This window comes from Pseudonaja textilis, chromosome 17, assembly GCF_049901715.1.
Source record: "Pseudonaja textilis isolate UNSWEBS1 chromosome 17, rPseTex1.2, whole genome shotgun sequence".
NCBI lineage: Eukaryota > Metazoa > Chordata > Lepidosauria > Squamata > Elapidae > Pseudonaja > Pseudonaja textilis.
In genome coordinates this window covers 4,248,126-4,392,304 of record NC_142006.1, presented here as the reverse complement: position 1 = coordinate 4,392,304, position 144,179 = coordinate 4,248,126, and the positions used below count along the sequence as shown (strand labels likewise).

At 43.2% G+C, this 144,179-nt stretch overlaps 1 protein-coding gene across 1 annotated transcript; it reads right to left on the bottom strand.

The window, feature by feature from the left end:
* Positions 1 to 66,335: 66,335 nt before the first annotated feature.
* BRINP1 (BMP/retinoic acid inducible neural specific 1) lies at positions 66,336 to 133,225 on the bottom strand. The gene is made up of 8 exons (XM_087914762.1): positions 132,970 to 133,225; positions 110,694 to 110,961; positions 88,347 to 88,537; positions 80,651 to 80,820; positions 77,651 to 77,756; positions 71,677 to 71,913; positions 70,639 to 70,861; positions 66,336 to 68,034 (listed from the first exon to the last, which is right to left on the bottom strand). Exons 2-8 carry the CDS (start codon positions 110,909 to 110,911, stop codon positions 66,894 to 66,896), a joined length of 2,286 nt encoding a protein of 761 aa, XP_087770888.1. The 5' UTR covers positions 110,912 to 110,961; positions 132,970 to 133,225; the 3' UTR covers positions 66,336 to 66,893.
* Between the last annotated feature and the right edge of the window lie 10,954 nt (positions 133,226 to 144,179).

Genomic DNA, 144,179 nt, shown 5'->3' with positions numbered 1-144,179 from the left:
AAGCCGAAGAGCCAGCGCTGTCCGAAAACGTCTCCGTGGTCATGTGGCTGGCATGACTAAACGCCTTTGAAGGCGCACACAACGCTGTGACCTTCCCACCAAAGGGGTTCCTATTATTCTACTTGCATTTTTTTACATGCTTTCAAACTGCTAGGTTGGCAGAAGCTGGGACCAGTCACAGGAGCTCACTCCCTTATGTGGTGCTAGGGATTTGAACCGCCAAACTGCCATCCTTTCTGATCGATAAGCTCAGCATCTTAGCCACTGAGCCACCATGTCCCTGGTTGAGAAACCATTAAAAAGTTCTTCCTTGACTTCTGAACTTTATGATGAGAGCGTTCCACTCCCCGACCCCCTTCGTCTCATCTCTTTCAATTGCATTTCAGAGTTTTCTTTACTTTTTTTTTTTTTTTTAAAGAAAGGAAAACATAATAACACAAAAAAATAACACTTGAATAGATATCCTCAAGGGGGATATTTTTAGCCGCTCACGTGCTGGAGAAGAGACCTGGGGGTTGCTGACTCTAATTATGAAACTGACATTGCGGAAAGCAAGACAATGGTGTTTGTATGTGTTTTTGTTTGCGTGTGTGTGAGTGTGTGCACACACCGGAGGGAAGCAGACTCACGGAACTCATATAGAATGGCGTAACGAAATGCCAGCATTTTCCTTCCTAACAGTGAGGGCAATTAACCAGTGGAACAGCTTGCTACCAGAAGCTGTGGATGCTCCATCACTGGAGGTTTTTAAGAAGAAATTGGACCACCACTTGTCTGAAATGATATAGTGTCTCCTGCTTAAGCAGTGGGTTGGACAAAAAGATCTCCAAGGCCCCTTCCAGCTCTCTTATTCTATGTTCCAACTGGTCCTGCTGTTTTGTAATAGATCTATTGTATAGCTGCAGACCCATACACTTTATCATTATCTATCCATTCATCCAGCCCCATGCCCATCTACACCTACATTTTAAAAAATGACAACACAAAAGCTGAGATATAAAGCATCCTGAATACTTTTCAACGGATTTTTTCCATCAATTGGATAGCCAGATTTTTAACGCCGTGACGACAGTATTTCAGAGCCATTTCCCGCCGAAATTCAGCATAGTTGCTGAAATTTGCACGTTGGTAATATTTCCCTCTCTCTTCTAAACAAGGAGCACAAGCCATGAAGCCAAATCCAGGCTTCCAAATCTCTTTGTCCTCTTGCTCATCAGATGCTGCCTCAAAAGCTACTGTGAAACCCAGAATTTTTAACTTCCACCCGCAACGCAGAGAGTTGTGGAGCTTAACAATGGTGGACATCCTTCTCTTCCTTGCCAGAGAAGCAAGGCAGGAAACAAGGAAAAAAGAACAAAAAAGAAGGATGTAGATTTTTCCTCCCCCACCCCCCTTTTGCAACAACTTCCATCCAGGAACTTCTAAGCCAGAACAATAAAGATCCATTAATCCTGAAATTCAGCCACGGAGGGAACATTCTGCTTTGAAAAATAGCTTTCTCCTCCCTCCCTCAAGCACCCAAAGAGTTTATTTTATGTAAACTGTTTGAATCCATTGTCTGCTGGAGAACCGGAGATGCTTCTCCCTTTAATCTCTCCTTTTATTGTTTTATGACGGTTGTCCATGGGTGGGAGAATGTCTCGTAAAGCATCTCTCCGTAGTTGGTCTCCTGCATGGCAACGGCAGTGAAGAAAGCCAAGGAGCTGGACATTTAATGCAACAGTCCACGTTAAGTGGGAGGGAGGGGCGAAGTGCCAAGGGAAAGCCATGTTAACGATCCCGAAAAAGACTTCTCCTCTTCCCTTTTAAGGTTAATCAAGTCGGCATTTGTGTCAGGTGTAATGCTTAATTAAAATGATGGAAGGGGCGCAAATGTCTCCTGGCAGAGAAGGGGAATGGCAGAAAGAGGCAGCATCAGTGCCATATTGGGTTACCCCCCCCTTAAAAAATCAATAAGACGAGCTCATTTCATCCCCGTGTATCTCTCCATGTTCTGCCATTCAAGTGCTCGTTTGAAAAGATGCCAGCTGGCCAACTGGGAGGCTGGGAGGCTCACAGGCAAACTTGTTCTTCCTTTTAGAGAGAAGGAGAAAGATGTGGGGGGAGAGAAGGAGAAGAAGGAGAAAAAGAAGGGAAAGGAGGAGGAGGAGGAGGAGGAGGAGGAGGAGGAGGAGGAGGAGGAGGAGGAGGAGGAGGAGGAGGAGGAGGAGGAGGAAAGAAAAGGCAGAGGAGAAGGAGAAAGAGAAAGAGAAAGAAAGGGAGAAGAAGAGAAAGAGAAGAAAGAAAAGGGAGAGAAGGAGAAGAAGGAGAAAGAGAAGAGAAAGAGAGGAGGAGGAGGAGGAGGAGGAGGAGGAGGAGGAGGAGGAGGAGGAGGAGGAGGAGGAGGAGGAAAGAAAAAGAAAAGGCAGAGGAGAAGGAAAGGAGAAAGAGAAAGAAAGGGAGAAGAAGAGAAAGAGAAGAAAGAAAGGGGAGAGAATGAGAAGGAGGAGAGGGAGAAGGAGAAGAGAAGAAAGAAAAGGGGAAGTCAACTTGAAAAAAAATAATAATTCAATTCTCAACTAATTTGTTCCTGCAAACGAAGACTTTTTGAAGACCCAACTCTCTAAGAGAACAGAATTGGGAGGGACCTTGGAGGTCTTCTAGTCCAACCCCTGTTCCGGCAGGAGACTTTATGCCTTTGAGACAAGTTGATTGTCCAATTGCATCTCAAAAGCTTCCAGTGATGGAGCATCCGCGACTTCTGAAGAGAAACCATCCCATTGATGAATTGTTCTCACTCTCCTTAATGCCAGGTTGCTTCTCCCCTGGGTTAGTTTCCATCCATTACTTCTTGTCCTCGATCACAAGGAAGCAGAGACCGAAGTACAAATCCATCTCAAGAGGGATCTCTACGCCACTGGGGTGACATCCCACAGAGATCTGGTGACAAAAAGGGCAGACGTTGTCACACGATCCTGGGCATGAAAAGAAAAGAAAGAGGAATAAAACACAACCAGTGCTCTAACAAATGTGAACATGTGTTTGCATCCATTAACATTTCCAGTGTGAATTTAATTCTCTGCGAGCATCCCTTCCTACGCAGAGGCCCAGTATGGTATGCAGAGCCTCTTGTTAAGTCTCATCTACGCCATCTCTCCAGCAAGTCCTCCAGGGAAATCTTCAGACTCTATAATCTCACTGATAAATGGCTCCTTTTCAAAAAAAAACCTATTTACATGCTGCTTCTATTTTTTTTAAAAAAAAATATTTATTTTCCTCTCTCCTTGTTGCTTCTCCTCCTGGTTCTAACACCTCTTAACTCTAATCTTCCCTGAAGAACTAGGGAAAAATTTCATGGGAAGGCATATTCTCTCTCTCTCTCTCTCTCTCTCTCTCTCTCTCTCCCTCCCTCTCTCTCTCTCTCCCGCTCACCTTTCTCATTGAATTTCATAAGAGAATTTTTGTTGTTCCAAGGAGAATATCTCCAACATTATTGTGCAAGAAGGATGATGTATTTTTCCTTCTTTAGCTCCAAGCTGGACAAAGACATAAATGTCCTTTCTTTCATTGTCCTCTTTTCAGGTCAACCATCAAATTCCTGAACCAAGGGATGGTATTGGATGAATGTGCCGGGTGAAACTCTAAATATGGACGTTCTGGAGAACTTCATGGGCTCTCCTTCTTCATTTGGAAGGATTGCTTGCTTTAAAAAAAAATACTTTGACTGTGATAATATCACTCTATAAAGCCTTAGTAAGACCACACCTAGAGTACTGCATCCACTTTTGATCACCACACTAAAAAAGAGGCTGAGACTCTAGAAAAAGTACAGAGAAGAACAACCAGGATGATTAGGGGATTGGAGGCTAAAACATACAATGAACGGTTGCAGGAACTGGGCATGGCTAGTCTAGGGAAGAGAAGGACCAGGGGAGACAGGATAGCAATCTTCCAATATTTGAGGGGCTGCCACAGAGAGAAGGGGCTCAGGCTATTTTCTAAAGCACCTTTAAAGGTGAGACAAGGAATAATGGATAGAAACTGAACAAAAGAGAGATTCAACCTGGAAATGAGGAGAAACTTTCTGACAGTGAGAACAATCAACCCATGGAACAGAAGTTGTCCTCGGAAGTTGTGGGATCTCCATCACTTGAGACTTTCAAGAAGAGACTGGACTGCCATTGGTCAGAAATGGTGTAGGGTCTCCCGCTTGGGCAGAAGGGTTGGACTAGATGACCTACAAGGTCCCTTCCAACTCTGATTATCTGTTATCTGTGATGTTGCAATCATGGGGGCGGTGTTGAGTCAATTAAAAGAGAAATATTGAGGAAGGATTTACCCTAAGAGCTAGACACATCCACAAGGGCAAGAAAAACAAGACAGGTGCCATAGGGGCTACAGCTCAAATCCTTATATTTGGGGGATTTTAGGTGGGGCGGTACTTGAGGGAAGACCATTGCTCTTTGACAAAATCAGCCAACTTGGCTCCAGACAAAGAAGCAGGAAGGAGTCAACCTAAAGAAATCAAATGTCTTTATTATTCCAAACTTCAAACAAAGATTTGCATCTCAAAGGAGCATTTGAACTTCAGGATTTCCAGGTCAAGTCCTTCACTTTAATTTTATTATGGCTCTTACATTCTTCTTTTGTTTAAAAAATAAATAAAAGTATTTCTCCACTCCCATTTGAGGAAGAAAAGGAAGATCAAGGTCAAGTCAGGTCAGTTGAGCCACCAGGAGCAAGTGCTTTTTTCTACTTTGATTAAGCGCTGAGTTAGCAAACCGTTCACAAGAATTTGGTCGACAAGAACCCTAGCCAACAATCAGTTTAGCATGCAGAACTAATATGATGACTTTACCCCCCTCCTGTTCCTATCTTTAATCCTTTCTCTTCTGCTCCCCACCTCACCGAGTTTTGCAATCAACCAAAATAAATCTATTTAACCTAGACTGCTCATCCTAACAACTGCACAATCCATTTTTGACTCTACCTCAGAGGTCAAGGCTGGTGACTGGAAGAACGTGATCATTATCCATTAACGGGTGAATCAATTAATCAAAATACTTTCTGATTGCTCTAATTATCCAGTAATTGTATTATCCCACTCAATGATGTAGTGCAAAACAAGAACCCACCAGGGGACAAAGTAGCTTTTCTGATCTTTGCTGGCACTCCAACCATCCATCCCCTTTCCTGTGACTTCTTGGGCATTGGTGGAACAACCACAATTAATGGTGGAAAAGTTCTAACCCAGAGTTTGTTTGGTGAAGATTGCATAGAAGGGTGGGCTTGGCTTTGACAATATCTAAGTATGTCAGGGAAATTGTGAGGTTCTCTTGAAGATCAAATGTGATTTGGGAGCTTCAGAGGTAAGATATCCAAGCTCTATTCTGGTTGGAGAAGGAATGGTTTTGATCCTGAACTCCAGACTTTGCCAGATTATTGACTTGAAGATGGATGGCAGAGAAGCTACAATGCAAGAAAAGTTAGAGGTTTCAGTGTAACAAGAGGAAAAGGGGAAAGAGGAAAAGGAGTAGAAAATATATGGGGAAAAGGAGGAGGAAGATGGGAAGGAGGAGGAGGAGAAATGGAGAAGGAGGAGGAAGGAGGAGGAGGAATAGGGAAAGGATAAAGAGAAGATACGGGGAAGAGAAGGAGGGGAAGGAAGAAGAGGAGAAGGAGAAAAATAAATCTTGAAAACAAATGGAATGGATCAATAGCCATTAAAATCCCAGCTATTGCAAAAAAATATTGGAAGAGTCCCAGTTTCGTATTTTTATTTTATTTGCCTTTTTACCCTGATCGTCAGCTTCAGGAAGGTCGATTGTCAGGAATGCAGAGTAGAGAACTTATATCCTCAATAAAATAAAATCCCTTCCTTGTCTCTCTCTCTCTCTCTTTTTAATGGGTCTTGGAAGCCTTCATAATTTTGCTTGTGCCATTTGACACCCCTGTGGCCTCCCTCTCCTACTTTTGGGTTGCATTTTCATTACCTCGCTCAGCCTTCTTGGTGGAGACTTCGTTGAAAGTCAAAAGGTGAATCTCAATTCCAATCCAGCTCGTACCAGAAACAAACAAATAATACAAACTACTCTAGCAGGGCTGCCGGAATGAGTTCAACGAGATAATTACACACACAACATATCAAACCATCCCAATTGCTCTACAAATAAGAGGATTTTTTAGAACTAAAACTGCATTTTGTTAGCTAAACTCTTTCTACATTTGGCTCCATCCCCAAGTCAAGGTGGACGCTCTAAGAGCCAAGAGGTCGTGTCCAAAACAATCTTCTCCATTGTGATTAAAGTCTAATCTGAGTTTTGCATCAGATTTCTAATAATCTCTTCCACTTTCTTTCTTTCTTTCTTTCTTTCTTTCTTTCTTTCTTTCTTTCTTTCTTTCTTTCTTTCTTTCTTTCCTTCTTTCTTTCTTTCTTTCTTTCTTTCTCTCTTTCTCTCTTTCCTTTCCTTTCTTTCTCTCCTCCCTCTCTCCTTCCCTTCTTCTCATTCCATCTCCTCCATCTCTTTCTTTTTTCCATCCTTCCTTTCTTTCTGTCTCCCTCCCTCCCTTCCTCTCATTCCTATTTCCTTCCTTCCTCCCTCTCTCCTTTCCTTTCCTTCCCATCTCCTTCCTTCCTTCCCTTCTACCTCTCACTTATTTCATCTCCTCCATCTCTTTCTTTCTTCCTCCCTTCCACCCTTCCTCTCATTCATCTCCTTCCACGCTTCCTCTCATTCATCTCCTTCCTCCCTCCCTCCCCCTCTCCCTCCTTCCATTCCTTCCATCCTTCCTTCCCTCCTTTCTTCCTCTCATTCCATCTACTTCTTTCTTTCTTCCTCTCATTCCATCTACTTCTTTCTTTCTTTCTTTCTTCCTTCCTTCCTTCCTTCCTTCCCTTCCTTCCTTCCTTCCTTCCTTCCTTCCTTCCTTCCTTCCTTTCTTTCTTTCTTTCTTTCTTTCTTTCTTTCTTTCTTTCTTTCTTTCTTTCTTTCTTTCAACCATCTCACCCTTCTACAGATGATCTGCCATTCTGATTTCATTTTCACACTCCTTTCCACCCCAGCTCCATAAAATATCTGGGCCAACCCAGGTAATTGCTTTTAGATGGCCATAATTAAGAAGCGATTAGCACATACCTCCATTTCTAGATTACACCTTGGTCTTTTTTAAGTGGGGAAATGCAAAATTAAGGGGGTATCCATTGGAAGAATAGTTTGCACATAGAGGTATCCTCAAGAGTGTTTCCACAGATGGCGACGACCGTATCCTCTTTATTCAAAACCTCCATTGTTTCAAACTGCTTTGGAATCAAGCTGAGATGCTCCTTCCTCCAAAACAATTTTAGCCCAAATGTTCTTTAGCTCTGGAGACAAAGTAGGATGATATTTTCACAATTTCAAGGTGACCTGGAACCAAGTCAAAGAATCTGCTCCAATTGTCACTGGTAAGACTCTCACTCCACCCTGAAACCATCTGCCCATTGCAACAAGATGTTTACGCCGTGTGTAGGAGGCAAGTCCAGTTTATTTATATTTTTGGTTTCTTTTTATTTTACTAAATCGATTGACACGGCCACCCAACTCACACATGGTGAGTTTTAACTGTTGCATGAATTGTTTTAACTGGTTGCTTTCTTGTACGTTGCCCAAAATCACATTTGTGAGACAGGTAGCTATATAAATCTGATCAATAATACATCTTATTTTCAAATAGCAAAAGGAGATGGAAACAGCGGCTTGAATTGAATCATTCTGACACTGAATCAAATTTGGTCTTTCAAAATCAGAGTGTTGGTGGATTTTCAGGTTGGTGGTCTGAGAAACACCGACAATCCCCGAATCACCCAGCCTGATCTGCCATCAAATGGTAGCTTGAATCTGGGTTTCCCGATCACAACAACTTAGCCTCCATTCTACACTACACCTCTACACCATTTACACTCAATTAAATTGAACTAATTGTCCAGGCCGAGTCAAAATTGAAATTGAGTCAACTCGATCCATCAAATTGCAAATTGGAATCACAGCGTAATAATTCACCCACCCTTCCTCATCTCTTTAAATGCAAACTGTTATTGGTTATAGGAAGAAAGACTGAAATTTAGCAGATCAAAGCAAGGGTGGGAGAGGAATTTAACCTTTGAATCTGCAAGTCGGGTTTAGAAATTAAATCGGGCTTCGTTTTTTTCTTCTGAAGGTTTTGCATTCTCATGGAAGCTTGTGTTTTACAAGGCCTAGCAAGACCTTCTGTTAGGGGGGTCTCCAGGGTTGGCTGAGAATTCAATCCAGAGAAAAACAAAATGCACAGGTACAGTATAGGTGTTACCTTGCTCAATAGTAGTAGCTGTGCTTCTACTACTACATACTTAAATATGAGCCAGCAATGTGCTGAAGCTGCCAAAAAAGCCAACACAGTTCTAGGCTGCATAAACAGAGGGGTAGAATCAAGATCATGTGAAGTGTTAATATCACTTTATAATGCCTTGGTAAGGCTACACTTGGAATCCTGCCTCCAGTTTTGGTCGCCATGATATAAAAAAAGATGTTGAGACTTTAGAAAAGAGTGCAGAGAAGAGCAACAAAGATGATTAGGGGACTGAAGGCTAAAACATATAAAGAACAGTTAAATGGTTATATCTAGTCTGATGAAAAGAAGGACTAGGGGTGACATGATAGCAGTGTTCCAATATCTCAGGGACTGCCACAAAGAAGAGGGAGTCAAGCTATTCTCCAAAGCACCTGAAGGCAGGACAAGAAGCAATGGGTGGAAATTAATCAAGGAGATAAGCAACCTAGAACTAAAGAGAAATTCCTTGACAGCTAGAACAATTAATCAGTGGGACAACTTGCCTCCAAAAGTTGTGCGTTCTCCAACCCTGGAAGTTTTTAAGAAGATATTGGACAACCATTTGTCTGAAATGGTGTAGGGTTTCCTGCCTTGGTCCCTTCCAACTCTGGTATTCTATTCTAACCTGAAGCAAGGATGCCTTGGCTAGTAGTCTTTAAAAGAAGGGATTGTCAAGAGAGTTAACTAAGTCTTAATTAAACTTTTGCACTTGCCAAGGAATGGATGCAGTGGCATCTCCTGGTCTGAGGCCTGTGCCACGACTTCAAAGCATCAATAATACATAATTATCAAGATGTTCTCGCACAAATTGGAAATGCCAAAGTTTCAGAGGTTTTATTATTTAAACAAGGCTCTTCCTTCCACTCCTCCTGCAACTAGCTGTGTATGTTCATTATCGCTCAGATGAAGAGTTGTCGGGTTAATGAAGAAGAGTCTCGTCTGAGTTGTTTGGGTTGCAGTGCCGAAGGTTTCCCCACGTTGCTAACAGAATGTAAAATATAGAATCATAAGTTTGGAAGGAACTTCGGAGGTCTTCTAGCCTAACCCCCCACTTGAAAAGATGAATTTATATGATTCTGAACAAATGACTATCCAGTTGCTTCTTAAAAACCTCCAGTAACAGCCTCCCAAGTACCAGACAACTGCTTTCATGGTACCCTTAAAATCCTAGCTCGTGTCCACCAGCTGGAGACTAAAACAGATGATGAAAGGTTGCAGGAACTGGGCATGGCTAGTCTAGTGAAGGATCAGGGGAGACAGGATAGCAGTCTTCCAGTGTTTGAGGGGCTGCCACAGGGAGGAGGAGGGGGTGCCAAGCTATTTTCTAAAGCACCTGAAGGCCAGATAAGGAATAATGGATGGAAACCGATCAAGGAGAAATTCAACCTGGAAATAAGGAGGAATTTTCTGACAGGGAGAACAATCAACCCATGGAATAGAAGTTGCCCTCAGAAGTTGTGGGAGCTTCATCCCTGGAAGCTTTCAAGAAGAGACTGAACTGCCATCTGTCAGAAATGGTGTAGGGTCTTCTGCTTGGGCAGTGGGTTGGACTAGATGGCCTACAAGGTCCCTTCCAACTCTGTTATTCTGTTAAATGAATCTGAGAAAGAGTTGTGGTTGGGTTCCAACTCGATGCAATCGGGATATCCACAACTTCTCAAGGTGTCTTCTAAAACTCACCTTGAGTGATGATGCTCCCACAACTTCCGAAGGCAACATCTGTTCCGTGGGTTGATTGTTCTCACTGTCAGAAAATTTATCCTTATTTCCAGGTTAAATCTCTCCTTTGTTCAGTTTCTATCCATTATTCCTTGTCTGGCCTCCAGGTGCTTTAGATTGGAGAATAGTTTGACCCTTTCTTCCTCTCTGTGGCAGCCCCTCAAATACTGGAAGACTGCTATCCTGTCTCCCCTTGTCCTTCTCTTCACTAGACTAGCCAGGCCCAGTTCCTGCAACCATTCATCATATGTTTGAGCCTCCAGTCCCCTCATCATCCTGGTTGCTCTTCTCTGCATTTTTTCCTAGAGTCTCAACATCTTTTTTATAGTATGTTGACCAAAACTGGATGCAGTACTCTAGGTGTACCTCCCAGATGTTCAAAGTTCCTTTAATCAAAACCAGCCCAAACCTTTTCAAGCGCATAAGATCTTACAAACATTTGGACTCTTTGTGGGTTCACCCACCATCAGGTTGAAATGTTCTGGTAGGGCTGGGTGAGAACACACCCAAGATATAGCTGAGGTTTTCACCCTGGGATTTATTGATACTCAGATGGATGATTTATTCCTGCGGGGGTGGTGTTCTGTAGTAGCAAGAAGACCCAATGTAAACCTAAGGCTGTTTCAGAATTTATTGATCAGTGTTTACAAGGGGATTTATTTACAAAGTAGAACCATTTGGATATTCCACGCAGCCCTGATAGCAAACCAACAATACTGTAAAAAGGATGGCACAGCTGTAAAAACACAAGACACTTAGATTGCCAAAGGGGAAAAAACGCACACACACTGAGGACCTCTGTCCAATAATTCAACCTAATCTTGGCCCAGTATTATTTGCCTGCACACTTAAAAGCAAAAATAACTGCACCAGAAATAAATCTGAAAAACAAAGCAATAAAATAGGCTGGGTTTTATCTGCAATCTTTGTCCAGATATGATTGTACAGTCCCGGCAGGATCTGTTTTTAGATTTTTAAGTGATGTCTGAGGCTGCAGAGGTCCTTAAAGAACCCAGCAGATGCTTGATTGAAAGAATCTCGTGGCCGCCGGAGCACGTCCTGAGTTTGAATTGCATTTTTCCCTTTTAAACCCAAAGGGAGAGGGAAAGAATAGAGAAGAGAAAGGGTGCAAAATAACTATTAAGATGAGAAGTCTATTGGTTTTTCCCTAAAATGGACGGGTGGCATGCCACACAGTGCCAAGGATCAGAAATGAATCTGAAAGTTTAGGGGGAAAAGATACCTTGATTGACAAATTAACAGAGTTGGGAGGGACCTTGTAGGTCATCTAGTCCAACCCCCTGCCCGCTAAAATGGTAGATTTATGCAACTGATTGCATAAGATTTATGGCGAATAGGCGGCAACACAAATCTAATAAATAAATAAATAAATTGATTGATTGATTTTTTTTTAAAAAAAACTGACTGTAGTACAGGTAGTCCTTGACTAATGACTCCAATTGAGGCCAACATCCCTGCTACTAAGCGCGACAGTCGTTAATTGAGTTTTGTTCTATTTTTCTTTCCACCATTGTCAAGAGAATCATGGGCACTGTTAAGTGAGTGAATCTGGTTTCTCTGTTGATTTTTCTTGTCAGAAGGTCGCAAAAAAGGGGATCGCGTTAAAATAGGACACTGCAACTGTCATAAATATGAGTCAGAAGTCGCAAAAGGGGATTGTGTTAAAACAGGACGCTCCAACCATCATAAATATGAGTCAGAAGGTCGCAAAAGGAGAATCATGTTAAAACGGGACACTGCAACCGTCGTAAATATGAGTCAGCTGCCAAGCATCTGAACATGGGGATTCTAAAAGGGTCGTATGTGTGAAAAACGGTCCTAAGTCCCTATGTCGTAACTTTGGATGGTCAGTAAGCGAACTGTTGTAAGACGAGGATTACCTGCACTTTCCCCAGCATTCACGCAAAGCGCATGGCTTTTATTGGCTGCCCCTCATCTCAGCAGCCACCGCAGATGCATGTCACTCGCACGGCAGAACACCAGTGCGTGCCACCGATTCGGCTTCTCTGACAGCCAAGCTCCGGCTACACGGATTGACCTTGCCAGCATCGCCACACACGCAGTTCGCTCGGCACCGTAATGAAAAGGGAAGAGAGCTAATCAATTCGGAATGAGGCCCGTTCACCTTGGCCTCGCTCATCACGCCTGCCCGGTATTTAACATGCACGGAGTGACTCAAGCTTCCCATCCAAGGCTGCCCTTGCCTCAACAACTGGGTGGCTTCTCCTACACAACCCAGCAGGTGATGGAGAGGGACCGTCGGTCCAAAAATGCAGGGGAAGCTGGCTGTGCTCCCACCCGATACCCCTATTATTTTCATGCCCTCTTTTTCATGAGTGGCTCTCTGTCCAGATCCTCCCCTTTCGCTTGCCTCTTTGTAAGTCTGCTGGATCCTTTTTCTCAGCTTGCAGTGGGGTGTGGTGAACTTCGACCTTGCGCCTGTTAATTTTGCCAAGGTGGTTCTGTGATGACCCAAAGGGGCGTGGCACAAAGGCAACACAATCACATAAGTAAGAAAAGTCCCTTTCATACTTCCAAACTTTGCCCCCTATGTCCAGTTACCTTCGGCTGGAGAAAAAAAAAAAAACTCCCCCAAGAACAGTCTTTAAGTAGAGGAAATAAAGTCCAAAAACGAAGTACATATAAACTGTAAATAAAAATCCACACAAACCATGCTGCAAGAATTAACTGGACAGGGCAGGATAAAGAATTGCAGACTTCAAAGGCCAACAAAACACACACAGTTGGGAAGATGCCAGGAACCCAGATAAGCCTCGACAAAACAAGATAATACATGATTTGTTTCCAACAGGTTGCTGTGCACAAACTCCCTTTTTTAAACACTGTGTTTCCAGCTGCACCTAATGAAGGGAATCAGGACCTTTTCCTCCCCCATAAGCCAAGCAACTCATGTTGCTCCCTTCTCTGTTCTTCCCTGCGTGCCCTAGGATGAAGAGTGGGTGGACCTGGATCTTTCCATGAATTCCTTCTGCCTTGCCCTACCTCTCCCCTGCTCTTCCCAACTAGACTGTGCCCTTCCCCAGTTCCTTCCACAACCAATGGAGCCATACTCCCACTCCCTGTCAGCTGCTCAGCCTTCCCCTCGGAATCAGATTCCAACAGGGGCATGACAGGTTCCTTTCCCTGGAGGTGAGTAGTATTTCTGAGCTTCTGTTATGATCGGACCTCAAGAACCAAGAACAACACTTGGAGTTACTCAAGAGAAGCTTCCTTTATTGTCTTCTACCTGTAGACATAATCTTGCCAAACTAAAGCTACTATTTTACTGAACTAAACATATATTCTGGGAATTGCTAGAGAGGATCTTTCTTCAACTTTTTTCTCCTAGCTAAAATTTCCATCCTTTACTGCCTCATTGCCCCCTGGAAAGCAGCCCCTCCCTGGGAATCCAGACTACATTCCACCACAGTAATTTCACCATCCTCTGGTTTCAAATGTTCCAGCCTTGCTTAGTTCAGGGCCACATTTCCTGAAATCTATTGTTTTAGCTTCATATACCAAGGCTACAGTAGGTGGTGTGACTTCGCACACAGATGACAATTCGGACATTGCACCAACACATTATGGCAAGCCCTAGTATGTTCTCCGAACTTAGTCACTGTAGTTCCTAAATCTTAGTTTATTTTTTTGCTGGGGAAAGGAAAACACTGGCCCTGCATATTCCTTCGGTTTCATTATTTCCTCTAAACCAGGGCTGAAATTTCCTTCTGGCTTGGCAAAATATACACAAGGAAATTTGGAGGGCAACTTAAGAATTTGACCAAGTTCATCTTAAAACCCCAAAATTAGGAAAATATGCTATTCTGCATTTTGGCTGAAAGCCAGGTGCAATTCCATAACCCTTGCTTCTGAGTAAATCTATTGGCTGTTTGGGGAGGGAAGAGAGAGAGAGAAGAGAAAGAGGAGAAAGAGGAGAAAGAGAGAGGAGAGAGAGGAGAAAGAATGAGAGAGGGGGAGAGAGAGAGGAGGGAGGGAAGGAGAGAGAGAGAGAATGAGAGAGAGAGAGAGAGAGAGGGGGAGAGAGGGGAGAGAGGAGGGAGGGAAGGAGAGAGAGAAAATGAGAGAGGAGAAAGAGAGCAGAGAGAGAAGAGAGAGAGAATGAGAGAGAGGGGAGAGAGAGAGGGGAGGGAAGGAGAGAGAGAGAGAGAGAAGAGAGAGAGAATGAGAGAGGGGGAAAGAGAAGAGGGAGGGAAGGAGAGAGAGAGAAAATAGAGAGAGGAGAGAGGGGGAGAGAAAGGAGGGAGGGAAGGAGAGAGAGGGGGGGGAAATACTGCTCCACTACCTAACCATTTTCCCTTCTTTCTTGTCTGATCTTCTCCTGAAGATAGAAAAATCTATATCAGGGCCTTTAGCTGACAACTCCTCCTTTGTATGCGAGTCACAACACCTATTCTTCAAGATAACCTTTATTGCATGTAGCAAGTGTTAGCTCAACTGAAAAAGAGAGAGAGAGAGAGAGAGAGAGAGAGAGAGAGAGAGAGAGAGAGGAAAAGTGAGATAACTCCTTCACCTGTAGAACATTATTGGAATTCGGCTCCCTCCGTTACCCCATTTCAAAGCTTACCTCTCTCCCCACAAGCCCAGAGATGAATTGAGCGGCGCAAAACAAACAAAAAAGAAAAAGAAAAAGAAAAAAAAGAGCAGACAACTTAATCTCCTGCTGGTTTTCACTTCCTCACTCCAATCTCAGTCAATTCTTTTTTTTTCTGCCCCGCACCCTGTGTTTGTCCCAGTCATTTTGATTTTTCAATTACATCTGCCTATTTCTTATTTGTGGAAAGTGTACCAAGATGGCTTCCTTACTGGGTTGCTCCTAAGTCGCCTTCTGAATCCTCTGCTTATTTCTTTCTAAATTTGTATACATGTGCCTTACACCCTGTGGAGTTTATAATGTGTAAATATGCGTAGGTCACAGGTATAGGAAAGATGACAGGATAACAGAGTTGGAAGGGACCTTAGAAATCTTCTAGTCCAACCATTTATCCAGCAAGAAACCCTACACCGGACAAAGGGTTGTCCAATCGTCTTCTTTTAATGATCCCATAATCCCTTGTGGGGTGGAACCTGGGCAACTGAATGGAGCTAGCGGAGTATTTACTGGCCTTTCCTGTCTCCAATGCTGAGTTTTGTTCAGCAGATATATTCTCGTTGTGCCCAGAAAGAGAAATATCTGCCTCTACCTAGGATTGAACTCATAGCCTTCAGATTGTGTTAGGCCATCACACCACTCCAAAGGGTTGTCTAATCTCTTCTTAAAAACTTCCAGTGTTGGAGCCTTCACAACTCTGGAGGCAAATTGTTCCACTGATTAATTGTTCTCACTGTCAGGAAATTCCTCCTTAGTTTCTTCTTTCCTTGATTAGTTTCCACCCAATTGCTTTTTGTCCTGCCTCCTGGTACTTTGGAGAATAGCTTGACTCCCTCTTCTTTGGGGCAGACCCTGAGATATTGGAACACCACTATCATGTCACCCCTAGTTCTTCTTTTCATTAAACTAGACATACCCAGTTCCTGCAACCGTTCTTCATATGTTTTAGTCTCCAGGCCCCTAATCATCTTAGTTGCTCTTCTCTGCACTCTTTCCAGAGTCTCAACATCCTTTTTGTAACATGTTGAGCAAAACTGGATGCAGTAGTCCAGGTGTGGCCTTACTAAGCTTTTATAAAGTGGTACTAATACTTCACGTGATCTTAACTCTGTTTTTGCACTCAAAGATTGCATCTGCTGCTTTGGGGGAGTTAATTTGATTTAACAGGGTTGATTTGACAGTTGATATCAACACTGAAGCCTCGTGCAATCTTGCTTATTTATTTGATTTGTCAATGCTTACAAGATAATAGGTATAAGTATAAACATGAGTAAGAATACAGGAAATAGGTATGAATAAATGGGGACAATAGGACAGGGACGGTAGGCACGATGGTGCACTTATGCACGCCCGTCGATGGCTTCCTGGGATTGGGTGCGTAAAAGCTTATTCACGCTTTAGAAAATATTGATAATTTCCCGAACCCGTTAGGAGAACAACAGTACCCATTTGACTCTATTCAGATCTCTATTTTTGAGACTAAATTTGTTCTTCACGGTTGGGTTTACGTGATGCTGTAAGCCAAGCTGAGTGTCAGACAAACCCAGCTGATTCCGGTTTCTTTGGCAAACTTTATTTATGCAACCTATGGACTAGATCGAACACTGTCACATATCAGGTGTAAGCAGAGGCGGGAAGGAGAAATGAAAGCCTGAAATTGAAAAAAGACCTCGGGCAGCCCTAACCTGCTGCATCAGTTTCCGCCTCCCCAACAGACAATCCCATGCACCAATCCACAGACAGTTGGGATTTAAGCAATAATTGGAATGAGAATTAATGATCTGTTAGGAATTTATTAACAGCAGGCTGTTTTTTTCATTGTAGTGTGTTTTGAAGGAGCGGGACAGGAGTGCCATGCTTAGATAGCCCAGGTTCTGGTCCGTGGTCGTGTCTCATCATCTGTGTGGGTGTGAATCTGCTTTCTACGTGGAAGTGTGGTGCTAGCATCTTGTGTGGCCCTCATGGGTGTGGGTCTGGTGTCATTCTTCATGTTAGGTACTCGTTTGTTAACAAACGTTTGTTAACAAACGTCGCCGAGATACTTCCAATTTTACGCGGGAGAAAACCCGAATAACCAAAGATTCATATATATATATCTATACACACATGCACACATACACACACATATACAGAGAGAGAGAGAGAGAATGTGTGGGTGTGTGTGTGTGAGAGAGAGAGAGAGAGAGACATGATGGTAGATTGATTGATTGTTAGATACAGTGATAGATAGATAGATTGTTATATATAGTGGGAGAGAGAGAGAGATGATAGAGATATTTTCATCACACATATTTTTTCCTCCACCTTAAAAAGGTCTCACGTAATTGTTTCCTCAAGAAGCTTTCCCTTGAAGTTCATTTCGTCATATTTTTTTGGCTGTTAAATACAAATATTGTTCATTTTTTTCCTACAGCTTTAATTACATTTGTCCTACTGCTGTAGAATATTGGTCAACACACGCAAACCAATACTTTATTTATCTGTATTGACAACCTGACATGATAATTCTACAGCACTCTTTGGTCTTCTAATCTAATTCCCCCCTCTCCCTCCCCTCCTTTAATAGAGATAGATTTAATCTCTGCTAAATCTGTAAAATGAAGTGTGTCAAGAGGGGAAAAAAATTCTTAGCAGTAATAAAATTGTTCTTAAGTCAAGCCTTGTTGCTGATTCGATCACTGCAGCTTGCGGTATTCCGTGGTTCAAATATAGCTGTATGTTCATAATGACAGACATATCCTGGCTACTAAATTAACCGATGTTCAAGGTTTGTACAGCAAAAACTGGATGCAGGTGTGGTCTTACTAAGGCTTTACAGAGGGGTATTAGTACCTCACTTGATCGTGTGATTGAATCCGTCTGTTAATGCAACTTTCGGATTGAATTGGCTGAGGATGTGAAGGTCCAGAGAACCAGAGAAAACCCAAGGATGAAGGGGGCCATGGAGAAGACAAAGAGGAAAGGTGAAGTGAAGAAGAGAAGGGACCATACAAGTAAGAGAGAAAGCTTCAGAGAAACACGGATCGATCAAATGAATCAATGGGCCATCAGGAGATGGTATGGACCACAAAATTACATGTTTTGGTAGATTTTGCAGCAGAAATTCAAATCCAGAAAACACACAGACGGATTCAGCAAGTTCATTAACTTCTTTATAAACATATTAACTTGAGTAACATTTACAGTACCCTATGTAGATTCTTTAAATCAGTTTCTTCAAGCAAGCTAGTTAGCTTCACTTTCAATTCTCAGCAAAGCACACAGAGCCAAACCACCACCCAGGCTGTCAGCTCCCATTGGCTGGCCTGTTGCCATGCTTATTTTGTTAACCATGTCTCTGCCAGTTAATGAATATACTCTGTCATGTTTCTCATCAGAAATTACTTCAACTTAACAACTGTCTGGTTGGAGAAGATGAGAAAGTGATTTTTTGGGGGGGAGGGAGGGATCAACTTCTGGAAAAGGACGAATAATGCCTCTCCCAGAGCTGTTGGCATTTTCTGAGCTTGGCTTGCAATGGTTTCATGACCTGACTAGCTAACATTGATGATGGTGGTACTTAACTGAGTAACAAAAGGTCTACAAGCCAATTGCCAAGCTCAAAGAGCACCAACAACTCCACAAGGATGGTGTGTTTTTTTTAAATCACTTTAGAGCTTCCTTCCAGCCCCATTTCTCTTGGATTCCCCCAACAAAATTCCCCCAGGGAATTCAAGGGTAGGCAGAGCCCCGAGCTTTGACTTGGGCTAGTCATGACAGGTAGAGTTTGCAAAGCTTCCAAAAGCAAATTATAAGCCAGAGTGAGGTGAGGGGGTCCTGTTTCTAACTCACTTTTAGCAGCCTCTCCGGGCGAGAAGGATTACTCGTGAGAGGCGAGATTGAAAAAAAAGCAAATAAGTAACAGATTTCCGCAAATTGGCATAATACTGTTGGCAGCAATATGCAAAGACTCTTCGTGCCTGTCAAAAATTCATTCCCACCTGCAAACATTAATCTGGAATGGATGCATTAAAAAAAATGATTTAGGAAATACACTAAGTTCAAAAACAAGTGTGTATTGGTAATATGTATAAGTTGGAAGATTTTCTTCCTTCCTCCCTCCCTCCCTCTCCCCTTCCATTTCTCCCTCTCCTCCCTTTCTCTTGTCCCTTTCTTCCTTTCTTCCTTCCTTCCTTCCTTCTCCTCCATCCAGTTTAGGAAGAGAAGATTGCAAAAGTCCTAAACTAGATAATCTGATCTACAAATCTTCCTTTCTTTTTTTCCTTTCCTTTCCTTTCCTTTCCTTTCCTTTCCTTTCCTTTCCTTTCCTTTCCTTTCCTTTCCTTTCCTTCCTTTCCCTTCCCTTCCCTTCCCTTCCCTTCCCTTCCCTTCCTTTTCCTTAATTCTGTGTGAGGACCATTTCTTCTCCATCACCTTTGGGACAACCATGACTGAGAGTCTTCATAATAGACTTTTGGCTCAGCTCTTCCTGAAACCTCTTGTCTTCTCTCACTTTCTACATGGAAAGAACATCTCAATGATAAATACTTTCGAAGACTCTCTAAGACTCTTGAAGTTGTCAATAAACTGTCAAGAGAGATGAATAAGTTGAAAACTCTTTGGTCTCATGGATTGTCACCTGCAAACTGAAGTGGCATGCACCTGTCCAGGTAGGGTTTTGCTGGGGCTCTCAAACCCCAACCTTATCCTTGAAACCCCCAGTTTTCTCTTGCTGTTTCCCTCCCAGATTAAACTCCTCTTCAAATAACATTTCAAAACTCACCTGCTGTGGCTTAATATCTCTCCTTCTCTAATAATTCTCTCAGCTTTGCCTGTACATATACCAGTCCCTTGGGTAATTTTTTTTTTCTAGATAGGCCTTGTTGATGTGTGTGTGTGTGTGTGTGTGTTACTGTATGCTCAGCACAAAATCAAATCATGAATAGAAGATGGTCCTTGCCTCACTCCTGTTCTCCCAGTTGGTTTTCCAGTTGGTTTTCTTCTCTCCTTTCTCAGACTAAATTGCATCTCTGTAGGCTTGAAACAAAACCTGCTTCCTGTTCGTTTCCTCTCCATCGCTAGCTAATGTGGCAGAAGTGAGGATGAATTATACTAGAATAATGCATCCAGTTTTGGTCACACACTATTAAAAAGATGTCAAGCTTCTAGAAAGAGTGCAGAGAAGAGCGACCAGGATGATGAGGGGACTGGAGACTACAACATACAAAGAACGGTTGCAGGAACTGGGCATGGCTAGTCTCATGAAGAGAAGGACCAGGGGAGACAGGATAGCAATCTTCCAATATTTGAGGGGCTGCCCCAGAGAGGAGGAGGGGGTCAAGCTATTTTCCAAAGTACTTTTGAAGGCCAGACAAGGAACAATGGATGGAAACTGGTCAAGGAGAGAACCAACCTAGAAATAAGGATAAATTTTCTGTCAATGAGAACAATCAACCAATGGAACAGAAATTGCCTTCGGAAGTTGCGTGTTGTGGTTCACCGGCAGTGGGTGAAAATGGCAGTGGAATTGGACAGTGTGAAAGAACGGGGATCAGTCCAGGAGTCTGGGGAGGACTCAAACGAGGGTCCTATGTTTGATGCAGAGATGGGGCCAGGACCATCTGGGAGTTATGTGCTGACCCCGGAGCCTCCAGAGTCTGGCAGTAGCGAGGCAGAGGAGCAAGGGGAGCCTGTTCCCAGTCTGCGTGTGTGCAGAGCTGCTAGAAGGTGAGAGCAACTGAAACAAAAGGGTCGACTCGGGAGTAAAGCTGGGAGGTGATTGTCCCTCCCATAAGGTATAAAGGTCAGGCAAAGATGACAAAACCTTTGCAGGAAGCAAAGTCATTCATTCGATTCAGATTCATTCTTGAAGCTCTTTGTACTTTGGTTGGTTTTTTTTTTCTAGTTCATTTGACACTTCTGTTATTGGCAGCACTTCACAGAAAAGAAAGGTGGGTGCTTATCTCGAGGGACTGTTTGAGATTCATTACTGGCTGTGAATGGAAATAATTCCCAGCATTGCAATAAAACAAGGCTTGTTTTTAAAATAAGTGTGTGCATAATTACCCGTTTAGGAAGCCTCGGTCAGAACATTTCAGGAGCTTCATCACTCGAACCAACCTGCATCTGCAGGCATCCATTTTTTTAAAAAAAAAAAGAAGACATACCCAGCTTTGTCACTTGCATGTGAGTGCATGCACAAACAAACAAACACACACACACACAGAGAGACACAGACACAAAGAGGCCACTTAATGATTCTTTCTCTTCCTTCACTCCAGGAAGATGTTCTCATGGCAACAAGTAGAAAAGTCGGACTGGTGAACCACTGGCCGTCTTGCTGGGCAGCCCCAGGTGAACACAGACTGCCAGTGGATTCACGTGGAACAGTCTTTGTTCCACGGCAGACAGATTTATTTTACTATCCCTCTCCTCCACCTGTTCCTCTCCCTTCCTCCTCCTAATTTGTCCACCGTGAATTTTCATCCCGTTGGTGGCCTTGTCCGGCTGCCAAAACCTACAGCTCCATTTCATCCTGCAGTAGGTGTTTGTCTATCTTCCCCGGGTGCGATCCTAAAAAGTGGTATATTTGTTCCGTCTCCTTTTTGCCGTAAATGTTCTGACTGCAATCTATTTTTAGAGAAAAAGAGGGGAAAAAGAAAGGGTGGGGGGAGGGAAGAAACTTGTTGAAAGATAAACTTCCATTGGATGTCCTTAGCAACCGAGAAGTACATGTTTCATATAAGCCATAATTACTTGCACAGTGCATATCAACGTTTTAGGTGATTGTCTCCTTGGGAAATGCCTGCGATTTGGGCCGAACAGATGGGAAAAGAGATAGAGAAAATATTTTATTTCTATGGGGGGCCCTTTTTGTTCCCTGGGGTATTTCTGATTGTTAGCTACACAGAGCCTCGCACAGGCATACATACACAAATCTGATGTAGATTTATCTCAAACTCAGAGCAGCCCTGTGGGGAGAACTCAAGGCATTGTACACAAATGAGTATGTTTGGAATCAGAATACAGTTGGAAGGGATCTTTGAGGTCTTCTAGTCCAGCCCACTGCTCAATCAGGAGATCCTTTGTCATTTCAGACAAGTGACTGTCCAGTCTCTTCTTGAAAGATGTCCAGTGATGAAGCACCCACAACTTCTAGTGGCAAGCCGTTCCACTGGTTAATTGTCCTCACTATCAGGAACTTCCTGCTTAGTTCCAGGTTGCTTCTCTCCTTGACTAGTTTCCCTCCTTTGCTTCTTGTCTTGCCTTCAGGTGCTTTGGGAAATAAGTTGACCCTCTTTTCAACCAGAATGATTAAGAGACTGGAGATTAAAATATATGAAGAACTGTTGCAGGAACTAGGCCTGGCTAGTCTATTGAAGAGAAGGACCAGGGGAGACAGGATAGCCGTTTGAGGGGCTGCCACCGAGAGGAGGAAGGGGTCAAGCTATTTTCTAATCGAAAGCACCTGTAGGCCAGACAAAGGATAATGGATGGAAACTGAACAAGGAGAGATTCAAGCTGGAAATAAGGAGAATTTTTCTGATAGTGAGAACAATCAACCCATGTAACAGAAGTTGCCCTTGGAAGTTGTGGGTGCTTCATCACTTGAGACTTTCAAGAAGATATTGGACTGTCATTTGTCAAAAGGACTCCACTGTCTGTTCAAGGGAGATTGCATTACCCATTTCTGATGACTGGAGCTCACCTAGGGCATTTTGCAAATCCCTGTGGGCTGAAAGTGTTGATTTAGCTACAACCGTTCTGTAGCTCTGCCTCGGCTTCTTACGTCTAACCTCGTTGCCTTGAGCGACAACAACGGAACCTAGATCCTCCTCCTAACCCTTCACCACGTGGAGACCCCCCCCATCACTCCCACGCTGTTTGCCCACTCGGGGTTGCAACGCCCCTTACTTAACCAGGAAGGCTAAGCACATGGGTGTAGGAACAAATCTGTTGCAAGCTGGAAGGTAAAATTGACTTGACTGATGGAGGCAGCCATGATGGCGGTGGGGAGAGAGCGATGCCGAAGGCTCACTTGTCATTTCTGAGCAAACATCATTAAAAAAAAAACCAAAACCAACAACAACTGCTCTCAGTCTAAGGAGAGTATCTGGAGATTTGTGTAGTTAGCAATAAAACCGAGTGGGTTATAAAATGCCATTTGTTCGCATGCAAGCGTGTGCCTTTCAACGCCTGTCTTTTGGGGATCTAAAGGGTGAGTTGTACACGGCGGAGAGAAATTAAAATATTACGATAATAATCTTAACAGATCTTGCACCCCCGTTTGAATACTCCAGAGTGGCACCAATGAACCTGGCATTCTTCATTCACAGCTCAACTTTTATTCTTATTTTATTTTGAACCATAAAGTTGCGAATGGACTTGCAGTGGGGTTTTTTCCCCCTTTGCGCTGTATACACGCTTGTAAAACTACAAGGGAAAATGAACACCATCTTGAGGTGATCATTAGGAATGGGCGATTCTGTCGATTCCCCCTCTGAGATGCAATCAGCCCCATTTCCAAATAATATTGCTGAATTTTTTTTAAGGGACCTTGGGGGTCTCCTAGTCCAACCCACTGCTTAAGTAGGAGACTCTATACAATTTCAGACAAATGGCTGTCCAATCTCTTCTTCAAAACCTCCAGGGATGGAAGACTGACAGAGTTGGAAAGGATCTTGGGGATCTTCTAGTCTAACCCCCGCTTAAGCAGGAAATCCTACACTACTTCAGACAAATGGTTATCCAACGTCTTTTTAAAAACTTCCAGTGTTGGAGCATTTACAACTTCTGGAGACAAGCTGTTCCACTGATTAATTGTTTTAACTGTCAGGAAATTTTTCCTTAGTTCTTAGTTGCTTCTCTCCTTGATTAGTTTTCATTCATTGCTTCCTCTCCTGCCTTCTGGTGCTTTGGAGAATAGCTTGACTCCCTCTTCTTTGGGGCAGCCTCTGAGATCTTGGAAGACTGCTATCATGCCTGCCCTAGTCCTTCTTTTCATCAAACTAGATATAGCCAATTCCTGCAACCGTTCTTCATACGTTTTAGCCTTCAGCCCTCTAATCATCTTTGTTGCTCTTCTTTGCACTCTTTCCAGAGTCTCAACATCTTTTTTATATCATGGTAAACAAGATTGGATGCAATATTCCAAGTGTTGTCTTATCAAGGCATTATAAAGTGGTATTTTGCAGAGCCTTTCAGGGGAAAATGTATGGTTTTGTTTCCTATATATTTTTCTACACAAGCACATTTCAAGCTTTTCTAAGCTCATGTGCCTCTGTATATACTTTTCTCTAAAATATGCATTTCTGTAAGATATTTTTTTTTCTTTTAATGCATTCTATTTTAAGGAGAGCTATAAAAAATAGTCATCATTATAGTGCAAAATTCTGAGAAGTGTAAATTCCAACAAACCCATCTCCTCCTGGATCCCGAATATATTTGACAGGTCCAGCACCTGATAAATTCATATCTAATTCCTGATGGATTGAGTTCCTTATTCATCCCTCCTGAGAAGATACTGGCTTGAATCAAGCTTTCCTTTTCATAGCATTTTATTGCTGCATGGGAATGTATATTTAAATCCTTGGACATGGGAGAAAGCCAGAAGAAGAGAACTGTTCAAGATGAAGGACAGATCAAGGTGACATTCTGGAAACAGAAGCATTCTAATTTTATTTTATTTTTTAAAACAATTTTATTGTTTTTTTAAAAACAAACAAAACAAACAGAACATAAAAACATCAGCTCTCTTCCATACATATATACAAGCAGTGTGTCGGTTGGTCTATCAGTTTTGTGCATTCATTTCGTAGTCTCAGTTACAGTTACATTACATAATAACTCATATTATCAATCAAAACTTATATATCCTGATATCACCATTAGAGAATCATTTGACTATAATTTTATTCCTTCATACTTTATGAGGTAAATATAATTTAAGCTGTTTATTCTATAACAAATCATATAGTCATACCAAATCTATCCTAAAAACATTTTATAGATATGATATCAGATAACAAAAAAAGAAAAAAATATCTTTTTATATATTCCTTGTTATCTAACATTCTAAATATTCTATTGTTGTATTTTATCATCCAACCATTGATTCCATTCAATGGAAGCATGCTAAGTTTTGAGAGAAGAGGGTATTTGTAGCTTGGGGTAAAACGGTGGGGTCCTTGGTGGTTACTGAGTTTGTTGGTTTTCTTGCATGTTTCCTGACCCAACTAGGGAACATTGTCAGTGCTAGAAGGAAGGGGTTTTGTGAGGTGGAGAAAGAGGAGGAGGAGTAAACATAGAGGAGAATTAGAAGGAGAAGGAGTGATGGAAGGGAGGAGGGGGAAGAGGAGGAGGAGGAGGAGGAGGTAGATAATGAGCAAGAAAGGAGGAGGAAGAGGAGGAGAAGAAGAGGAGGAGGAGGGGAGGAGATAATTTTTTATCATGTAGCAATAGAAACCACCTCCTTCGACTGTCTATTTCCACCACCTCACGTCCAAGGGAGATCTCTTGGAAGACAGCATTTACTCCATCACAGAAAAGTCCCCTTTTTAATCCAGGGAGTCCCTAGGTAATAGGATAAATCAAAATACACTTGCTTTTGCGGGTTCTTACCAGAGCCTGCTAGAAATCTCGCTGGCCGGAGGGCAGTCGGTATTAATCCAAGGTGTGCGAGCAGATGCCATCATGAAGTTCGAAGAAGTTACCCAGTTTTTATCCCACCTGCTATTTTTTTCCCACCCTGCCCCCCCTCTCTTTCCCATTTCCAGTCGGCTTTTTAAAACATCCTGTCATGAAGGCATCGGGACAAAAAGGGAGAGGAAGTGTCCATAGGCTGCTGTCCAAGAAAAAGAAAGAAAGAAAAAGACAGTAAACACATACAATGTATTTTGAATTAAAGGACTTCCTTCCGGGCCATTCTTCAATGCAAGCAATCTTCACCTTTAGCCCGCAGTGCCGTTCCTGCCTCCCGATTTCAAACAGCGAAGTTAGAACATATCCTCCCCCCAACCCCGAGAGCCTTTCGGTGAATTGATCACATCGGGAAAGGATCACTGACTTACTGCCAAGTAATTGCTGCTATAGTGTGGCGTTTGGAAGCTATCGGCCTGGCAACTCTCCCAGCCTGATAAAAGTCTGTTGTTGTGAAATCTCATGAAAGACAGTTTGCCGGGGCATGGCTGGAGAGGAATTCCCTTTAACCTAAATAAAAGGGGTTTTACTGGGACGAGGAGTCCTGCTTGATGATTTTGGGAAGCCCCGGTCAGAACAATGAATGTTGCATCCCTGGCTCACAGACATGATCTCGTTCAAGTCAACAGGGAAAGAAGGGAAGGGAGGCAGGAGCAGGAAACAAAATATAAAGGCCCCACTAACTGGATTAGTGAGAATAGCTCATGGCTCCTTCAGTCTAAATATCCCCTGAATAAAAGAAATAAGTGGAGCTGACCTGAATTATATTGTGCTGCAAATGAGCACTCTTCATGTTCCAAGAGCTATTTTTTGCCTTTTCTCATGCCTTTCTCCCTCTCCCTCTCTCTCTCTCTCTCTCTCTCTCTCTCTTTTGTTCTCTCCTTTCAAAGGCAGCCAATTTCCAGCGGGATGGTGGCAAGACTTTTCCAGGCCAAAACTCAAAGTCATTTTTTTTTTTTTCACGTGGGCAGACGGAACAAGGGTTTGGCAGCCACAACCCGTTTTTAAAGGCGAAAGAAACCGTTGTTGTTGGGGTTATTTTTTTGCTTAAATATCAGTCAGCATCCAAACACCACAGTGATTTTCCAATTTTGCTCTGACTTATTTACCTTGGATCAACCCCACTATTCCGTCAAGAAGCTGGCATGGCAATATCGCTCTGACACAGCGTGATGCCATGGGAAACCCTGAGCATTGGGAGAAAAAAGGAACCAGCCCTCCAATTTTTTCTTAGGAGCCAGATACCCATTGGGAGGAGGGCTCTGTGTGTGTGTGTGTGTGTGTGTGTGTGTGTGTGTGTGTGTGTGAGTGTGTGTGGGTTTGTTCATGTGCATATCATTAGAAGCGTCCCATTCAACCTCTGTTTATAACTCCTGCAGAAAGGTCGCCAGTCTTCTTCAATTTGCTTTGAATTGAAATAAGCGAGTCACAGAACGGCAGTCTTGCGCGAGATTTCACAAGGCTTTGCTTCTCGCGAAATGCCTATTTTTGAAAGAAACGCGCTTGGGCTACTCGTAATATTACTCTCCTAGGCAGTTGGGACGGCATTTTGGATCCCAAAGACCAAAGGATGAGCGGGCAACTCCTGACATCTAACACAGTTTTCCTTCCAAGATTCTGCTAGAACTAGAGAAGGCGACCCTAGGACACTAGAAGAAGACGGGTTTGCTTTAAAGAGTGGGACGATGGTGCTAAACGAACTCCTCGTGCACACTTTGAAGGACCTTGTTTATGGAGATTCTCAGTCATCCAGGTCCTGGTTGTCCCAAAGGTGCTTTTTCCAAGAGGCAACTGGACTTCCTTGGTTTTCTCTGAAGACGTTTCGCTTCTCGTCCAAGAAGGCTTCTTCAGCTTTGTAGAACCTTCTACATCTGCCAACTGAAGCTCTGCAGAATCTACCTTATAAATCTTTTACTCAACGATAGTGTCGGGCAACATCATGCAATAATGCCCCTTAAGTTTTAGCTTAGGACAAGAAGCAAATGGATGGAAACTAACCAAGGAGAGAAGAAACCTAGAACTAAGCAGAGATTTCCTGACAGCGAGAACTACCAACCAGTGGAACGGTTTGCCTCCAGAAGTTGACCAGGGGGTAGGACTAGAAGACCTCCAAGGTCCCTTCCAACTCTGTTATTCCGTCAATTCTCTCCAGACATTGTGGATGCTCCATCACTGGAGGTTTTCAAGAAGAGATTGGACATTTTGAAACGGGGTGGGGTTTCCTGTTTGAGCAGGGGGTTGGACTAGAAGACCTCCAAAGTCCCTCCCGGCTCTGTAATTCTGTTCTTCTCACCTGTCCGAACTGTGTAGCTCCCTCCTCACTCGCCAGCCTGCTCCCACTTCTCAAGATCCCCACCCAGCGAACCCTTGCAAACACAGATTCTCAAACATTTAAAGAACGTGACATTTCCAGTAGGAAACAATATGCCAGCTTTCCCCGTCTTCTTCTCAAATGCCATTTGTAGTTGAAGTTCGGTTGGTTGTGTTGCCCTTTCTCTAAATTTGTCTCATCTGCTCTCGTCTTCCAGGAAAAAATCAGCGGCACCTGCTTCCTTCTGCTTTCTTTCCAGCTTTTAATAAGCAAATCATATTCTCAGCGTCCTGGCTGACCTCCGAGTGTGAAGTTTAACATGAGGCGAATGTTTTCCAAGTACAGCCGGTTGGTTGACTTCCCGTTTTCCACCCCACCTTCTCTTTTTTCCCCTCCTCAATTCATTAACTTCTTTCTTTGTGCGTGTGAAGAAAGCACAGTTGGGAAAGACAAGATGGCCTCATTATAATGACTGGAAGGGGAAGAGATTGAGATAACAGAACAACAGCTTAACAGAGTTATAGACTAGGGACCTCGGAGATCATCTAATCCAACCCTCTGCTGAAGCAGGAGATGCCCTAGACCGGGGGTGTGAAACTCTTGTCATCACGGCAGCGTCATTTGATGTATCACAACCTTTTCCACCAGGCTAGGTATGGCCTGTGCATGAAGCATCCAGCCTGTTGGCCATGAGTTTGACATTCCTGGCCTAGATTATCCAAGTCAAATGGTTGTCCAATCTCTTCTTCAAAAACCTCCAGGGATGTAGCACCCACAACTTCTGAAGGCAAATTGTTCCACTAATGAATGTCAGGAAAGTTCTCCTTATTTCAAGATTGCTTCTCTCCTCGATTAGTTTTGATTCATTGCTTCTTGTCCTGCCTTCAGGTACTTTTGGGGAATAGTCTATGGATATTCTCAGTCCTTTTCCCAAAGGTGCTTCTTCAAGAGGTAACTGGACCTTGTTTTTTCTTTGAAGATGTTTTGCTTCTCATCCAAGAAGCTTCTTCAGCTCTGATTGGATGGTGGGGCATGGAAGGATTTATATTCCTTGCAGATATCTGGTTATTTGCATCCTTTTAGAGGGTCGCTGAAGCCACTTGGGGGTTTCTCTGGGTTCTAAGGGTCACTGCAGGTGGCCTCAATGACCCTCTAAAAGGAGGCAAATGACCAGCTGTCTGCAAGGAGTATAAATCCTTCCATTCCCCAATTAGAGCTGAAGAAGCTTCTTGGATGAGAAGAGAAACATCTTCAAGGAAAAACCAGAAAGTCCAGTTGCCTCTTGGAAAAGCACATTTGGGACATTTTGAGGAATACGTTGACCCCCCTAGATGAATGGGAAGATGTGTTTTCCAATCACAAACCAAGTTGCCCTGCTAGTTTCAGACCACCCAAGCTTACGTTTTATGTACACTGAATATTTTCAGACAGGGATTTAACAATACGCAGTAAAGCAGGAGGAAAGGGTGTGGCAGGTTGAGATTCCAACCTTTTTGTAAAATTATTTATTTTCCCTCCTGGAAAATATTGAACTGCAAATATTTACCATCGAATGAAAACAGAACTTGAAAGGCGATTACACATATGCATTTATTCATACCAACTGTCCTATTCCCTTTTGGGATACACAACATTATGCAAAGTGCAGAAGAACAAGAGAAACAAATTAAAAGCAAGAGACGGTAGAAAATAAAAGGAACTCTAACTAAACCTAGTTTACATCAACACAGCCTGCTCTTCAGATGAGGTGGATACTCTGGCAGGCTCCCCAAAGAGTCCAGATTGATTTACTTTATGAATATTTTAACCTTGGCTAAATCATCCATGCATAAGATCCTATTTTCTTCGAGATAGAGAGAGTCATTGCTGATTAGGAGAAGACCGACTGGCTGATCTAATAACAGTCTCAAGTAGGAAATGATTCAGAGGCGTCTCTCAAAACCATAAATCTGGTCTGACCTCAGAATTTATCTGGCAACATTCAACTGCTTTCTGAAAATCTCAAATGTTGGTGCGTATTCCCAGGTGAAGAACCTCAACGGATGGCCATCAACCGCTCAGAGCGTAGAGAACAGATTTGATAAATGTCCTATTCATTGTTATCTTTTCTTTCTCTCTTTGTTGGACTCAAAATCCTTCGAGCAATGAGACTCGTGTTTTTTTCCTTGCCAAATAGATACAGGGTCAAGATCTAAAGGTGAAAATGAAAGAAAGAAGGTCATTCACTGGTACCAGATGGTTCCTGGATCTTGGTTGAAACTGATAAAACAGAAGAGCAGAGTTATTCTAGCATGAATTTCCAGAAACTACAAAATACTTCCATGCAGGAAGAAGTGAAAATTCAATCTTGGGGATCATTGTAACTATGTGTGAGAGGTCTTCTACTCCAACCCCCTGCTCAACCAGGAGACCCCAGACCATTTCAGACAAATGATTATCCAATGTCTTCTCAAAAACCTCCAGTGTTGGAGCACCCACAACTTAGTTCTTTCTAGGTTGCTTCTCTCCTTGATTAGTTTCCACCCATTGCTTCTTGTCCTGGCTTCTGGTGCTTTGGAGAATAGCTTGACCCCCACTCTTCTTTGTGGCAGCCCCTCAAATATTGGAAGATTATTATACATACATATATATATATATATATATATATATATATATATGCACACTAACACAGAACATTATGAGCACATCAAACAGCATTTAGCATGGAGGGGAGTATAATGTGATCAGACATTAAAACTGCCTATTTAGTGCAGCGATTACGATAATCAGCATAATACCACATAAGCAACACAATCACTTTCGGTTTTAAATGTTGCTTTATGACTTTAATCTCTGTTTTGGAAAACTTGTCTTCTTTGAGAAGCGCTGGTTTGGAAATATCCAACTTGACATCCATGTGGCTTTGTCGAAAAGCCTCCCAAGATCTCCCCCGGACATGATAAATAAATATAATCTTCAGCCAAGTTGTATTTATTAATGCAGAAAAATGGTGATATTTGTCTTCAGTCTGTTTGTGGAGAGTAAGTGCATTTATTTCCACCTGCAAGAATGAATTTGATCAGGTCTAGCGAAGGAGGCGAGCGATGGATTTCTAATTGGCCAGGTGGTCCTCGACCTATAACTGAACCCAAAATTTCAGTTGTTAAGCAAGACATCTGTTAAGTGAATTTTGCTTCATTTTACGACCTTTCTTGCCCCCGTTGTTAAGCGAATCACATGGTTCTTAAGTGAATCTGGCCTCCTCATTGATTGGGCTAGTCAGAAGGTCGCAAAAGGAGATCGTATGACCCTGGGACCCAGCAACTGTCATAAATATGAGTCAGATGCCAAGTATCAGGACCATGAGGATACTGCAAACATCTTAAATATGAGACGGTTGCCAAGCCTCTGGATTTTGATGATGTAACCATGGGGATCCTGCAACAATCATAAGAGTGAAAAACAGTCATAAGTCACTATTTTCAATAACTTCCTGCGAACTATTTGAGTTTCCTAAAATTAAAACTGTTTTACTTTGCAGGCTCTTAATCGTCTTAGTTGCTCTTCTTTGCACTTTTGTCTAAAGTCTCAACCTCTTTTTTGTAATGTGGTGTCCAAAATGGGATGCAGTATTCCAGGTGTGGCCTTACTAAGACTTTATAAAGCAGAATAGAATAGAATAGAATAGAATAGAATAGAATAGAATAGAATAGAAGGGACCTTGGAGGTCTTCTAGTCCAGCCCCCTGCTCAAGCAGGAGAACCTATCCCATTTCAGATAAGTGACTGTCTAGACTCTTCTTAAAAACCTCCAGTGAATGGAGTGCCCATGATTTCTGGTGGCAGGCTGTTCCACTGGTTAATTGTCCTCCCCGTTAGGAAGTTCCTCCTTAATTCCAGGTTGTTTCTCTCCTTGATTAGTTTCCAACCATCGTTTCTTGCCTTGCCTTCTGGTGCTTTGGAAAATAATTTGACCCCTTCCTCTTTGTGGCTGTCCCTTAAAATACTGAAATACTGCTACCAAGTCACCCTTAATTCTTCTTTTCTTTTGACTAGCTAGAGCTCCCACAAACCTGCAGCCATTCTTCACACGGTTTCATCTCCAGGCCTTTGATCATCTTAGTTGTTCCTCTCTGAGCTTTTTCCAAAGTCTCAACATCTTCTTAGTAGTACGGTGACCAAAAAATAATATTTCACATGATTTTGATTCTTCGCTTCCGTTTATACCGCCAAGGATTGTATGAGCTTTGGGGGCTGTTGTCCCACACAGCCAGTTCATATTCAAGGGACTGTCCAGTAGGACTCCAAGGGTCCCTCTGACAGCTGGAGCCAGGTGACATTTGAAAACAGGGAAGTCCTATTATTATCACTGCTGAGAAATGATCTGAGGCTTTTAAATTCCCCTGGTGAAATTTGGGGAAACCTTCTCCTCAATTCTCCGCCCCATAGCTTGATGGAGAATTGTGGAAGCTTCTTTGTGGCCAGCTTAAATCTCTGGTTGATTGTCTCTCGACTCGGCCAACTTTCTCTATATTACTCTACCCGACACCCACCCTTTCCTATTTTCACACCAGCTGCAGTCCTTGGTCTGTGGATGCAAATTAATTTTTAAAAGGAGGGGAGTTTTTCCGAACTTATTTTTTGTTTTTTGAAATCTCATCCATATTCATCAGCTCCTATTCATGTTTGATCAATCAAAATTCATTGTGAAACATATTAACCTCTCTGGTTGTGCAGAATTTTAATTTCAAACGTGTGTATGTGTGTGTATGTGGGGGGGGGGAAACAACTACAGAGTGGGATGGACTAAGCTGTTTTGTGGCAACCCATGGAGAAAGAGTGTGTGTATAATTGTGTGTGTCTGTCTGTCTATCTATCTATCTATCTATCTATCTATCTATCTGTCTGTCTGTCTGTGTGTTTGTGTGTGTGCAGGTGTCTATATATCACCCTTCCAAATCGTTTTGTGCCAACGCATTCCAATGATCATTTAAAAGCATAATTAAGTTCCTATCCCCTATGATAGCAGAGTTAACCTTTGCAAAATAAGGATCAAAGTCAGTGGATGTGTTCATGTTAGGCAATAAATCAGCAAAACTTCAGTTTTAAAGGTACACCAGGACTGTTTTTGGATTTTCACAAGGAGTACGGTTGCAAAATGAAGACAAGGAAGGAACATTTTGTGAAAGGAAATAATGGCTTTTAATAGCCAACAGAATGGTGAACTTCTGAACTAGCAGGGCTGAAACCGTACTTGGTGGTTAAAGGCAGAGTAGTAGAAACCAAATTTTCCATATTTGGGGGATTTGATACAGTACTCCTTTCTCCAAAATAAGTCAAAGGGAAGATGGAGGGACTGACATCTGGATGAGAACCTGAATAGCTAGTCTTGACCATCATTAGTTCAAGCAATGTTCCTTTATAAACTTATTTTCTTTCTTTCTTCCCTTTTCCTTCCTCCTTCACTCCTTCCTTCCTTCCTCCCTCCCTCCCTCCCTCCCTCCCTTCCTTCCTTCCTTCCTTCCTTCCTTCCTTCCTTCCTTCCTTTCTGAACCAGGAGGGCTGGAAATGTATTTCTCAGTGAAACTGAGCCTTCTTTTACACGACGCGATACTGTTGAGCTTTTTTTTTTCGTGGAAAAGATTGGAAATGGGCTGGCCGTTGATGTGTGTGCTTCCATCTATAGAAATAGCTTCACCGAGTTATGCAAATGTCCTCCGGCTGGAGATTGTCTCCGAGAAAGCTCTTCCACCGCCCCAAGCGTCCTGCGTAAATCCTGTGCCATGCTTCAACTCGTCCCTCCTAATGTAGCGAGAAATTTGGCACCTCAACACAGCGGGAAGCCAAGCTTTTACATGTCAGCAGCCTCACTCTTTCCACCTGGTTTGTATCTCCTAATTCTCCTGTCCCATTTCTCTCACCGAGCCAGCTTGCTCTGATTGGCCTGACGCTGGAAGGTCACTTGGTTATTCTTAATCCACAAGAAGAAGAAAGTCCATATCATGGCTGGGAGGAGAACGAACAGAGGAGGGCTCTTTTCTTCCTGAATAGAGTTGGAAGGGACCTTGGAGGTCTTCTAGACCAGCCCTCCGCTCAAGCAAGAGAACCTATACCATTTCAGACAAATGGTTATCTTCTTAAAAATCTCCAGTGATGAAGCACCTACAAGCTGTTCCACTGGTTCACTGTCCTCACTCTTAGGAAGTTTCTTCTGAATTCCAGGTTGCTTCTCTCCTTGATTAGTGTCCATCCATTGCTTCTTGCCTTGCCTTCTGGTGCTTTAGAAAAATAAGTTGAGCCCCTCCTCTTCATAGCAACTTCTCAAGCACCGGCAGACTGCTATCACGTCCCCCTTAGTCCTTCTCTTCTCTAGACTAGCCAAGCCCAAATCTTGCAGCTATTCTTCACACGTTTTAGTCTCCAGGCCTTTAATCATCTTATTTGCTCTTCACATTTCCCAAAGTTTCAACATCTTTTTTTGTAATCCGGTGACCAAAACTGGATATAGGATTCCAGGTGTGGCCTTACTAAGGCTTTACAAAGCGGTACTGACACTTCACGTGTTTTTGATTCCATGCCCCTATTTATTCAAGCAAGGATGTGTATTATTATCTTGCTTCCAGCTCCTGGGGCTGCTCTTTCCATTCTCTTTTAGGTTCTTGTTTAATAGGACCTGTTTCTCCTAGGCTGATGAGTTCATTTGCAGAGTTGAGAGGAGCTTGGAGAGAGGCATTTACACTTTTTAGATTGAGAGGTAATTGGGATTGTCCCCTGGGGAAGACATCTTGAGAGTGGCACCAGGAACATGTGCCAAACGTCTCGACCTCTCCTTCTTGCCTCTAAGATGTTCAGCAGCCCCTCCAGGCAACCCCCCAAACCAAATGACTTGGAAGCAAAAAGCCTGCTCCCATGATGAAGGTTGGAAGCGCAGCAAAGGTTGCTGGTGATTACAGAGCATTTTTCCGGAATAACAGACTGGAAAGGAACATTGGAGGTCTTCTATTCCAGAGGTCGCCAACCCTTTGGAACTCAGGGACCACCGAACTCATAATTTTAAATCCTGTGGACCAGAGATCCTGGGAAAATCCCCCCAAAAGTCTGCAGGAAAATTCTCCACCCTGTTTTCCTACCGATTGATCACAGGATTGCAGGATACCGTCTTCAGCTCTGTTTTTGGAGGGGGAGGGAGAGAGAGAGAGAGAGAGAGAGAGAGAGAGAGAGAATAGTTGAGCTAAGCCACGCCCAGGCTCCCTGCTTTCTCCTTCTTGCTCACACAGCAAATACAATTTCCGTTTCCAAACAGCCCTCAACTCTCTCACACACTGACAGGATGCTAGCCAGATGAATATCCATGGATGCTGGTAGATAGAGGCAGATTTTTTTTTCTTTTTTTTTCCTCCCCCAAAATCTAAGCCCGACCGAATAGTATCGTAGCAAAGCACGGGTATCGAGCTAGTTTATTATATTTCCTGTAAGATAGCTCTTTTTAAAGCCTCCATAAATCCTCGTGTCACATCCACAAATATTTGAATCTGATTTAATTTCGTGGAAAAAGATTGTTTCTAATCTTGTCGAGTTATTCAGATGTATTTCCCCCTCCTTTCACTCTTCCAGCAGCGCTTTGGGCCTTGAGTGCTCAGAAAGCATTAATAGACCCATGACATTTGGTAATAAGTGTGACTTTTGCAAAACAACACTTCCGTTTGCAGAAAGGAATACCAAATACGAAGGTTTTACCACTGAGCTGCCGTTTCGGGATTTCTGGATTGCCTTCCATCGTGTCTTCCTTTTTTCACATACAAATTAATTAATTAAACCTTTCTGACATTTTTGCAAGGTGGCACGATAATAAACTGATCACAGCCATCTGGTAATCCTCGTTGCAGTTAAGTTGAAGAATAGCCAATAGATGGCTGGACTGTGAACAAGAACCGGGGGAGAAAAGTGCAGATATTAAACGGCTTGCTATGATGTCAGGATCTTGAAAGAAAAACAAAAACGGGAATCTTTTTCCTCAATGACTTGTTTTGATTTATTTTTTCCCAAGCATCAAATTCTTCTCGCCCTTGCTTGTCTAAAACGCTTAAGCTTTACCATCGAGATTAGTGCTTCGAGTAAATTTGGAAGAGATTTGGATGTAGAAGATCAGAGAATAAATTAACAGTTCTACTTTCGCCCTTCTCTTGCAGGTAGCTGTGAGAAACTAACCCTTTACTTCAGCATGAGAGATGTCCTATGTAACAGCTTAAAAATAGTGTGAGTCATGTTTGGGACTGCTGATACAGTCACCACCTTTGTCTCCCTAAAATGGTGATTAATAAGCTGGTTAGTTGATGGAGTTATTCTGGAAAGAGTTCTGGGATGACCCAAAGGAGCGTGGCACAAAGGCAACACAGTCAGAGAAGCAATAAGAATCCCTTTATTATCTACAATTTTGCCTCCAATGTCCAGGTTACTTTCTGGCAGGAGAAAAACTCTCCCAGGAACAGCTTTTAACTGTAGAAAATTCAGTCCAAAACAAGGTACACACAAACTGTAACTTAAAGTCCAAACAAGCCAAACTGAAGTAATTAGTTTGGCAGGGCAGGAGCAAGAAATTCAGACTTGAAAGCATGGTAAAACTCACACAGTTGGGAAGACGCCAGGAACACAGATAAGCCACAACGATACAAGATAAAGTCATGTTTGCTCCCAACAGCTTGCTGCATGCAGCTTGCCTTTTTTATACACTGTGTTCTCAGCTGCAGCTAATGAAGGGAATCAGGGCCCTTTCCTTCCCCGTAAGCCATGCAACCCACCTTGCTCTCTCCTCCATATCTCCCTGTGTGCCCTAGGTTGAAAAGGGGGTGTGCCTGGGTCTTCCTCTGAATTCCCTCTCCCTTGTTCTATCTCTTCCCTGCTCTGCCCAACTGAACTTTGCCCTTCCCCAGTTTCCTCCACAGCCAATGGAGCCACACTCCCACTCTCTGCCAGCTGTTCATCTTCCTCCACGGATTCAGACTCTGACAGGGGCATGACAAGTGCAGAGAAGAGCATCAAAGACTATTAGGGGCTGGAGGTTAAAATGTATGAAGAAATTGGTTATGTCTAGTCTAATGAAAAGAAGGACTAGACGAACCAAGGAGAGAATCAATCTAGAACTACAGTGAAATTTCCTAACAGTGAGAGCAATCAACCAATGGAACAGTTTGCCTTCAGAAGTTGTGGATGCTCCATAGTGGTGCGATTCAACTGGTGTAACAACTGGTTCGGTGAGCGCATGAGTGCACACCAAACACATGCTTCGTGTGCATGCTCTACATTTCAAAAAAAGCCCATTTTCAACTCAATTGCTTACCTTCTGCTGCATCCCTGGTGAGTAAAACAGCTGAGACAAACTGCTCTACCACACAAATCAGCCGTGGTAAAAAAAACAAAAAACCAGGAAATCAAGCACAGGAAAGAACAGGGATGGTTCAACAGAGCCAAATGTTCACCAGAACTACCGGTTCGCCCAAACCGGTGCGAACCGGTAGAATTCCACCCTGGTGCTCCATCATTGAGTGGTTTCAAAAAGACACTGGACTACCATTTGTCTGAAATGATATAGGGTCTCCTGTTCAAACAGGAATTTGGACTACAAGACCTCTCAGATCCCTTCCAACTTTATTGCTGTATATTCTATGTTCTAAAGGGTAGACAACACGGTAACAGGAACAACAACTGAGCACAATCCCAGAAGTAAATAAATCACACATCTCAGCAAGCCAGGATTTCCTTGACTGCCCAACTAAGCAACAAAGGGTTAGATATATTTATAAATCATAACCCACAATGTACAATCACCTTCAAGCCAAGTTACAATTGGATCTTAGGGTAGTAGACCTAAATATGTATATATACAAATCATCCAGACAGAATGAAACAACCTAGGACACAAAATTGCTAGAGTGTCATACTTGAGTTACATTTATTTAAGTTCCAATCAAATTTGAACTGAATTTCTTTTCAGTTTTAATGAGACCCTGATTATATAAGGATGACCCCTGTTGTGTAATAGTTAAATATTATTTAATGGCTTCTTGTTTAATTATATCCCCCCTCAAAAAAAAAAACATTAGCAAGTTTTGGAAGATGGAACCAATGGTTGATCTAAACGGTGACGCTGCTGCCAGTAATAATGAACGACCATTTATGTGCAATTATGGATGATAATGTCTGGATTCACTTGAGACTGGGAGCCCAAATCAAACAAGCATGTTAACATTTAGCAGAAAATGAACTCAGAACTCAGCCTGATGCTCCCGGAAAGTCTTGGCCAACATATAAAGATGGGTAGACAGATGTTACTTCAGTAACAATTTTGATGGACATGCTGTATTGCCCCGATATTACAAGTATTAATTTCTAATTGTCTGGAATTGCACAACATAATCTAACTAGGTTAGTTAAGGACTCGGCAGGTGCATTCGCTCAATACGGTAAAGTCTGGCCATTTTTAACTGTGCTTTTGTTGTAGGTAGTTTTGTTGTTTGTGATTGTGTGGCAGAAACCTTCTGCTGCCTCAACTAATTGTTCAAATCCCAGAAAAAAACAGATTTAGTAACCACATTAAACTTATTATCCAAATTCTGCTTCTCCGTATATTGATACTGCATATCCTAACTTTGTTATCCAGGCTTTGTTCTTTACAACTGTGACAATATTTTGATTGTTCAGTTTCAGAGCAAAACCCACATCCAAAGCTTAGTCTCTTTCCCCCTCTCCCTCCCTCCCTCCATCTCCCTCCCTTTCTCTCTCTCTCTTTCTCTCTCTCTCCCTTCCTCCCTCCCTCCCTCCCTTCTTCCCTCTCTCTGGAATTCAACCTCATGTAGGTGGCAGGTGGGGGTGTAAAATGCTCCGGCTAAGGAGATGACTAATTTGATGTAGGTTGTGTGAAATATATATGTATATATTTTAAAAAAACATTCAGATCAAAACGTTAACATTTTAAATATGCCAGCTGGAGAAGGGTGGAGGAAGGTGGTATAATTTCAGTTCTAAAATGCTAATTACATTTTAAGGGGTGGGGGGGAAATGTCTTCTAAAATGTCAAAATGCAACATTATGAACAGCTTTATAGTACAGTGGGCTGACTACACGCAATATTGTTTAATTGTTATCTCACCTCCTCTTTCTCTGCTCTGCATAACTTGGTCTTAGATTTCCCGAGTGAACTGGAAACCAATGTGTTATGCATGATCAGTGATTTCTAATTCTGAGCTTAAAAACTCCCTATTTCCTGAAAATTCAGGAAACCTCTTCTCTTCTCCCTCCTTCCATTCTTCTTCTTTCCATCTTTCCCTCCTTTTCTTCTCTTCTCCCATTCTTTTTCCTTCCATCTCTCCCTTCTTCTCTTCTCTTTTCCTCTTCTCTCACTTCTCGCATTCTTCTTCCTTCCATCTCTTCATCCTTCTCTTCTCTTCTCTTCTCTTCTCTTCTCTTCTCTTCTCGTCTCGTCTCTTCTCTTCTCTTCTCTTCTCTTCTCTTCTCTTCTCCTCTTTTCTCACTTCTTCCACTCTTCTTCCTTCCATCTCTCCCTCCTTCTCTTCTCTTCTCCTCTCCTCTTTTCTCGCTTCTTCCATTCTTCTTCCTTCCATCTCTCCCTCCTTCTCTTCTCTTTTCTTGGTCCTTCCATTCTTCTTCCTTCTCTTCTCTTCTCTTCTCTTCTCTTCTCTTCTCTTCTCTTCTCTTCTCTTCTCTTCCTTCCCTTCCCTTCCCCTTCCCCTTCCCCTTCCCCTTCCCCTTTCCCTCCCCTCCCTCTCTCTCCTTTCTCCTTTCTCCTCTTTCTCTCTCATTCTCAGAGCAATTTTAATGCATTTGGGTGATGAGCTGGCACTTCCAAGATTGAATCACTGCATGTGATTAGAAGAAAATGCTACTGACTGATGTTCCCTCGATGCGTCATCCCACGGGATTGACTGGAAGTGGGCGAAGCTAAGTAGGCCGAAGACATACTCTCTCTCGTCCTAATTTTTCATCATTTTGAAGGTTTCCCCACCTTTCTTCCCTAGAAGAGAAAGACCCCGGGAAGAATTTCCCATCGAATGTCTTCTCTCGAAATTTGCTTGGAAGCTCAGATGCTGCAGATGGAGGGGTGAGGGCACGACAGTGTGCTCAAAGACAAGGGCACTCAAGCCCACCCTCCTGAGATTGCCTTGAAGCTAAGAAAAGTGCAAAGATCCCTTGCCGTACCCTCGACAATTTTACCAAAAAAATTTCTTCTTTTGAAGAAGACAACAAGGGTGGTAAGAGGTTGGCCAAGAGCGGTCAACAATTTTAAACATAGCAGAAATGAAGCAAGACTGTATCAATTTAGGAGTTGGGCTTCAAAAATTCTCCCCATTCATTCGTACCTATTTCCTGTATTCTTACTCATGTTTATACTTATATCTATTATCTTCTAAGCGATTGACAAAACAAATGAATAAAATAAATAAATAAATTCGCATTATCCTGCCTGGTTTAGACACAAGCTTTTTCAATTTCTCCAGCAGAGCCATTTTTAGAAAATTGGAAATTTACCGCAGAGCTGCTTGGCTGTGTTATTGGTGTTCTTTTAAAAATTGATTAAAATTAATGAAAACAAACAGATGGGAGGGGGAGTCTCGTCAGAGCCAATGCCATTGTTTGTTGTTGCTCTGGAGTAGGTGGAAGTGGGGGGTGGGGGGAGTAGAGGGAAGGAGCTAACTTGCACACACTCCAGGAGTCTGATGTTTTGCTTCCCTCCTTGGCTGGTGTATTTTTTTCCTCTTTTTCTTCCCCTTCCTCCCCTTCTCCTTCTCCAAGCAATTAACTATTTTCTTAATTGTTTCTGTTTCTATTTAAAATATGCCATGCCAGCTTCTCAGCAGGAGTAAGTATCATTCTCCAGGAAAAAAAAGGGAGCAGGAGGTTTTTCGGCAAAATGCATTTAACATTTGCAAGAGAATAATTGGGCAGGATGGAGGTGTGGAGCGGGCTGTAGTCCATAGAAGGCTTCATTTATATAAAAGTATCTAACAGTCATGTCTTTGCATGATGCGGAAGCTAATTTATTCCGTGAACATTTTCGAGAGAGGCATTTAACCCTTTGCATGGAACCCCCTTTAACGTACATAATCAGAGCCTGAAACTTTTGATAGGAAAGACACAATCTCTCTTAGATCATCCTCAACTTAGGGGAAAGTCACGGGGAAGTTGTCTCTGATTAATTTGGATGAAGGTAAGAGCTTGGATCTTTTGATATGGGGATCAGTGATGGGATTCAGCCAGTTCACACCACTTTGGGAGAACCGGTTGTTAACTTTCTGAGCAATTTGGTGAACTGGTTGTTGGATGAAATCATCAAGGTGGAGAACCTTGTTAAATTATTTGAATCTCACCACTGATGGGGATGCAAACTCTCTTGGCTCACCCATTACTTGGGTAGAGGAGAGGATCAACTCTATGATACCTGCAGTGGTGGTGGTATAGGAGATGACCTGGCGGAGCCGAAGAGAGGGGGCAAATGCATCATAAGTCATGAGTCCCTGCATACCCACAAGAGATCTAAATCCAGTCACCTTGAATGCCTTTCTTGTCTCCCACTCATTTCCCTTAACTGTTAGTTGGCCAGGTTCTTGTAGAGAGCTTAAGTTTGCGATAAATCTTTATACTCCTTTTGAAATCCCCAAATTTTCCTGCAGCTTGACAGGTGGCTTTGTTTTTACAAATATCATCTTGAGTTTTTCACCTGCTATCCTTGCATGGACATGGTGGCTCAGTGGCTAAGGCGCTGAGCTTGTCAATCAGAAAGGTCGGCAGTTCGGCGGTTCGAATCCCCGGCGCCGCATAACAGAGTGCGCTCCTGTTCCTTGTCCCAGCTTCTGCCAACCTAGCAGTTTGAAAGCATGGAAAAAATGCAAGTAGAAAAATGGGGACCCCTTTGGTGGGAAGGGAACAGCGTTCTGTGCGCCTTCGGCATTTAGTCATGCTGGCCACATGACCACAGAGACGTCTTCGGACAGCGCTGGCTCTTCGGCTTCGAAACAGAGATGAGCACCACCCCTTAGAACAGGAAATGACTAGCACAGATGTGCTAGGGGAACCTTTACCTTTATCCTTGCAGATGTTCCTGGTTGTGAGATGCACAGAACCATGATTATTTCCCACAGTGTGGATGGTCCCAAAGGTTCTTTTTTCAAGAAGCAGCTGGACTTTCTTTGTTTTTCCCTCAAGTCATTTTGCTTCTCATCCAAGAAGCTTCTTCAATTCAAAGAAAAAGCACCTTTGGGACAACCATGACCTGGATGACTGAGAACCTCCAGAGATGCCTGCGATCTGGATGTCATCAACCTGCATTTCTGCCTTAAGTTGGCATGCAGGGAGAAAGGAACCTTCTCATTGCGAATCTTCCTATGGCTTCCCTGCTTTTCTGCTTCCCAGTTGAAGCAGATGCCTCCGACAACGAGCAAAAATTACACAGCCAAGTGCTTTCCAAATGAGTGTGGCTCAGTTGTTTAAGTTTGCCCATCTGGAGTGAAAAGAAGGCTTGGAGCTTCTGAAAATTGCAGACTTCTCCATGAGTCAGCTGGGTGTCCTGGAGCACTCACAGCCCAAACATTTCCCAAAATCTCACGGTTGTGCACCATCTGGTACTTTGCTATGGAAATGATGGTGCAAGCGGAACAAACAATATTTCCAGAATGAGCATGGCGTTTTATAAATACCGAGGACTTTTCCAAGCAGCCTTATGGGAATGAGCTGTGGGGGCGCAGTGGTGAGAATGCGGTACTGCAGCTTACTTCTGCTGACTGCCAGTTTGATCCTGACCGGCTCAAAGTTGACTCAGCCTTCCATCCTTCTGAGGTCGGTAAAATGAGGACCCAGATTGTTGGGGGCAAGAGGCTGACCCTATAAACCACTTAGAGAGGGCTGTAAAAGCACTGTGAAGTGGTGTATAAGTCTAAGTGCTATTGCAATCGCTATTAGAATTGTGTTGGAAATTGTTAATGGCCCAGTTTAAATTCCTTTCCCCATCACTGTAAGGAAGCGTGGGATTCTGGAAAAATGTTGCAGGACTGGTTGTACCAAGCATTGTTTCTTGTCCTGCCTTCAGTACTTTGGAAAATAGGTTGATTCTTTCCTCTTTGTGACAGCTTCTTCTCAAACACTGGAATACCACTATGAAAGAAATGGACCAGGTATAACAAACACCATTAATTCACCACTTCAGACTTTTCCTGTTTGAAGAGAGCACCTCAAACAACTCAATTGTCATTTCTTCTTCCTCCCCACCCCCCCTTCTTCTTCTTTTCTTTCTTTCTCAACCTCATTTCTTCTCTTTTGGTGTCTGAGAAATGGCCAGCCAGCAGATCCACTCTGAATGACTGTGATGCCGCTAAATTAGCATATATATTGTTTGTCCTGCTTTAAATTTATAGCAAACAGCAATATTTTACACTCCAGTAAAGTTAATAAATGAAGCTTTGGGCTATAAAAATTTCATGTTCTTTTGTGCAAAGGTCAATTATAAATAGTTAAGCACATATTCATCCGGATGCTTTAGGCCTCAGCAGTGGGATGGATGAAATATTTTCTAGCCGATTTGCACTAACCTGGGAGAAGACAGTGGTTTTATAGCTGTGGTGACAGTCCTTGCTACCTTCCCTGGAAGGAAAGCAGCTTATGAGGTAGAGCCTTAATCATTTTCCCCGGGGATACATGATCTGATTTCTCTGGTCTATGGACCATAAACAACTATAGACATCAGAAGCAATGTCATTATGTCAACCTCTGCTCAGGTTCTGATGTTGCAAAATTATCCAGTTTTTGTTTTTCATCTCAGCCTAAAAAGAAGAGAAGGTTCAACGGGAAAATTCTCGGGTGGGACAAATCTCTGTGGAGGTTCTCAGTCATCTGTAGAGTTGTAATTGTAGGAATGTTCCTATCTCGGATGGCAAACCTCAGTTAAAGAATGTTTCCAACTCAGGCAAACAAAGTCACTAATCTAAAGGAGGATTAGAGAGAGGAAGTAAACATACGTTAGACTTTAACTAGAGATAATTAATTGTGTTAATTACTATGCTAAACAGTAACAAAAGTTAAGCAGTAACCAAAGTTAACCAATGTTGGAGGTTAACTAAAAATGTGTATAAATGCAAGACTAGGCTCCAATAAAGATCATCACGATTCAGTTAATCATGATCAAACAACTCGACTGCCTCGTCATTACAACAGTCATCCAAGCCCTGGTTGTCTCAAAGGTGTTTTTTCAAGAGGCAGCTGGACACTCTGGTTAATTGTTTTTTTTTTTAAAGGCATTTCACTTCTCGTCCAAGAAGCTTCTTCAGTTCTAACTTCTGTCCACCACCAGAGCTGAAGAAGCTTCTTGGAGGAGAAGCGAAACGCCTTCGTGGAAAAACAATGTCCAGTTGCTTTTTGCAAAAGGACCCTTGGGGTAGCTGGGTAGAGAAGACGTGCCGAGTGGCTTCGAGGATAATTTATGGTAGGAAGAATAAAGGATTCCTCCTGAATTGCAATGATGCACAATTTTACCGGATTTGTTCTCACACTCTAAGGTGATTAATTTCTCCGCGTGTAATAGACCAACACATTCCGCAAGCTGGACAAACTTACATTCCAGACCAATGGGAATTTTGAGTGCTGACAAATTTTTGCAGCTCGGTGTAAATAGACGAAGGTGGGACTCGGGCCAAAGGAAAAGTAGAAGTTGAACCGCACCTCAAACATATGTCATGATTCTCAAATACCGCCTTTTTTTTTTCTGAAGCCAAATAGCATATAATATAAACTATTGTTTGTTTTTGACATAGCGTCAAATCACCAGCATAATTGCAGCATTTGTTCTGCTCAATAAACCTGATTTGCTAAGCTCTGGAACAGGAAGCTGTTGGGGGTAGGAAGATGTGGTAGAAAGAGAAGAGGAAGTAAAAAGGCTACAGACCCAGAAAGACACAGGGGATAAATAAGGTCTCCTTTCTGAGCAGGGGGTTAGACTAGAAGACCTCCAAGGTTCCTTCCAAACCTATTATTCTATGTTTCTTTGTCTGGACATTGGACAAAATTGCCGGCCCATCCCCAGGCATTTGTCATCAGTTCTAACCTGGTTACTAGGCAACTGAAAGATGCACAGTGAGCCCCCAGCACCATTCAGGGATGTGCTCCAAGGTGACAAGAGAAAAGATACACAACTGTGTGACTAAGAGTCTTGGTAACTCATTTAGGCTGTTGGGATCCTTGGTCTGTAGGCAAACAGACAACCTGTGGGCCGTGGACCACTACTGGGAACTGGCCTATCCGCAACCAGGCTGCATGAGTGGCTGCTTGGTACATGCATATATGTGCACACACAGCCCCCATTCGCGCGAGCCTCAACGGGGGCTGGTTGCCCCACTCATGCGAGTGTCTCGGACACTCTTGGGCCCCACTTGTGAAGCCATCGGGTGCTCGTGTGCACACCCTGCCCCTCCTACAAAACCATCCCCCTTTCCCCTCCTCCCCTCCACCACTGCGGGCTGCCAAGCCTCAAAGGTTGGGGGACCCTGCTGTAGGCCAGTGTTTCTCCACCTTGACCACTTTAAATTATGCAGACTTCAACTTCCCAAATTTCCCAGTAAGCAGGCTAACTGGGAGAGTTCTGGGAGATGAACCTTCTGATCCTTCCTTCCTTCCTTCCTACCTTCCTTTCTCTTTCTTAGTTCCTTCTTCCTTCCTCCTCTCATTTTCATTCTCATTCTCATCTCCTTCCCTCCTTCCTTCCTTCCTTCCTTTCCTTCCTTCCTTCTGTCTGTCCTACCTTCCTCCACCCCTTCCTCCCTACCTTCCTCTTTCTTAGCTCCTTCCTTCCTCCTCTCCTTCTCATTCACATGCTTCCTTCCATCCTTCCGTCCTTCCTTCCTTCCTACCTTCCTTCCTCTTTCTTAGCTCCTTCCTTCCTCCTCTCATTCTCATCCCCTTCCTTCCTTCCTTCCTTCCTTCCTTCCTTCCTTCCTTCCTTCTTACCTTCCTTCCTTCCTCTTTCTTAGCTCCATCCTTCCTCATCTCATTTTCATTCTCATCTCCTTCCTTCCTTCCTCCTCTCATTTTCATTTTCATTTTCATTTTCATTCTCATTCTCATTCTAGTATTTAATATTTATTTGATTTGTCAATCTCTTACAAGATACAGGTATAAGAATAAATATAGTTTTGAATACATGAGATAGATACTTATAAGAAAAATAAAAAACAATAGGACAGGGACGGTAGGCACGATTGGTGCACTTATGCATGCCCCCTATGGGCCTCTTAGGAAGGGGGTGAGGTCAATAGTAGACAGTCTAAGGTTAAAGTTTTTGGGGTTTGGGGAAGAAACCACAGAGCCAGGTAGAGTATTCCAAACGTTGACCACTCTGTTGCTGAAGTCGCATTTTCTGCAGTCAAGTTTGATGCAGTTAACCTTGAGTTTGTATCTATTGTGTGCTCTTGTATTGTTATTGTATTGTATTGTTATTCTCATTCTCATTCTCTCCTTCCTTCCTCTCATTCTCATCCTCGTCTCCTCCCCTCCCCCTCCCTCCCTCCAACCCTCCATCTTTCTTTCTTCCTTCCTTCCTTCCTTCCTTCCTTCCTTCCTTCCTTCCTTCCTTCCTTCCTTCCTTCCTTCCTTTTCTTGTCTCCCTCTCAGCCCCAAGTTAACCAGTTCATCATTGACGGATCCATAATGCTAGCTTAAAACAATACATGGCATACGTCTTCTCTGCCAAAGGTTACACACAGTGTGTCTTGTAGAAGTTCCAAAAAATACACACAAAAAACAAGCACAAACATGACACATTTCTGGGAGAAGGCAACAGAGGGAAAATACATTGAGGAGGGTGAAGGAGCGGGTATCTTGTATTCAACAGATAGCTCACTCAACCCTTTTCAGCCGTCCAGTTGTCAGTGGGGAAAAAAACCAGGATTTGTTATAGTTTGTTTCCCTGACCTGAGGACATCAGCGAAAGTGTTCGATCCTACCAAGTGTGAAAGCACCAATTTATAAGATGAGATGATAGCTGTCCTTGAGCATCTTGGTGGTTGAAGTCAGCTTGATGCTTTCAACAGGATGAAGGATGTTTTCAAGATGGACAAATGTCCCTATTGAAAAACTCGGTTGTATAGAAAGTCGATAAGACGCCGGAAGGCATCTCTGGATATCATTCTTATGCGAAAGCCAAGAAGGTTCCCAAGGAGAGCCACAGTGGGTCATCCACCTCCACGGGGATCTATCTAAGATGTCCTCTTTTTTTTGACAAATACAACATTGGCACCTTTATCTCTCGAAACAGCGCCCAACACTGAACATCCCTGAACCTTTGTCTTCACAACAACCTAAGATTGGATCAGCCCAGGGGTTTATCGGTTCTCAGGAAGTTGTCAGCTCAGATTCTTCAGCATCTAGCGGCCCCCACCAGCCCCCTGAACAAACACACCTGAATTGTCTCCTCCCCACACACAATTGAAACACACTTTCTTATCTGCTAATTGGGGAGAAAAAGAATGCCGCATCCATCACTTCTTTTTATGGAAGGAACATCAAGTTTTCACTTGGCCACCGGCTGGGGCTGAAGGTAGCTGTGTGGACGGGGCTGAGGATGGAAAGACAGGTGTGTGGACAAAGAAGATTGAACAGCATGGTTGATGCTGGAGGGATGCCAAGGACAATTTGAAGAAGTGGGCAGCTAAAGCACAAGTAGGAGTGACGGGCATCTGTGCTACCCACCGCAGAGATGAGTGCAAAGACGGTTTTCGTGGGCTCTTTTATGAGTTTTTTGAAACCTGTGTGAGGAAGAGGAACAGAGTGGGGAGGACTTAGCAGCCATTACTCCCAAAATGATCTTATCTTGAGTGGGTTGAGTGGAAAACGCTCCCCTTACAAATAGTGGAGAATTATCAGGAAGGACATGTTTTGCCAATGACTCTCAGTAAAGATGAGATGATTAAGGGGCCTGGAGGTTAAACAAAGATGATTAGGAGACCGGAGCCTGAAACGTTTGAAGAATGGTTGCAGGAATTGGGTATGTCTAATCTTGAAGAGAAGAACCAGAGGTGACATGAGAGCTGTGTTCCAATATTTGGAGGGCTGCCACAGAGAGGAAGGAGGGTCAAGCTATTTTCTGAAGCACCCGAAGGCCAGAGAAGGAATAATGGATGGAAGATGATCCAAGGAGAGATTCAACCTGGAAATAAGGAGAAATTTTCTGATAGTGAGAGAAACCAACCCATGGAACGGAAGTTGCCTTCAGAAGTTGTGGGAGTTTCACTACTGGAAGCTTTCAAGAAGAGACTGGACTACCATCAGAAATGTGTGGACTGGATGACCTACAAGGACCCTTCCAACTTTTTAAAACTGAATCTGAATTGTGAAAAGAAGGACAAGGGATGGTACGAGAGGAGTCTTCCAATATCTCAGGGACTTCCTCCAAGGAGAGGGAGTCAAGCTATTCTCCAAAGCTCCTGAAGGCAGGACAAGAAGCAATGGATGAAAACTGACCAAGGAGAGAAGAAACTTAGAAGGTTGAGGAGGAATTTCCTCAACAGTGAGAACAATAACCGGTGGAATGATTTTCCTCCAGAATCTGTGGGTGCTTCACCACTGGAGGTTTTTAAGAAGAGATTGGACAACCATCTGTCTGAGATGGTTTAGGGTTTCCTGCTTGATGAAGGGGCTGGACTAGAAGACCTCCAACTCAGTTATTCTGTTAAAGGAGAAGAAGCAAAGCCTTGACAGAGTTCTAAGAAAAATGCCATTAGGAAATATTTCGGCTCAATTCTCATTACCCGTGGATGTACTTATTTCATGCAGGAAGCTATATTTTAAAAAACCCACTGCCCGCTTTACTCATTTTATGCGACGTCCTTGGCTTTTAAAAATCAGTTGTATATAATAGCAATGCACACTGTGGGAGATAATAGCTAGAACACTAGACAAAGGTGAAGGAAAACTGCTATTAAAGGGCCTTGAAGACTGATGGAGTTTGCTGCTACACAATTAATCAATAAAAGCAAAAGACAGAACGAATTGCCTTGGATTGTTTTGAATGAAAGGCAAATGCCTTTCGCCATAGACTTCATCTCCATTTCAGAAGTGGTAGGTAGTTTCGTTCTCATTGACTTTTCATACAGAAAATGAAATGTTTGAAAAGGATGAAGAGGCCCAGTTCTGAAATGAAAGGTTGTTTGGAAGCCACAGAGCAAGAAAGTCTCTTGTTGGGATTATTCATAATATTTATTATTTTTCACCCAATGGAAAACCTGCTTTGGTAGACTCTACACATTGTCCCAAAGGTGTTTGGTTTTTTTTTTTAAAGGCAACTGGACTTGAAGACATTTCACTCCTCATCCAAGAAGTTTCTTCGGTTCTGAGTCAGTTCTGGGTCAGAACTGAAGAAGCTTCTTGGATGAGAAGTGAAGCATCTTCAAAACAAAACCAGAAAATCCAGTTGCCTCTTGAAAAAGCACCTCCATAGACAAATTTACACATTGCTTGCTTTCCTCAATCTTCAGGAGAATTAGGTGTGACTGTGCTTTTATTTTAATTTATAATATTTGTTATTCCCTGTAACAAGAGTTAGGCTCCAGATGAAGAATAGATATTATCAATTTGCAAAGAAATACTTTTTATCTTGGTCTTGGCAGGAGGGAGGGAGGGAAGGAGCAAGGGAGGAGATGGAATGAGAGGAAGGAGGGAGGGAAGAAAGGAGATGGGAAGGAGGGAGGGAGAGAGGGAGGGAGGGAGGGAGGGAGGAGATGTGAATGGAGGGAGGGAGGAAAGAAAGGAAGAAGGGAGGGAGATGGGAATGAGAGGAAGGATGGAAGTAAGTAGGTAGATGGGAATGAGAGGAAGAAAGGAAGGAAGGGAGGGAGGGAGGGAAACTCCAGATGATTCCATGGCTCTGCATGCATCATATTAGCAACCAAAACTGATGGACCTTTGATGGACCAAGGTTCTTTAAAACATCTCATATGTGTGATGAATCTTTAGGAATTTCCCATGAATCTTTGCAGTACCCTTGCCTCAGTTTCTTGATCCTCCTGGGCTTCTATTCTCTTTTGAAGATGCCGAACTAAACTGAAGGTTCAACTCATTACAGCGTCTTATCAGCATAACATTTTATTTTCTCCCTTAGCATAACACACAGTGACCTTAAAAGCAATATCTCAATGTAGTTTATTGAGAAAAATTATGAGTCAGAGTCCCCTTTTCCTCACCTTCTCTTTCTCTAAACACGCCAGTTGCTTTTTTTTTTTATCTCACGTTTTATCTTAATTGCACAATTTAAGGCCACACACAGCCCGAGAAAAAAATAAAGTCGAGGGTTTTTTGTGTTTGCTAATAAGGCAGTGAGTTAATATCAAGAAAAGAGGGAATAAAAAAGCTTTCTGAAAGTGAAAAAAAAAACTCTATTTTTTTTATTCCAACTCATTCTATGAAAATTACAGACCAGGATTTCATTTCTGTTGGATAACTTTGGGTTACTTTACCCAATAATTTATTTTATTGCTTTATTTTTTTCTTGTTAGAATAGTGAAGAAAAATGCATGTTTGATTCTGGGCCTTGAGTTTTAAGGTGCTCTGAGACTTATTTTTTGAGCTACTCCTTAAAAATATCTTGAATTGCCTTGCTGAGTGTTTTAGCTCACAGGATGTATGTAAAGAAATGTATATATCATCTAGTAAATGAAAAACTATCAAGCCACGCCCACCAAACCAAACCATGCCCACCAAACCATGCCCACAGAAGCGATAGTAAAAAAATTTGAATCCCACCACTGCCGTTGTAACTGCAAATAGTCACTAAATGAACTGTTGTACGTCAAGGAACTACCTGTGTCGCCATTCAACCGTTCTACCCAAATGACATTGCTGAAACTCAGAACAGAACAAAGCTTTTGTTTGCTTCAATTCTGGCTGGATGGGAGGATCAAATTTAGTTTTGGATGAGAAAACGGTGAGTGGGGATAAACCAGCCATCTGAACCTGAGAAAAAAACCCAGTTCAACTATAACATGGCTCTTGAGTTTGGGTTGTTTGTTGGTCTGTTTGTTGAATTGGAGGATTGAATTAATCCCGGTTGGGAAACCGATTCCATCAACCACGTCAGATCTGATTCACACAGCTCCAGCTGTTCTTCTGCCCTACTGATCTCCAACTCCAAAGGCAGCTGATAACTGTCGGACGGCCCTGGCCCCATCTCTGCCTCTGATGCAGAGCCCTCGTCCGAGCCTTCCCCAGACTCCAGGACTGGCCCATGTTCCTCCCCAACCTCCTCACTGTCTGTCAACAGCTCCACTGGCCACTGGCAGGCCACAACAGGATTACTCGATCAAAGAAGATGACTGGATCAAAAGTCCATAAAAACTTTGCAATCATTTGTTATAGATCATTTGTTATAGATCATTGGTCTGGGGAGTAAGGGGGCTGTCTAGAGAAGGAACGAGAGACAGATTTTATAACTCCAGGCATTGTGCCTGTTACCCCAGGAAAAACGAAATTCAACCTCACCTCTAAGGTTGGCAGCAAAGTGTGAAAACACGAGGATCACAACTTCCAGACACCTAGAAGGTGCGGCTTGATTGTTTGGGTTCCTGTTGTTGCAATTTATCTCCCTGTGTCATATGGCTGGGAACTGGAGCCTTGCCTGCCAGGATGATAATAAATGAACAGCGCAGAGAGCTTGTAGCTCAGTTTTCTTCTTCTGTTCAGTTAAACACAGAGAGAAAGAGAGAGACGCGAATGAAACAGCCCATCTTGGAAGAAGCGTGTGGATGACAGGCAGATAGAAAACAGACCTAAGTCAAGAGTTAACAGATATGGAGCATTATAGCAGGAGAACATCCAAGAATGGTGTCTATACAGCACAAGTCAAAAAGAGGACTGTGAAAATATCTATAGACCCCTCACATCCCAGACATAAAATGTTTCAACTCCTACCCTCAAAATGACGCTATAGGGCACTGCACACCAGAACAACTAGACACAAGGACAGTTTTTCCCCCAATACTATCATTCTGCTAAACAAATAATTCCCTCAACGCTTTCCAGCTATTTACAAAGTCTGCAGTACTATTACTATTAATCTTCTCATCACTCCTTATCACCCATCCCCTCCCACTTGTGACTGTATGACTGTAGCTTTGTCGCTTGTATCCTATTTGATTGCTTATTGTACCCCATGACTATTATTAAGTGTTGTACCTGATGATTCTTGACTCTTGACGAATGTATCTTTTCTTTTTTGTACACTGAGAGCATTTGCACCAAGACAAATTCCTTGTGTGTCCAAACACACTTGGCCAATAAAGAATTCTATTCTATTCTATTCTATTCTATTCTATTCTATTCTATTCTATTCTATTCTATTCTATTCTATTCTATTCTATTCTATTCTACTCTACTCTACTCTACTCTACTCTACTCCATTGAGATTCTCAGTCATCCAGGTCATGGTTGTCCTGGAAAACCAGAAAGTCCAGTTGCCTCTTGAAAAAGCATTTGGGGACATCCAACAATGGTGTGGTTTTTTTCAGAGTGATAGAGAGAGCAGGATCATGGGTAACATTCTCCTTTTGAAGCAACATGGGTTGTATACTTCACTGGCCTAACCCAAAGGTGTGTTTTTCAAAGGCAGCTGGACTTTCTTTGTTTTTCCATGAAGACGTTTCGCTTCTCATCCAAGAAGCTTCTTCAGTTTTTTGAGAAGATTCCATGAGGTTTTGTTTACTAGGAGAAGCTTCTGCTAGGTTTGATTAGCATTGGTTTAGAGAGAAGGATGGGGGGAAGAGAGAGAGGAAGCTAGTCAGAGAAAAATATAGATGAGCGGTTAATGAACCATTATTCTGCCATATGCTTATTTTAATCTCTCTCTTGCTCTCTCTATTTTTTCTTTCTTTCTTTTGCACGCATGCCTTTGCTTATGGACAATATGAGCTCTTGAGAAATTAAATCTTTGCAGATTTCAGTCCAAACTATGTTAATTTTTGCTTTCCTGGCTAATGCCTTAAAAGAATCATTTAGATGTTCTTCTGTTATTGAAGCTATCAGATAGAAGAGGAGGTCAACTATTTTCCAAAACACCCAACGGCAAGACAAGTGACAACAGATGGAAACTAATGAAGGACAGAAGCAACCTAGAACTAAGGAGAATTTTCCCGACAGTGAGAATAATAAACCAGTAGAATGACCTGCCCCCCAAAGTTGTGGGTGTCCATCACTGGAGGTTTTTAAGAAGAGACTGGACTTTCAGTTGTCTGAAATGGTGTAGGGTCTCCTGATTGACCAGAGGGTTGGACTAGAAAACCTCCAAGGTCCCTTCCAACTCTGATATTCTAGGTTCTATATAAAAGCAACTTCCAAGAGCAACAATATTTAGAAGCAGAATTTTGAAAAGGAACGTCTTTTTAAAGGTAGTCCCTGAAACAGATATTCCCCAAGGAGAAATGGTGCCCAACGTTCTCTTTTCCTGCTTATCTTAAAAGATATTTTAATTTTCTTTGGACATTTTATCCGTCTGACCTTCAAGTTAGTCTTAAGAAGATACTGTGCGCTGAAATCTTGGATGGCAGGATTTAAACTGCAGCTGGCTTCATCGGCATATAGTCTGTTGTCTTGACGATGCTATTTTGATTAGGAGGAGTTATTATTTTCTCTTAGAAGTGTATTTTAAATTTCCCTGGGAGAAATATTATGAAAGGCTAAATGCGGCTTATGTCCCAGTTCAAAGTTGTGGCATTCCATTGAACGGATGGTGGGTTATTCGTCCTTCAATGTCTTTTATTTTTTTCATCCACTGGGAGGATAAAAACAACCCACCTACCACAATGGACTTCCTCCCACTCCCAGTCTTCCGACATATCTTTCATTCCTTTCTTCTCCTGCACAAACTAGTCACGCATCCCGATCTGTCTCTGAGTAACAGCATTTTATCCATCTTCCTTGCTTGCCTTTGACGTGTAGGTAGGCTGCGTGACTTCTCTGCAGCTTTTAAATACAGCTTTGCCATCCATAAAGCCATTGACCCGTTAGGAAAAGTATAATCCTGTCAAATTCTGAGCAGTACCAAATCAGGGCTCGGAGTTGCAAGGTTAATTTGCAAAACACCAGGTTGCACTGCATTGATAGGGCAGATTTGTGTGTGTGGGTGTGTGTGGGTGTGTGGGTGTTAATACGCAATCCATTTGGGATGTAAAGTAGTAATTGGGGCAGAATTCTAAAAATAAAATCCAATTCCTAGCTCTTTCGGATTTGACCTTCAAACATGCTGTGCCCAGAAAATGACATTCTAAAAGAAACGAAATGCTTTCACAAACACACACACACACCCACACACAAAGCAGTTTGCTATTTAGCTGTCTATCTCTATATTTTTTATTTTTCTGGTGGTCCCACTCAGAGAGTATCTGGCTATGTTGACAAAGTTGGAAAGGAAAGCAAAGACAACTGGCTGATGCAAACTCTCTTAAAAAATTTTTTTGGTTGTTGTTGTGGTTCCAATTTAAAAATAATGTGTGAACTCTGCTTCCTCTGAATGAACAATTCAGAGTATGATTGTTATGCATATTTCAGTAAATGTTCACACAAGTGGATGCGGAATATATTCAATTATCCTATTCCATTGTTATGCTCACACAAACTACTGTAGTGAACAACTAAATTTTACCCATTTAGATTGTTCCCACAATCTGCTGAATGATGAGCTGACCTGAATTTGCACCAAAGAAAGAGGAAAAGGAAAGGAAAAACAGGGAAGGGAGGGAGAGAGGAAAGGGAGGGAAGAAAGAAGAAAGGGAGGGAGGGAGGGAGGGAAGTAGACTGTATGAAAGGAAAGGAAGGAAAGATAGAAGGGGAAGGAAGGGAGGGAGGGAGGGAGGGAGGAAGGAAGAAAGGAAGGAAGGAAGGAAGGAAGGAAGGAAGGAAGGAGGGGAGGGAGGAAGGAAGGAATTTTCCCTCCATATGTACAGAAACATTATCAAGCACTAAACAAAGTATTTGAGAATGTAGCAATCCATCACCAGAAGATCTGATAAAACAGGTTTCAAGAATATAGCTTATTTCACTGATGCTTCTCGCTGATTTTAAATTAAAATAATATACTCATTTTGTCCTAACAAAACACTTTAAGCTTGTTCAGGTAGCGGCAGTAATGAAATCCAGAGCATAATTTTTTGAATGTTCTCCCCTGAATTGCATATTAGGTGTTGAATACATAAACCAGGTTTCCCCAACTCAAAATGTCCTGCAGTTGTTTTCGGACCACAAATCCCATGTTTCGGACCACAAGGCCCATATTCCCATCCACAAGTTCCTGTCCCCAGGCAAGCTGATGGGAATTGTGGGGCTTAGGATGCTGCTTTGGCTGAACAGAGGTGGCCTTCGTGTTTTCGTCCTGCTGTAAAAATAGAAGACAGTTTATGAGACTTTGCTCTCTAAGAACCTGCCATATAAAAACCAGGTCAAGTAAAGCACAGACCTCCATGCAAATGTTAGAAAGTTTTATGGTGTTTCTTTAAATGGAACCAGAGGTCTTCGTAATGTCTCACTCATATTTGAAGAGATTTAGAAGTTTAGAAGTTTGGAAAGCTATCAATAGATACTTGGCTCAAGCAATTAAAATGAACTGGACTTACCCATTAACACTGGTTCAATGTATAGAATGAGAAGGATGCATGTTTGTGTTTATTTTCATAGTCATAATGTACACTGAAGATAGTATTTAATTTCATTGTGCGAGGTGCAATGACAATAAAGTAAATTAAATTAAACCAAACTAAACACAATTCCAGAAACTGCTCTTCATAAGTTTTAGCCTCCAGTTCCCTAATCATCTTTATTGCTCTTATTCTTCCCAGAGTCTCAACATCTTTTTTTAAAATATTAAGTTGACCCAAACTGGATGCAATATTCCAAGTGCGGCCCTACTAAGGCTTTGTAAAGCGGTACTAATAACTCACCTGATCTTAATTCTCTCCCTCTGTTAATGCAGCCTAGGATTGCATTGGCTTTTTTGGGCTGCAGACGCGCACTGTTAGCTCACACTGTTAGACCTTTGATGATGCTCCTGAATTTTGAACCAAAGGAGACTTTAGGTCTGCAGCCCAAGGAATCACAAGATTCAAACTCAGGCTGAGGTCATTCGGAGAATGGTGAGATGTGATTCCACACAGTATTATAGAGAATTATGTCTGTTCTAGAGAGGCTGAGCTGGATGAAACCTATTGCAAATATTTACTCTAATGGCACTCTTCAGAAAAATAGAACTAAATATTATTGACAGAAGCAAGTGTCTTTCTCCATATTCAATACTGAGAATTAACTCTCTGCTTTCAGTGAATTTCACTCGGCATTTAGGGGAAATAGATTTTATATCTTGTTCAAATTATATGCCATTTTCCCTAACTGGTTGGGTTCTCTTCTCCCCCACTTTGCAATAAACATGCAAAGACAGCTTAATTTGCTTCATTTTGCTTCATTTAGATAATATTCTGTGCAAAACAGAATCATTACTCTTTATTTTAGTAATGCTCCAAGCATTACTACAGACAGACAGACTTGTATACTATAATAGTATTATTGATTCAGAATGGGAAACTATGACCCTAATGTAATTCTGGTCCTGTTTTTTTTTTTTTTTTAATGTTTAGATGTTTTATTTCTATAATGGATTTCTGACGATGGATACTGAACTGAGTAGAATTCATGCACAAAATAATAGCAGGGAAAAGTTGCAAATATATCTTTTGGCTTTCTTATAGTCTTATTTTAAAGGCAATATATTATTCCATTTTTGAATGACAATAAGAGCTGAGGTGGCGCAGTGGTTAGAGTGCAGCACTGCAGGCTATTTTCGCTGACTGCTGATTGCCAGCAGTTTGGCAGTTTGAATCTCACCAGGCTCAAGGTCGACTCAGGCTTCCATCCTTCCGAGGTTGGTAAAATGAGGAGCCAGATTGTTGAATCGCATACAGTGTGAGCAACTTACCTTGTCTATGTGTTGGAAAGCAGATATGCATAAGGAACAGTTCTCCCTGTCATCATCAATTATCTTTGCTCTGTTTTCTTCAAACTAGGAGATGTGGTTCACTTGTTGTGGTTTGTTGACATGAACGAGCTGACAGATGGACAAGCTGCCCATCTTAGTTTAGACCTTGTGAAAATATTGGACATGTAAGACCCATTTGCCTACTGACAGCCAGGCTACCATGGAATTTGGCTATCATCTTTATGATTTCTGAGGCAGTTTTCTACCCATCATTAAATGTCTAGTTTCCCTCTACAGGACTAACCTGGATCTATTTTTGGTAGATTTCTACACCAAAAGAAAGAAAGAAAGATCCAGGGAGGGACAGCAGTGCAGGCTAACTCACTGCTCACTGCTGTTGACTCTGCCTTCCGTCCTTCCAAGGTCGGTAAAATGAGGACCCAGATTGTTGAAGGCAAGATGTTGACTCTGTAAACAACTTAGAAAGAGCTGTAAATGTACTGTGAAGCGGTATATAAGTCTAAGTGCTAATTGCGATTGCTATAAAGGGTTCAAATAGTGATTTGTAATACTGTACTAAGGGGCCTGGAGGCTGTACGGGCCTGGATGGGGAGAAACCAGTTGCAACCCAATCCTAAATGAACTGAAGATGCTTCTTGGATGATGCTTCTTGGTTGTCTTTGATGAAAACAACCAAGAAAGTCCTGTTATCTTTTGGAAAAAGCACCTTTTGGACAACTCAACCCTAGGAAGATTGTGTGGTGGTGGAGTTTTGATGCCTTGGGGTCAGAAAAGTAGATATCTCTGATACTAGACAGAGTCATATTCTGGAGTGCAACCTGAAGGTCCATCTTGAGGGTCAAATCTGCCCATTCCTGGACCAGGAGGACTTGTTCACAGTCATCCAAGCTTTAGTCATCTCCTGTTGGGATTACTGCAATGTGTTGTACATGGGGTTGCCTTTGAAGACTGTCTGGAAGCTGTACCTGGGTAAGAATGCAAGCATGCTCTTGGCTTCCCCCTGGTTCTCCCAAGTAACACCACCTCTTGTATTAGGTGCGTTGTCTTCCAGGTGTTTTCCAGTTGCTGGTTACCACCATTCAAGCCCTACGTGGCACAGGGCAAGGTTATTTTGGGGTTATCTGTTTCTCCCTGAGGGCATCTATGCATCTTACTGCATCACATAAGCTTGGTGCACTACAGATTTCTTCCTTAAATCTTGCCATCTGATGGGAGCTTGGAGGCACTTCTCCTTGGTGGCTACCCCGGTTCTTTGGAAGAGCTTCCCACCAGAGATCATAGGGACCCCGAGCCTTTTAGCCTTCGGGAGGTCTCTGAAGACCTGGCTCTTCCCACAGACATTGGTCTAGAGTAGAGGTTTTGCTGTCAGGATGTTTGGTCTGGAGACTTGGGGGAAAGTTACGCTTTCAACTAAGTTTTATGGATTGTTGTGAGCCACCTAGAGTCGTTGTATATGGTAGGCAGGCATATTAATCGATTGATGATGATGGATGATGATGATGATGGATGATGATGATACACAATAGATAGATAGACAGACAGATAGATGATTGATAGATACCGATAGATGATAGATAGATAGATAGATAGATAGATAGATAGATAGATAGATAGATAGATAGATTGATAGATAGATATTATAGATATAGATAGATAGGTGATAGATAGATGATAGAGAGAGATGACATAATATAGATGATAGATGGACAGACAGATGATTGATTGATAGACAGAGAGACAGATTTGATGGAGAGACGATAGATAGATGCATAGATAGATGCATAGATAGATAGATAGATAGATAGATAGATAGATAGATAGATAGATAGATAGATAGACAGACAGACAGATCATTTACAGCTGTTTAAATCCTTGCTTTGTTTATTTTTGCTCCGTCTTTCTTCTTGTAGTCTTAACGTTTGGAAGGGTTGTCTACATGTGCATTCTTTTTAAAAAACAAAACAAAACACGAAACTAAATATTTAAAACACATTCAAACCCATGCAACATTTCCACTTCAAACCAGTTCTTCCCAGAAGATAATCAGCAAATTTGGGGGAAAAAAATGTCTGGGTTTTTAGCATAACCTCCCTTAAGATCTGTGAATGACGTTCCTATTAGTTCTCTTCAACTGTGCATTTCATTAGTGACTCATACTAAGCCTGCAATTCTGCAGCAAAGTCTTTTTTTAGGAGACTTGGATAGGGGAAACCTTTTATTCGGCGACTTTGTACCAGAACCATGCTGATTCAAACAGGGTCTCTTGGCTAGAGCCCTTAGATTGGGGCTGGAAAAATCTTTATTTACCACAATATATTGGTTGCCATCTGGAATTCTGATACCCTTAATTTAGCTCCTCCTTCTAATATGACACAAATCCTGAATAATTCTTCTTAGGTTCTAAGAAGATTGAAGAGAAGTCTAGAAATAACACTGAGTACATTTCAGCTGCTCAGAAGGATGTTATTCCCTTGTGGGATGAACCTGGGATTCCATCAAAAAGTAGAATCTTGGAGTCTTAGTGGACAACCAGCTAAATAGGAGCCAGCAGCAGTGTGCAGCGGCAGCCAAAAAAGCCAATGCAATCCTAAGTTGCATTAACAGAGAGATACAATCAAGATCAAGTGAGGTACTAATACCACTCTATAAAGCCTTCGTAAGACCACACTTAGAGTACTGCATCCAGTTTTGTTCACCACATTATAAAAAAGAGGTTGAGACTCTAGAAAAAGTGCAGAGAAGAGCAACCAGGATGATGAGGGGACTGGAGACTAAAACATATGAAGAACAGTTACAAGAACTGGGCTTGGCTAGTCTAGTGAAGAGAACGACCAGGGGGGACAGGATAGTATCTTCCAATATTTGAGGGGCTGCCCCAGAGAAGAGTGGATCAAGCTACTTTTCAAAGCATCTGAAAGCCAAACAAGGAATAATGGATGGAAACTGGACAAGGAGAGATTTTCTGACAGTGAGAACAATCAACTCATGGAACAGCCATCGGAAGTTGTGGGAGCTTCATCACTGGAAGCTTTCAAGAAAAGATTAGACTGCCATTTGTCAGAAATGGTGTAGGGTCTCCTGCTTAAGTAGTGGGTTGGATTAGATGACCTAAAAGACCCCTTCCAACTCTTGTTATCTGATTTGTTATATGTTAGGAACTCCATCAAATATCATCTCCTACCAGGCAGCTGAATAAATTCCATGAATCTAACCTTGCTTGGTTAGTTTAGGATTTTAGGTAATGCACCAACCCATAAAACATTAATGCAAAAAACAAAACAAAAGGTTCACGGTAAGGTGGAATCCCATCTGTTCACCAGCCTTTGGTTTATTGTTCTTCTCAACCAGCAGTCCATTATTAATTTGGGCTTTGCTGATTTTGACCAAGCGCAGCTTTGTCCCAAGCAAGATTTCTAGACTTCAGAAGGAACAGCCTATTTTCTAAGAAGCCTCCAAGGAAAGGGAAGAAAGTGATTGAATACTCCCAACAAGATATCAATAACTGCATATTTGATCCTCCTTCCCCACAACCTGCTTGGCTTGTAACGAAAAGAGCACCGGAGTCAATTATTGCTGGTCTAACATCTTCGAAGTCTAAAGATCTAAACTTTGATGTTATATATGTTGATGGCAGCAAGAATACTTTATGCACAAAAATTGAAGGACGCTTCGATCCGACAATGGACAAACGGTTGCAAAAGTTGATGGAATTAGCACTGATTGTTTTGATAAAAGAAAAAGAAAAACAGAAGTGCTTTTATTTCTACTTGGAAATCGCTTCTGGACTTTGTGCATGAGGTGGCCAAAAAATGAAACTTTGATTTTGGGTTATACTGATTAAATAGGTTCCTTGTTATAGAAATGGCTAATTTATACTATTGTGTAAAAGTAAGAAGTTGAGGTTTGATGTTACTATCTTATTCTATTGCACAAATGATTTTTCTTTCTTTTTCCCATCTTTTCTACACTCCTCCCTTTTCCCTCCTCTATCGGTTCCTATTATTTGCTTTTGTATTTTTGAAATTTATATTATAAACTAGCTTGAGACCATGCTTCGCTACGAAACTATGTGGTTGGGCTTAATTTTGGGGGAGGAAAAAAAGAAAAAAAAACCTGCCTCTATCTACCAGCATCCATCGGTATTCATCTGGCTAGTGTCCTGTCAGTGTGTGAGAGAGTTGAAGACAGTTTGGAAACTGAAACAGTATTTGCTGTGTGAGCAAGAAAGAGACAGCAAGGAGACAGGGCGTGGCTTAGCTCAACTGTTCTGCACTAAAGCTGCTTGGTGCTGCTGTGAAATTAAAACTGAAACTGAAATTCCTCTCCTCTGCTTGTGTTTTGCACTTGGAAGAGATTTATTTTCAGGTGGGGAGGGAAAGTAGAACTCCTTAGCATCAGAGCGTGTTAATAATAATATGGGAAATGCTAATGCTCTGATAGTCATTTTGAACAATCCTTTCTTAGTGAGCCCCTAGAAGCCAAGAGGAACCTACGTGCCAAATTTCAAGTTTGTAGGCTTTACGGTTCTAGAGATTTTGTGATGATGCGTGAGTGGTCTTTCACTTTTATATATAGAGATAATAAAAAAGATCAATCATAAAAAGTGTAAAGATACTAGAAAAAGAGTCGTCCAGCGATGGGGATTTCATAAGGAGATCAAATCCATATTTAAGCTTCAGGGAAATCAAACATTTTACAAGATTTAAAGGATAAATTGCACCTTTTTCTTTCTTTAAAAGAACATGCGTAGCTCTGTGGTTCTGTGGGTTTTTAAAATTTTCATTTTCTAACCATGCCTTTCTTCCTGCGTGCTCTTTAGATGTGCTGCTCAAATTGGTCCTTTGGGTTTCTTGCCTTCCTTATGGGTCCTTCTGAAAAGCAAACTTCAGAATTGACTTTTCAAAACTATTTAAAAAAAAAAAATAGCTGTGCGATATCTCCAGGCAACCACCATACTGTGAATTTTGTGTATCGAGTCAACTCCATCGCGCCCATATCGGTGGACCTGTTGCTATTTTATTTATTTGGTTTGTCAATTGCTTACAAGATAATAGGTATAAGTAAAAACATAGTTATGAACTCATGGATATACATATAAGAAAATAATAATAATAATAAAAGAAACAATAGGACAGGGCCGGTAGGCACGTTGGTGCGCTTATGCAACGCCCCCTATATTTTCTTCAACGGTATGAATTAAATCTTCAACGATGCTCAAACTGGTCCATAGTTGCCTCGAACCATTTCTTGTAGACATCAAAAGTAGCTCCAGGCTGAGCAGAAATGGGGTATGAGAAGAATTTCAGAAACTGTCATTATGGCAGATTTGGGCAACTTGTCACCCTAGGAAACTTTTAATGAGCCATCAGGCAATCTAAGCCAGGTGGGGTAGAGACAGATCCCATATTTAATTGCCTTTTGCAGAGTAGGATTTCCTTCTGACAAATGGCCCATCTGATTTCCCGACTGTCTCAGCCCCCACAACTTATCTGATGTCAGAAAGTGTACATGGGAGGTTTTCATGTGTATTTTAGGAGAATATATTTATATTATGTACACTTCCCTACATAATAATGCAGTTATCTCGCAGTAAAAACCCTGAGTGTTTAGACAAATTTATTCTGTAGTGACAGATTTAGGTGAGGCTCCCAAATAGGAATAGGCAGATTGATGGGCCCAGCAGAAAATGAAAGAGAGAGAGAGAGAGAGAGAGAAAATAGTTGTTTGTGAATAGAAGAGGAATGGAATGGGATTGAATAGGATGGGATAGAAGATGGGATGGGATAGAAGATGGGATGGGATGGGATGGGATGGGATGGGATAGGGTAGGGCAGGATAGGATAGGATAGGATAGGATAGGATAGGATAAGAAAAGAATGGAATGGAATGGAATGGAATAGAATAGAATAGAATAGAATAGAATAGAATAGAATAGAATAGAATAGAATAGAATAGAATAGAAATATGGCATGGCATGGCATGGCATGGCATAGCATAGAACAGAACAGAATTCTTCCCTGGTCCAGTGTGATTGGACACACAAGGAATTTGTCTCTGGTGCATAAGCTCTCACTGCATATAGAAGCAACGGGTTATCTGTTACCCTTCACTTATGTCCCGTCTGTAGAAAACCTCTTCAATTGATGACCTTTCAATGCAAATACTACAAGCTTTTGTCTTTGCATCACCAACTAGAAGTGCGCCAAGCCCACTGACAGCTCTTGGAAATGGTTGTCCCTTTAAAAGAAAGGTAGTCTTTACAACTTAACCTGGAACATCAAGGATTTCTGAAGGTATACAGTTGTCACTCGACTGGGTCTGGATTCATTGGTGAGACTTTGCATAAAATATATAAACGGTGTGAGAGTTGTTGAGGCTGTTCCCTTCCTCATCTCCACGAACATGGAGAACCAGGACCTTCTGAACCCAGAATGTAAAGAAAAGAATTGCACACAGTGTGAGCAACTTACCTTATACCTGTGTTAGAAAGCAGATATGCATAGAGAACTGTTCTCCCTGTCATCATCAATCAGCTTTGCTGTTTTCTTGGAATTGGGAGATGTGATTTGCTTGTTGTGGTTCGTTGACACGAACAAGCTGACCGATGGACAAGCTGCCCATCTTAGTTGAGACCTTGTAAAGATCTTGGACATGTAGGATCCATTTGCCGACTGACAACCAGGCTACCACGGAATTTGGCTATCGTCTTTTATGATTTCCGAGGCATTTTCACACCCATCATTAAATGTCTAGTTTTCCCTCGACAGGACTTTTTACCCTGGATCCATTTTGGTGATCTGGGTGCATTTCTACATCAAAAGAAAGAAAGAGAGCCCGGGGTGGCACAGCATTGCAGGCTAACTCACTGCTCACTCCAACAGTTCGATTCTGAGCCGCTCAAGGTTGACTCAGGCTTTTGTCCTTCCAAGGCCAGTAAAACGAGGACAAGATTGTTGAGGGAAAGATGCTGACCGTGTAAACCACTTAGAGGGGGCTGTAAAGACCTTGAAGCAGTATATAAGTCTAAGGGCTATTGTTATCCCTCTGTATCTTCTTCAGCAGCCTTCAACTAGCCGCTGTTCTTCTCAGCAAAATGAGAGAAGAAACTGAGGAGAAAGGACTACATTTGCTTCAGCCCCCACCTCCCCTCTATAGAATCCAAGGCCCTTCCCAAGGATTTCCTGTAAGAGCTAATTAAAGAGCTCCTCTCATTTCCATGGTAACCTCACGCATAACTCTCAGGCCTTCTCCAAGTGGGCCTTCAACATCCTTAGCTGCTTTAACATCAACATACTAATAAGATGCTCCTGCACATAATGAGAGAGAGAGAGAGAGGGAGAGAGAGAATGAATTCACTCCAGTGTGGTATGGTGCTTAAAGATGGTGAGCTAAGAGATGGAAGACCAAGGTTCTAGGTCTCCCTTAACCATGGAAGTAAGCTGGATGACTTCAGACAGCCAACCTCACTGACTTCAAGCCCTGGGGAGTCAAAAAAGCAAGCTGATCCAACCAACATGGAACAACCATGAACAACCAACCAACATGTCCATAATCTTCAACCAAGGTATCATCCTGCAGTGGATTGATTTATGTTGATGAGTAGGCAGTTGATGGATGATGGACTCAGATAGAATCCCCACCAAGGGGGTTCTTGATGCTCTCTGTCCTTGCTTGTTTTCTTGCAGATGTTTCATTACCCAAACTAGGTGTCTTCATCAGTGTTAGTAGGGATTTGCTCTCAATTTTTATTCTAGTGACTTGCCTACTGCTGGTGGGGAGCAAGAGATTAAGAGATTTTCTGGTTGGGCTGTTTACTGGTGGCTCTTTGGCGGTTTCTTGATTGGGGTATTGCTTACTTGCTTGTTGGTCTGAAATTAACCTTGGAGTTAATCTATGCTGATCTGGGTGCGGGTTGCTGATGGAGAGGTGCTGGAGTCTTTTGCATAGCCTGTAGTTCTGTGGGCATGGCTTGGTGAGCATGCCTTGGTGGGCATGTCAGGGGAAGGATACTATAAAATCTCCATTCCCACCCCACTCCAGGGGGAAGGTTACTGCAAAATCCCATTCCATCCCCACCCCATTAACCTGCTTTCCAGCTCCGTTCTCCTGAGCAGGGCAACCAAAGAAAACCCAGCCAATCAGCTGGGAGGCAGAGAAGAGATAGTGGCAGGGCCAGTCAGAGGCGGTATTTGCCGGTTCTCGGAATCACTCCAAATTTCCACTACCGGCTTTCCAGAACTGGTCCATACCTGCTGAATACCACCTCTGCTGTAGATGTTGTTAATGTCGATGTGTCTATTGATGCCTGATTTGTTAAAATGCCAGGCTTCTAGAAATTCCTCGGCATTTTTCAACTTGTCTTGGTCTAGAAAAGAACCAGAAAACAAGCAAGCACAGAGAGCGCCAAAGACCCCTCATATCAACCCTGAGCTAAAACATCCCCCTTTATCTAGGCTGGAACAAAGCTACGTATGTTTTAAGAGATCTAATCTATGCCGCTTGCAGGGACATCATTCTCACTGAATAAAAACAGAGCTATGTAAGTCGTGAACATTTAAGGGAAGTGGGAAGAATCCAACAAATGACATCTTCATGATGACCTCCCACATATGCCACCGTTTATATCACAGGAGACGAGACAACCTGACACAAGGACAAAATTGAGGCATTCGGGTGATTGCCTCTTTGGGTATGTGTTGTCATGTTGATATCCCAAAGGTGCTTTTTTAAGAAGCAACTGGACTTGAAGACATTTTGCTTCTTGTTGGAGAAGCTTCTTCAATTCTCTGTTCTCTGAACAGAAGAAGCTTCTTGGATGAGAAGCAAAACGTCTTCAAGGAAAAACAATGAGTCCAGTTGTCTCTTCAAAAGAACACCTTTGGGACAACCATGGTCTGGATGACTGAGAATCTCCGTGTCATTTTAGTATGTTTGATTATGGACATCACTAATGCTGGTTTAACCGTATATTGCTCATCTGTGGATGCCCAAAAGTCCAATGAATTTCACTTCCATATGTATTTATGATCCTATCGCAGAGGTAAAAAAGAGATGCTCTATTATTTCAAGTGATAGGAAAATAATCAAGGGAATTTGATTGAACTCGATTATACCCCAAACCAGAGACAATTTTTTAAAAAAAAACACAGGGGGTTGGACTAGAAGACCTCCAAGAACCTTTCCAGCTCTATTTGGTATTGAAATTTGATTCCGTTTCCTTCTCTATCCATTCAATCTGCATTTTCAAATCTAATCATCAGATTAAATCCATCTGATTTTGGACTGTCAATTTGTTTAGTGTGTGTGGGGAAGGCCTTTCTCGGTTTATGAAAAAGGCCATCCATCCAGTTGAGGGACCATGTCAGAATCCACCAACTCAAGGAGATAATTTAAACTTTGTCAACTTGATTTAGATAGTTAATTCAGTTTGGAAGCTCAATAGTACCATCTCCAAATCAAATCTCTGCATAAACCTAACTCCCAATTTTCTTCCTTTTTAAACAGATTTCAGCCCGGTCTAGCAAACAATTTGACTGATTTGCTAGACCGGGCTGATTAATTGATCAACTGATCAATTGATTAACAATTTGCCTCCTTCCTCTCAGGATGGAAGGGGATAAGAAAGACCAGTTTATCTCAGGATGGCAGACAAAATGATTCAGAATAAAGCTGCTCTCACACTTCACAAAAGAAATATGTTTTATCTTTGGCCATTCACCCCCAACCGGGAGAAATGGCAATTCTTTGTACATGTACACAGAATTTTTCTCTCTTCCACACTCTTATCGTCTTCTATTTGGCACCTGCATAGCTGAAATCTTTACAGTTACATACAAGAGATCTCCAAAGACCATCTGTCCCCACCCACCTCTGCCGCTTCGGAGCAACAATCTCACGGAAACCCACATCTTGACCTCCTTTGTGTTTGTGCAATTACACGAGCAACAGAACACGCTCGTCTCGTTTACACGGCCATCCAAACCAAATGCCTTTCATTTCCCGGTGAATGAGGACCTCTGCTTTTCCCTCCCACTCTTTCATTTATTAATTACATTTTACATTTATTTTCCCCTCTGTATTTTTGTTTAAATCTTTTTTTCCTCTTTTATTTTTTTTTGTTTCTTTTAAATGTCGGTTGATTTCCTTTCTTCATACGTTTTGTTTTGTCCGAGTGTGTCTGTTTACAGCAAAAAGGATTAGTTTGTATAGATTAAGTACATAAAATTGGGGGGGTTAGCAGAGTTTGGCAGTCATCTGATCGGATTGTTTAAGGATCTCGGTGTTGTATAGATCCAGAGCGTGGTTCACCCGGATAATCTCTGTATTGGTCAATTTCAGACGGTGTTTGAGCATACAAGAGAAGAGATCCAGTTGGGGTTTTCCAGGAGCTACCGGGGGTGCCAATCTGTTGATTCGGTCCCGTATATCCAACATCAGCAACATGACCGAGGAAGAGGAGTAGAATTGCCCACCTTGGGTGTAGGACTGGTTGACTTGCTGCACGGCGCTACGCAACAGATCGGCATTAAAGCGCAAGCTGTATCCAAACACTTGAATGTCCGAAATTTTGATGTAGAACTGACGCTTGTTGGGATCAGAAAGATCCACAGGTCCTTGACCGGTCTCGTTGCGCATCAAAGAGGGCAACCGAGTCCGGCTACGTAGGTAGATGTGGACAGTCTCAAAAAACGTTTTCCACCGGTTCCCCAGCAAGAGAGTCCAGTTGTAGCACTGGCTGTTCTGCAGACGGATTTTCTCCCAACGCGGGTAGCCAAACTCTCCAAAGGGCATATTCCAACCTTCGGAGTGGCTCCCGCTGAAAGGGTTCACGTAGACGAAGAACATGGGGTCCAGACTGCTGTTGCGCATCTGGCAAATGCGCATGGAGATCCCGATGACCATGTGGATGAAGTCCATCCGGTTCTTGTTGCTCTTCAAGGTGAGGGACATGCGCCTGCGCCACCGAGGATCAAAGAAGGTGTCCAGGCGGATCTCGTTACTGATGAAAGTCGTGTGGACATACAAGCGGGAATCCATCTTTTGAAGGAGGTACTTCAACTCCAGATCCTGGAAGTCCAAATCGGTCTCGAAGCTGATGAACTGCTCGCTGCGCTCGGAGTCCACGTTCTGGGGCTCGCAGCGGCCCCGAGAGAGACGGTAGCCCTTGTTGCAGGAGCCGCAGAGGGAGATGTTGGCCAAGCTGCACATTGCGCAGCTGTTGTTGCCACCGATGATGCATGGGATTGGCCGTTGGCACAGACTGGTGCTCCCATGGCAGACGCAGCTCCGTTGGCTCTCCAGAAAGGTCCCCCAGAAGCCATTTTCATTGCAGTAGAGCAAAGATTGGACTCGGGAGAGCCACTGCTGTATTGTCCTGCAAGTGACAAAGTACAGGCTATAATAGGGCATCTCTTACTACATCTCTAAGTACTTCTGAGGAACCTCAACGGCTGGGTTAGACCAAAATCAGTTTCCCCAACTCAACTACATGCCTTACAATCAACCCAAAGGATGACTTTCTGCAAAATCACCTCTCCCTTATAAACTTGACCAGTTTCTCACATCAACACCCATAAACCTGACATGCTCGTACCTACCCTGGACCTCCATTTCTTCCCAGAATTATAGATAGCTCCAAGAAATGGAAAGTTTGACCACTGCTGTTGTAGAACATTAATCACAAGCTTTCCCTTTTTGCGGGCTATAGTTTATTGAAATGTATTGGCTGCCCAACTCCATTGGACCCCAATAGTTTCAACCATAGGTTGTCCCCTCTTGGTCTAGGAACATAGGCCTGGCTTAACCCTCAAATAAGATCAAGGTCCCTCAAAGTGGCTTGCATTGGGAGGTTCATAAGGATGGTTGGTCATGGGAGACAAGTCCCTGTGGGCAAGAAGGAAACCAAAGCTCTTTTGACTTCAACCCTCAATGCAGTTGAGACAGTGCTCTCTATATTTACGTCACTTGATGAGAAGGTGAGATGTCCTTCAAGCCAAGCTCCACTTTGGATAATTCCATCAAGATTGCACGACCAGATAGTTTTCCTGTCAACAGTGAAGATACGGGTGGCCACTGCCTTCTCCTAAAAGAATTTTTTGAACTTCCATTCTTTGACAGTCTCTTTTAAGGATCAGCTACGGTCAGTTAAACTGATGCATCACGGTGGTGATAGTGGGGACAAAAAAGCCAACAATCAGCTGAGAGGAAAAAAAAAAAGCGTAGGATTGGCCCTCCCACCTGCCCCTGCACTTTTCTCTTTAACTTCTCAGCTGATTGGTGCTACAGGTCTCAGCTGGTGTGGGAAAGCGGCACACCGGCATTAGGCAAAGCACGGCCACCAAGCCACACCCACTGAACCAGGGCTAAAACACTTTGAATCCCACCCACTGATGCGTCAGCTCCTCCTTCAGTGCTTCTCTCCCGAGCAAAATGGTTCCTTTTATCTAGGATTTGTCTTTTTGCACATTTCTGACCTAAAGGAGGCACCCACCCAGGTGAACGATGGGCATGGAAGTTTCTAGCTTGCTCCTGGGTTTTTTTTAAAAAAAAAAAATGCAAAAAAAAGCAGAGCTTTATTCCATAACATACAAAATATCTCAGCGTCTCCAAAATGTGTTGATACACTCCCAGGTGCATTGGAGAATTATTTCCAACTCTTTTAGGTTTTTTTTAAGATTCGGTCTGAACTTGGCCTCAACCTCTCTCCCTGCCATTCCTCAGTTTTTCATCTGTTAGCAACAGCTATCGGTATATCCCTGGGGGGGGAAAAAAATGAGTTTTTTGTTGTTGTTTTTTACATATGCAAGGCAACCCCTTCAATCCATGGCTTCTTCCAGTCAGTGGCTTTGCCCAAGGCCTTATAAATCATGCAATGCTTCCCATTCAGAAATGATAAAACCAGGTCAGCAAAAAAAAAACGAGAAACAAAATCCCCAGCTCGCTTCTTGCTTTTTCATCCGAGTCACCTCTGGCGTTGTTTTTTAATTAATGCATTGACTGGGCTTGTTTTGCAAACAAAACTCTAGATGTGGAAAGAGAAGGGGGGAAAAGCAGAAGCAAACAACGGTAAAAAGAGCTTTTTTCTCTCTCTTTTTTTAACTCGTGCCTTTCCGAACCATTAAAATTAGGTAAATGCAAATCTCTCTCTCTCTCTCTCTCTCTCTCTCTCTCTCTCTCTCTTTAGCTTTCTGTTCTATTTGCCTTCATTTCCATTAAGGGTACTTGGGTGTCAGTGTGTTGCCTCAGGCCATAATCTGAATATAGAACATGCTATTTCTATTAGAGCTTTGTCAATGGCACAGGAAAAATCTCACGCTGTTGATATTACCGCTCTATCTTTTTGGAAGCCTGCCCCCACATATTAAATACTGCTGTCTCTTGTCCAGTAGCGTTCAGACAGCCCCAAAATTGCCTGGGAACGATGCTTCCTTGAGTCTAATTGGCTGCAGAGGATATCGGGTAACCTTGTGGCAAAGATTTGGGGTGGGTAGGGGCATTGCAAAATTTGCTCCTTATTTCTAAGGGAGAAAACCATACAGGTTTGCACCAAGCAAACTTTGATTGTTAGGATGGGACTGTTAACCTTTAAAAAAGAGCCATGATGGCGCCGTGGTTAGAATGCAGGATTGCAAGCTAACTCTGCCCACAATTAGGAGTTCAACCCCAACTGGCTCAAGTTTGACTCAATCTTCCATCCTTCCAAGGTTGGTAAAATGAGGATCCAGATTGTTGGGGGAAAGAGGCCGACTCTGTAAACCACTTAGAGAGGGCTGTAAAGCACTGTGAAGCAGTATGTAAGTCCAAGTGCTTTTGCTATTGCTATTCTTCAACCTGAACTCTCTACTTGCTTATAACTAAACTGTGTCATTCAGCAGCCATCTTGTTTAAGAGCAAGGATTCTGATCCCAATTGTCCTCTTAAGTAGAGGACTACCTGTACTCATACACCCATACACCAGCTAAAAGCAGAGCGCCAGTACCTTTCCCTAGGCAGCTGGTGGTGTGGATTGTGCCAACAACGGATACTGAGGCTGAAGAGTTTACGGGAAGTACGCTGGATCTTTTGCCGTTGAGCCTCCATGGAACTCTGCAAGAGCTTATAGCGGTTCTGAAGGTCCCAGTCATTCCCCCAGTGCTGATGGATGCTCCCAATGGTCAGGAAATGGTTGTTAGGTAGTTTCTTCATGTAGGACTTAAATTCATCTAGGAAAACCATACACACAAAACACATCTACATACACATAACTCCAAGAGGGGATCATTTGATGGGAGAACCTGTAAATCATCTTTCATCCCACCATAGAATGATGGGCACAGGTGTATTCTTGAGGTTTTCAAGAAAAGGTTGGACATCTATTTGTCCAGGATGGTATAAGAACTTCTGCCTTGGGCAGGAGGCTGGACTAGAAGACCTTCAAGGTCCCTTCCAACCCTATGGTTCTATGAGAAGGGATCAGAGTTTAGCATTCACACCCCATAAAGGAAGTCCAAGGCTCAAGGCTCAGGATCTACAGTTTAAGGAATCACCAGAGGGAACTCTTGCCCTGGGAAGGATCCTAGGATTCCATGAGAAAGAACTAAAGTTCAACATCCACATCCCATAGAGAAAGTCCAAGGACCGATGCTCAGGATCTCCAGCTCAAGGACTCACCACCGATGATGAGAAAGAGTCCCAAAGATGCTTTTCCAAAGGGCAACTGGACATTCCTTGAAGACACATTGCTTCTGACCCAGGAAGCTTCTTCAAGTGCAAGAAAACTTTTGTTTTTTTGCTTCTGATCCAAGAAGCTTCTTGAGATATGAAGAAGCTTCTTGAAGGAGAAGTGAAACTTCTTCAAGGGAAAACAAAGTTGGCATTTGAAAAAGCACCTTTGGGACAACCATGACCTGGATGACTGAGAATCTCCATAGACCTCTTTCTGAGCATCAGTTTTGGCATCTTCCAAAGGGCTAATCAGACAGGGCATAAACTTACTATGTCATCCCACCAAGACACTCTTACCTTTACCCACAATTACCTGAATTCTCTAGATCTTTGTAGGCCTCTGTCCAGGATTTGGCCATGTTAGCCAATGTGTATTCCATTATCTGGATGTCAGTGATGGGACAATTGCACTGGGGAAACTCTTCGGCACATTGGCATCCGCATTGGCTGTCTCGGCAAATGTATTCGCCTTCTCCATTGCACATGATGTAGCTCAGTGCTGACTGAACAAATTTCTCTTGCAAATACTGAGGGAAGATAACCTGGAGACCTACAGGGAAGAGACAAAGAAAAGAGAAAGGGAGATCAAAATAGGACGAGGAGAAGGAGTCTCCCTTGACTTCTCTAACAGAGTCACCATGGCTGGTTTTGCATTTCAAGCTTACCTGTTGTTGTGGGAAAGTTGACCTACTTTTGAGAGTTGCACAATAATCTTGAACTATAAAGAATCCAACGAGTAAGGTTGACCTAACATGCTGAACCTCACATCTGGAAAGCTCTAATCATAGAATAACAGAGCTGGAAGAGACCACAGAGGTCTTCTAGTTGTTGGACTTCATTGTTGGAATGTATTTCTATGCAACAATTATAGTTGGGACAACCTTGACCTAGATGACTGAGAATCTTCATAAACATTAAATAACTACAGTAGTATTCAGCCAGTAGAGGGCAGTATTTACAAGTTTGGATCTATAGTATATACTCTATGCTCTTTTGTTCTGAGTAAAGTTTCCAGTTTCCTGTTACAGTTCAACAGTTGATCAGTAAAGCACATGGTGACTGTACTCTTTGTTTGCTCTGCTTTATATAAACAAAATTACTAACACTCATTCTTTGACAAATTTGTGAGGGTCCGTATCTGATCTCATTAAAGACCTTGTGAGAACACAGTCTATAAATCTACAGACTTTTAATGTCTCCCTCCCACTGCAGCTTTGGTAGTTCTGGTGTCCCAGAAGCTGAACCGAAACAAACAAGGTTTGCAAGGTCGCTGCAAGAAACCAACTTTTCCTGGCTAAGTGGACATCAGTAGTTTTGCACAAGTGGCTGGCAACACAAATCATTCAGCAATCCATGCTTTCTGTTCATGTCGGCAGTTTTCACTGGGCAGCCTGAGGCCTGTAGTGTCTCTGCAGCTGTTTCTTCACATTCAGGAAGCTCAGCCTGTCAAACCCGATCAGCTTCCTGGAGGTACCCAAGGATGGTGAACAAGGACTGCAGAAATGGTGAACTGCCTTCCTGTGGTTCTTTGAAATATTTGTCTGCGTGTCTCACTCAGCCAGATACAGGCCTGAATCTCAGAGTGGCAGACGAAGCAAGCAAAAAAATCTAGCTTCAGAAATTATTCTTCTGTGGGAAGAAATATCCATCTGGTTCAGTTCCAAGCTGGGAGAAAGGCATTGGAAACAAAATGGAGGCTGTAGGCTGATTGAAAAAAAGGTCCATTTATTGGTGAAGCAGAACCACCAAGCACATGTGATTCTGGGCAGCTAACAACATGGAGTTGAGAGTGGGAAGAACATGTCTTCTATTAGCTGTTGTCAGATTCCTACGGGGTCATGTAAGGGTCATAGCTGGCTCTATAGGCAAAGAGGAAATGCAAATCCTAGGTGTTTTTCTGAGGTAATCTAGTCAACCTCTGGCTTATTGTTTATCTGGGCTTCCAGGTTTGGATTGTGTGGGATGATGCAAGGAAGGGGCTTGTGTTCCAAAAGGGTGTTGGGCAATTTCTATTGTGGCTTAATGGCTTTTGTCCTGTTTTGGATCTTGGGTGAGGGTATTTGCTTATGAATAGAGCTATCTAGATACTTGTCTTTCTCTTTCAATAATCTCTTAAGTGCTGTGGGCTATTAAGAAAAGTGGGGGGCTGCGTTTCTCCATTTCTCCCTTTGGGGAAATATAATATTCTGCCTTTTTTTAAAAATACTTCCCAAAATATTTCATTCTTTTAGGAGGGGTAGGCGTTGACTTTCTACACTTCCATTTGTAGGACTGAAATTCCTCCTGAAGTCACTTGACTAACCTCCCTGGTACAGAAGGGAACAACAAAGAATTGCAAAAATGAGAAGGCAGTTATGGTATTCAGATCTTATCTGAAGGAGGGGAGTTTATTAAGAACTGGAGGAAGAATTTAACCATCTGGAGCTGAGCAAAAACACCTCAATTCACACACATACAGTGTCAGCCCTTGATTAAAAAGCCGTGAATTGTTATACAATTTCAATTTGCTTATCAGAACTGGAAAGATGTCCTTGCCAGCTTTGACTCACTCTTCTCTTCTTCCCTTACTTAGAAATAAAAGAAAAATAAATATTCCCTTCTTCCACATTTGGCTTCATGACAGCACTGGAGACAGTAGAATTATTATTCCATCAAAACTAAACTCCAAGAATGCCATATGTGTTTGTTGGATCTCTTTGGAGAGGAGTAAGAATTAAATGATTTTAAAAAATAGACTCGTTCTAATTTTTTAAAAAAACCCTCTCCATTTGTAAATGCTTCTAGGAATCAGAACACCAATTTGCTCAAGTTAACTTCAAAATATGTACAACTTCAGAGACTTTTAGTCAAAAGAAGGACAAAGGAGAAATCTCATTTCTTTTGCAGTGGGGACAAAGAAATAGAAGAAGAATCCGTTGAAAAAATATGATGAGTATGACCACAAGCATGCCCAACATTCCTGTTGCTAAATGAGACATTGTTAAGTTGTGAGTTTTTCCCCATTGTACAAGCTTTCCTGCCTCAGTTCTTGAGTGAATCACTGCTAATGTGAAGTTACTAACACGGTTGTTCAGTGAATATGCCCCCGCTTTGACTTTGCTTTTCAGAAAGTCGCAAAAGAGGGATACTTATGACGTGACAATTGTCATAAATATGAATCAGTCACCAAGCATGTTGGAGTCTGACTCTGAGGGAGAGGAGGAACAGCCGACAGGGAGTGGAAGTGTGGCTCCGGAGGTTGTGGAGGAGGCTGGGGAAGGGCAGAGGCCGGCTGGGCAGTAAGAGGAAGTCCCAGGCCCATCCCCTCTCCATCCTAAGGCACGCATGGAGGAGAGGATAAGGGAGAAACATCAATGGTGTGGTCTGCGGGGGAGGAAAGGGCCTTGATCCCCTTCATGGGCTGCAGCTGTGAGAACTGGTTAAAAGGACAGACATGCGTATGGGCCAGTGCTGGAAACAAAGCATGGAAATATCTCTAGTCTGTCGTTCCTCTCTGAGTTTGGCATCCTTCCCAGTGTGTGTTTCGATATCTGTGAACATCTTCAAGCCCTTATCTCGCCTGGTTCCCTTAACTGTGTCAGTGTGGCTTGTGTTGTTTTTACTCTTTATAATTTATAGTCATTTTTAATTTAAATGGCATTTCCTCCTTTTTTGTAACTGTTTGTGGGGGAGTTTTTTGTCCCCAGTCAAGCTTTGAAGCAAAATGAAGGAATAAAAGGGGCTTCACCTGTTTTTTTTTTGACTGTGTTTATTTTGTATCCCACCCTGGGTCATCACACATGTGGACTTTGATCATGGACATTGGGGGAATGCCGCAATCATCATCTGGGTGAAAAAATTGTCTTAAGTCAATTTTTTCCAGCGCCCTTGTAACTTGGAACGGTCACTAAACGAATTGTTGTAAGTTGAAGACTACCTGTGGCTACAGAACGTTTAATAAGAAGATTGGAGAAAACGGGGATGGTTTTCCATCCTGGTAGGAGATTAGAATCAGAAAAAGCGAGCTCACTTATATGAAGATGCAAACCCATATTTCAGTCCTTGGTGACAAGTTCCTTTTATAGCCTCATCCATAGCAACTTGGAATTAAGGGCGGGGGAAAAACAAGTCAAGTCGCAGTCTTTAAGGGATACCTTTCGGAATTTAGAAATCTCTGCCGTCTGCTTTGGGAAATCATCTTTCTTTGACCTAATTTCCTGCAACCCAATCGATAGAAATGGGATTTGGGACAACAGAAGTGGGGAAAATGGGAGATGGGGAAGGAAGCAAGAACCTCCTTGTCGGGGGAATTGGCCTGAAAGGAGCCTCTTCCTTTGCAGAACTTGAAAAAAGAAAGTGCACAAATTTCTCTTGCAAATACTGAGGGAAGTTGACCTGAAGACCTACTGGGAAGTGAGAGACCATCTTTGACCATCTCGCTATTTGGGGGTCTTGGCTATTATAATAGGTAAAGGTAAAAGTTCCCCTCATACATATGTGCTAGTCATTTCCGGTTCTAGGGGGCGGTGCTCATCTCCATTACAAAGCCGAAGAGCCAGCGCTGTCCGAAGATGTCCCCGTGGACATGTGGCCGGTATGACTAAATGTCGAAGATGCACGGAACACTGTAACCTTCCCATCAAAGGTGACCCCTATTTTTCTACCTGCTTTCGAACTGCTAGGTTGGTGGAAGCCGGGACAAGGAACGGGAGCTCACTCTGTGATGCGGCGCTAGGGTTTCGAACTGCCGGCCTTTCTGATCGACAAGCTCAGCATCTTAGCCACTGAGCCACCGCGTCCCTTTTGACTTTTATAATACAGGGATGCAAAATGATATAAGAGGGGTCTGAAGCTGCCCTCAACCATTTGAAGAAGACACTCTAATGCATTTGGGTTTAAAGTTTTCTTCAAGGACCAGCCTTTGACAAGCAGACTTAAAGAGATCACAGATGGAGTCTGGGAAGTTGAGGATAGCCAGATTTGAATCTGAAACTGGAAGAGGAACTTGAGGTCAACTTGAGATCAGTTTGAGGTCTCCGGCTCAGCGCAAGAACCCTAATTCAAATCTCCATGATCTACTTGAATTCCTCCGGCAAAGGCGAACATGACATCTTCCTTAATAACACATTCCAGATCAGATAATTTTACCATTAGGAATTTGTTCCTAACATGGAAAGGTTGGAGGTAAAAGGAAACCAGGCCTCCAAATTACACGGTGGCTGGAAACCATCAAAGCTGCCACCGGCCAGAACATAGAACAATTTCAAAGAAGAAGTGCAAGATTGGAAGATATGGAGAGACCCTGCCCAAAGAACTGTCAAGAGTCAGACACAATTCAATGGGCACCCTTCCCCTTCTTCTTTCTTCCTCTTCCTCTTCCTCTTCCTCTTCCTCTTCTTCTTCTTCTTCTTCTTCTTCTTCTTCTTCTTCTTCTTCTTCTTCTTCTTCTTCTTCTTCTTCTTCTTCCTCTTCCTCTTCTTCTTCTTCTTCCTCCTCCTCCTCCTCCTCCTCCTCCTCCTCCTCCTCCTCCTCCTCCTCCTCCTCCTCCTCCTCCTCCTCCTCCTCCTCCTCCTCCTCTTCTCTCCATTACCAATTGTGACTTGCTTATACATGCACAACTGCCTTTATTTCATACACAACTCCAGTATCTTCTTCTCGGAACCTGCTCAAATCTGCTCAGATCTTTTTAAAAATGTAACGTTCAGAACGGAAGACCAGAACTGAAATCAACCAACTGTGTGAATCCGCGTCACTCAAAAGTATATAGGCAAGAATGACGGAAGGTTCTCAGCAGGAGAGAAGGATAAACAAGACTGATCATTACCAGCGACCTTTAAAAGTGTGCCTTTTACCTTCTCCATTTTTCTACTCGCTCCACCCTCTAGAAGGTACAACTCAAAATAATTAACGGAAACCTTAGTATTCTCAGCTGCTGTATAACTCCCTCATTAGTAACTATTTGCAGGCCTGCTGGTAATGGATGACAATTTCAGTCCCCTCCGATCGCGTTGCCAACCCGGTGTAAAGTGTCGCAAGAATCTGCAATGGTGGAAAACAACAATAACCGCAGCCACACAACTCACCAACGTCTATTGTTTTTTGACCAGAAACCACTTGGAAGCTGGGAGGAAGGAACAGCTCTATGAACCCTTGTGCACGCATACAAGACACGGTTTTAGATAAACCACATCTCACCTGAGTACAGTTCCTTGAAACACCTTGCAAAGGACAGAGATGTTAGAGAGTTGAGAAGGGACACTGCCACCAAGTCTGGATGGTTGTGCCTTTTATCCCCCTTTCCCCCTTACCTTGGAGATGGAGTTTGCTCTCTGTGCTTTGTAGAAGGACAGAACTCACAGAGTCCAGATTGTCATAACTGTTGCAGCCCAGGGGACCTGTCCGCGTTTCGGTAACCTGGAAAACATCCAAAGGAAGTGAAACCATAGCATCTGCCCCATTGACGAGTGGGCTTAGCAGCAAGTGAAACACTTTGGTCAAAGCGTGGACAGAATGGGACCAAGACCCCAAGAAGGAGGCCAAGGTAAGGACGGGAAAGTAGGCAACAGATCAAAGGCTTAGCTGCAGACTTGAAAAGGGGATAGGTATGTACTCTTAACAGAATCACAGAGTTGGAAGGGACTTTGGAGGTCTTCTAGTCCAACTCCTGCTCGTGCAGGAAACTCCATACTATTTCAGACAAATGGTTGTCCAATCTACCTCTTAAAACCCTCCAGTGTTGGAGCACTCACAACTTCTTGGGACAAGTCATTCCACTGATTAATTGTTCTCACTGATAATTTCTTAATTCCAGAGTTGCTTCTTTCCTTGATTATTATTGGAGAATAGGTTGACACCTCCCCCCTCTTCTTTGTGTCAGCCCCTTAGATAATGGAACACAGCTATTGTGTTACCCCTAGTCCTTCTTTTGAGAAGCCCTACCCCTTCACCTGAGAGAACCTGCTTGGTGTAGGGCTGAGGCACCAAGTTAGACATGAGAGGACTATATAACCCAAAAGTGCTTTTTCCAAGTGAACTTGCTTGGTTGTTGTTGTTGTTTTTCTTTGAAAACATTTGGCTTCTCATCCAAGAAGCTTCTTCAGTTCTTCAGCACCTTTGGGGCAGCCGTGACCTGGACGATTGAGAATCTCCATAGACAGAGGGCATAAGTTCTAACCCTGCCTTAGGCATCAAGCCAACTGGGTGACCTTGGGCCAGTCCCTCTCTGTCAGCCTTAGGAAGCAGGCAATATTAGCCACATCCCAAATCTTACCAAGATAACTTCAGAAAAATGTCCAGGCAATCACTAGAATTCAACACTGACTTGAAAGCAATCTCTCTCTCTTTCTCTCCCTTTCTCTCTGTCTCTCTCCTTCCCTCTCCCTCCCTCTCTCTGTGTGTGTGTCTCTCTATCTTTCCGTCTCTCCCTCTCTTTCTTTCTCTGATATAAATATACAATACATATAAACAGACTCCATCTCTCTCTCCCCCTCTCTCTCCCTCCCTCCCCCATCTTGGATATAGATATACAGTAGATATAAACAGACTCCATCTCTTTCTTTCTTTCTTTCTTTCTTTCTTTCTTTCTTTCTTTCTTTCTTTCTTTCTTTCTTTCTTTCTTTCTTTCTTTCTTTCTTTCTTTCTTTCTCTCCCCTCTCTTTCTCTCCCTCTCTCTTTCTTTTTTCTCTCTCCCCCACCCCGTATTTTGTGCTAGTTTTGCTGAAAGCATTGAAGTTGTGGTCATGCTTCTAACCACCATCATGCTGCTTTTGAGCCCGTTGGGAAAGGCACATTCTGAGTGGAATAACTTCTAGCAAGTAGATCAAAGGAGCATGTCTACTTTCAAACCTTACACATCAACCGTCAAAATGCACCCAACTCTCCTCTTCTCAAACTTCAGATGCTTTCAGCACATCTCTCTGGCACCTTCAAGCACTCTCAGCCTCATAAACAAAATCTGATCTCCTATACAGTGACAAAGGCCAAACCTTTATGGAAACTCTCTTCTATCCACAGTTTTGTAGGTCAATTGCTAAGGAGCTCGAGATAGTTTTCCCTTCTCTTTGAAGCTCTCAAAGGACCTTTGCCCTGGTCATTATCCCATCCTGTGAACTGTGTTATGGAGCACTTCTGATGTTTTTCACTAGGTGCATGGTGCTTTCCGCTCACTCACACACCAAAAAGCCACTTAACTGACTTCTAAGCAGGTGTGCAGGAAGAAAAGATTGTCAAGAATGAGATATGTCTTTTCACACTGCCTCTCTGGAGGCACACTGATTGATAGCTGTTCCTAAAGTTCTCCCAAAGGCACTTCCTCAAAAGGTAACTGGACTTCCATCCTCCACTAGAACCGAAGAAGTTCCTTGGATGAGAAGCGAAACCTCTTCAAGGAAAAACAAGAACGTCCAGTTGCTTCTTGAAAAAGCACCTTGGGGATAGACATGACCTGGATGACTGAGAATCTCCATAGACATTCAGTCCCAAATGTGATTTTTCAAGAGGCAACTGGGCTTGGTTTTTTTTCCTTGAAGACATGTTGCTTCTCATCCAAGAAGCTTCTTCAGTTCTGATTGAAGTTCTGAAGTCAGAACTGAAGAACCTCATTGGGTGAGAAGTGAACCATCTTCAAGGAGAGTCCAGTTGCCTTCTGAAGAACTGAAGAACCTTCTTCTCTTGCCTTCTGGTGCTTTGAAAAATACATTGACTCCCACTTCTTTGTGGCAGCCCCTCAAATACTGAAATCCTGCTATCATGTCACCCCATGTCCTTCTTTTCTCTAGACTAGCCATACCCAATTCCTGCAACTTGGACACCATCAAACACACTTCTGGGGGTGGAAATCCAGAATATATTCTCAGGCTTACAATTAAGACCATTTAGAAGATCAACCGGAATATCGTTTTAGACTTTATGTAACTGTTGGGCAGGGTGGGGAAAAAATAGGCACTGACATCAAGATGTTGATGTGGCGGCCTAGAGGTGGTGCTCTCGCCTCACAATCAGGAGGCTGTGAGTTAGATCCCAGGTAGAGGCAGATATTTCTCTCCCTGGGCACAATGAGAATATATCTGCTGAACAAAACTCCGCATTGGTGGCAGGAAGGGCATCTGGCCAGTAAACACTCTGCTAGCTCCATTCAATTGCCCAGACTCCATCCCCAAGGGATTATAAGGTCATTAAAAGATGAACGATCAGGGTGGTGGAAGCAAAATTTGAAAAATAGAAAAGGAGAAACGCCTTTCCCAGGATCTGGTTTTTCCCCACTTATTTGGCTCAAACCAAACTACCTGTGTTTCTAAAGCAAGCTGTACCTTGATTGCTCCTGTGGAGATCTGAATTTCATGGAGACGTCTCATGGTACCATCCCGGTCCACAAAATATGAAGAGGCAAGCTGGTGAAGGGACTCAACACTTTGGGTGGCATTCCCCGACTTCCGGTCAAGTCGGTTTTTGTCCATATACATGGTCAGCGCTTCCTCTCCTAGTGAGGCACCCCCCCCCAAAAAAAAATGGAAGCAGGAGGCAGAAAGGAAGGGAAGGAAGGAGGGACAGAGGGGAAAAAAGAGAGAAGGAAGGAAAGAAAAAAAAAAGGAAGGATTGGAGGAGATCAGAGTCAAATTACTGCTGGTGCCAACAGATGAAAACAGATATACAATTGCTATTCTGATTTGAGTTTCAGCCATTTTACACATTTTACAATCGACAGAGTTTCAAGCCATCGAGAGCTTTACTTTCCATACCAGAAAACCTCAAGGTTGATGTATGTTCAATGCAGAGGTGGTATTCAGCCGGTTCTGACCAGTTCTGGAGAACCAGTAGCGGAAATTTTGAGTAGTTCGGAGAACTACTCAAAATACCACCTCTGACTGGCCCCACCCCATCTATTCTCTGCCTCCCATTGAGTCCCAGCTGAGCGGCTGGGTCTCCTTTGGTTGCCCTGCACAGGAGAACAGAGCTGGAAAGCAGGTTAGTGGGGTGGGGAGGGAAGGGGGATTTTGCAGTATGCTTCCCCTGCCCCGCCCACCAAGCCACACCCATAGAACTGGTAGTAATTTATTTATTTTTTTTGAATCCCACCGCTGCTTCAATGCCAAACTGATGATATTTCCTTGAAAAGCTCTCAAATTCATTCCATCGTTGAAGAACCACGCTAACAAGCATCGCTAAAATCTTAAAAAATTAGGGCAAGAGCTTTAACTATTTTGGCAAGCGCACCCCGCCACCACGACCTTTAGCTCTGTTCCATTCTCCATCCCCTTCGGTCTCTCACCTCTTCGCCATCAAATAACACCCCCCCCCAAATGAAGAAATAAAGGGGCAACGAACGAGCACGCAAACATGAAAAGCAATCTCCTTTCAATGCGACATTTCCAACACAAAAGATGCTGGATGTATTTTATTTTTCACAGGATTCATTTGGATCAGATTCAATGAGATCCAATTAGGGTGTTTCTAGTCAGCGCCAAAAACCGTGGGGGGATTTTTATTTTTTTTCCCTGTTGGTCTAACGCTACGGTCATTAGGGGATAATTAATTTTGTGCTTGTGACACGGAACGGCAATCACAACCCAGTAATGGCAGAAGAGACAGCTCTTTCCCCCTCCCTTAAAATATTTGCAGAAGTAGGACAATCAATAGATATATTGAGAGGGAAGGAGGGAAGGAGAAGAGGAGAGAGAGAAGCTGCCCTATTTCTGCAAATATGTTTGTGTGAGTGTGTAGATACACCAAAGACACACACACACACACACACACACACACACACACACACAGAGCTGGACATGGCTACAGGGACTTCAACCCCAGAATTTTTTTTTTTATTCCTGCCACGATTAGATGGCTTTATTTTTTTCTTTAGGTTTTTTTTTAAAAATACAATTCTATAATGACATATTCCAGAACAGTTCCAGCCATTTACTGAATACAAAACAGTAAGCATGGTAACTTTAAATTAAAGACAGAGAGAGAGGAAAAAAAATTAAACAATAGCACCCACGGGGGGAGGGGGGGAGCAATTCCTGTAGAAGTAGGTCCTTGACTTACAATAGTTCATTTAGTGATGGTTCACAGTTATGACGGCATTGAAAAAAAGTTGACTTATGAGTATTGGAGCACACACACCCCGTCCCCATGGTCCCATGATGAAAATTCAGATGCCTGGTTCAGGTGTTCCCCTTTTGCCACCTTCTGACAATGGGAAAATCAGATTCACTTAGCAACTTTGTTGCTAACTTGAACAACTGCAGGGATTCACTTAAAGACTGGGGCAAGAAATGTCGTAAAATGGGACAAAATTCACTTAACATTTGCACCAAGACAAATTCCTTGTGCGTCCAATCACACTTGGCCAACAAGAAAGAATTCTATTCTATTCTATTCTATTCTATTCTATTCTATTCTTATTCTATCCTATTCTTTCATTCCATATTCTATTCTATTCTATTCCTATATTGTCCTATCTTTTATTCTATTCCATTCATTCCTATATTATCCTATATTCTATTCTATTCTATTCTATTCTATTCTATTCTATTCTATTCTATTCTATTCTATTCTATTCTATTCCATTCCATTCCATTCTATTTCTATTCTATTCATTTTCTATTCTATTCTATTCTATTCTATTCTATTCTATTCTATTCTATTCTATTCTATTCTATTCTACTCTACTCTACTCTACTCTACTCCTTATTCTATCCTATCCTATCCTATCCTATTTATTCTATTCTATTAACATTGAGTGACCTCACTCCCTTCTAGGACTGATGAAGTTACCTAGTTGGGTAACGAAACATCTGCAAGGAAAACAACCCAGCTCAGAGAGCACCAAGGACCCCTCCTTCCAACCCTGAGGTACAAATATTTTCCTTTATTACAGGCTCTTTGGAACAGCCCTGTTTAACACCCTTCCGAAATATGATCGGAGTGGCTGTCAACCAACTTCTTCAGATGAGGCAGATGTTATTAATGATATTGCTATTGTTCCCTTGCAAATCAGACCAAATCCAGCTTGAACGGACAATTTAATAAAAGCACGCATTACCGCAACGGCGTTAAGATACGCCCAGCCTCTGAGCTGAAATTAAAACTCTCAATACATTCCGCCAAACTCTTGAATATCAAGGGAGAGTTTCAAATTTTCGCTTTTGGCAATGAATAACGGAGAGGCTGAGAACCGTGCGAATGAGAAAGTTAAACAGCGGAGAACCAGGGTGTTAAAACGGCGGGTGCATTTCCAACACCCAATTGCAAACAACTTGAGTCGAACGAGTAAAAACATTGCCTGGAAATAAAAGGGAGCCACACAGCAATCAAGAAGGGTTAATAGATTTTCACTGCATTATTAAGTCCTAATTTCTCATTTATTAAAACATTCAAAGTCATCTTGCCTTCGGGGTATTCCATGCAAATTAGCTCTTCGCGATGATGTTTCTGCAACCTCCAGAATTAGCAGGAGGAATGACTCGGGGTAGTATCTTCAGATAGTAACTAAGAACGAAGAGCCCTTTTAGGGGCTGTGGGAGGACAGGTAAAGGGGCAGATGAAACTGAGAGGGTTGGAAGGGGCCGCAGCAAAGTTGGCTTCCCAACCCCACCGGGCTTCCTGTTTTTAAGCCACCTCCACCATTACTCAACCCATTTCCATTAGAGGCAAGTACTGTAGCAGCTTTGCAGAGCGTTCTCACTAGCTATTTGGGGGGGTGCATGGTAGGGGGAAAAATCACTCAAGGCTTGGAAAGGATGCATTTGAGGAGTTAGAGATCTTTGCTGTGAACATCAAAATGGGGCCAGATGAGATGGGGGGGAGGGAGGGAAAGAGGAAGAGAGACTTGATAGATAAATGATAGACAGACCCAGATAGATTGGCATAGATAGATGATAGATAGTTACACAGAGAGACAGATATTGTAGTTAGACATAGATGATAGTTAGATGATAGATAGATAGATAGATAGATAGATAGATAGATAGATAGATAGATAGATAGATAGATAGATAGATAGATACAGACAGACACACACAGAGAGAGACAGACAGACAGATAGAGACAGACAGACAGACAGACAGACAGATGATAGATATAGATAGATGTAGACAGATGTAGATAGATGATAGATAGATAGATATACAGACACATATTGTAGATACAGACAGATATTGTAGATAGAGATACTGTAGACAAACAGAAAGATAGATAGATAGATAGATAGATAGATAGATAGATAGATAGATAGATAGATAGATAGATAGATAGATAGATGTATAGATACATATAGACAGACAGATATTGTAGATAGAGACAGACAGATATTATAGATACAGGCAGATATTGTAGATAGAGAGAGAGAGATACTGTAGACAGACAGATATATAGATAGATGACAGAAAGATAGATAGATGTAGATAGATGATAGATACAGACAGACAGGCAGACAGATATTGTAGATAGAGACAGACAGATATTGTAAGAGACAGATATTGTAGATAGAGATACTGTAGACAGACAGACAGATGAATGATAATCGATAGATATAGATAGATGCAGATGATAGATAGATAGATGGATGATAGATACACAGATGATAGAGAGATAGATAGAGAGATGAGAGAAAGACACAGTCAGACAAAGATAGATGGAGAGAAAGAGATGGAGAGAGAGGCAAAGACAGAGACAGAGAAGGAGAGAGAGAGAGAGGAGGGAGGAGGGAGGGCTGGCTTGATGTGCTGCTACCACCACAGACATGTATGTCCTGCTTTCAATAAAGCATCTTAAACAGCTTTGTCGTTTCTGTGAAGCTCCTGCTATAAACAGGCTTTGAGCATCTGATGCACTGTGAATTATCATCATGCCTTGTCTCGATTCCCACAAATAGTCCTCTGGGGTATTCTAGGATCCCACTGGTGCTGAGCAAATGGCCAATGATTTCCAAATTGGTCGGAAGGAGCTCTCTACGTTTATTTTTCTGCTTAATTTTTAAGGAGCCGTTGCAAGTCTTGTCTCCCAGATCAGCCGAGTCCCTTGAGCTGGGCTGCTGGGGCCCTGTGGTTGCGACCAGAGGCAGGAAAACACTCTCATTCATGAACAATACATGCTCTCGGGGAGTGTCTTCCACTTTTACTGCTGTCAAGAGAAATTTTTCTTCCTGCATTATTCTCCTGGCAGCTTTCCCTTCTGCATCGGGCATTTCTAGCTCTCCATTCCACGCCTGTGCATATTTTAAAGCCAAGTGTAGTAAAAAAAAAAAAACAGGACCATGGAGGAGAAGCACATGGCAAATAATTCACCAGCGGACCCAGGCAAAATTAAAAAATATATTTCATTGTTCCAAAGGTCGGGGTGATTTGGAAAGGCCAGGGACCAAGCCGCCCAGGTGGTGGGAATGAATGAAAAAGGGGACCAAAAAAAAAACCCAAACCAAACAAAACTAAGTCTTGCTTTCTCAAGGCTTCCCTTCTGCCTGTTTTGTTCGAAAGGATGCCTCGTTTTTGTGGGTTTAACTCACAGTTAAGAAGGTACATCGTCGCAATCTTAATAAATAAAACTGTAAAAAAGTTCTGGAATCGCCAGACGAAAAAATATCCCTTTACTTGCCAAACTTAAATCAACTGTTGGGAGGACCTTGGTGCTCTCTGAGCATGGTTGTTTTCTTATAGACATCTCATGGCCTATCTAGGGAACATTATCAGTGCTACAGCAAGTTGGTAGGAGGAGGAGGGGGAGGAGGAGGAGGAGGGGAGGAGGAGGAGGAGGAAGGGGGAGAGGATGGGGGAGGAGGAGGAGGAAGAGGAAGAAGAAGAAGGAGGAGGAGGAGGAGAAGGAGAAGGAGAGGAGAAGGAGCTTAGTTGTTTCCTTGCAGACATTTCATAATAACTTCTTCAGTGTTGAAAAGGAGGAGGAGGAGGAGGAGGAGGAGGAGGAGGAGGAGGAGGAGGGGAAGGAGGAGGAGTGGGGTGTCCTCGATACTCTCTAAGCTTGGTTGTTTTCTTGCAGCCATCTCATGACCCAACTAGGTAACATCATCAGTGCTACTAGCACTAGTACTACCCCTCATTTCAACCTTGCACCACAAACATTCTCCTTTATTGGTAAAATATCTTTGGCAGCTTAAAAGATATACTATGAAAAATTGCTCGGCAGGAGCCTTCTTAACTCTTCCTCTCAACCAACCTATCTGAACTTCGTTGTTTCTTGGTCCTTTGGAATGTAGGCCCTCACCCCTGGGAATCCAGGCCACACTCCACCACAGCAATCTATCCGATCCCTACAAACCTCCCATTTCCATTCCTCTCTCGAAGTGATTCTCAGGGACATCACTGGCCTGCAAAGGGACTCTGTACATACTCAGAGGCATTTCGGTCTCCAGTTAGTTTGCCAACGGCATAGATTATTACTTCTTTGTTCAGCTAGGTTTCTATCCTTTTCGTTTGGGAGGAAAAACTATTGTGGAGAAGTTGCACAAAGCCAGAAACCAGAATGCATAAGAGCGAGGCAGCAAAAACAGGATAGATGATGTTTTAAAAATAAAACAAGTTGTAGAAAGTTTGATTTAAAAAAAAAAAGCTTTAAGAATTCAGGTCTATTTGTCAAATCTTTCTTCTGAATTAACACCTAAAACATTTGGTTTTGTCTAGCGTACATATTTATGCATATAACCATGGATTCTTCACATGGTTTTGGACTATTATATGCATGTATGTAGAGCTCTGTGTCAACATTTGCAAACTTCAGAAGTGAGAGAGTGAAAAATAAAAGCATTTTGGACCAAAATGCTTGTTTCAAAAAGCAACGAAATGCCAGCAGAACAGATGTGAGCCTCTGTCCTAGTCAATTTAATTTTTAACTTCAAGAAGGATTAAAAAAAAAAAAAGTTCCATGTCTCCACTTTGGAAATGGATACCCGTTCTATTCCTCTGATAACTCCTAAATAATGTATAAAAAATTCCCCTTTAGGGATTTTCTCCATTTCCAGCTGCAAGTGTGAATATTTTTTTAAAAGGTATTACTTTTTGTCTTAACATTTAAGGCTCGAACCAAAGCTGATGTGCAAAGCCAAACACTCAACAAAAAATGAAAATCAGCATTAATCCATCGACGGGGACAGCTAAAAATGGATTAATTTCCAGCCGTGTTTGAGAGCACAAAAATGCTAAACGTTTAGGTTGTTCTCACAACCGCCCTCAAAGGGTTAAAACATCTCCTCCAAAATAACTTGGGCGACTTTGTGATCTATGAACCCGAAATCTGGGTCTTGTCATGCCAAGGCAAATTGTGTTTTCCGAACCGTTCAAACAGATTTACTGACCCCTTTTCAATTAGCTTCTCCTGTTCTACCAGTTCATTTTTCAACCAGCGGTGTGCAACCAGGAAGCCAGACCAGACTTTTGAATGATGTGCTCTGGGATATAGTTCAAAAAAAAAAAAAAGGTCAGGAAACTAACAAGGTATGTTTCCAAGGAAAAGCAGGACATTTAGTAGAAAAATTAATTAAAGCTAGACAAGCTGTCACCTCCTGGGTTATTGTTTCAGAGATGAGCCATGGTGGTGCAGTGCTTAGAGTGCGTTACTGCAGGCTACTTCTGCTGACTGCCGGCTGCCTGCAATTTGGTAGTTCAAATCTGTAAAGCGGTATATAAATCTAAGTGTTCGTTCTGACTCCAGGACTGGCCCACGTTCCTCCCCAACCTCCTCACTGTCTGAGTCTGCTGCCAGCTCCACTGGCCGCTGGTGAGCCAAACTGTGCCCACTGCCAGGAGTTTGATCCTGACAGGCTCAAGGTTCCATCGTTTCGAGGGTCAGTAAAATGAGAAGCCAGATTGTTGGGAGAGGGCAAGATGCTTAGAGAGGGCTGTAAAGCACCGTGACGTGGTATATAAGTCTATTGCTACTAGACAGGGCAGTTGTGATGTTAGCATGGATTTCTAACAGGAAGATTAAGGTGAGCCCAAGTCAAAAAGTCACCCATACATCCGAGTCCTGAAAGGAGGAGAAGAGCCCGCCATCACTTACCTCCTAAAGTGGCAGAGATGAGGATGTGGGTGCCGTATTTTTTGATGATGGTATCAATGAACTGCTGTGTTGTAGGTCTCCTGCCCAGAAGGCGTACGCTCCTCTGGAACTCAGGCATCAAGGGGACGGGGTTCCGGAGTAGATCCCTCCGTTCAATGGCCGTGTTCCTCACCTTCCAACGGGCAAACTCCCTGAGCAACGAGAGAGCAAAACAGACATGGGTAAGGCTCAGAAATCTGGGCGGGTCAATGAGGAGAAGGTCAGAAGGGAAGTGGTGGATAGGAGAAACCCCATATAACATCCCCACCCCCACCCCCAGTTATTCTGAATGTTCCAGTTCTGGAGTTTTTCTGGGAAAAGATGAAAGGGAGGAGAGGATGGGAGGAACAGAAAGGAAAAGGAAAAGATGGGAAGAGCGTCTAGCATTCCAACTAACCAACTCCAAACCGATAAATTCCAAGACAGGCATTCCCTCAAAGTTCCATTTTATTGGCACAGCTGGGAAAACCTGAATCTGAGAGTCCACGTTTTCCCTTCCCAAAAGAGAAATCGAAGATCTATCCCCTGCACCCATCAGCCCGTCACATGGCCCAATCAAATCTTCATCCCAACTGGAGACATCCTCCCAATCACTCCCCTCCAGGTGCAGGGCAACATGTCCATGACTCTCTGAGAAAGGATGTTGTTGAATCTAATCTTCTGCCTGTCTATGAAACACTCCCCACCCTCCAAAATTCCCAGGCACTAAATGTGACAGCCTCGAAGCTTCCAAGTAAAATATGGCTTGGCATAAGAGGCTGACAAAGAGGCGATTTCGGTGGAAGGACAAGATCTGACATAAATAAGAGGAAAATCCCATGTTAATAGTACTCCTGCAAAACCAACTCCTATAATTCATCAAGTCCCAAGCAAATGATCACATTGATCAAACAATGTCCTCTCGTTTCCCAAAATGTAATGAATTTCCATTTTTTTAAAAAAAGAAAAAAAAGAGGAGAATGGCTGGATTTTTTCTCTCCTTGAGTAGGAACCTCCTGACTTCTTCAAGAACGTCCATCTTAAAACGTACTGAGACACGGGAAGTTGAAATATACATCTCTGGCTTCCGAGATTTTGTAACTTAAACCCCTTTTTGGCTGTCCATAAACTGGGTTAATAAGACAGTGTGAATCTAAGCTTCTGGTGTTGAGCAGCTGCTGGAGGGTTGCTATAAATGTTCTCCTCTCTGGAGGAAAGAACCGTTTCCTGTTCTTCTTTGAATGTTCGTTCCTAGAGGACAACATTTTACATTTATTTTATCAGAGCTTTCATGTTTGCATTATTCCCTGGTGGACTGCAGGAGGTGTGTGTGTCTTCTTCTTCTTCTTCTTCTTCTTCTTCTTCTTCTTCTTCTTCTTCTTCTTCTTCTTCTTCTTCTTCTTCTTCTTCTTCTTCTTCTTCTTCTTCTTCTTCTTCCTCTTCTTCTTCTCCTCCTCCTCCTCCTCCTCCTTCTCCTTCTTCTTCTTTGCTTTTTGAGCAAACCCACTCTCTCATCACCCCGTCATCCCACTGCCCCTATTTTGGAAAAGGGGTTCCTGAGGCTATCTCACCCACCCACCCGTGGCTGAACTGGGAGGTTTGGTAGCCAACAAAGCTGCAGAATAAGCGGGAGAAGGTTGGGTGAAGGTCAGGTAGAACATCCATCTGCACTTACTCAGCCTTTTCCATCCCACTTTTTTTTAAAAAAAGCCTTTTTCTCGATAGCAAATTCTTTTCTATCAGATCAAAGGAAAAGAGCCAGAGGGAAGAAGGAAGAGAGAGAGAGAGAAGAAAAAAATGCAGAAAGCCATTTTGCTGTGATTCTAGTACTAAGCCACGGGGGAACATTTGGCATCCATAAGAAGACGAGGGGGGGGGAAAGGAAATTGTCCTGCTTTTGAAATGGAGCAAAAGGCGATAAATATCTTTTTCGCCCAAAGGCAGAGTTGATTAATGAGCACAAGGCGGAGGAAATAGAGATTATTTTTCACCCCCAAAATAAATAACGGAAGGTGTCACCCCAGAGGCGATCCGGATGCTCGTTAGCACCAGGCAGAATAGTGGGAAACTGCTGAGAAGGTTCAAACTACGGGGCAAGGAATCATAAAGGAGATCTTCAGGATATAGATCTGCTTCTAACCATTCTCTCCAACCCAATAGGGAAACCAGAGGGTTGGGGGAAGAAGGGAACGAGCTTAGGAAAGCAAGAGAAAAGAATATCCCCCCAAAAAATTCCAAGAGCCAACTGGACTTTGTTTTCTCTTGAAGATGTTCCTTTGGGATTCAACATCTCTGGAGATACTCAGTCATCCAGGTCATGGTTATCTGAAAGGTGCTTTTTCAAAAAGCAATTGGACTTTCTTGTTCTTCCTTGAAGGGGTTTTGCTTCTCACCCAAGAAGCTTCTTCAGTTCTGACTGACTTCCATCCTCCACCAGAACTGAAAAAGCTCCCTGGATGAGAAGCGAAACCTCTTCAAGGAAAAACAAGAAAGTCCAGTTGTTGTTTTTTTGAAAAAGCACCTTTCGGATAAGCATGACCTGGATGACTGAGCATCTCCATAGACATTCAGTCCCAAAGATGCTTTTTCAAGAGGCAACTGGGACTTGGTTTTCCTTGAAGAGGTTCCGCTTCTCATCCAAGAAGCTTCTTCCGTTCTGGTGGAGGATGGAAGTCAATCAGAACGGAAGAAGCTTCTTTGAACGAGAAGCGGAACCTCTTCAAGGAGAAACCAAGTCCCAGTTGCCTCTTGAAAAAAGCATCTTTGGGACCAACATAACCTGAATGACTGAGAATCTCCATAGACAAGAGAACAAAATAGGCAAGCAAAATAAATAAATAAATAAAGGCAAACCAAGTTGCACCTGGGAGGTGAGTAGAATGATTCAGCTTCAGCCAGTATTTTGCCACCAACAAAGTCCTCTGGCACACTCTTGATGTTTTTCAATTGCCCTTTCTCCTTCTTCTGGCCCATTATTCAAGGTCTCCCCAGGGACACCATCTGCTCCTTGGCACCCAATTCCTGATTTATCAGCTGGTGCCCTTTTTCCATAGATGCTCGCATCAACGTTTTTCTATTCCTAGCTTCACTCCTTAGCTGCTGGGTCAGCTTCTGATCTGCTGCATCGAATGTCGTCACGGCAGGGTCGGAGTGGGGGACGACGGGGCTGGTTCAAATGGGTCTACGGAAGTCACCAATAAAGGAGAACATCTGTAGCCTAGAGTTGAAATGAGGGGTCCTTGATGCTCTCTGAGTTTAGTAAGGACTGCTTACTAGCACTGATGAGATTATCTAGTTTGGTAAGGAAATGTCTGCAAGAAAACAACCCGGCCCAGGGAGCACCAAGGACCACACAGTCCTTCTCGTCCTCTTCCTCCTCTCTCCACTCCAAAAACCACATTCCCTCTAGAGCTCTTGTTGTTACTTAGTTGGGTCATGAAATGTCCGCAGGAAAACAAACTCCAAAAGTATCAAGGACTCCTCCTCCTCTTTGTAACCCCCACTCCCTTCTAACACCGATGATGTTACCTAGTTTGGGTAAATGAAATGTCTGCAAGAGAACAGCCCAGCTCAGGGAGCACCAAGGACCACACAATCGTCATCTTCCTCTTCCTCCTCCTCCTCCTCCTCCTCCTCCTCCTCCTCCTCCTCCTCCTCCTCCTCCTCCTCCTCCTCCTCCTCCTCTTCCTCCTCCTCCTCCTCCTCCCTTTGGTAAACTCCATTCCTTTCTAGCACTGATGATGTTACTTAGTTGGGCAATTGAACGTCTGCAACAACCCAGTTCAGAGAGCATCAGGGATCCCCCCCCCCTCATTTCAACCCTGAGCTGCAAATATTCTCCTTTATTGATAAAAATGGGTTCCACATCCAACGAAACATCCTCGCGACAGAGGAACCGAGGACTCTTTTGAAGGAAAAGACGACTTAAGAAATCGAGTTCAAAAACCTTGACTACAAGCTCTCAATAGTTCAACGTTTTGTTGATTATCCCATTTTCCCCCCGTCTTAGCTGACAGATACGCAACTCTATTCAGAACTGCCTATAAATAGAAGATCCTTCAAGATTCAAACAGCAGTGACATTACCCCAAACTAGAAATGCACAAGGAAGACAAAACAAAACTGTCTATTTTAGAATCGGTGGCAGATTCCGCACAGTTCCAAAACATTCGGCAGAAGCATTTGATTTCTGTTGAGTAATGAGAAGCCACCTTGTCTCTTGGAGAAGAGCAGAGTGAAGAACCCCCTGCAGCAAGATAATGAAATAAATAATAAACAAATATGTTGCCATCAACATGCAGCTGTCTATTTTGACATATTGAGAAGCTCAAAAACCTACTTCTGCTGTGGAGACATTTCTCGAAGAGCTATGTAACGAACAGGGGAAGGAAACGGGACGAGAGATAAAACTTCAGGGTGAGCTGTGATGTCACGGGGGTTGATTGGTGATACTCTTGGGATGTAAGGTCAATACAGAGGTCGACTTCCGTTTTGTACATCAAATTCTACCAATTAAAATATTTGGCAGGGAGGGGGAAAAGGGAGAGAAGGAGAAGATGATGATGGAGGAGGAAGAGGAGGAGGAGGAGGAGGAGGAGGAGGAGGAGGAGGAGGAGGAGGAGGAGGAGGAGGAGGAGGAGGAGGAGGAGGAGGAGGAGGACTGTGAGGTCCTTGGTGCTCACTGAACTTGGTTGCTTTCCTGCCGATGTTTCACTACCCAGCTAGGTAACATCATCATTGCTAGAAGAAATAGTGGAGGAGGAGGAGGAAGAGGAAGAGGAGGAGAAGAAGGACTATAGAGTCCTTGGTGCTCACTGAGCTTGGTTGTTTTCTTGCAAATGTTTCATTACCCAACTAGGTAACATCATCATTGCTAGAAGAAATAGTGGAGAAGGAGGAGGAAGACGAAGAGGAGGAGAAGAAGGACTCTATTATAGAGTCCTTGGTGCTCACTGAGCTTGGTTGTTTTCTTGCCGATGTTTCATTACCCAACTAGGTAACATCATCATTGCTAGAAGAAATAGTGGAGAAGGAGGAGGAAGACAAAGAGGAGGAGGAGAAGGACTATAGAGTCCTTGGTGCTCACTGAGCTTGGTTGTTTTCTTGCTGATGTTTCATTACCCAACTAGGTAACATCATCAGTGCTAGAAGGGAGTTGGGTTTGTTCTCTTGATAGTTCTTTGATAGGATGAAAGGAACTTGGTGGGAAGAACTACCAAGACAGACAAGGCACAAAAACAGTAGAGAACAGTTGAAAGTATGGAGTCCTTGTTGCTGTCTGAGGTTGGTTGTTTTCTTGCAGATGTTTCATTACCCAACTAGGTAACTTCATCAGTGCTAGAAGAAGAGGAGGGGGAGGGAGACAAGATGATGGGGCTCATCATCAATGTCAACCATAAGTATCATGATTTATCATTATTAGAATCGGGAATAGAAAATGCAATCCAAATAACAGGCATTTGGAAATGCTGACTGAGCAATAATGTTCCCAAAGTGGAAGTATTTGATGTGATTTTCACACACTTCCTTCCTGGATAATTCCAGAAATAGAGAAGGGATATCCCACCCTCCTGGCAGACTTAAGGGGCTGGGACAAAGTAATCTTGCTTCTGTGTAGCCGTTCCAACTTTGCTTTTCTGTACTGATGGCTACAGCTTCCCCCTGACACAATCCACCACAAAGGCAACCACCTTCTTCCTTTTTTCCTTCTTCCTTTTCTATTCTTCTCCCCACTTTTCCTTCATCTCCAGACAATTAAAATAAATAGGATACGCATTCAGTATTTCAGGCACATTTTGCCAGGATGAGATTTTCTCAACAGATATTTTCAAAAGATATTCTCTTTTGGGCAGACGCTCCACCCCCACGCGCTGGGTGTATTACAGAGGCAGAATTTCCAAATAACATCTTAGTTCTCCAAACCACTTGACTCATTTTCCCTGTTTCTTTCCTAGTGACCTTTCTCTCTCTCTCTCTATTCATAACAGGTGGGTCTGTTGGGATACACACACTCACACACACACAACACATAAAGAAAGATGGATGAGACAGATCGGGAAAGAAGGGAGGGAGGGAGGCAAAGAGAGAGGGGAGGAAGGAGGGAGAGAGTAAGAAGGAAGAAAGGGAGAGAAGAAGGAAGGGAGGGAGGGAGAGAGAAGGAAGGAAAGAAGGAGGGAAGGAGGGAAAGAAGGCAAAGAGAGAAGGAAGGGAGGGAAGGATGGAGGAAAGAAGGGGGAGGCAAAGAGAGAGGGAAGGAAGGAGGGAGAGAGGAAGAAGGAAAAGAGGGAGGAAAGAAGAGAGGGAGAGACTAAGAAGGAAAAAAGGGAGGGAAGAAGAAAGAGAGGGAGGGAGAAGGAAGGAGGGAAAGAAGGAGGGAAAGAAGGCAAAGAGAGAAGGAATGGAGGGAGGGAGGAAAGAAGGGAGGGAGAGATTAAGGAGAAAGAAAGGGAGGGAAGAAGGGAGGGAAGAAGGGAGGAAAGAAGGGAGGGAAAGATTAAGAAGGAAGAAAGGGAGGGAGGGAGAGAGAGAGAGAAGGAAGAAGGGAAGGAAGGAGGGAAGGAACGCAAAGTGAGAAGGAAGGGATGGAAGGAGGGAGAGAGGGAGGAAAGAGACACAGAGGTCGGCTATTTCAAATGACCATAGAAGAGATAATAGTTGATGGTGATGTTACTCATAAGTAACATGGCATTACTTGAAACAGGTCCAAAACAAGCCCACCATTGACTCCTCCAACTCTTCCTCTTCTCCTTCTCCTTCTCTTCCTCCTTCTCCTCCTCCTCATATATATATATATATATCTCTTTCTCTCTCTCCACACACACACACACACACACACACACACACACACACGCATGCACACACAGATACTGGAACTTTCATTAGTACTTTGAAAGTTCTTTCAGGCTGAAGTGCAGAGGATAAACACCTTAAGTAAAAATCAAGAGACCTGTAATTGATTTCACCTTTTCGATGGTGCCTTGCTGTCTGCTGCAGATTTGTCTGCTGAGAAAGGTCTGTCTCCAGGAATAACCGTTATAGCAGCCTTTCCCAAAACGGGGCCGGTGGTTATAGCTGATCTAGGGCAATGTTTGTCTCCATGCATCCAAGCTAGAAATTTTTTTGCACAACCTTAAGTGGGGACACAAAGATTAGGGGAGATTGCCACCGGGCTAAATTTAGTTAGGAGACAGTACAGGTAGTCCTTGACATACAGCCACAATTGAAGCCAAAATTTCTGTTGCTAAGTGAGATGGTTGTCAAGTGAATTTTGCCCCGTTTTGCAACTTTCCTTGCCCCAGTTGTTCATTGAATTGCCACAGTTGCTAAGTTAGCAGCATGATTGTTAAGCCAACCTGGCTTTCCCATTGACTTTGCTCGTCAAAGGGGATCATATGACCCGGACACACTGCAAGCAACATAAGTTCATGCCAGTTTCCCAGCGTCCAAATTTTGATCACATGACCTTGGAGATAAATCACTTGGGAAAGCCAAGGGAAATCATCCAAACCATAAAGAAAGCAAAAGTTGGAATATTTCAGACATTGTGATGCGACACCCGGAAAAATTACGGCATCCTTCACTTAATCCTCTAAGAAAAGATTGAAGACAAACAAGAGTCCAGGCAGAAGAAGAACATCATGGCTTCAAAATCTCTAAGGGACTGGTTGAGACAAAACTCAACAGCCCTTTTTTGTGCGGCTGTTGATAAAAATAGGATTGCCAACATGATCACCAATGTCCAATGACAGATATGGCAGAAGGAGAAGGAGGAGGAGGAGGAGGAGGAGGAGGAGGAGGAGGAGGAGGAGGAGGAGGAGGAGGAGGAGGAGGAAGAAGAAGAAGAAGAAGAAGAAGAAGAAGAAGAAGAAGAAGAAGAAGAAGAAGAAGAAGAAGAAGAAGAAGAAGAAGAAGAAGAAGAAGAAGAAGAAGCCACACTTATCCAGATACATGGTCACACCCACCTAGCCATACCCACAGAACCAGTTGTTAAAACATTTTAATCCCACCCCTCAAAAAACTGAAAAGCCCTTTTTCGTGACAAGAATAGGATCGCCAACATGACCGCCAATGTCCGATGACTGATATTGACACAAGAGGAAGACAACCGTGGAGATGCTGAAACAGTCATAATGTCAGGGCTCCAACAAATCCACCCTCGTTCAAATCCAAAGTCTCCAGCCGCATCTCAAAGAAAAGAAAATTGGTTTAATAGAAATTGCCACGTTGGTGTGTAGCTGGGTGCAGCCGATACTAAATTACATCGTACATTTCCCCCTTGACCCTGGTCTCCCCCCCACACCGCCTGGATGTGACTTCTCCAATGGGACACATCTACCTCCAAGAATCATCCATCATGCTCTCCAATAACCCTCTTATGCTCCGACAACTTCGGGCTACCGGGGTGATTATCTGGGCATTTCAAGAATGCCTTGTTTTCACCCCACTCCCTTTTTCCTGCAGCTAAAAAGACCAACGGAGTATCTTTTTAGTTGACACATAAGCGTCAAAGAAGAGAGTTTTTTCAGTACCGTTATAAATTTGAATGGTCACTAAACGAACTGTTGTAAGTTGAGAACTATCTGTAAGGAGCAAACCAGAGGTAGTATTCAGCCAGTTCAGACCGGTTCTTGTACACCGGTAGTGGAAATTTTGAGTAGTTCATGGGAACCAGCAAATACCACCTCTGGCTGGCCCCGGCCACCCGCACCTGCCATTACCTCTCCTGTATTCCCTTGTTTTTTAGCTGAGCTGATACGTGTGGCAGAGTGGATTGCCGCACCTCAGCTGAGCTAAAACAAACAGCTCAGCTCACCATCGTTGACAAAGAGCCCGCTTTTTGAGCCCTGTGCACTCTCGTGGAACCGGTAGGAAAAAAATTGGAAACTGACCACTGGAGCAAACTCTATTAATTAAGAATTAAGAAGAGCTTCTTCTTCTTCTTCTTCTTCTTCTTCTTCTTCTTCTTCTTCTTCTTCTTCTTCTTCTTCTTCTTCTTCTTCTTCTTCTTCTTCTTCTTCTTCTTCTTCTTCTTCTTCTTCTTCTTCTTCTTCTTCTTCTTCTTCTTCTTCTTCTTCTTCTTCTTCTTCTTCTTCTTCTTCTTCTTCTTCTTCTTCTTCTTCTTCTTCTTCTTCTTCTTCTTCTTCTTCTTCTTCTTCTTCTTCTTCTTCTTCTTCTTCTTCTTCTTCTTCATTCAAGGAAATCTTAGAGGCACCAGCTACTCCTACCACAGCCCTCCTAGGCCTAAGTTATCTGATGAATATACAACGGCAATTTGCAAGAAGCAGGCAAGGGGTTGTGCCTTTAGCAACTCTGTTTGATGTCATGACTCAAATCGTTCCTGTTTTTTTCCCCCAATGGTTCTCTCTATCAGTTCAACTGTTCTCTCAGCTTCCCCCACACGCCCCCAAGGACAATTCGTGTTCTTCCCACTCGCATATTTTAGGCAAGATTAGAAAATCCCATGCTATTCTTATCGGGTTGAGATAGGAAGTTGTGCAGGAAAGAAAATCTTCATATCTCTCATTAGGAGCCTGAATTAATTATCCCGACAAACCTCTCTTTGCATATTGAGGATGTTCTAAGGCAATCAAGTATATCAGTGGTAGGCATCAGGCGTTGAATAACTGTGTGAGGCTGAAGTTAACCTTCTCCGAAAATGTTCCAAATGTGTAACATCTTCAAGGGAAAACAAAGAAAGTCCAGTTGCCTCTTGAAAAAGCACCTTTGGGACAACCTGGGATGACAGAATCTCCACAGACTTCTCAGAAAACCCGGTCTAATGTCTTGTGGGAACCCAGTTCTTCCCCAGGGAAGTAGGGACTCCTCAAACTTGTGGGAATAACATGAGAACAAGGAAGGGGGAAGAATCCCAGGGACACTTATAGAGATGACGGAAATAGGGACACTCCATGATAGAGGGACCTGCACATGTCTTGGAAGTTAAGTCCTAGCACCGTGCGTAATAATTCCTTCGTTCTTCTGCACAATCACTTTGGCAGGTCGCAGGGTTCCACCTCTTTACCACAACCTAAGAATTTGAATTAAAACAAGTAGTGATATTTGCTTGACTCATTTAGGATCCTGAGACCGCCTTGGAGCAAGGACTTCTGTCCCTTAAAATCTTACTGGAATCTTCAAGTCAGAGCAGCACTGACCCAAAGTCTACCAGAGTTGAGCCTAACCAGAATGATCTAAAAGATAACAGAGTTGGAAGGGACCTTAGAGGCTTTCTAGTCCAACCCCCAGCACAAGCAGGGAGCCCCTGTACCATTCCAGACAAATGGTTGCAGAGTCTCTTCTTGAAAACTTTCAGTAATGGAGAAGAATATGGAAAGTGTCTCTAGAAAAAAAGAAGAACACCGGGCGTCATACTTCACACACTATCATCATCATCTTTTAATGACCCCTCCCCCATAATTATTTGAGAGGTGGAGTCTGGGCAACTGAATGGAGCTGAGTGTTTACTGGCTGGATGCCCTTCCTGTTGCCAATCTGGAATTTTGTTCGGCAGATATAGCCTCATCATGCCCAGAGAGAGAAATAGCTGCTTCTACCTAGGATCGAACTCACAGCCTCCCGATTGTGAGGTGACCTCTAAGCCACTGCACCACTCCATACTTCACAAGGAACATGCATTGCTTTTGTGGCTTACGGAGGTCAGCCTTTTTCCCAGATAAATGCCTCATTCTCCAGCTTGCCTGATGGGTGATGGGAATGAAAGAGTGCCAGTAAGGGGGAGGAATCAATATAAAAGATAGAACAACAGAATTGGAAGGGCCCTTGGAGACCATCTAGTCCAATCCTCTACAACTGCTTTCCTGCCCTGCTTGCTGTCCATATGCCCTCCAGCATCTCCTCTCCTCTTCTTTCCCCACGTTGATCAACACTACAATCTTGTTAGCAAATGTCCACACTTGCGAGGAATGATTGACTTCACTTTGTAGCCTTTAGGTTCTCCTGAAGTTAGTGAGAAGATCTGAAAAACAAATCAATCTTTCAGAGGTGGACAACTTGGTGACAACCTCCAGGTGCTTGTGGACTGCAGTTCCCATCAGGTTTTTCCACTGGCCATGCACATGTGAACCGGAGTTAATGCTGGGTCATCAGGTGTAACCCCGAAGCCCCCTACTCTCATGACTAATTTATAATTTGGTCCTATCTTCCTTGAAACTACATCTGGATGTCACTATAGGCTTCCTCTTAGACCCAAACACTTGACAAATCGGAGCGCAGTGGATTGCGTGGTTAAGGTGCTGGGTTGGAGGTTAGCAAGCCCACGTTCAAGACCCAAGCGCTGCCATAAGATGGGGTGAGCTCCCGTCCTTTGCTCCAGCTCCTGCTGGGGACATGAATGGAGGCCCTTCCTGGATGTCCCTCAAGCAATGGTGATGTCACCAGCTAATTTTTTCAACCCAGAAATGCCTTGATGCTTCTGACATGAGCGTGATGTGACCTGAAAATTGGCAGCACAGTGATGGCCACAATCCCAAAAGGAATTTGATTCTGCTTTTCCTCCCGAGCTCTACTTGCAAAATAGCTTGGATAAGTGAAAGAAAAACACTGGGTTTGCAAAGCACTACTGCTGCTTTAGCATTTCTGAGCTCCTGCATTGATTCCTCTGCCTGGAAGGTAATTTGATATGGCTGCTGGGTGCCTATGCTTGCATAACAAGTCCTCATGTTCCTCCTCTTTCGATGAATCTCAGGAAATGAGCACAGGAATACTCAGGCTTCCAAATGTATCTCTCGTTTCTGTTCTCAGAGGAATCGATCCACATTCAGGACACTCTAATCCATTCAAGAAGAATTCCAAGAATTGTTTAAAGTACTTCGAGACTCCAGTTTTCTGAACACTGGTTTCAATAGAGGAAAAATGGCAGTTTCTCTCCCTCTCTCTCCCCTCCTTCCTTCCTTTCTTCCTTCCTTTCCTCCCTCCCTCCTCCTTTTCCTCCCCTCTCTCTAACAATTCAGCCTCTCTTTGCCTGTGGTGGATTGTAGTCTGGATTCCCAGGAGGGAGGGGCTGCATTCCACAGGCTTGCAGAACTTGGAAAGCTGAGTTGGCAGGAAGTGGGACAAACCAACTCATCCCTAGCAATTCCCAGAGTTTATCTACAGTTACGGAAATAGTTGCTTTACTCTGGCAAGATTCTGTCTATAGTTTAAGAGCAATAAAGGAAACAACTCAGAAACGAGTCCCTGTGTCATTCTTGGGGCTGAGATCACTCCCTTTGACACTTTAAGCTGAAATTTTACATCTCTAAAGATAATTTCTAAGCTCAACAATGTATACTTTCAAAACTTTAGATTCCAGTACACAGAATTACCTCAGAAATGGAAGAACTGGACTTCTTACAAAAATCGCCCTACCTTTTCTAATATCATGAGGTTTATGAAGTTTCCTTGTTTTATCAGGAGCAAAACGAGAGTGCAGAAGTAGCGTGCTGTGACGTATGAGACACAAACACGCAAAACTCTTTCTACAAAACACAGAGAGAATAATTCATTCTTAAAACGACCACACCATCAAGTCTCACTTCTGAAGGAGCACCAGGTAGTCCAGGAAAATAGATAAGTGAGAAAACATCCTCAGCTCCATGGACATGCTGGCAAATCTATCGCAGGCACAGGTGCCAATTTAAGACAGCTCAAGCCATCTTCCGACCAGCTTTACAAAGTCCCATCTCCAAGAATCCAGGGGGAAAACATACACACACACACACACACACAAACCCGTGGCTTGCTTTTATGCTAGTCACGTAGCTTTGACGCTAAGGTTTATCTCGGAGGCTTTCCATTGGAAACGACACAATTCTAATGTGTCATGTCCACGTTCCCTCTCAATGAGAGCTCCAGGGAAATTGCCGTGGCAAAAAAAACAACAACAACCCAAGCACGGTATGCAAATTTAGCAATTGGATGTTAACAGCAGGCGAGCAACGGAAGAAAGCCTTTCTGGTTTCAAACAGGCTGAAGAGAGTTTAAAGAAAAGGGGAAAGGGGGTGGTGGTCTCCAGTGGAAAGGAAGGATAGGAAAGCGCAAGCAGTGGGCTGAAGAGGAGCAATCAATGAATCTTAAGGGTGATGCAGTGCCATTCCTCTCTTGCAACTTCCCTCCCTCTCCCCCTGCCCCAAACTCCTTCTGTAAAATCTCTAGGCTTTTCACAGATGATTTACATTAAGAAAAGAGGTTAACGATGTTGGACAATTTCAGGAGCCAATTGATTTGGGTCAGTAAGCCCATTCTTGAGCAAACTGGAGTTGTTCTCAAAAAACAAAAAAAAATTGGCTGAGGAGAACACTGTCATGTTGATGGCCCTCAACACTGCCTGATTCCCTTTGAATTCACCCCTCTGCAGATCAGTAAAGGCCTTGGAAGCATCCATCTCTCCTTTTGTATCTTCCAAGAAGACCTCGGAGACGAACGATGGACCTTGGAGGCAAAGTTGATGGGAGAGAACCAACACTTATATTTTGGGCACATGAACTTCCTCCTCCTCCCTCCTCCTCCTCCTCCTCCTCCTCCTCCTCCTCCTCCTCCTCCTCCTCCTCCTCCTCCTCCTCCTCCTCCTCCTCCTCCTCCTCCTCCTCCTCCTCCTCTTCTTCTTCTTCTTCTTCTTCTTCTTCTTCTTCTTCTTCTTCTTCTTCTTCTTCTTCTTCTTCTTCTTCTTCTTTCTTCTTCTTCTTCTTTTCTAGAGGTCTCCGAACTTGGCTGAGGAATTCTGGAAGTTGAATCCACAAGTCTTAAAGTTGCCAAGTTTGGGGACCCCTGTTCTATTCCAAAAATGAAAAATAGTCATCAACTGCAAAGGAGATGTTCTGTGGGTCCTTGGTGCTCTCTAAGCTTGATGGTTTTCTTCCAGACATTTCAGTTGTGTAACAACTTCAGTGCCAGAAGGGAGTGGGGTTTGAAGGGTGGTGGTGGTGGTGGTGGTGGTGGTGGTGGTGGAGGAGGAGGAGGAGGAGGAGGAGGAGGAGGAGGAGGAGGAGGAGGAGGAGGATGGCTCCTTGGTGCTTTCTGAGCTTGGTTGCTTTCTTTCAGATGTTTCATGACCCAACTAGGGAACATCATCAGTGTTCGACGGGAGGTGTTCATCAGTAACTGTGGGTTGCCCAGAGTTTCTGGGAGCCTGTCCACTTGCAAATTTAATAAATTAATTTAAAACATTTTTTAAAAAATTATTTAAGCCTGGATGAGAATGACCTTGATCTGCTCTTATAGGTATTAATTACATTTATAAGCATCCAGAATAAAATGTCTCTCTCAATATCCAGTGTAAAGGTAAAGGTTCCCCTCGCACATATGTGTTAGTTGTTTCCGGCTCTAGGGGGCAGTGCTCATCTCCGTTACAAAGCCAAAGAGCTAGCATTGTCTGAAGACGTCTCCGTGGTCATGTGGCCGGCATGACTAAATGCCGAAGGTGCATGGAATACTATCCCCTTCCCACCAAAGTGGCCCCTATTTTCCTACTTGCATTTTTTTATGTGCTTTTGAACTGCTAGGTTGGCAGAAGTTGGGACAAGTAACGGGAGCTCACTCCATGACACGGCGCCAGGGATTCGAACCGCCAAACTGCCAACCTTTCTGATCAACAAGCTCAGCGTCTTTGCCACTGAGCCATCACATCCCTATATATCCAGTGTACTCCCCATTAAATCACCCTGCTAAGCATTGCCATTTATTGACTGCAAAGCCTGTAAATTAGTGTGTGAACATTCCCCACAAAAATGGGAAATAAATGCAACCATTTTTGCATGACACCACTCACCCCCAAGTTGTGAATATCTTCTATCTGTTCTTAAAAAAAAATACACAATGTCTTGATTCTTTCTATTTTGGGAGGTTATGTGCCATGAAATGGCTCTTTTAAGGAAAAAATCTTGTCAAATAAGTAATATCTCTCCCTACCCTTTCATTATAATTATAATTAAATCAGTCTTAATTGTTATTTAGTCAGCCAATTACAATTTAGGGGGGAAAGGCTGTTTTCTTAGGCAGAGACAAGATTCTTCCACCCCGTACATTTCCCCCAGAAATCCTACTCTATTGGTTTTTGATTTTGCTTTATTATAAGTTCTTCCCTAATGGAGAGACTAGATGGGTTTAACATATCGCACTAAGCCATAGTTTATTCAATCAGTTTTACTGAAAAGCCTATGGTTCACCAGGCACTCACAACACAGCCTCCCCTGGCTTCTGATATTTTCATTATTATTATTATTATTATTATTATTATTATTATTATTATTATTATTATTATTATTATTATTAGTAGTAGTAGTAGTAGTAGTAGTAGTAGTAGTAGTAGTAGTAGTATGTTTTATTTCACATGTCCAAGACTGGTGAAAACTTGATTAGGATGGTTCGTCACACAGTCACCCAGATGTTTACATTGGATTTGGCATTTTTAGCATTCCAGGAGCTGTTCCAAGCAAAGTTGCTGTTGGAATTTATTGCTGGAATGTCTTTCTATCCAACAACTACAGTAATATTCAGTCAGTAGAGGGCAGTGTTCACAAGTTTGGACCAATGTAATATACTCCATGCTCTTTGGTTCTAAGCAGAGTTTCCTGTCTCCTGTTACAGTTAAAACAGTTAAGCAGTAAAGCACATGGTGACTGCACTCCTTGTTTGCTCTGGGGTGCTATATATAAAGAAGCATTTCTAACAGTTGCCTTTTGCAATTGACTGATGGTGGTCTTGTCAATGCCGATGATGTTCAAGTATTATGATTATGGTTACTCGCATTGTTAGTCTGGTGTTTAGACTGGATTTGGGCTTTTTATTGACCAATTGAGTCCTTCCAAGGACCTGGGATAGGTAGATGTTGTTTGATGCTGTTAAATGGATTGTTGCAGCTGTTCCGAGGAAAGCTGCCTTTTGCAATTGACGGTTGACAATTTTGACAATGTCGCAAGTGTTCAAATGCTGCTAAAATCCCCTGGTTTGCACCCAAGATGATTATTATAAAGGTGCAAAGATATTTTATGAATAAAATAAATAAATTCCAACTGTGGTGGCACAGTGGTTTGAATGCAATATTGCAGGCTAACTCTGCTGACTGCCAGTAGTTTGATCCTGACCAGGGTGCATCCGCCTCCCATTCTTCTGGAGTCAGTAAAATGAGGACCTAAACTTGTTGGGGTGTAATATGCTGACACTCTAAACTACTTAGAGAGGGCTGTAAAGCAGTGTGGAGTGGTATATATACATCTTTAACAAGCCATTTCATGGCACATAACCTCTCTCTAAATCTAAGTGCTATTGCTAAATAAAATGATTATGATTATGTGCAGGTTAGAGTCACAGTCTGAGACTGCTGGAAACTTAATAATTCAACTCCTAACCAAGGACCCAGCCAGGGACTGTTAAAGTTGCCTGAATTGGGTATGTATAATTTAATGAAAAGAAGGAGTAGGGTTGTCGTGATAATAGTGTTCTGATATCTCAAGGGTTGCCATAAAGAAGAGGGAGTCAAGCTATTCTCCAAGCACCTGAAGGCAGAAGAAGAAGCAACTTGGATGGAAACTAATCAAGGAGAGAAGCAACCTAGAACTAAGGAGAAATTTATTGACAGTCAGAACAATTAATCAGTGAAACAACTTGCCAGAAGTTGTGCATGTGCCAACCCTGGAAGTTTTTAAGAAGAGATTGGATAACCATTTGTCTGAAGCGGTGCAGGGTTTCCTGCCTAAGCAGAGGGTTGGACTAGAAGACCTCCAAGGTCCCTTCCAACTCTATTATTCTGCATCTAAAAATATATAGATATCCTTATTATTATAATATAGATATTATTCTGTCCCAGTTCCTTGGGAAGGACTCTAGGGGTTGACCAAAACCCCAGACCCAGTCTAAACATCTGTCTGACTCTGCAATTATTATTGTTATTTAGTATTGGCAAATGTGAACAGCCAGTCAGAATACCTCACACTGACAGAAAAAAACAGTCTTAAGTGAAAAGAACAGCCGCTTCCTCTGAGGCTTTCGGCAATAAAGACGATAAAAACATCCCCAGCAGAAATTTGAAAGCAATTCTACAGCACCTTGAGAATAAGTTCTTTTTTTAAAAAAAAAAAGAAGAAGAAGGCATTTTCTCAAGGGAAAAAAAACATCGGAGACGCAAATTTGAGCGTAGCATCACTAAAGTCAACAATACCGCACTATACCTCTGAGCTTTTCGTGAAACGTCTTTTCCATTTGAAAGTAATTTGAAAAGCAGACACTTTCTCTCTTCAGAATGAAGGAAAGTGCTGGAAGGAAGGAGGAAATGAGAGGGTTTTTTCACCGCCTCCCTGTATAGCAACAACTGAATGTAAAAACCAAGGAGAGAAACTCGCCATGCAAAACGAGGAAACAAAACACTTTCTTCCTTGAATCACTACTCAATACGATCAGAAGAAACAGTCAGTTGCAACTTCAAGGATTGTGAAGATATCAGTCTACCAAGGAAAGCCAAGTGAAGGCTTGACCACACTTCCAAGAAGGCCTGTCTCCAATTTACAGGTTTGTTTTGACACCATTGTGTGGCTGTCGAGTGAAGAAGTGCTAGGCACTGTTTAGAGTATGTCTAGTCTAACGGAGAGAAGGATAAGGGGCGACATAACTGCTTTACAATATTTAAGGGGTTGACACAGAGAAGACAGGGCCCACCCACTCTCTAAAGCACCTGAAGGCAGAACAAGAAGCAATGGGTCATCAAAGAGAGAAGCAATCTGGAATTAAGGAGAAACTCCCTGACAGTGGGAACAATTAACCGGTGGAACAGCTTGCCACCAGAAGTTGTGGGCACTTCATCCCTGGAGGTTTGTAAGAAGAGACTGGACAGCCACTTGTCTAAATTGGTATAGGTTTTCCTGCTTGATCAGGGGGTTGGATTACAAGACCTCTGAACTCCCTTCCAGCCCTATGATTCTATGTTATATGTTCTAAAAGGTAGGTAGGTAGATAGATAGATGGATAGATAGACAGACAGACAGATAAAGAGAGAGAGAGAGAAAGAGATTAGATAGATAGATGATAGATAGATAGATAGATAGATAGATAGATAGATAGATAGATAGATAGATAGATAGATAGATAGACAGATAGATAGAGACAGAGATTAGATAGATGGGTGGATCGAGAGATTAGATAGATAGATTATAGACAGACAGACAGACAGATAGATAGATACAGACAGGTATAGATATAGATGATAGATGATAGAGATAGATAGAGATAGATAAGATCACTATAAATATATAGATGATATAGATATATATAAATGAGATGATGAGGATTTGGACTATCCTAAGCCATCATAAGGAAATGACAGAGAAACATGGAGGAAGCAAGCAAGATTTTGAACTGTGTCTACTTTTCATTACAATCTTAATTAGAATAGAGAAGTGGACCATTAAATGTTCCACAGAAAGATCTCCAGAAGGTTTGTGGATCAAGGAACAAGCAAACCAAATTTGTCTCCAGATGTAAACAACAATTTAAAATATAGAGTTAAAACTGAACCCCTTCCCATGGTAGTTGACAGGAGAAATACCATGACATTCTCAAGAGAGTTAGTGAACCAGATGTCTGGACTTTCCATGTCTAGAAGAGAAGCTGTCATCACAACCCAAAGTTGAGAAGACTTCGACCATCCAAAACATTTTATTACATCTTCTACAGTTTAACAACCTCCTCAGAGGCTGGTCCCCTTCTTAGCATTGGCCATAAACATTTTCCATTCACCAGGAAGTTGAAAATTGTATCATTTATTGGGATAACTGCATAAAGCATGCACAAGGTAGCTTATTCGCTGAGATACCCTCTTACAATACAACGAGAAACAGATTTAAAGATCAACAAAAAATACCCTGTAAAAACATTACACCCTACAATGTAGTAAGATGATAGCAGAATGATACAATGCTTGACTTTAAGGGCAATTCACCCATGTTGAACTTACAGCATAAGGATAGTTCAACCTCCATATCTTCAGGCCAAATCACCGAATTGATTTGCTACATCAGATCCAGTCAGGGGCCTTCAAATCAATTTGAAGATCTGAAGGACTTTTGGCGCATGCTTTTACCCAATCAAATCAATGCATCCTGGCAGCTTGAATGGACTGTTCAAATCAATTTGTCAAACTGAATTTAATCTTCGGTGGAGCCACACACCCATATAACATCCAAAAGATCAAATCAGTCAAATCACGAATGGATAGAATTACCTTTCTTGAAATTCTATCTTGAATTTCCAGAAACTACAAAACATTTCCATGCAGGAAGAAGAGAAAATTCAATCTTAGGGATCATTGTAACTATGCGTGAAAGGTCTTCCAGTCCAATCCCCTGCTCACCCAGGAGAGCCTAAACATTTCAGACAAATAGCTGTCCAATCTCTTCTTGAAAGCCTCCAGTGATGGAACATCAACAACTTCTGAAGACAAGCTGTTCCACTAATTGATTGTTCTTACTGTCAGGAAATTCCTCCTTAGTTCTAGGTTGCTTCTCTCCTCGATGAGTTTCCACCCATTGCTTCTTCTCCTGCTTTTTGGTGCTTTGGAGAATAGCTTGACTCACTCTTCTTTGTGGCAGCCCCTCAAATATTGGAAGACTTCGATCATGTCACCCCTAGGCCTTCTTTTCACTAGACTAGACATACCTAATTCCTGCAACCTTTCTTCATATGTTTTAGCCTCCAGATATTTTGTCTTCTTCGGTTGCTCTTCTCTGCCCTCTTTCCAGAGTCTCACTCTCTTGTTTACATCGTGGCAACCAAAACTGGGCACAATATTCCAAGTATGGTCTTACCAAGGCATTATAAAGTGGAATTGACACTTCACGTGATGTTGATTTCTATCCCGCTGTTACTGCAGCCTGGGATTCTGTAACTAAAGTTGCTTAGTGTAGAAGATACAGACTAAGAACTAACAGAATTCCGAACCTCGGAGTTTGTTTTGAATAATAGAACGCACAACCCAATTCACAGCCTCTCCAACCCTCAGAATTAACTTCTAATTACCTCTTATTGCTCTTCTTTCAGCAATACGGCACATGTGTATGCATAAAAGAGTCTGCTTTTATTGCTGCATTAGTGAAACAAGCAGCTCAGAAATCCTTGCCAATCTTCTGCAAATCAGCCCATTATAACCTTCTTTCTGTTTTCTTTTTTCCCAACTGTGCACCATAAAAAGGCCTCACCAATCTTGTGATTTAGAGCAGAGGTCCCCAGCCCCCGGGGCCAAGGCCTGTTCAAAACCGGGCCGTGCAAGTGATGAGCAAGCACGAACGCACGCAAACCTCCCCTTGCACGAGCTCACACATGAAGTTCCACTAGTGCAAGTGGAGGGCACTCGTACGAGCATTCTCTGCTCATCCGAGCGGAGCTTTGCACACAAGCTCTGCTCAAGCCCTCCTCCGCTGACACACAAAGCTCCATTCACACAAAGGGAGGATGCGCATATCCATTACTCACACCAATGGAGCTGTGCACATGTGTGTGTGCCTGCCACTCTCTCTGTCTCTCTCTCTCTGTCTCTCTCTCTCTGTCTCACACGCACACACACACACACACACCACGCCAAGCCCACCACCAAAGGTGGAAATGTTGAGGACCACTGATTTAGAGGGAGGCATCCTTGCAAAGCGAGCAATCCCAAAATTAGACCACTGTGGTTAGGTGGAGGGGAAGAAGAACTGCAGCTTACAACTGTAGAGAACTCCTCGAGACCTTTTTTGGTTCAAAAAGTTTAACTTCCTTCCTGGAGATCACCTAAAGAATGTTTTGTAAGGTAGAGGTAAAGGTACCCCTCGCACATACACGCTAGTCATTTCTGGCTCTAGGGGGTGGTGCTAATCTCCATCACAAAGCCGAAGAGCCAGCGCTGTCCGAAGACATCTCTGTGGTCATTTGGCCGGCATGACTAAATGCCAAAGGTGCACGAAACACTATTACTTTCCCACCAAAGGTGGTCCCTATTTTTCTACTTGCATTTTTACATGCTTTTGAACTGCTAGGTTGGCAGAAGCTGGGACAAGTAACAGGAGCTCACTCTGTTACGTGGCACTAGGGATTCGAACCGCCGAACTGCCGACCTTTCTGATTGACAAGCTCAGCCTCTTAGCCACTGAGCCACCGTGTCTCTTTAATAATGTTTTCATGGGACCATAAATATGGAAGGACTTTTTTTTGGCTACCTACAGCCAGCAACTGGGATTCCTCAACTGTCCAACAGATGTTATTTCGTGTGACTGATAGTGATCTATTTCTTGTTTAAAAGTAGCTTATCCAATGCACATTGTCTATAAGAAGGGGCTACTTGTAATGTTCAGCTCAAATCTAGTATAGTAACCTTAAACTTAGATCCATGTATCCTATCCCATTTGAAAGACAGTGGAGACATCCTTGATCTACAACAGCCCTTCTATAAGATTTATAATATATATTGATGTTTTTAAAGTTCTGACAGCAGAATTTTTATCTCGACAGGGAGGAAACACCACCCCTTTCTAGCACTGATGATGTGACCTAGTTTGATAATGAAACATCTGCAAGAAACATCTACCAAGCTCAGAGAGCACTAAGGGACCTCACAGTCCTCCTTCTCCTTCTTTCTTTGTAGTGTGACTACTACTGTGAGACAACCCAGGAGCAAAACACAGCACACAGAGGCTTAGACATTTAATAGTGCTTTATATACAAGACATATTCAGAAATATACGTGGTAGGCAAATGCTTGACAAGCAATCAATCTTCTTAAAATGGAAAACTCTGCAATGGAGACAGGACACAAGGAGAGAGAAATATGCCCTCTAATGGCTGCCTTATATAAACACCTCTTAAAGTGGTAAAACTTCTGTGGACCCATACATAGTCTTAAAACGGCAATACCTTTGCTGATTCAGCCTTACATTGCATCAGCCTTACAGCAGCTGGTCAGCTCTTAAATCTCAATACCTTAACACCCTTCACTCTGTAAAACCTACTCCCTTCTAGCACTGATGATGTGACCTAGTTTGTTAATGAAACATCTGCAAGAAAACTACCAAGGTCAGATAGCATCAAGCAACCCATAGTCCTTCTCCTACCTTTTTCCCATCCTTCTTCTTCTCCTCCACTCCACAAACCCCACTCCCTTCTAGCCCTGATGACATTACCTAGTTTGCTAATGAAACATCTGCAAGAAAACTACCAAGCTCAGAAAGCACCGCTGCATTTTCTACTCAAGCAGATACGGAGGGCACGCGCCATTTCTTCCAAAGCGCCAGACAGACAGCTCATATTCCAACCGGCGATAGCAATCTCCGGATCGCAAACTTGTGAGTACGATCGCATTGTTCATTCCTCCTACCTGTATATTTTATACCGGGTTGTAAATCCCTGACGATGTCTTTCCACAAAGGATAAGTAGCTCCGCGAATGGTGGAACGGCCCCCTGTCTGAAATAAGCCAATCAAATTCCTTGGAGACATGTTGGTTGGTCACGGCAGGCTCCTGGTGGGAAGGGTGGATAGTGATATGGTCCCATATAAAGAGGAAGTACAGGAACTCAGTAACCCGCCAGCTCATGCTTTTCTGCCTGCCTTTTCCCTCTCATTCTTGCGCCATTCCGTGGACTCCTGCAGAGAAAGAGAAGGAGCGGGAAAGAGAGAAAGTGTGAATGGGGGACATGGGCTTCGCCTGTCAGAAGGTCACCAAAGGTCATCTCATGACCCCAGGACACTGCAACCATCAGAACTTGGTTGAATCAGTTGTCGAGAGCATCCAAATGTAAGTCGTGTGGCCATGGAGATGCAGTTATCAGTGTGACTGGCCCTAAGTCACTTTTTTTCAGTGCCATTATAACTCCAGACAGTCACTAAATGAACTTATTAAGGTTCCGACTGAGCAATCCAACCAAGCAAGCACTGTTGAGGCCATCCAATCTCTGAATGCAAAATTTTATTGAGTACATCATTTTGGCACAGAATGAAAGCAAAAACAGCTCTGGCTAATTCCCGGGTAATTCAATATAAATTAAAGTATAGAATCCTCCCTTCCCCCCACCATTAGTGCAGGTCACATTGTCCAGGTGTTGGTATGGGAAAATCTCCACAACTCTGGCAGACACCTGCTGAAGTGTCCTTGGTTCCCCATGAGATGGTTTCTTGTTATTGTTTGGAATAAACATTCAAATCTCTCCCTCCCTTTCCCAGGGTCTGCTAGCAAGCTGTGGAACAGTAAAAGTGGAAGCAGCCTGAAGCTTGACAGAACTGTTGTAAGTTGAGGACTACCCATAGCAGGTATCTGCTGTAAAGTGCCTTAAAATACGACTTGTCGTTCAAATTGAAAGACAAAATCCAAAGTTTATAGAGACTGCAAGGAAGTTGGCAAGCAAATGAGACTCTTCAAAGAGTCTTGTCCAAATAGTTATGGCTGGATTCACGTGAAAGTTAGACTCACTCATCTTTGAGTTAGCAAACTAGCTGTAAGTTAGCTCTGCATCTGAGCAATTAAGAAACAAAAGGCAATTAAACATTGTCAGAAGCAATCAGGTAAATACGTTGAGTAATTAAGCCTATGATTTGTGGGCTGCTGCATCAGAATGTATGGATGGTGTCATTTAAAAAAAAAGCAACTTAAGGAAGAAAGGAAAACGTGGAAACTTATTCCAGAGACAACATCAAAATCTGTGGTGCTCTAATTGTGTTATCAGGGACCTGGTTTCAGATCCAGCTAAGTAACAGCAACTGTGCAAATCTCCTAAATTTATAATTTTATAGATTCAGTGGTGGCACAGAGAGGGAATAATAATTTTATATCAAAACATTTATTTACTTGCTTATTCAACCTGTCTGCCACGCTTCTCCTCTAACGTATTTTATGTAAACTTTATGAGGTGCTGCACTTATTTATGCATTATTGTTTAACCGTTGCTGGGGATTGCAGTTGCTGTATAAATATGGTTCTGAACACAGCCCATTAATTCTTGAATAAATAAATCAATTGAAGAGAATATATGGAGCACAGGGTTGAATTCTTGAAGTCCTCAGTGCTCTCTGAGCTTGGCTGTTTTCTTGCAGACGTTCCATGACCCAAATAGTTAACATTATCAGTGATAATAGGGAATGGGGTTTGCTCTCTCACCATGCTCTTGGTGGTTCCTCACCCCCCTACTGACACTGATGATATTGCCCAGTTGGGTAATGAAATGTCTGCAAGCTGATTACCGAGTTCAGTCCTCCTCCTCCTCCTCTTCCTCCTCCTCCTCCTCCTCCTCCTCCTCCCCTGCAAACCCCACTCTCTTTCTATCACTGATGATGTTGCCTAGTTGGATAATGAAACATCTACAAGCCGACAACCAAGCTCTCGCAACCAAGGACCCCACAAGTAGACCCATTTGTACAGGAGACATAAATCTACCTATCTCCACGATCAGTGGTAATATATTCTTGAATAATTAAAAAAATGGATAGTGTGAACTAATGAATGCAAGACCTGGTGAGCAATTGGCATGATCCAGCTGGATTATTTCCCTCCCGCGGCGATATTCTGCCTTTAAACCCAGAGACAGCGCTATTTTAAGTCCGTTAAATGTCCTATTTCAATTTTGTCTCCCTTCTGTTAAGGCCCGCAAGAGACTTGCAAGTCCACTTTACACATTCCCCTTCGCACCTCACAACCACTTCTCAACATCTGTTCCCTTGCAAACAAGATGTTCTTTCACTTTCCTGGCCCCGGTGCAACCTATGTTCCTGTGACAGTTGGGGGAAATCAAAACACCGCCAAACCTGATAATGAAACAAACCTCTTTGCACTTGTAAAGTTTGCACATAATTAATCGGTGTGCAAGATGGAGCAGTTGCATTCTGCATTCCATTTTCAAGCAGGAACAAAGTAACAACAACAAGAACAACAGCCACAACAACTTAGAAGAACGCCATCTAAACAGGGCGGAAACTTTATCATGTTCCGCACCAAAAATTCACCAATAGTATCCTTGAGTTCGGGATGTGCTTCCCACACATTAAGCTGTACCCAAACAAAAGATAAATTCTTTATGGGAAGCGCACACAGAACACACTAAGCCCTAGTTAGTTCTAACATGATTTATTAAATACAGGTAGTCCTCAACTGTTTTTCACAGTAAGTAAGTGAGTGAGGAAGGAAGGAAGGAAGGAAGGAAGGAGAGGCAGAGGAGGAGGGAAGAGGAGGAGAAGAAATGGAAGAGGAGGAGAAATGGAAGATGAGGGAAAGGAGAAGAAGAGGAGGAGGAGGAGGGAGGGAGGGTGGGCGGAATGAAGGAAGGAAGGAAGGAAGGAAGGAAGGAATAGTTTCAACCAGAAAGCTTAATGCAGATCAGTCCATTGCAAATAAATGTCCCTATATCTTTCCATAAACCATGACTGACTTTAGAAAGCTGGCTAAACAAACTGAATATATGACTCTGTTCGGCAACTGGAGGGGGGGCGCTGGGTCAGGCCCAAAGACTGACTTGGACATTCCCTGTCCAAACAGAAGCTGTTCAACCTCAACAATTTAACAGGCCTTGAACCAATCTACCCAAATATCCACACCAATGCAGCATGCATTGTGCACTGAAACCACCTCTCAACTTAGAGACTGTTAATAAACAGTAGGAATCCATTGCACCAAAATCCAAAGGCAGCTTTGAAAGCACATTATTTGAACTAGAGACAGGATCAAAGCAGAGTTTTAGACTTCAGACAGCAAGGCTGACCTTCTAAGTTTCTCCTCCAGCAGATGGGGGACCCAGAGATCGAATGAGGAAAGTGTCTTCAAGGCAAATCCCTCATCAATCAAACTCCCACTGCCTTCTCTTTTCCAACCCAACCATTAACCTGCTCCTTCTCCCTCTGTGACAAGCTGAAAATTGTTGTTTCTCTCCCTGTTCAAAATGGAAGGGGACAGAGAGCCGCAGCAGGGTGCAGAGGTGGAAAACAGGCAATTCTGACAGAGGCCTGGCCTCTCCAAACAAAGGCATCTTTCTTGAAACAGATCTGTTCTAGTTGAAAGAGGAATTGTAGACCTGGGTCAGTTTGGTTGCAAACAATGTTGCTTAGTGTTTCCCGTAAGTTTGTAAGCAAAGTCATAATATGAGAGGTTCAGGAATAAAATAGAATAGAATGGAGTGGAGTGGAGTGGAGTGGAGTGGAGTGGAGTAGAGTAGAGTAGAGTAGAGTAGAGTAGAGTAGAGTAGAGTAGAGTAGAGTAGAATATGGCATAGCCAATGGCATAACCAATGGCATAGCATAGCATAGCATAGCATGGCATGGCATGGCATGGCATGGCATGGCATAGCATAGCATAGCATAGAATGGAACAGCCAATGGAATAGCCAGGAATGGAATGGAATGGAATGGAATAAGAGAAGGGAAGGGAAGGGAAGGGAAGGGAAGGGAAGGGAAGGGAAGAGAAGAGAAGAGAAGAGAAGAGAAGAGAAGAGAAGAGAAGAGAAGAGAAGAGAAGAGAAGAGAAGAGAAGAGAAGAGAAGAGAAGAGAAGAGAAGAGAAGGGAAGGGAAGGGAAGGGTTGGAAGGAACCTTAGAGGTCTTCTAATCCAACCTCCTGCTCAGCAGGAAACCCAATACCATCTCAGACAAATGGCTGTCCAATCTCTTCTTAAAAACCTCCAGTGTTGGAGCACCAACTACTTCTAGAGGCAAAAGCTGTCCCATTGATTGATTGTTCTAACTGTAAGGAAGTTTAGTTCTAGGTTGCTTCTCTCCTTGATTAGTTTCCATCTGTTGCTTCTTGCCTTGCCTTTGGATGCTTTGGAGAGTAGCTTGACTCCCTCTTCTTCATGGCAACCCTTTAGATATTGAAACACTGCTATCATATCACCCCTGAGATGATAGCAGGGTCCCTAGGATATTGGACTAAAAGACCTCCAAGGACCCTTCCCCCCTAAGAGTCCTTGAATCCAGGTCTTCACACCTCACAAATGTTGGAGAACTACAGCTCCCTCCATTCATGGGTCAGCCAGCCCATCAGAGTGGGAATGAGGGAAGACCAACTTCTGGAGAGTCCTCCCTAGCTTAACCACACTGCAAATTTAAGTGTTCTATATAACAAACAACTTTTCAAAAACGAATGAAGAGAATACAGTAGCTTGTGTATCTTTATCAGGATGTCAGGATCCTAGCAATAATCTGACAATACCAAAGGCATAAACATTCAACTCGGGCTCTTTTGTGCAGCCCACAATATCCAACTCCATGTGCCATTGTTACTAAGGAAACAACCCCACCGGACTTAAAAGACCTGGGATCGAATGGGTCTGAGATATTTTTTTTCTCTTTAAAGAAGATTAATCTCGCCAAAGTTTTATAGGTGACCTCCAATGTTTTTATTACTCACCATGTTTGGCATTGCTGAACGGAGTTTAATAATATCTAGAAGACCAAAGTTCCTAATCTCTGATTTGCCCAGAAATGAGGTCGAGGATTAAAAGTATATTGTACAGGTTTCGTTGTTTGTCTTGCTCATCCATGACCTTTCAGGTGAAATTGTCTTCTTTCCCATATGGCCCTAACCTAGAAGGACTAAGGGTGACATGAGAGAAGTATTCCAATATTTGAAAGGCTCAACTTATTTTCCACAGCACCAGAAGGCAGGACAAGAAACAATGGATGGAAACTCATCAAGGCGAGACACAATCTTGAACTAAGGAGAAATTTCTTTAATTGTGAGAACAATTAATTAGTGGAACAGCTTGCCTCCAAAGGTCATGGGTGCTCCAACACTGGAGGTTTTAAATAAAAGACTGGACAACTGCTTGTCTGAAATGGTATAGGTTCTCCTGCTGGAGCAGGTGGGTAGACTAGATGATCTCCAAGTTCTCTCCCAGCTCTATTCTGATTGATTTCCTGTGGTTAAAAAGTCTGAATAACATGGGCAGTTGCTCTCTTCTGCACCTCCCTATCTTTACACTGCATCTCCTCTTTGCTTCTACAATCTACACATTGCAGTCACTCAAGTCTTCAATGATATCTTATCTCTGTATTGACAGCCACCTTATCAATGGATGCCATATCCATACCTGACAACGGCTATAAACACTTCTCCAATTTTGCTAGTTCCCTGTCTGCTCCTTCCACCTTTAGCTTCTGCAAAAAAGGTACTTTTTCAGAAGACAACTGGGCTTGCTTGGTTTTTCCTTGAGGACGTTTCACTTCTCATCAAAGAAGCTTCTGCAGTTCTGACTATCAGAACGGAGGACTTGAGTCAAAACCGAAGAAGTTTCTTGAATGAGAAGTGAAATGTCTTCAGGGAAAAACAAAGGAAGCCCAGGTTGCCTCTTGAGAATGCAACCGTGACCTGGATGAATCTCCACAGACAATTGGTTGAGTTGGTCTTCTGTCACCACCGATGGATTTGGGACATTCTGGTGGGACAAGAAACAAAGGGGCTTCTATTCAAGAACTTGTAGCATAACATCCATACCCTGATCTTCCCATATATTTTTTTTAAAAAGGGGCATATTGCGATTTCAAAGAATCTTTAGGAGTATCTATGGAGACTCTTGGTCATCCAGGTTGTCCCAAAGATACTTTCTCAAAAGGCAACTGAATTGTGTATTTTTTTGGAGGAGGAGGAGGAGAAGAGGAGGCAGAGGAGGAAAACCAAGTCCAGTTGCCTTTTGAAAAAACATCTTTGGGACAACGATGGCCTGGATGGCTGAGAATCTCCAAAAACCTCTAGCTTCTGCCTTGTCTGTTTTCCATTCCCTTTCATCTTCCTTCCCTTTCTTCTGAGAAAAAAAAAAACATATCTCAGTCAAAACTTTCCCACATAACCCCTTTGGCTAATTTTGCAGACATTTCATTGCATCTGGATACAAAAACCAAGCTGTGCCAAAATGACTCACTTGGTCTGGAATTTGCTTAGCACTTCCCCTCCCTGGATTGCCTTGGTTGAGCTGCAACTAAAAAGAAAGCCCAAGATAACTCTAGACCTACAGATGTTTGGAAGGAGATGAAGGCAGAGAGGTACAAATCACTAATACCAGAACAGTCGTAAGATTTTTTTTAAAAAACATATTGCAGTGGTTATTTGTGGGATACATTGCCGTGAGATAAGAAACCATTGCGGGGCGGGGTTCAGATAAAATGGTACGAAAAGCTTGTGCCGAAGCCAGCTGCGATGAAAGAGCATTAAAAGTCTGGAAACTTCTCTAAACTATGTGTGGTTTAATGAAAAAAAAGGACATGATAGCAGTTTTCCAGTATTTGTGGGGCTCCCACGAAGAAGAGGGGTGCACCTATTCTCCAAAGCACCAGAAGGCAGGACAAGAAGCAACGGGTGGAAACTCATCAAGGAGAGAAGCAAGCTAGAACTAAAAAGCAATTTCCTGACTGTGAGAACAATTAATCAGCCTCCACAGTTCTAGGTAGCTCCATCACTTCAATAAGAGATTGGACACCCATTTGTCTGAAGTGGTACCGAGTCTCCTGCTTGGGAAGGGGGTTGGACTAGAAGACCTCAAGGGGGGGCAAGCAGCTGACAGTGGGAGTGTGGCTCCGGTGGCTGTGGAAGAAACTGAGGAAGGGCGCAGTCCAGCTGGGCATGCAGAGAAAGGCCCAGGTCCACCCCCTCTTCATCCTAGGGCACTCAGGGAGGAACCACGAAGGGAGCAACGTGAGTTACATGGATTACAGGGGAGAAAAGGGCCCTGATTCCCTTCATTAGCTGCAGCTGGGAAAAGCGTGAATTATCTTTGCTTGTCGAGGCTTATCTGGGTTTTTGCATCCTCCCAACTGTGTGTGTTTTGTTATATTTTGGCGTCTGCAATTCCTTATCCTGCCCTGTCCCGTTAATTGCTGCAGTGTGGTTTGTGTTGATTTTTATTTGTAATTTATATGTACTTCGGGTTCGGACTGAATTTCTTCCCTTTAAAGACTGTTCTTGGGAGAGTTTTTTTTTTCTCCAGACGAAGATAACTGGACATTGGGCGCCAAGTTGGAGGAATTAAAGGGACTTTACCTACATTTGTGACTTTGTTGCTTTTGTGACACGCCCCTTTGGGTCATCACACAGTTATTCTGTTCTGTTCAGTTCCAACATGCCTGAAGCATACTGGACGTACACCCTGCATTATTATTATTATTTTTCCTCCTGCACCTTGATGGTTTAAGCTGTCACCTCCTATTAAATCAGGGCATCCATCCATGTAAAATAAGCTGGCATTGTCAGCTTTAAGTGACAGGAATTCTCCTGGGGTGGGAGACAAGATCACCTCTGTCTGGCCTTTTTATAAGAGTCGCCAGATACTGAAGTTGGGATTTCTATTGGTAGTTTATCCTCAAAAATATAATCAAAGCCTCGAGCGATTTAAATAGCAGTGTTTAAGTGAGGCCGGGCTGAAAATAGAAACGCTTTAGCCCACCCCTGACAGATTTGAGTTTGCACCCTCGAATTCATCTCTTTCCCATAGGGAATTTGCTCGAGAGTTCCTTTCTTGCAGAGAGTCTGGGATTTAATGGTTAAAGGGTTGTTATAACGGAGAAGGAACCTCCACCCTTGACTACAGAAATTCAGTGAGTGACTTTGGGACAGTGTCACTTCAATCCAACCTTTTTCAGAAGATTGTGATGGAGATGAAACAACAAGAGGAAAAAATCCCTGCGAAGATTATTTTGAGCTCCCAAAGAACAGAAGTACATCAATTTAACCAGAACAAAAATCATCAGAAAGGAAGGAAGGAAGGAAGGAACGAGGGAGGGAGGGAGGGAGGGAGGGAAGGAAGGAAGGAAGGAAGGAAGGAAGGAAGGAAGGAAGGAAGGAAGGAAGGAAGGAAGGAAGGAAGGAAGGAAGGAAGGAATTCCAACATAGAAAAATGGTTGCCATCTTGAAATTGGCTTAAGCAACCATTAAGTTGCAAAGAGCTTCATTTGGTTGTCTGTTGCTATAGCCTGGGAGAACCACAACCATGATTTGTTGGTTAACGGAGAACTATGAGATGCACAGAGGGGCTTGATTTAACAAACCATCATTCAACAAGGAATTTCCTAACAGTAAGGACAATTAATCAGTGGAGCGGCTTGCCTCCAAAGTTGTAGGAGCTCCATCACTGGAGGTTTTAAGAAGAGACTGGACAACCATTTGTCTGGTATAGGGTCTCCTCGCTTGAGCAGTAGGATTGGACTAGAAACACCTCCAAGGTTCCTTCCAACTCTGTTAGTGTTCTGTTATTCTATTGTAGATAATTGACATGATCTACAAGCCCAATTCCTCCAGGTTCTCATTGTTGACCTTGTTTCAGAAGTACCTGGAGATTTTTAAGATTAAAAGGACAGCCAAATCAAGCATCTTCCTCTTAAGATATCTCCACTTCATTGACCAGCAATCTTTCTATCTCCATGAAGAGCCTACAAAACATGGAAAGCCCAACTTTCTTCCACTGGTTAATTCTGCCTTTAGTCATTCATCTCAAAGGCAGAGGGTATCAGAGCCATTTCCCTTAATTACCAAAAGTCGAGTAGAACTGACCAACCCTGAGTACCGAGTTGTCGTGAATTGAATTCTTGCGATGCTCTCGTGACCTCTGTGGATGGAAATTCCTCTGCACACATTTGTTTTCTCCCCTTGAAAAGGTTTCATTTTATTTTATTTTTATTTTTCGTTCCATTTTCAAATGGGTTTGGCTTCATTCCATTCCACATTCAAAAAATTCTGTCTTTCTCATCATCACCCTAAGTGGGTGCCCTCAAGGCTTAATGCTCACACACGCACACAAATCCTATCCTGATTTTTAAGAATTTTATTTATGCTTGTGGAGCAACCCAGGGATGGTTCAATTGCATCTCTCTCCCTCCCTCCCTCTCTCCCTCCCTCTTTCTCTCTCCCCCTCCCTCCTTCTCTCCCTCCCTCTCTCTACTTGATAAAGACATGTAATAAGTTTCCATCCATTCCTTCTTGTCTAGCACCTAAGGGCAGAATAAGAAGCAATGGATGGAAACTAATCAAGGAGAGACTCAATCTAGAATTAAGGAGGGATTCTTGATGGTGAGAACTGCCAAACTATCCTGGCCCCATCTCTGCCTCTGATGCAGAGCTCTCGTCCAAGCCTTCCTCAGCCTCCAGGACTGGCCCTTCCCAACCTCCTCACTGTCCAACTCTACTGCCAGTTCCACTATCTGCTGGCAGGCCACAACATCTGGAGAACTAGACCCCTCTAGCACCAGGAAGATCTGTTTGGCCACTGGGCCTCATTTCTATGCACAGATCCTTCCTCTGTGACTTTTGAAGGCCACTAAGCCCTTGGCGAGAAGTAAGGAATAGGAATGAGTTGAAACTCAATGCTAATTCATGGCTTGCTTCAGGGAGCTTAAAGGAATAAAGCACAAGCGACTCTGTTCAGACAACCAGGTCAACCCAACCTAACTCGTCCAAGCCTTCCTCAGCCTCCAGGGCTGGCCCATGTTCCTCCCCAACCTCCTCACTGTCCAACTCTTCTACCAGCTCCACTAGGGTCTCCCCTTATCTACTGCCAATTTGCTTTGACCATTTGTAGCTCAGCTTCTCCTAGAGAGCTTAAGCTCGCGATAAATCCTTACATTCATTTGAGCTTCCTGGGTTTCCTGGTTTTTGAGCATGACCATTTTGGGGGCTTGTAAATTATTTCACTTGAAAAAAAACCCAAAAACCTAAGAATCACTATCTCTTTTTAAGAAGCTTCTGTTCTCTCGAGCCATAGGCCAGCTTGGAAAATAAGAGAGGGATAATAAGAATGGATACTGCATGCTTTTATCATAGCTAACATAAAGGATAGAAAGACACCTATTGTCCAATTATTTCACAATGGCCTGGAAAAAAAATGTCTTTTTTTCCTATATTGAAGAGTCGTTTTACCATCCCAGACATCCAGCTGTAGAAATTATACAGGCAGTCCTCAACTTGCAACCACAAATTTGAGCCCCAAATTTCTGTTGCTAAGCGAGACAGTCATTAACTGGGTTTTGCCCCAGCTTTCTTGCCACAATTATGAAGTGAATCACTGCCGTTCTTAAGTAAGGAACATGGTTGTTAAGTGAATCTGGCTTCCCCATTGACTTTGCTCATCCGAAGGTCACAAAAGGGTATCACAAGACCTCAGGACATTTAGGCATCCATCATCAATAGGGACCCGTTGCCAAGTGACTGAATTTTAACTGTGTGATTGTGGGGATAATGTGATGATCGTAAGCGTGAAAAATCTTTCAAGGTTGTTGTGATTTTGAAAGGTCAGTAAAGAAATGGTTATAAGTTGAGGAGCATCTGTGTTATTTTATAAATAGTGTTGAAGAGGACCAGAACTTTATTTCACATATAATGGTGGATGGAGGGAGAGGGGGGAGTGGGGAGAGAGAGAGATTGAAAGAGAGAACAGATAGACGATTGATAGAGATAGATAGATAGATAGATAGATAGATAGATAGATAGATAGATAGATAGATAGATAGATAGACACAGACAGACAGGTAGATTGAAAAAGAGATAATAGATGATTGATAGGTGATATATAGACAGACAGACAGACAGAGGAATAGGGAGAGAGAGAGGAGAGAATAGGTAGGTAGGTAGACAGAGAGACAGGAAAAGGGAGAGGGGGAGGACAGGATAGATAGATAGATAGATAGATAGATAGATAGATAGATAGATAGATAGATAGATAGATAGATAGATAGATAGATAGATAGACAGACACAGTGGGGGGGGAGAGAGAGAGAGAGAGTGATGTAGGGACAAGCAGCATGCAGAACTAGGCATGACAAAGTCTACTTATGGCTAAAGCATTCATGAAGACTAGTTTTAAGCCACTATTTGGGAATGAGCCAACTGCTCTTTTCAATTTGTCTACTGATGTCCTTCAGATGTTTTGAACAACCACTGTTAGGGGTGTCAGCCAGCAAGAAAAGATGAGATTTGTAGCTCAAAACTTCTGAAGGCCACATCACTGGCAAACAGAGATGATTTGTGGTGGGGTACCCGATGGAACATCAAGATTGGTTTTCGGTGGACCTTTTGGTTCAGGAAGCCATTAACCATGGCATCTTTTGAGATATCTGATAGATGAGCTATAGAGACAGCTCCCATCCATCTTTGAAGGTTGGCTTCAGAAGAAACCATCTGCTGGAAGTCATGATGAATGCTTTCCAATCCCATGGCCGCCTACTTAGATCTCAACCGACACTGTTTTATGATCGCTTTAGTCCTTTCTTGAAGATTGATTTCAAGGGATAATAATGAGTTTCTCTTTGATCTCTTGCTCAGCTAATGAGAATCCATGACTGGAAACTTCATAGGTCAAGCCACTCCAAAGGATGGGTCACCTCTGGAATCAACGGTCTCGGTCCTGATGTTTACTGGATGGTTATTATAGATGAGCTGACGCTTATGCACCACATCCCACCACATCCCGAGTTTCCAAAAAAAGACAGGATAGAAATGCAGTAAACCAACTTAATTTGATGTCCATGGTTAGGTAGTTATCTAACACGCATGGCTTCACCCTCGAGCACTTAACTAGAAAGGCAAAGTGGGGGAAAAAATTCAACACAGCGGTCATTTCTTCTCCTAGCTGCTGTGTCTCTCAGCATCTCCAGTAGTGATGCAATTAGAGACATTTTGGAAAACCATCTCTCGCGCTTGAAAATTGCTTCAGAGCCAAAGAGTCAGACACAAAACCCATCCGCCATCCATTACTCCGAGATGGGCTGTGAAACTGAACAGCAAGCCGGCTTTTATAAACAACTAAGAAACCTAGAATCAGAATAGAGCTGGAAGGGACCTTGAGGTCTTCTAGTCCAGCCCCCTGCTCATACCATTTCAGACAGGGGGCTGTCCAGTCTCTTCTTAAAAACCTCCAGTGATGGAGCGGCCACAACTTCTGAAGGCAAAGCTGTTCCACTGATTAATTGTCCTCCCTTTAGGAAGTTTCTCCTCAATTCCAGGTTGCTTCTTTCCTAGATTAATTTCCATCCAACTGACTTCCCTCACCAAGAAGAAACAAAATATGAATGTCGGGTCAAGGTTGTGGAATACAGGAAGTCCTTGACTTACAATCACAACTGAGCCCCAAAATTTCTACTGCCAAGTGAAAGATTTGTTCAGTGAATTTTTTCCCATGCTCCCCAGTTGTTAAGGGAATCACTGCAGTTAAGTTAGTCACACTGCAGTTGTGAAGCAAATCTGATTAATAGTTGTCATGGGTAGAAAATTCCCCCTTAGTTCTCGAAGTGGTTTACCACGTCAGCCTATCGCCATGGATTTCATTCCATTCCTATTATAGCCACAGCTCTTAAAAAATTAAGTGTAGTGGAGATATTGAGATGCGTTGCATGAACTGATTATTAAACGAGCTTTAACGATAATAGGTTACTGAATATTATTCACCTGTTATTAAATAGAAAATCATTTTTCTCAGGATGTGGTGACTGCTGAAGAGTGCCATCACATCAAAGAGGGGGTTGTTTGGCTTTGAGATGCCCAGCTAGATTTAATTTGTATGTATCTATTTATTTATCAGATTATTGAGAACATCTGTATGCCATCTATTCTGATGGCTGCAACCCAAAATTTAATGTACTGGTATAGATCCAGAGCTTTCACATTAGTTTCTTCCAAAGAGACCTATCTAAGGTCATCCAGATGTCACAGACCTAAACAGGATGATTGACTTCAAATTCACCAGGCAGGATAATATTTACTCTTGATGTATAATTATTCTATAGTCTCTTGCCATGCCTGCTCAAATTCTGATTAGAGGAGGGGGGGGAGAGGGATGAGATAGATGAGAGAGAGAGAAGAGAAATAGATTAGATAGATAAGAAAGAGAGATAGATAAGAAAGAGAGAGAGAGAGAGAGAGAAGAGAGATGAGCTGGATAGATAAGAAAGAGAGAGGAGGAGAGAGAGGAGAGATGATATGAGATAGATAGATAGATAGATAGATAGATAGATAGATAGATAGATAGATAGATAGATAGATAGATAAGAAAGAGAGAGAGGATAGATAGATTAATGGATAGAAGAAGAAGAAGAAGAAGAAGAAGAAGAAGAAGAAGAAGAAGAAGAAGAAGAAGAAGAAGAAGAAGAAGAAGAAGAAGAAGAAGAAGAAGAAGAAGAAGATGATAGATAGATTAGATAGATGGATGATAGGTAAAAGAGAGAGATGATAGATTAATGGATAGATGATAGATGATAAATAGACAAACAGACAGAATATACAATTAATAGAGATAGATAACTAGATAGCTAGCTATCTAGCCAGAAAAAAATAACTAGATATGAGAGACAGAAAGGAGAGAATAGATGAGATAGATGATATATAGTAGATAGGTAGGCGAGAGAGATATAGATAGATGAGTGGATAGATAGCTTGTAGCTGACTATGACTATTTATGTTTACAACTGGTTGAGGCAATCAATGGCCTGGAAGGATGTTGAGATCTCTTGTGAGCCAAAAGACTTCAAGGCTAGGCTGAATAACATCTTTAGGAGATGCTTTATTTCTGAATTACTCATAGGAAAGAAAGAGTTTGGACGGACTGTTCTCTCCAGCTGATTCTAGGGCATTCTTTTCACATCCAGATTCACAGGTCAGGAACATCTGCCAAAAATATCTTTTCCTACAGAACTGCGTATCGCTGAAGGCTCAGATTCTCTACCGGAAGGCACTTTAACATAAGTTCTCTTCCACCAAATAAAAAGACCAGATGCTGGACTTTACATTAACTGTACCCTAGGGGGAGGGGAAAACTTACAAAGGTGTCCAGGGAACTCCTTTCCAATGGTCGAAAAGGAAACTCGGTAGCAGAAGCAGATATGCGGAGTGGAGTAAAGTGGGGTAGGGGATAGAATAGAATAGAATAGAATAGAATAGAATAGAATAGAATAGAATAGAATAGAATAGAATAGAATAGAAATCACGTAAAGTATCAGTACCACTTTACAAAGCCTTAGTAAGGCCACATCTGGAATCCTGCATCCAGTTTTGGTCACCAAATTACAGGAAAGATGCTGAGACTTTGGGGAAAGTGCAAAGAAGAGCAAGTAAAATGATTAAGGAAGAGCCTGGAGACAAAAACATATGAAGATCAGTTGCAGGTTTTGAGTTGGGCTAATCTAGAGAAAAGAAAGATTAGGGGGACACGATAGCAGTTTTCCACAAAGAAGAGGGGGGTCCACTTATTTTCCAAAGCACCAGAAAGCAAGACACACACTTGATCTTAGCCAAAAGGCCGAGAAGCGAGAAAGCAAGACAAGAAACGATGGATGGAAACTCAAAGAGAGAAGCAATCTGGAATTAAGGAGAAACCTCCTGAGGACAATTTACCAGACTTGCCTTCAGAAGTCCGTAGGTGCTTTATCACCAGAGGTTGTTAAGAAGAGACTAGGCAGTCCCTTGTTTGAGATGGTATGGGGTCTCCTGCTTCAGCAGGGGTTGGACTAGAAGACCTCTGCGGTCCCTGTGATTCAGGAAGGAAGGAAGGAAGGAAGAGAAAGAAAGAAAGAGGGGGGGGGAGAAAGAAAGGAAGGAAGGAAGGAAAGAAGGAAGGAAGGAAGGAAGGAAGGAAGGAAGGAAGGAAGGAAGGAAGGAAGGAAGGAAGGAAGGGAGAGAGAGAGAGAGAAGAAGGAAGGAAGGAAGGAAGGAAGGAAGGAAGGAAGGAAGGAAGGAAGGAAGGAAGGAAGGGAGAGAGAGAGAGAGAGAGAGGAAGGAAGGAAGGAAGGAAGGAAGGAAGGAAGGAAGGAAGAGAGAGAGAGAGAGAGAGGAAGGAAGGAAGGAAGGAAGGAAGGAAGGAAGGAAGGAAGGAAGGAAGGAAGGAAGGAAGGAAGGAGAGAGAGAGAGAGAAGGAAGGAAGGAAGGAAGGAAGGAAGGAAGGAAGGAAGGAAGGGAAGGAAGGGAGAGAGAGAGAGAGAGAGGAAGGAAGGAAGGAAGGAAGGAAGGAAGGAAGGAAGGAAGGAAGGAAGGAAGGAAGGGAGAGAGAGAGAAGGAAGGAAGGAAGGAAGGAAGGAAGGAAGGAAGGAAGGAAGAGAGAGAGAGAGGAAGGAAGGAAGGAAGGAAAGAAGGAAGGAAGGAAGGAAGGAAGGAAGGAAGGAAGGAAGGAAGGAAGGAAGGAAGGAAGGAATGGATGGAAACTAATCAAGGAGAGAAGCAACCTGGAATTAAAGAGAAACTTCCTAACAGTGAGGACAATGAACCAGTGGAACAGCTTGCCACCAGAAGTCATGGGGGCTCCATCACTGGAGGTTTTTAAGAAGAGACTGGACAGCCGCTTATCTGAAATGGTATAAGTCCTCCTGCTTGAACAAGGGGCTGGACTAGAAGAGCTCCAAGGTCCCTTCCAGCTCCATTCTATTTCTTCCAAGGAATAGAACTGCTCTGAATCAGTCAACCAACACGCCATCGCCCGTCGTAAATCAATAAACAAACAAACACGCTGCCAGGTTGGCACAGATGGCCCTCCTCACCCGGGTGGTGGAAAACAGAACCGTTTAGCGAATCGTTCTTGCTGGTAGCCAACTAAGCCTGCTCTGTATTCCTTTCTAAAGCCTTGTCAAGCCGAAACCCATCGAGAATTTGAATCACTTTTGGTGCGCGAGCCCAGCCGTGGCAAACCGCTCCCAGGACGCGGAATAGAGTCAGGGCTCCCCCTTCTGGGAAATGTCGCCTTCTTTAAGCTCAGCTCTTGCAGGGAGCCAAGAGAGTAGGGGCTGTTTGGCCCAAAGGTGTTTAAACCAAGAAACCAATAAACAGGATATGCCTAGCTAGGGTTGCTTATCCAAAAGGGAAGGCTTGACGGGGCTAGCTTGAAGCCTTACCCCTGTGAAATTCGCCTCTACTTCCTCATCAGAGTTTTGGGCCTTCCCGTTTTTTCAGAAGACCCCCCCCCCCCTCCAGCCGAATTCTCCCTTTGTTGAATCATTTTAAGAACCTCCTTTCCTTTCTTCCCCTTCCTTCTCCTACCGTTCTTCCCTCTCCTTTCTTCTTTCCTTCCTCCTCCCTCCCCCTCCCTTTCTTCCTCCCCCCTCCCTCCCTCGCCTTTCTTCTTCCTTTTTCCCCTTCTTCCTTTTTCTTCTTCCTGTTTCCCCTTCCCTTCTCCCCTTCCTTCCTTTCCTTCCCTTTCCCCTTCCCTCTCTCTCCTCCCGTTCTTCCTTTCTCCCCTCTCCTTTCTTCTTTCCTCCCTCCCTCTCCTTTCTTCCTCCCCTCCTCCCTCCCCTTTATTCCTCCTTCTTTTCTCATCCCCTTCCTTCCTTCCTTCCTTCCTTCCTTCCTTCCTTCCTTCCTCCCTTTCCTTCCTTCCCCTCGCTTTGCCCAAATCCCAGCAATTCTGCACCCTCCATGCTGCGAGCAGCAGTAGCTTTGAGGAACAAGTGAGAAGGAAGCAACAGGGAGACATATTGCACAGAAACACGGCACACTTGTTCCCACAGATGGAAAGGGCTCCCCTCAAATTAAGTCAGCTTCCTTCCAGGCTCCCAGGGAGATTCCCCGAACACCTGCAAATACACGGCGAAGCCAACAACAACAACAAAAGAACGAATTTGTCTGTTGCCAACCGTTCTTGTTGTACGCAAGGCAGAGCGCTTGGAAATCGGGTTTGAGAAGCAAGATACGAGAGGAGGCCATGAGGCTACAGGTAAAAAACGAGAGTGTCAAAATATCTTCTCTGGAGGTGGGTGGGAGGGAGGGAAAACATTTATTTTCCATAGACATTCCTTTGCCATGAGAAACATTTTTTTTTAAAGTGTTTTGGTGCCTTGCTGTGAAACCAATCCCTCTAGCTCTTAAGCAGGCCCCAAGAAAGCAGGAAGAGTTAAGTATCTCTGCTATGAATGGGGGTCATCACTCCTTCCCCTCCCCACCCCACCCCAAATAGCTAAGAAATCCCCAACAAGAGTCTATTTCGTTCCACCTCCCAGCAGGGGTGGGATTCTACCGGTTCGGGCGAAGTGCCTGCGCTCACCAAACCAGTTGTTAACACTGGTTGAATTCCATCCCAGGTAGGGCTTGAATCAGACGTTCCTGAGGAATTGGTATGCAGAGCGCACGCACACCTATGGCGGTGCTAGTGCTTACACCCTCCTCACGAGTACACTCTGCTCACCAAGGATGGGAACTCGCACACAAACCCACTTTAGGCTTGTATGAGACGTGCCCCATCTCACCCCTCCTCTTCCTCAGGCTGCGTTAAGAAGGAAAACTAGCCACGTTGCTCTTTTACACGCCTCTGTACAATACAAACAGAGAATCTGATCCTTGCACACAGCCTGAATCCCTTTCTGGCACCCGTTCAAATCTCTGCCTTCTCGCTGTATTCCCCACACCGCTTTTTCTCTTTTTTTTTCCACCCTCACTCTTCCTCAATTATGCTGAAGTCATGTTGATTTCTCCCCGGCTCGGTCCAAAAGAAAAAGAAAAAAGAAAAAAAATTCCCAATCACTCTGGTTTGGGAACCAACTAAAAATCAGCTTCAGGGATATCACATCTCCGGCATGTGAAATGAGCAGGCAAGGCAGGCGGCTCGACCCACTGCACACACACACATATACACACACATACAAACACACTACCTTCATTGCAAAGGCGCAAAAGCGAAGCCCACTTGCATGCAACACACTTCCCTGCCACGCTCAAGAGATTCTGGGGAATATGTATCTGTTCCTTTTATGTACACCGAGAGCATTTGCACCAAGACAAATTTCTTGTGTGTCCAATCACACCTGGCCAATAAAGAATTCTATTCTATTCTATTCTATTCTATTCCATTCCATTCCATTCCATTCCATTCCAATATTATCCTCTATTCTATTCCATTCTATTCTATTCTATATTCTATTCTATTCCTATATTATCCTCTATTCTATTCTATTCTATTCTATTCTATTCTATTCTATTCTATTCTATTCTATTCTATTCTATTCTATTCTCTGCCTCCCCCTTGCCATCTCTGAGCTATTTCTCCAAGCACATGTCCTCCCTTATCTTGGGGAGTCTAACTCTGGCACGTATCTGAATGGACTTCTTTGCTTGCCCCTTTTCCTGCTTCTACAGCTTCTGCTGTTCTCCCGAATTGTGTTTTCCCCTCCCTCGAAGCAAGTTCTGAGTACATGCAGGGGATGGTTTTTAAAAAAAAAGGGGGGGGGGGAAGCAGCCAGAGAATGTATGTGCAGCGTTTTCTGCTGAGTGGTATTAAAAAAAAGCACCCACAACCAGATAAATGTAAAGGTCTACCCTCTCACGGGATCAATAGCTGGAGGAAGATACCCATGACTTTATCGGCTTCTAAGAAGACGAAACGCACCAAAACAACCAAGTCAGATCTCAGCTGTACAGATAAGCAGGACATGACCAGCTTGGATGAAAGCTCTCTGACATGTTGTGCTCACAGTTGGAAGAAAGGGAAGGAAAGGGTACATCCCACAGAGAGAAACCAGAAGGTTTATCAAGGTGTCCATTTTCCTTCTGATTCTTCTGACTCTCACACAGAATGCACCAATCTCTCTCTCTCTATCTCTCTCTCTCTCTCTCTCTCTCTCTCTCTCTCTCTTTCTCTCTCTCTCCATTCCTGTCCCTGCAGTTTCTTCTAACCCAGCTGTCTAATCGGCCCACGTCTTCTCCATTTGTGCGTTTTGGAAGGCTGAGCCCGGATGGATTGGGGTGTGCAATCTCCCAGTGTGAGAAGACTCCCTGTGCGAGGAAGAAGAGGATGGAGAATTGGCACACCGCCATGACAGAAGGCACATTTCATGTACCGTTGGGGTTCTGAGCGTGATCAGAAAGGTTTTCGGCAGCTCTGTGGCGAGGAGAAATGGATGCGCCAATACGGGAAGGGAGAAAAGCTTAGGATGCGGGTGGAAAGTGGCGAAAAAGCACAAGTAAAGTTGATGTGGCCGATCTGGTCTGTCTGCCCAAGCAACAGTGGTCCCAAAATAGAAATTTGCATGGACGGGAAGAAGAGGCAGAAATAGAGAATATAATGTTTTCTTTGAAAGACCTTCTGAGTTGTCCGTGTCCTTTACATCCAGTAAACAACCCGCAATATATGCGCCTACAGACCCCAAAAACGATGCAAACACAACGGAGGCTCTGAAACAATCATGGCAGGAGGCAACACCAGTATGCTCACCAACTGTGTGTGTCAGTGTTGTATCAGAGAGGCAGAGAGGGGGAGAGAAAAGAGAGAGAGGGAGGAGAGAGAAAAAGAGAGAGGAGAGAGGAGAGAGAGAGAGATGCTCTCGTGGGCTATGAAAGAGACAACCAGCACTTTGTATGCAGCAGGAGATAGGAAGGGCTGCTCTGTGAATACTTGTGTGTGTGTGTTTGTGTGAGCTTGCAGGTGTGTGCAAGGGGCATAGTGCAGCCAGCACGGTGGCTGCCAGCAGACCCATGTCACAATTTTGCAAAGTGAGTGCCCGATCGCATCTCCATGCCTACGACAGCACCGGAGAGTTGTGCACTGGAGGAAAACCGGTAGGAGAATTTGAGATTTCCCATAGTTCAATACTTGTTCCTCTGTCTCCATAGCCTTCTCCTGACATTCCCCTCCCTGTCTCTGGCTAGCTGCAGTCCTAAGATCTCCCTCATCCCTGGTGGGCTTTTCTCCTCCTAGCTACCAAGCATGGGGAGACATCCGGGGACTTCTGACCTCTCCTCACAGTACCCACCCATCTACACTAACCCCCATTTTACGTTCCACCATGACTTCTTCTTCCCTCCTTCTGCAATGTCAAGAACCATGGGATCTTCTTCCCTCCTTCTTCAAGGTCTGGTTTTTCCCCCACCAAAAGGACCAGCAAGATAAAAGTTGAGTTGTCCTTCCATTTCCTGAAGTGGTTGAGTTGTCCTTCCATTTCCTACAAGCTCACCTGACATCTTGCTTTCCATGGGAAGATTGGCCCTCTCCAAGCCTCTAGCTAAGAGTGGGCTCCATAGCTTCATTCTAGGATGAGTTTTGAAGGATCCTGTTGGGGGGAGCGGAGGTCAGCCTCCTCCACCCCACTCCACCCCAGACATTTGAAAATCTAGAGATTTGACCCAACCGCCTCAGGGACCGCTGTTCTGAAAACCAAGCAGGGGTGATGTGTTGAAGGGATGGGAATTGTCTTCTCCCCACCCATCTTCATTCAGGACTTTGGGAAGGAGAAGGAGGTGGCGACGAAAGTGGCACATTCTTGGCTTGAGGGCCCACCTTAGATGAGTGTGCGCAGGGGTGCATTGTATGCAGCACACACAGGTGCCCCCCCTCTTTCTCCCCCTCTCCTTCTTCCCTCCCTCTCTCTTCCTCCCTCCCTCCCCCCTCTCCCTCCCTCCCTCTCCTTCCCTCCCTCTCTCTCTTCCTCTCCCTCCCTCTCTCTTCTCTCTCTCTTTCTCACCCCCCTCTCCTTCTCCTTCCCTCCCTCCCCTCCCTCTCTCCCCCTCCCTCCCTCTCTCTTCCTCTCCCTCCCTCTCTCTTCTCTCTTTCTTTCTCTCCCCCTCTCCTTCTCTCCCTCTCTCCCCTCTCTCTCCTTCCCTCTCCTTCCTTCCCTCTCTCCCCTCTCTCCCCCTCCCTCTCTCTTTCTCTCCCCACTCTCACATACAGATATACACCACCCACACACCACCAGCAGATATTCACACCCATTCTCCCCCACCCACCCCCCTTTCCTCTCCTTGAAAAGGATGAGTCAAGCCAACGGCAAATGGAGACCTTAACCTAATTAAATCTGCAATGGGGATGCCAATTGGGGGGGTGTTCATAGATTCTAACAACCCCAAAACTGGCGCCCTCCGGACACGACGGACATCAATTCCACCCTCTTCCCCGACCTGAAGGAGGGAGGGTGCAGTGTGTGTGTGTGGGGGGGGAGATGGATACAGGAATAATCTTGGTGTCTCTTTCCCCCAACCCCCCCCCTCCGCACCCGTCCCCACGTAACCTCTGCTTCCCCTTGTTACCCCCTCCATACGAATCGGCTCGTGTCGCCCCCCGCCCGCCCCCGAAAAGGGGGCAAAGCAAGCACGCGCGGGCGCAAAGGCAGACCCCCCGCGTGTCGCCCCCACGCTCGGCGAGTGTTGCACGCACACACAGAAAGCCCGCTTAACCCTTTGGCTGGCTAGGAAGAACCAGAGTGCGGCAAAAAAATAAAAAAAGAGGAACCTTGCTTGGGAGTTGGGAGAAAACCTGGCCGGGTGTGGGGGAGCAGTGTGTGTGTGTGGGGGGGGGGAGAGAGATTAGAAGGAGGCGCGCTTCCCCCGCAGTACGAGAGGCATGCACGCAGAGCCACACACTGTCCTCCTCGGATTGTGCACACTCACCCCCCTCTTGTGACTTAAAAACCCTTTGTAAGAACCGCAGGACCAAGTCCTGTCTTGGTCCATAACTGCAAAAAAAATCAGAGAATAGAAAGCAGGGGTTTGGGTGCAGGGGGCCGGGGGCGCAAAGAAGACCCCTGGAGGCCCCGGAGAGAGGCTGAAGCCGGCAGAGGGACCCTTGGAAGAGGAAACGGGGAGGGGGAGGCTGGAAACGGACCCTTTGGGTGCGGACCGGCCCTTGCGGTCCAAGCCAGCAGCCCAGCTAAGGTGCCTTAAAAAAAAGAGAGAGAGAGAAGAAGAAGAACTCAACAGACACATCAGCCGGCTTCATTTTGCGAAGAAGTCTCTTACCGGAGGGTCAACGCTCCTCTTTGGCTGGGGCGCGGGGGCTTCTCATTCGCTCCGGGAGGCAGAACTTGGCCGTCGAAGAAGCTGAGCTCCCACCGATCCAGAGCGCATAGTGGGCGCCGGGCGAGCGCTGCAGGCGTCGGGTGGCTGGGTAGCCGGCAGCCCTTTTCATGCTCGGTGGGAAGACTGCCGCGCCTTGCTCCGGGGGGCAGGCATTCCGAAGGAAGAAGGACGGTTTTTTTTAACCCCCACCCCAAACCCCACCACTCCCGCCTGTCCCCCTCCCGCAGAAAAGCCGAGGTAAAGGTCGGGTGGAGAACCGAGAGAGACCGGGAGAGATCTTCCAAGAAATCCGATTAGAATCCCTCGCCTTCGTGAGGTTGGCTGGCTATTTCAAAAAAAAGAAAGAAGAATTCAGAGAGAACAGAGATGCATTGATTTGAAAGGGTCCTCTTTGCGGCGGCTCTCCTTCTCCTTCTCCTTCTTCTTCTTCCTCTCCTTCCTCCTCCTCCTCCTCCTCTTTTCCCCTCCTCCTCCTCCTCCTCCTCCTCTTCCTCGCTGCCTTCCTCGGATGGATCAAGCTCGCAGCCACCGGGGGCGAAAGGAAAGGCGCACACAAGCCAAGCTGGAGAAGACGAGGGCGGGCGGTCGAGGCGGCGGAGTGGGGGGAGGAGAGTTGGAGGGGAAAAGAGAGAGAGAGATGCGTCGGGAGGAAGAGGAGGAGGGATCCAGGCGATCGAAAGGAGCCGAAGCGGTGAGGAAAAGAGCTTGCCGGAGGGAGGGGAAGGGGCGTCCCCAGGAGGCGGGGCTCCGGGAATGAATGGGAGAGATTGGGGCGAGGGGCGGAGACGAGGGACGTGGAGAGGCTTCGCTGGAGAAGTGGGGAATTTGGGGCGGGGGGACGGGAAGGGTCGGCTCCCCCCACCCCCCCTTGGGAGGCAGAGCTGGGTCGGAGCAGAAGGGGAGTGGAAGCATGGAAGGGGGAGAAGTGGGGGGGGGCGGGGGGGGGCAAAAATCGGACCGAGAAAAGAGGCTGGTGGGGTTTTCCTTTGGAGAGGGGTGGGCGAAGGAGAAGAGCGGTGGATAGAATGGAAATGGAAGGGAGAAAGAGAGAGAGAGCTGCTCGCCTTCCCATTCGCATGCAGTTACCCTTCCCTTCCTCCAACTGGCGCCCTCCGGCTGAGGAGAGGGGAGGGGAGGTGACCAGCTGGAGGAAGGCTCCCTCTTAACTCTATGCTCCGTCTCTCTTTTAACTCTTCCTCGCCTTCCTCCCAGCTGCCATCTCCTCTTCCAACCCGGGATTCTGCGCCTCCCATCCAGTTCTTGGATGTCCTCTCCATCCCCTGCCTGGAAGGTGGTCTTCTTCTCCACAACCTTCTTCCAACCCTCATCGCCGGGGGAGGGGGGGTGTCTTTCCCAATTCAACCGCTCGTCTTCCTTTCCTTTCTTTTTCTTCTTCTTCTTTTTTTTGGGGGGAAGCACTGGAGAAGAGAAATGTCTCTTTTGCTTCGCTGGTTCCCAAAGACGCCGGAAAAGGGAGTCCTTATCTCTTTGGGATAGTCCAGCTTTCGAGACTGAAGTGGGATAAAGCCAAGCAGGAGAGGGAACGGGGTAAAGCAACACCTGGTTGACTCTGGCCAGGTGAATAAAGGGCTAGGAGATGAAAGAAGGACTCCCCAGACTGTAGACTGTACATTGGGAAGTCAAAAGGTCTTCAGGAGGTACTTCCATGCGACGCCAAGAAAATGACATGGATGCACATTCATAAGGACACCAGCCCTCAACTTGGACCCCTTGGGGAATTGATGAAGATTATGGAGCAAAAAAAGAAACTCTGAAGACTATCTAGTCGAGGGGTCTTCAAACTTGACAACTTTAAGACTTGTGGGCTTCAACTCCCAGAATTCCTCCTCCCTTCATGTTAGTTTGGGGATTCTGGGAGTTGAAGTCCACAAGTCTTAAACTTGCCAAGTTTGAAGAGCCGTGTGCTAGTCTCAAGTGTTTCTCCACCTTGCCAAGTTTAAGATGGACCTTGACTCCCAGAATTCCCCTGAGATAGTTCTTGAGAAGGTTTGAGGTTGAGAAAGACTAACATAAGACTTGTAACCCTTAAAGCAAGGGTCTTCAAACTTGACAGCTTTAAGTCTTGGTGGACTTCAACTCCCAGATTTCCTCTTCCAGTCAGCTTGGGACTTCTGGGAGTTGAAGTCCACAAGTCTTAAACTTGCCGAGTTTGAAGAGCCTTGTGCTAGTCCAACTTGTACTCAGCAAAGGACGCCTCTAGCTTGAATGACCTCACAAAGGCCAATCGAGGCCCTTTCTAAAAACTTTCAATGAAGGAAAGCTTCACTGAAGTATTCTTCAATACTCAGTCTGAAAGTATATTTATTTATCGATCAAATTTATGTGGCTGCCCACCTCACACCAAGTGACCCTGGGCAGCATACAAAAAACTCAAATGAAACAACCTACAAAGACCACTTCAATTAATTAAGATAAATTTTAAAAAGCATATATTAACCCTTTCCGGTGGGTTTCTGCCAATATATATACATATATAGAATAACCATTGGGAAGCTGGTCTCAGCCTCTTTTAAGACGTTGTACTAAAAATCACCGACACCTTGAAACATTCCTTAAATATGTTTTCCGATTCATGTTTATCCCTCTGTGTGTCTCAACTGAATTAACCGTGAATCAAGTTGAGTGTTTATTTTGGGAACAATGTCGGAATTGTAACAACTCAAGAAGGCAGCTGAAAACTTTAGGATTCAGCCAGGACAGTCCTGAAATTAAGGGACTTTGTCATGAAAAACAAATCAGAGTCCACCAAATGAGTGAGATACTAACAGACGCACCCAACAGTTTTGAATCTGAGCTCCTATTGTGCTTACGCCAATGTTGGAATGAAGAGTGGGATTTATCCTAATACAGCCAGCATTTAAAATGAGTGAAAACAAAGGGCAGAGGGAATTACTGGAACAATAAATGAATGGAAGGAGAGACCAATTCCCTCTGCTCCTGTTTAGATGTTTTTGCTGCCTCTTGTGGCTTTGCTATGTCATTTGCGGCATTATTATTTATCACTTATTGTCCTTGGAATACTGTTTTACTGTTTTATTCCATTTTGGCAGCCTGCCTCGTGCCATTGGTATCTACACTGTGGAATATAGAAAATGGGGAATGAGTCTTTTCCATCAGTTATCACCCAGTTGCCCTCCCATGTTCAACCCTCGGAAGTCCCAATCTTTGTGATAAATCATTTTGGCAAATGGGGGGAGGGCATTGAGGTGGCTTTGAGGGGCCTAGGATGCTATGCCATAAAATACACCCTTGTAGGGTGATATTGCGTTACGCAACTCACGCCTTCTTTCTCTTGTTTGACCCAAAAAGTTTGTTCCTCAATCATTGCATTGGTGGGTGTCTTTCAGGACCACAGACAGCTCCTGAAGGCCACCATGGAAAGGACTGGTCTTCTAAACTCACCTAGAGAAGATTCAAGAAAGTTGTGTCTTCTTCAAGCTCCTTTTGAAACAATGTTGACCTATAGTCTAAAATTTCCCCAGGGATCTTCATCCGTGGAACCAGCAGGAACCAGTTCCCACTATAACTAAGTTGAATGAGGAAGTTAAATTTTGCCACTTATGGTAGTTGGGTTTGATGACAATGGCAACTTAACATCCAATACCTTTTCCCATCATCCTTGGTCTGTCTCAATATAAAGCCAGCTTCTTTCTTAACAGAGTTCCTTCCTTGATATCTGTTGTTAATCATACAATCACAAGATCTTCCCAAGATCAGCGGAACCAGCAAACATTCCATCCAGGTGGCCGCCGAATTACAAATTCTTTCTGAAGTTCAGACAGAATGTTAAACTTCACAAAGAAATGTGTGGCATACCAAATGGAGGACTGACCTTTTAAAAACAAGGAAAGCAATCATTTCCTTTGGAAGCTTATTATTATCAATAAATCATCATCATCAACAACATGGCAAAAGTCGAGGTTACATTATTATTTTTTTTAGGAGGAAAAATAATCCAGGGTGCTTCAATGTAGCGGGAAAATGAACATTGTTCCTGAAAATTGCAGGACTGTTTTTCTGTATTTCACAGTTACAAAGGAAGGAAGGAAGGGAGGGAGGGAGGGAGGGAAAGAAGGAAGGAAGAGAAGGAGAAATAGAAATAACAACAACAACAATAATAATAATAATAAATAACAATAATAATAATATAAATCACCATTGGTCAGCTGCAGAAGACCACCTTACTGGGATCTGCCCACATAATCCGCCCATACATCACAGTGTCCTAAACACATGGAAAGTGTTCGGCTAGTGATTTGTGATACGAAACCCAGCATGGTTATCTCGTTTGCTGTGTCATTTTTGTGTATAATAATAATAATAATAACAGATGGACTGTGAGGTACTTGGTGCTCTTTGAGCATGGTTGTTTACTTGCAGACATTTCATGACCCAGCTAGGTAACTTCATCATTGATGGAGAGGAGGAGATCTTTGAGCTTGATTGTTTCCTTGCAGACATTTTATGACCCAGCTAGGTAACTTCATCAGTCCTGGAAAGGAGGAGGGGGAGAAAGAGGAGCAGTTGTATGCCAAATGCAGCTTTTCAGCACAATGCTAATACACACAGCATCCATAACAAATCTCGCTACCCTCCCGCAGGCCTGGATAAAATGGAAATAAACCATAAACCGATCATAACCAATCATCAATAACCATTGATCTCCGTGCATGGTTCCATCCCTGCTTTCGTTGCCTAGTGGCTGAGCCTGTAATTCAGCTTAATCTGCTATCTCCAGTGAAAGGGGGCAAAAGCGGAAGTACAAAGAAAGCAAATCTTTAATTTTTTTTTTCATTTAATCTTTAATTAAATATTGGATGTTGGACGGGGAATATGAGAATAAGGAAAGGGTTTTTTGTCTCATTCCCCGACGGAGGGAGCAGGAAAAAACGTATGATTTTAAAGCTCGCCTTTAAGTCCAGGTTGCCTTCCCCCCAACTTCCTGGCACAGGAAAACAAAGAAATGTTTAAAACCAGTTGTTTCTGGATTCCTTATCCCAAAATACTTGTACTAGTGATTTTTCCCTCCTCCCTGAAGAACACAACATTCTACTCCGTTCTCCGCTCAGCCAAGCCGCTAACAGCCTTGCTGGTTTATTACAGGCTAAAAATGGATTAAACGGGACCATCCAAAAAAAAATTAAAATTAAAATTGTGTTGCTATTCTGGTGCACGCTTTGTCTTTTGCAAAAAATATATATATATTTTTTTTCTCGTCGCCCCCTCTTACTTTTCTTTTAGCAAGCAATTCCGTTGGTGGGGGGGGAAATAACACAGCCTTCCTACTAAGTTCATCGCTTACGGTGCCATATCGATACATTTGGCTGGATGGGAGCCACCCTTGCAAGGAGGTGGGGTGGGAAAATAAATAACAAACGTGGCAACACCCCAGCAATTTGCAAATTAAAAGAGGGAGGGAGGGGGAGTTATTTTAGAATAAATGAATATGCAGAATGTGGGGATCGCATCTTATATAGCATGATCCCATATGGTATCCTGTACCGCAGAAGTGCTAAGCATTTTTTAGAACCCACCGTTGGTTCCCGTACTTGATTGGCGCGCCTGGAACCCTGCTATGAAATAATCTTCATTTATTACCAGTAATTTTAAATGGCTGAAGTCCCGTGAGATCCCACACACACACACACACACACACACACACACTCAAATTCACTTGATGTTGATGTTGCCGCTCGAGGAGGTGGTTATTTAAAATTATCTGGGGTCCACGACTGGAGTTCATGATAATAGGAAGGAAAGACGGACGGACAGACAGACAGAAGATGGAGGGAGGGAGGGACGGATGGAGGGAGGGACAGACAGACAGATGACTGGTGTGGTGGCCTAATGGTGAAGACACTTGCCTCCGACTCTGAAGATTGAGAATTCAATCCTAGATAGTGGCAGATGTTCCTCTCCCAAGAGTGCAAAGAAAATGTATATATATATTGTGAACGCCATGCGGCAACAAGAAGGGCATCCGGCCAGTAAATGCTCAGATCCATCCAGTCACTCTGACTCCAGCCCAAATTAAGGGATTAAGGGGATCTTAAAAAGAGAGGGTTTTTTTAGATAGATGATAGAAGTTAGAAGATGGATGAATAGATGGAGAGGTAGGTAGGCAGACAGATAGAGATAGATAGATAGATAGATAGATAGATAGATAGATAGATAGATAGAGAGATAGACAGACAGATAGGTAGACAGATAGGTAGGTAGAAAGGTAGGTAGGTAGGTAGGCAGGTAGGTAGGTAAGTAGACAGATAGGTAGGCAGATGGGTAGGTAGACAGATAGGTAAGAAGGTAGATAGGTAGAAAGGTAAGTAGGTAGAAAGATAGGTAGGTAGGTAGGTAGGTAGGTAGGTAGGTAGGAAGATATGTAGGTAGGTAGGCAGACAGATGGGCAGGTAGGCAGATAAGCAGATAGACAGACAGACAGACAGACAGACAGACAGATAGAAGATGGAGGGAGGGAGGGAAGAATAGATGGAGGGATAGACAGACAGACAGACAGACAGACCGAAGTAGGCGGGGGGGATGAAACAGCAAAAGAAAACAACATTGACACAATCACCAGACATTGGCTCATCAGCTCTGTTGCAAAGTGTCACATATTAAGCCACATTTGTGGTGTTGAAGGAGATTGTGGGGCTTTCTTAAGGTCAATCTCATCTTAACAGTGACAGGGCAGGGAGGCAGACACCGATGACGCCTTCCCACTTTGTTCCGTCTACTAAAACCTGCCTGTTCCAGTTAGGAGAGAATCATAGTCAAATTCATATATAATGCAAAAGAGCAAAACTAAACACCAGTGTGTGTGCATGTGTGGGAGGGGGAAATGAAATTAAAATGAAAGGTTAATCATCTTTTGGTAGCTAGAGATAGACATTTCAGCTCTGCTCTGAATTTCATTATTTGGAGATGTTGCTGATTGATTAATGTCATCCGGTCCGTGTTGACTCTTAGCCAACAACAAACACGAAATCTCTTCAGGATGATCTGCCTTGAATTTTGGGCCATTCATTGGTGTATTTATTGCTGTCATAATTGAGTTTATGCTGGTCTTTCTTCTATTCTTTTTTTTTTTTTAAATAACAATTTAAAACAGCGATGCAACGATGCTAAGCTGATGACCTGCTTAACTCCGCCCTCCAGCTCTGCATAGGCAGAACAAACCAGACTGGCCCGTTTCAAACTTTTTATTGTATCCAATGGCCACTTCCTAGCCCAGCTTGCCAAGGTGGGAAAAGGTGCTGTAATCTCTTCCTTTAAAGACCTAACTTCTTGTGTGCTCCTCTCGTCCTGTTATACATTTAAGCAGCTTACCTTTCTGTTAAAGCTTTCCCCAATGGATAAGAGTCTATTGTGATGGCATAATGCTGACTAATTATCTTTACTGTGGATTTATTTAACAGAGTTATTTGAAAAGGGTTGTTCATTCATCTGATAACCGATTTGTTAGAACTCCTTTTTAATGAGCCTCTGCCTGTTTCAAGGAGGCTTAGCATCATTTTTCTCAGTGGTTGAAGAGCAGCGTTCACACAGCCAGGAAAATCTCAACTATACTGTGTTGCATGCTTAAAAAAGAAAAAAAAATGCATTGCACCCCCTCTATTCTTATACCTGATGTTTATTTCAGCAGGTAGCTTTAAAGGTGAAGTTCTAACCACATGCAGTTGGTTTTTAATCTTGCCCTAAAAAAAAATGATTTTGAAAAATAATCTGTATGCATATTTTTTTTTTAAAAAAAAACGGAGCCCTGGTAAGAAATGGAGAATGAAAAAGATCCTTCTGGATCGAAAACAGGCCAAACTCAACAAGTTTATTTGTGATGTGTCCACAAACTATGGCTTCTATGCCACTCCTCCAAACTCTGGGAGCACTTGAATGAAATTATAACGTCTAATTTTACATCAGATGGCTGTTAGGAGAAAGTGCAACCTTTTAATTTATTTTTTATTAACAGAAATAGAAAGGACAACATGTTCAAATCCATATAAACAGTGTGTTGTCTGGTTACAATTCTTTTCATTAATATTATCGTAATAATAATAATAATAATAATAGTATTCTCTAATAGTAATCTGTACAATCTTTTTAGGCTGGCTCCTTGTGTGTAGACATGCCTATAAAAAGAACAAATATTCAAGGGATTCAATAACAGTAAAAGAATTGGAAGGTACCCAGGAGGTCTTCTAGTCCAACCGGCATCTCAAGCAGAAAACCCTATACCATTTTAGGCAGATGGTGGTCAAATCTATTCTTAAAAACCTCCAGTGTTGGAGCACCCACAATAATGAAGGAGATCTGCCAGCAGAAACACATTATAAATCTAGATCCAAATCTTCTGTGATCTTCCTCTAATTATCTGATCATCTAAAACCATGGAGCTGCTTGAACTGTTCATAGAACATGGTTAGGAATAAGCATTTATAAGTCTGAGGTGTCATAAGCCTGGGGCAACCTCTTATTGTGTTGGAATACATGTTAGAATGTATTTTGCATTGCAACAACTATTCAGCCAGTAGGTGGCAGTGTTTAGTATGCATCTATGATTATCATCTATGGTTTCTTTATGTTCTGACGAGAGTTTCCTATTTCCTGTTGCAAAAATATAGTAAGGGACATGGTGACTGTACTGCTTTTTTTGCTCTGCGGTGCTTTATATAAAACAGAATTTCTAACAAATTGTAAACACAGTCCCCTCTTGACATCCCCAGAAAAAAATACAGTAAAGACAAAACCCAGGTGATCTGACTCACCCATCACGCTAAAACATGTTTGGCTTTACCATACTTGATTGGAATAAACCAAAATGATTGTCTTCTTAAGACATGCAATGCCCACAATGCAGCAATGACCATCGTGGCTCTGTAGGGATTGCAAACTCAGCCATTCAGAGTTAAATATGAGCCAGCATTGTGCAGTGGCAACCAAAAAAGCCAACACAATCCTAAATTGCATTGACAGAGGGATACAATCAAGATCAAGGGAGGTACTAATACTACTCTATAAAGCCTTAGTAAGGCCACACCTAGAGTACTGCGTCCAGTTTTGCTCACCACACTATAAAAAAGATGTTGAGACTCTAGAAAAAGTGCAGAGAAGAGCAACTAGGATGATGAGGGGATTTGAGGCTAAAACATGCGATGAATGGTTGTAGGAACTGGGCCAGGCTAGTCTAGTGAAGAGAAGGACCAGGGGAGACAGGAGAGCAGTTTTCCAGTATTTGAGGGGCTGCTACAGAGAGGAAGGGGTCAAGCTATTTTCTAAAGTGCTTGTAGGTGAGACAAGGAATAACGGATGGAAACCAGTCAAGGAGAGACTCAACCTGGAAATAAGGAAAAAAATTCCTAACAGTGAGAACAACCAACCCATGGAACAGAAGTTGCCTTTGGAAGTTGTGGTAGTCTCATCACTGGAGACTTTCAAGAAGAGACTGGACTGCCATCTGTCAGAAATGGTATAAGGTCTCCTGCTTACTTTAGTTTAGTTTATTGTCATTGCACCTTGTACAACGAAATTAAATACCACCTTCAGCGTATATTATGAGTATGAAAATAAACACAAACACACATCCTTCAAATTCTATACACTGAATTGAAAACCCCTGATGTTGCATTAATATTGCATTCTACAGTAGAATTCAATAGAGTTACTGCCCTGGGATAGAAGCTGTTTTTATCCTGTTTTTATTATTGTCCTGTACCATCTGCAGATGGTAATAGTTCAAAAAAAAAGGGGTGCCCAGGATGAGATGGATATTTAAGGATGTTTTGAACTTTCTTAAGGCAGTGGAAGCTTGGACAGAGGGTTGGACTAAATGACCTACAAAGTCCCTTCCAACTCTGTTAATCCGTTAATCTCTTGAGAAGCTCCCCATATCTATTGCAAAGCTAAAGGAAAAAGCAAGGGTAGACTTTTTTTTTTTTTAATGGAGAGAGAAAAACTTCTTTGGTGTGGTATCGTCTGCAGGTGACATCCTTGGCATTCCTTGGCTGACCTCTTTCTGGTGGGTTCCTTGCTAACCTGGGAGTAAGAGCACGTGGAAGCTCATTCTTCATGCCTTAGGGTCTTGTTAAATCTTGCTTACATCCAGAAGCTCCGGGTCACTTGACAAATGGCTTTGTTGCTTTTTTATTTTTATGGTTGTGGATAAAGATCTCTCCAACCTTTCTTTGAACTCCTGCCAAGACCAGCCTTCTACCTCTTCCCCGGATTTTCCACAGAGTTTATGAGGTCAGTTCTCCCAGGGCTTCTCTCTCTCTCTCCCCGGAGAACGTAGGAATCCATAGCTGTCTTTCTTCTCAGATTCGTTCCTCTTTCTTTATAGGCGGCGAGGAAATGTTTTAAGTGTTGGAGCAGACGATTGGAGAGTTTTCGTTTTTTTTGAAAGGTTGGCTGATGGGAAGGGAGTTTGTCACTGGGGAAATCACTCCGTGCATGGTTCAAAGCCATCCCCTTTATCACTTATTTCATGTAACAAATCCCTCTTGGGCCACCATGATGAAGTTTTTGGAAGGTTTACACGGCTTAGTACTAGCATCCATTCACAAATATAAAAAGTACTAGCTCGATACCCGTGCTCTGCCACGAAACTATGTGGTTGGGCTTAGTTTTTGGGGAGGAAAATAAGGGGGGGAAATCGGCCTCTGCCTACCAGCATCCATCGGTATTCATCTGACTAGTGTCCTGTCAGTGTGTGAGAGAGTTGAGGGCTGTTTGGAAACTGAAACAGTATTTGTTGGGTGAGCAGGAAGGAGACAGCAAGGAGCCTGGGCGTGGCTTAGCTCAACTGTTCTGTACTAAAGCTGCTTGGTGCTGTGAAACTAAAACTCCTCTCCTCTGCTTGTGTGTTGCATTTGGAAGAGATTTCTTTTCAGGTGGGGAGGGGGAGTAGAACTCCTTAGTATCAGAGCGTGTTAATAATAATAATAATAATAATAATAATAATAATAATAATAATATAGGAAATACTAATGCTCTGATGGTCATTTTGAAAAATCCTTTCTTAGTGAGCACCTAAAAGCCAAGAGGAACATATGTGCCAAATTTCAAGCTTTTACGTTTTACAGTTCTGGAGATTTTGTGATGTGTGAGTAGTATTTCGCTTTTATATATAAAATTTT

Bases quoted from the DNA above. Each gene is read 5' to 3' on its own strand.
- BRINP1 (XM_087914762.1), bottom strand. From the start codon at position 110,911: ATGAGCTGGCGGGTTACTGAGTTCCTGTACTTCCTCTTTATATGGGAC. The intron at 77,757-80,650 runs GTACAGCTTGCT...GATGTTTTCCAG, and splicing joins TCTCCACAGGAGCAATCAAG to GTTACCGAAACGCGGACAGG. The intron at 68,035-70,638 runs GTACTGGCGCTC...TGTCACTTGCAG, and splicing joins CACCAGCTGCCTAGGGAAAG to GACAATACAGCAGTGGCTCT.